A 144179-nucleotide genomic window follows, 5' to 3' on the forward strand; every position below is an offset into this window, starting at 1 on the left:
TTTTATAGGTTATGATGATATATGCTGAAGTTATTTTAAACGTAGTTGAAAAATAACTTAATACTTACCTGCTGAAATACATTTAAATGCTATGATTTCTGACTAAATATGCCAAGGCAAATTGTTTTACCCTGGTATTTGTAATAAACAAATGTAAGGCACAATTAATACAGTTGGCATATGACTGAGAAACTGATTTGCTATTCTCTTAACAAATGAACTTCTTATGGAGACACTAAATTTTTGTGCTTAAAATAATAACTATGGCAACTCAGTGTTTCTTAGGAATCAGGTATTGTGCTGTGATGGAAAATGTCACAAGTTTTTTGCAAATTGTTTCTATTATTAAGAGTGGAATCTCTTTCCCTACTGAATCTGGGTTGGCCTTAGTGATCTGACAAAGTGAATGTGGCCGAAGTAATATTCTAGGACTTCTGAGACTCAGTCAGTTATAAGAAGCCTTACAGCCTCTGCAGAGGTGTAATGAACATTCTTGGATCACAGCTTCCACGCTGTAAGGAAACACAAGAAGTCGGGAGAAGAGACCCACATGAGGGACCCCAGGCTCCCATTGCAGATCCCAGCCAGCAGCCAGCCAAGCAGGTCAGCCCTTCAAGAAGCATATCCTCCTACAAGTTGAGGCAGAACAGGATGAACCGATGTCAGCAAGCTCTGCCTGTATTACTGTTTTGTTAGTGGCTGAGGTTGCTTTACACATAAAAGTTGGGGGTAGTTTGTTATGCAACAATAGATGACCAGGACATGTGCTAAGGCCTTCACCAATGCTCTTTTAATTTACTTCTCGCAGTAATCTTATGAAGTAGTGAAGCAGACCAGGTACCCTCATCCAAAAGACCCTTGCCATAATTAAGCTTTTCTTCTTGTCAGAAAAGATTTTTACAAAGGGTGTCAACAGGTATCAGTAAAAATTTCTGCAGAGAGCATTGTGGTTTATAGCTTCTTTTTTCTTGTAAATGCCAGGTTTGCAGAGGAAACATGTAAAACCTGTTTATCCTAAGAATCTGGGACAAAGAGTAACCATCCCACTGAGCATAAACCTAAAAGAATTTTAGGTCCAGAGATTTTTAGGTGTTAGCCTTTCTGGACCATTACAGCTAAAAATAAACCTGCTTCCTGAAAATTCCAGTCTCATCTGTCAGTAGCTATCGTACTTCAGAGATGAACCTGAGGCTCAGCTAGTGTATGTGATAATTCAGGTCCATCAGCTCAAATTTCAATGGGTATTTCTCCTGATTGATAAATAGTCCATCTTACTCACAAGAGAGCTGTTGAGTCAGATATGACTGACATTAAATCTTAGTTCTGTTCTTGGATAAATAGAAGCAAGTTTATTTCATAGGGTTGTGAAGATTCCAGACATATTTAAGGACTGTGTTGACAAAAGGTGCTCAACAATGGGTAAGTATTATTTGCTTTAAAAATTCTTTCCCATAAGGTAAAAGCAGGTAGTGGTAAAAGGCTCTGAGAAATGGCCTTTGAGATGTGAGCGTGAAACACATACTCACATTTAGGGGCAGGTATGTTTCAAAATATGTGAAAAAAAATTTTACGGAAAAAAAGAATCCTGCAACACGATGATAAATCATGTGTGCATATATCCCTTATATTTACATGTGTGTATATGTAACATGGGTATATAACAGATTTACAGAAAGCCTAGAAAGTTCCTCAATATTTAGTTATTGTTACTTCCTCCTTTAAAAAGATTTTCTCCAGCCCCCAAAATCTGTAAATTTTACTTTGTCTTCTTTCTACTACCACCTTGAATTTTGAGTTCCTTAGGAAAAAACAATCATAGCCAACTTTCAACTGATATACTGTCCATATTCAATTTGTAATCTATATGCTATTCCTGAACAAGAGCTCAGGCATTCCCCCCACTGCGTGCATCTACCAGTTTTTAAACAGGCCCCTACTTGAGGCCCCATGAAGTTGCTGTCATCTTCTTACTTTGAATTCAGAGGAAAAGGAGTGAGGAGAATGATGGAGCATATTGACAGAGGGCAGCAGAGAGCTGAACAGCTGTAAACATACTGGGTCTGCAGAAGGTACTCAAAAAATACCTCAGGGATTGAAGGCACCCACTCTTCCTTTATCCGTTTCAACCTGTCTTACCTATTTATTTCCAGCTACAGTGGATGAGGAGAGTAAGCAGTAGCAACTAAAACTTCAAGAGCTTGTAGAGATAAGGCATGAGCCGAGCCGCTGGCCTACAGCACACTTCTGGAACAGCTCTTTTGCTTCTCTCCTCTTCCCTACTAACACCAGCACTCCGACTGACACACTGGAAGACCAAGTACTGTACAGAACACCTGAACAACAAATTTGGGTAGTATCTACTAACACGTATATCCTGTAAAAAGAGAATGCACTTACAAAAAGTGATCTTGGAATTTGGAATATTTTTAAAAATTCAAGACAATAAACTCCTGAAAGTATATTTTGTATTCATATTGTTTTTGATGCCATAAAAAAGGAAATTAATAAAAGAATCAGAAAACAAAACTATCACTTACATCAACATAATTCCATTATTTGGGGGGGAAAATGAATGAGGGCAAATTAAAGACAAAAACAAAAACAAAACTTTTGGGTTAAAGAATAAGTAAAAATTGACACATTAAGGGCTGGGGATAAAGTCCTGTGGTAGAGGGCTTGCTTAGCATACACAAGGCCTTGGGTTTAACACCCAACACTAAGAAACAACAACAAAGCCTGAAATTTAAAAACACCTAGAAAATAACAGTAATGACATTTTTAATGCATCTAAATGGTTTAGTTTACACAGTACTCAGAATTAAGTCCATGCTTTAAATTTCTAAGTAAAAATAAATGAACTGCTAATTGAAGAAGTTAGGAAAAAATGCAACAAAATAAGTAACAGAAACGAAAAAGTAGGAAATTTATTGAAGTGGAAATCAACTAATTAAAAAGCAAAAAAAAAAAAAAAAATTACACAATAGTGATATACAAGGAATGGCCCTTGAAGGGAAACAAAACACCTTGCACACACATATACACAAATAGGTCCCTTGTTAGCTGTTTCTTTATTTTGAGACCAGGGCCTTGTTATGTTGCCCAGGCGGGGCTCAAGCCAACTCACCTGTCTCCTGAGTAGCTGGAACTATGGGCATGTGTCACCACACCTGGCTAATTTAGTTATCTTAAGAAATGAGGGAGAAATCAAAATACATGAAGAGAAAAGAGCCATATACACAAAGGGATAACTTTGCTCAACAATAGCAAATAAATATGAAAATATGGAAGGGGTGGTTCCTGATGCATAAGATACAAAAACTACACAGACCAATTACCACAGGAAAAAAAAGTTTTGTTGAAGAGCTACTTACCAACTATCTACCAAAACCAGATAATTTCACTGAAATTTTAAGGTCCCAAAAATGCCAAAGTTATTTAAAATGTTTTGAAGAACAGCAAAGCAGGAAAATTTTATGCACTAGCATGACATTAATACAAATTTTCTCAAAGACAACATGTGCACACACATATACACATCTATAGACTTATCTCACAACAATACCGCAAATAAAATAGGAAACGTAATTTCACTGACGAATACAAATAAATAAAATAGGAAACATAAGCTAGCCACAAATTAAAAAATACACATGGCCAAGTAGACTTTATCTCAGGAATGCAAGGATGAGGATGGTTTAATATTACAAAATACATTAACAAAATTCATCATATTAGGTTTGGAGGAGGAGAGTGAGGAGTATCCCAGATGATGAAAAGACGTGATAAAATTCAACAAGCATTCTTAAAACCTGTTTAAAACTGGGATCAATGGATAGTCCTTAATATGACTGAATGTATGTATGCCAACCTGTTTCATTTATAGCCACTGTTATTTAACATTAGAAGTATGAGACAATTCAAACTAGACACAAAGTATGCAAACTGGAACAAAGGTTACTTATCAATGTTTGCAGATGACACGACTGTGTAGCTGAAAAAACTCAAATACATTAACTGAAATACTATTTCAGATTAAAAAAATGATGTCTGATGGCTAAGTAGAAAATTAACATAAAAAGACTTTATTTAGCCTTTATGTATACCAAAACTAGGCTAAATTATAAATGGAAAGGATTACATTAATAATGGTAATAAAATGATGAAATCTGTAAGAATATTCTTAAAAACACATAGGATCTCTGTAAAGTAAAATACATCTGAAAGAAATAACAAAAAAAGCATTAAATAAATAGGTGCCATTTATATAAGAAGGGCACCATGATTTAGATAAAAAGTTTTAACATGATAAATGTTGTCAAAGTCTCTAGGTTAACTTGTAAAATTAAAACTAGTCCCTCCCCTCCAAAATAATGGGGTTTTTTTTGGAATTCAGGAAATTGATTCTAAAGTCTATATGTAAAAGTAGGAATATATGAAACATTTTAAAATGATGGTTATTAAAACAATGTATTACTGGTACAAAAAGAAACAAGCAGATCAACTGGAGAGAACAGAACTATGAACATTAACAAATAATGTGGAAATTTACTAAATTTCCACTTTAAATTAGTAAAGAAAAGATTTATTATTTAATAAGTAGTTTTGGAAAAATTAGTCACCTGGAAAAAACAAAACAAAATAGTGCCCTAAATTCAGGAGAGATCACTGATTTAAAAATAAGAGATGTGGATGTGGCTCAGTGGTAGAGGACTTGCCCAGCATATATGGGGCCCTAGGTTCAATCCCTAGCACTGCAAGCAACAATAAAAACTAAATTAAAAATCTCTTGAGAAAAGTTGCAGAAAAATGTACATTGATATATGGCAAATTTGCATTGATATATGGCATTCATATGCATATGAATACATTTATACACTGTAGGTATACTACATTTTTCTGGAGGAATATATAAGACTCTGGTATTGCTATGTGTCTCTGTGAAAGGGAACTAAAAGATAGGTGCTAGCAGTAGTTATTCTCTGGACCAGGAAGATGTATTAGTCAATTAAAAAAAATAAAACATATGCCAGAAAATAAAATCAAAACTCTAACAGATGACAGTTGGTAGAATCTAAAAGCAGATTACTTTGCTAACCAAATTTGGCCATTAGAATATATTCTATAGGAATCTGAAATACATTGTAAAAATGATATGAAGAGAGAATGGATTGTGTTATTATACAAGTAAAAAATTAGGAGGCAGTTTTCTTAAAGGCAATGATATTCAGGTCCTTAGGGAATTTTACCCTTCAGTATGGGTGTAAGGTACTACTTTACTACAAAGCAGTGAAGCAGAATATACTTCCTTTCATTTTTTTCTAGATGTATTGCATATTTTATGACCTGAGTCTGTATATGCAACAAAATTCAACAAAAATAAACAGCAAATTTGATTTAAAAAGTACCTCAAGGCAATAAAAAAAACATTTTAATTTCTGATACATATTAAAACATTTTAGTCAGTTCTTCCTGACAGCATAACACGACAAATACACAAGACCTCAAACATGCTTTAAAATGACATTCAGCAAAGTATTTAAAATTTAATAAATAGCAATAATCACACACAAATACATTTTTCATACTCAATCATTAAGCTACTAAAACAGACAGCTAAAGAATAAATAAACAGGAACTGACAATAAAAAAAATAAATGGAGTTTTGCAATTCACTCTACTTTAAAGAGGGGGGCAATCTGAATGATTTCTTAATTTGCTTTTCTTCAAGATTACAGCATGACCCCCCAGTGAATAAAATATATTGAAAAAAATCACTCTTACAATAATGCAGTTTTTAAATACAACAAATAAATATGAAACCGGCAAAGCAATATCAAGTTGTAATAAAAATGTTCCCTCAACCCCCAAAAGCTATGGAAATATATTGTCACTGTGGTAGCAAATAATAGTATTTAAAGTGATAGTGCTTGTGCACTGAACTCATCTGAGACCTTGAAACGATTTTAGTGCAAATCCCTAGGGTCCAACACGAGCATAACCCTATATTAGGGAAAGACATTACCAGTTGGAACTTATCATGTACAATTTTTGTACATATTTTATAAAGTTCAAGATTTAATGCATAGTAGAATATCTTCATCCGCTTAATTCTGTTCCTAAATAGATATGAAAACAGAAATGACTTGGAATTTTATATTTGGTTTGTACCATATTAGAGTATTAAAGTCAACATTAGAAAATCTATAAAAGAGTTTTGTTTTGTGATTAATTTACCTAATTCTACCAAATTTCACATCACTGTATGTTAAACGTAAGAGAAAATTTTTGAGAAAACTTTTTTCCCTTTAACAAATTTATATTATGATGAACTCCAATAATAGACAAATGTTATACAAACAAAATAGTGAGTGTAAGGGTTTGTTTTCTTTTTGTACATTAACAACCTTAACATCTAGTATATTAAGTTACAGGATGTGTTGGCAACAGCATAAAAGGTTCAATTAAAAGAAGTTATATTTTGTACAACCAAACCTTTTAACGCAGGATAGATAAAATGACAGTCAAATGAGTTTAAGCAGCCATATTTCTACTATGAACTACAGTACCAGAATAAAACAATTAGAAACAAATGGAAGAACATTACTGAACAATATGAATACATAATGCAAATTTAGCTGCTAAATTAGTAAACTCTAAGTTCATAGAGTTATAAGTTGTTTAATTTAACCATGCAGGCTAACATATAATAATAAGAAATCACCCTGCATCTTTTTTTTTTTTTTCTTTTTAAACTAAAACTAGTTTAAAGTTACAAAACAATGAATGGGTATTGCTCCAACTTGTATACAATCTCCCTTATGTGATCTGTACCTAACACAGTAACAAAGCCTCATCATCGCTCGTTTCATTCTTTAGTGTTGCTTCTAAGCAAGTGTCTGGTATCTGGGCAGTGTGGACAATACCACAGCGCTCACAGGGGCCATCTCGATTACTTGGCCTCACTCCAGGATTTGTTGCACTGTATGGTTGTCTAAGCCCTTGTCCTTGATCTGAGGAAAGATCAAGAAGAGGTCTGGAGCAGTCATTGACATCAATGTCTGAAGTTCCATCAGAAATTGGAATTAGCATTTCCACATCATCATCTTCTTCTCTTCCATTTACCCCATTATCAAGCTGTCTCAAAGGACTTTGGTTCTGATTTACGGAACTTGATCGCCCTAATGTAAAACGTACCCAGCGTAACCCCTGAGTCATACGACTTAATGCACTTGTAAGCTGGTGACGTGCTGGACTTACACTTGGGGGTTCCACACTTGTCACATCCCTTCCATTATCTGTATGACCAGCTCGGGTGTTCTGATTTGAAGAACTTCCACCTGCTCCCACTGTTGCTTCTACTGCTGTTGTGGGAGGAACTTTCTGGGGCAAAGGCGCTGCAACCCCACCAGATGCTCCTGCTGTATCTCTTCTCTCATTTTCTGTGTCTGTGTCATCAGACTCCACGGAAAACAAACTTCTGTGAGTATGGTTTCTTTCAGGTTCTCTACTGTTACTCTGACTAGGGACAACCTCATCTCCATCCGCTGAAACCAAAGCCAAAGACCCTGAATGACGTGATCTTGCAAAATTAAAAATACGATTCCAAATGTTGCTGGATCTGCCTGCCATAGGAAGCCTGATTGAAGTAAATCCAAGTTGAGATCGTACAGCGAGCCTCAGGTTTTCCAAAACAGAAGCCTACAAAAATAAGAGAGATTTTAAGACAGCTAACAATAAAGTATCAAGATAGAAAATGCTCTTCAGAAAGTATTGTGACTAAGATACTACTATTTATTGTTATTAGGGTCTGAGAAGGATAATTAAATTCTCTCATTCCTATTCATTCACTTCACTGTAAAATCTAATCAATAACTTGAATTACTGTTTATTGTATAAAAAACTTCCTTGATATTTCATTTTACATATTCAATTTTATTTACAGTGATATTTAATGTCAATGAATTATTTTGTTTCAAAACCTCAGATAGTAACCAATTCCTAAAAGTATAAAAACATAAAAAGTGTTCCTAAAAGAAAATCAATACTTCTACAACTAGGAAGATAAATAAATATCTACCATATTTCACTAAGTGACCTAGTATGAAAATCAGGCCCTGTGTGCTTTTTGTTTTTTTTAAATAAAGAACAAGTCAGACTTGATTTACATGGCTGAAACTTTGCCAAACATGTGAGAATTATATTCACAGAGTTGGTGCTCAACAATTTGTTGAATGAATGAATATTAAGGATTTAATTATTTTGTCACAAATAAAGGAATTAATATATTTACAATACAGCACAGAAAACAACAAAAACAATAAGAAAAGCTAAAGAAATTAACTTGTTTATAGCATTCCACAAAGATATCTAGATATTTGGATTCTCAAGTTTTATTTTCTACAGTTTAGTATTAAGTTTAAATCATATTATATTTGGAAAAAGTATCAATTTTTAATTGGTACATGTGGAAAGTAGATACACTGATTAACTGAAAGAAAAATCTATTCTTTTTTTCTAGATAAATGAGCTAGATTAGTTTTTAAATGTACAGCATTTAAATAGTCTTTAAGCTCCATCTAGTGGTATAAAATGAGTATTCAAACTTAGAACAAACAGCTTTATCAAGCTGGCATGTAGCATTTAAAACAGTATTTCCAGGAAACAATGGTGAGTTAATACACCTCCTTCAAATGAGAATCTGCTTTCCTGTCAAAACTCAGCCTCTTGTCTTTCCTCTCACAGAGAAAAGAAGGAAAGCAAAGGGAGATAGGATAGCTTATGTTCTCCATCTGTCTTTCTGACAGGCATTGCATTTATTTGTGAATTCTACATAGGCCATTCCATAGTGCTGAGAACATAATTCATGGAAAGTTAAGAAGTTACTGTCATAGGAACACATCGTGGTCTAGCTTTAGTAAAGCACAGACTGTCATTAAGAAATTTAAATGTCAATATACATGAACATATAGTAGAAATGGGTCAGACTTTTTTTCACCAATTAAGAGGTTATATTAAATTTTAATTTAAACAAAAAATAGTGATTCACATCCATAATGAACTTCTCCATAGATTTAGCATCCTCAATATCTAGCCTTCAAGCTACACAAAAAGTTAAGATACTCATCAACAAACAAAAGGCTCTTCCAGTCTAGTCAGCTCTCAGCTGTCACTATCAAGATCAACAATGCCATCAGCATACTTTACTGACTTCAACAATATTAGGTGAAGCTCTTCCTTTAGTTAAAAGTCTGTTTAATTAAAATCCTGCCAATCTAACAATAGATTCTATAAGGGGATCTCATGGACTTTGTAATTTTCTATGCTTTTTTAGCTTAGAAGCAGCAAACATCCCTTAGGAAGTATTTCATTTTAAATGAGATAGTAAATTGCAAGGTTATCTTTTTTATTAGAGAGCATCATAATTATATATAGTATTTGGGCTCATTCTGACAAAATAAAACATGCAAAGAATTGGATGTTAATACCCATTTCCCCCTTTTCCTTCCCTCCTCCCTTTGCCTACTCCCTTTCCTCTCCTCCACTGATTTCTTTATTCATTTATTTTTGGATGTAATTTCTGCATATATATACAGGTGAAATTCCTTTTGGTATATGTAAAAAACATGATACTGTTAAATTCACTCCATATTTCTTTCCTTTGGTTTTTTTTTTTTAAGTTGCTATGGAAATGTGATAACTCTATAACAAAAATTTCAAACTTCAGTTTAATCTCATTAAATGAATAAAATCAACTTTATCATATTTTATTTAAAGTGCCAAAGCAGAATTCTCTTGAAAGGGTAAATTGGAGCATAGAGAATGGGATAGTGTGTAATTAAGAAATGTAATTTTACCCAAGGTCATTTGTCCTTGGTTTCTATGATCTCTAAATCCTTGGAATACCATGCCTGGTAGAAGTGTTCTTCTCCTGAAGGCACTGGCCCAGTCAGAGAGTGACACTGTGACTTAGGGTGGTGGCTCTGAATCATACCAACGATGTGATAAAGGATGGGGACTTTTAGTTCGAAGGGGCTAGAGACTGAGATCAGCCACATACACAGCTAACCATAACTATGCAATAGACCCAAATAAAACCTCTGGACAGTGAGACATAGGTCAGCCTTCCAGGCTAGTAATACTACTCCCTGCATATTGTTACACAACTGTGTCAACACAGTCATACATCCATGTCAACAGAACAACACTCTTCTGTCTCATAACTGAAAAGACAAGCAGGAGGTCCATGTTTTGTGCCCTTCTGAACTTTGACTTATGCATCTTTTTCCTTGGCTGATTTTAATCCTTTTCCAAGTAATAACTTGCAATCATGAGTAAACACCTTCTGGTGAGTTGAGCCCCTTTAAATGAATTAGAAAACATGGAGGTGGTTTGGGGAAACCCCTGAACTTGCAATTGGTATCAGAAATGAGGGCAAACAGAGAAACAACATGTATCCCATTTGTTTACAATAAAAAAAAAAAATATATAAAAAAAAAAAAAAAAAAAAAGAAATGAGGGCAGCCTTGTGTTGGCTGTGCTCCCTCTAACTTCACAGGGTTTACAGGCAGCGTGATTGATGGTGAACTGGCTGAATTCTTACCCTAAAGAAACCTTCCCCATGGCAGAATTAACAATATAAAGAAACCACAATTTGGGTTTTTTTCTATTTTGCCTACAGAATTTCAAACAGTGGAAACTGAATTACAAAGTTATCTTTGGAGAAATGTTTGAAAAGCACAAATTCTCACCAAGAATTTCCTAGAGGACTCACAGTGATGGAATAATCAGAAATCTCATGCATAAAAAGTGGGATGCCTTTTCATTTGAACAGAGTTAAATCATCTCCAATAATATTGAATATTTTTTCTTAATTCTAATACTGAGGACAATTTGTATAAATGTTGCTGGATAAATTTGCAGTTTAAATATATATAAACTCATGCTTAAAATGAACTCAGGTACATCTTTAAGCCTTGGAAAAGAAAAACTTAAAAACCTGATGAGAAATTTTAAAAATTCAGAAAGATTAGTAAAGAATGAGTTAGTATAAAAAAGAAACGAGCTAAATTCTTAAACACTATAAAATCCAGCTTGAAGAAGTTTTCCCTCAAATGAGGTAGAAATGGTAAAATCACTTCAATTACTGTTACTTATAGTTGGTTAATCTAGCATGTAATATTACTAGTATTTAATTTTAATACTGATTCTTAAATCTCTAAAAATGTTCAATTTTAGTGTACTAAATTATCCTAAATGGTAAAATGCCTAAAAACCACACAACCAAATCAAGAGTAAAATTTATACTTCTGAATTTTGTAGTATTTTTAAAAATATAATGAAAAATGTTAAAATTTAATCCTCCATATATTTAATCCTTGACTTGATTACAAAAATCTTAATAGTTGAGGGTCCTGGGTTTACCATATACACAGATATGAATTTTATTTCAAGAGGCACTGAAATAGAAACTAGAAAGTACAATATACCTGATTAGGTGAACAAACAGGAAAATCTTCCACTGGTGGAATTAGCCCCTGAGCAATCAACTGTCCATAAGAGGGAGGAGCTTCTCTTCTTAACAATTCTGCTTCCACTCTTGACAACTGGGTTTCGAATGATCTTTGAGAGAAGACAGGCATAATAAGGGTTTATAAAAAAGGCAGGTCAAAGCAGAAAACTTCTATTGTCAGTAATTAAAACAATCTGAGTCTGAGCATATCTGATTATTTGTAAAGCTCAGTCATTCAACTAACCTTTACTGAAAGTATGGATAATCCCTACACTGTGAATACAAAGATGAAGTGGGCAGTGTGTCCACAGAGGGTTTCACACTAGCAGAAGCTGGGATCCCCATGTTTTAATGGATTGGAAAGCCTAGAAAATGTAAAAGGGGAAATAAAAATACTAGATTTTTTTAAAACCCAAAGCAAGCAGGGAGGTCTAGACATTAGGTAACACATTTGAAAGGTCTTGGGGGACACTTCATTCATCAAGTCCAACACATGTCTTTACAGGTAAGTGATGAGTCAACACACTTTTTGGAATAGCTGGATCTTGAACTGAAAACGTGACTCCTCTCTGTGCTCTTCTGCTACAATGTGGTAAGGAGTTTTCTGGTCATTTACAATTGCCCAAAGAGAAGTTGCAGTAATGGCTATCATGACACTGTGCATCAGTGTGTCATCTGTTATCTTAGCTGTCTGGTATGCATTTTGTTAAATCTATTATTTGTAACTCTCCAGGGACCGAAGGTCACTGTCTACATAATAACTTCATAGAGGACCTCTCTGCCATTAGCTTCTCTGAGGTCCAATTTATCCTGTATCACAATGCAAACTACCTCCCTGGAGGGTCACCCTTTAATGCTTAACCATTCCTTACTGAACTGACAACTCTGAAGTATGAATATCCTTGTGTCCCATTCTTACCTCCTGCATATGTATCTTATGCTCCAGACAATTTTAAGCTCATTCTCCAAGCAGTGTTGGGCATTCTGCTTCTCTACATACTTCCCCAGGCTTTTGTAAAGCCACAGCACCTTTCTCCATCTACATTCTACTTACACATTTCGAATGGCACCTAAATGTGTAATGTGTAAAGATTTCCACACCTCCCTAGCAGACTGTTTTTGACTTTTACACCACCGTTCCACAGCTCTTACAGCACTTATGTTTTTGTTGTCTTATTCCGTATACCAATTTCTTCCTAACTATAAACTGCTTGAGATTATGCCTTACTCATTTTCTTTTCACTGTAAAGTGTTTGAACAGAGTAGGTTATCAAATATGTGGAATTACTAAATTAATACATAAAAATACAGGTTAAAAATTATACCTGAGAGTTGTAATTTGAAAAATTTGTTTTCACCTGAAAACAGGAGCTGATAAATATAGATTGGCTTTCCTTACCTCATAACCTAAGTATTTAGTAATTTGTGCCTTTTAGTCTTGGATTTTTCACACTGACTTTATAAGTCATAATATTTATATATTCCTAAACTAACATAAAACAAAAATGTATTGCTAATCCCATTCAAGGATTTGTGGCCTATATTTGGGCCCATGTTTTTATTGCAGAGACCATAATCACTACAGTTCTGTCTTGATACTGACCTTCGTTCAAACATTCTCAGAGAATACAGTTTACAAGTACATCCCAACGCGATGACGAGTAACAGGCCACAGATAAGGCTCCCTATGACGGCTGCAGTTATGACTCTGGTAGGCACAATTACAGGGCAGTTCTCCTCATCGCTGCCATCACCACAGTCATCTTGAGAATCACATACCCAGCTTTCAAACACACAGCGATTGTTTTTACAATGAAAATTTCCTGGTTGGCAAAAAAAGCAGTTTTTTTCATCTGAACCATTTGGGCAATGGTTTTGGTAGTTGCAGCGATCAGAACGAGGATAACAGACACCATTTCGGGAACATGGAAATTCTTCCTTCTGGCACATGGTACAATTGATTTCATCCCTTCCATTTGGGCAATGCCAATACCCATCACATCGCTGCTGCTCAGTGTAACACCCCCAGTTACCTCCACAGGGTATTTCCCATGGCAAACAGAAGCCATCTACTTGATAAGTAGCATTAAATCCCCTGGCAGCATTTACTTTATCAGCACAAAAATGTACCCTTATCTGTCCAGAAGAAGAAACAACTGTCAGAGGTGCATGAGAATCAAAAGCAGTTAACACACGTAAAAGTTTGTGTGGATTCTCCTCTAATCCATCATATATTTTGACATAATCACCATAACCAGTACCATCAAGTTTAAAGTCAGTAAAGCGTAAAATGACTTTACGATGATCACCAGTGTCTATTAACCAGGTGCAATTGCTTCCAGGAGGATAAAAGTCTGGATAATTGGGAGAATTAAAAGTGCCATAAAAATATTTTAACCACTGCCCACAGGTTGGCACCTCACAGTCGATCTCATCTCCCAGGTCAAGGCAGTCAATGTTCCCATCACATTTTAAAGACTCAGGGAGGCAAGTATAAACTTTGGTAAAACGGGACAGACACTGGAACTGGTTGTAAGCACAGGGCTGAAAGGAAGCAGCTGTTGGGGGATTAGCTTCTTTGGTACAGATCTCTTCATCAGAACCATCTCCACATTCATCCATGTTATTACATTTCCAGGCTTCTGGTATACACTTTCCATTACCACAACGAAACTGATCACAAGCACAGTTTGGCTCCTCAGATTTTCCTAGGAGGACATGGGTGGGGGAAATGAACAGGAAAAAAGAAAACACATACTTGTCAAAAGGTATATAATAAGTATTTTTTATACTCAATTTTGATTAAGCCTAAGTCATAAGGATTTTTTAAAAAATCTTGTAAAAAACAGTTAAGCTAATGACAAATTAGTACAGGCATTAATTATTCAATAGTTCAGTTTACTAACTGCCTACCATTTTTTCCATAAAGCTTTTTGTATCTTGATCTAAAGAAAGAAGGGATCAATTCTGTTTTTGTAGAGAGCTATTGTACTGTAGAACTTAGTAAAATAATGTAAGATACATGACCCAATAGGATATACTGCCTAAGAATTTTAAGTGACATTGTATAAACAATAAAACTGACAGAAATTTTAAATGAAAAATTAATCTAAAACAGTCACCTTTTCAAATATTTTTTTCATATTCTTCTCTAGTTCTTGTCTTTACACACAAATATTTTACCAGGTATATCAAAACATATTTTGCAGATTCATTATGTAGACTCAAAGTTTTGCTAAGATTATTGTAAGATCAGTCTGAAACTGTTTATAATATTCAATGTAAGTATAATACAATAATTTCAATTTTGTAAACAATGCAAAATTCTGTGGATTTAAGCTAAAGATACAAATTTATTTATCAAAATAAAAATGGAGCAAAAAAATCGAAGTGCCTATAATATTTTAGTTTTCTTAGTATACAATCCTAAGTATTTAACAACATCAGATTTCTAAGTCCCAAAAGTGAGAATTTTGGGCCAATATGCATTTGTCCAATTCACAACATATTTACTGGCACGTAGGTGACAGAAAATGTGCATCAGAAGAGTTAAATAAATATTACAAAGACTAAATTTTTAAGAAAAAAATATAAAAAGCACATATGTATAATTTCAAAGATGTAAAATAATTTGCAACAAGAAATACACATAACTCTAATGCTAAGAATTTTTCACATTTGTATGTTCTGGTTACTCTTTTTGGATCCAGTCTAAAAAAAGCAAAAGACTTTTCTTCACAGACAACTACAAAGGTGAAACCAGTCATGTATTTTCTTTAAAGTGTAAAAGACCTGGTAATTCACACAGATATAAAATATTCTGAAGTAACTTTTATAATATGGGTAAGTACTTAAGGGAGAAAAGGTATTTTAAAAATAAGTGTATTTAAGATCTTTAAAAAGAAATTTAGTATATAAAATTAACAATTTCATTATTAAGATACAAAACACTTTTTGGAGACCCAGTTCTAAGATATTTTAGTTTCGCATCTTCAACCTTGGCTGCCATGAGGGCCTACTCATAATTAAATGGACACTGTTCAGAAGATTAGCCCTGAAAGTGACTGTGCAATTAATACTCAGAATTTAGTTTGATATCTTTCTTATTTTTAAAAACACACCTGAAAAATATGCCAGTCTGAAACCTTTTCTAGAGATACTGTCATCTGAATGGAACCTGATCCAGACGTGGTCCTGTGAAGAAATATATGGAGGTGGAATTGTGGAACCACAAGCTCTGTAACTTTCAATATTTTTGTATGTTTCTATTGTCAACCAGTCCAAACTGCATCTTCTGGACCCCTGAATATCAAAATCCTGAAAACTTAAAAAAAAAAAAAAAAAAAAAAGTCAGTGAACTTTCATAAGAATACAAAGTAACTGAAAACTTTATCATAAACTTCTATATATTCACTGATTCTCCTGGGTTTTCCAGATAGATGACCACATCAACAGCAAATAATACTGCTTCTATGTTCCTAATATTTGTATTTTTTTCCCCAGACTCCAGAGCAGTACTTCTTCATAAATAATACAAAATCCCAAAACAGTGTTAAAGAACAGATGATAGCTGGTACCTTTTATTCCCTTCTGTATACATATTTAAAACAACTAACATCTAATTCAGGATATTCTAAATTGTTCTGTGTTTGAACCAGAAATGCTACTCTGTAATCTGATGAATAGAAGTACACACAGAGAAAGTCAGCCATTTACTAAGAAATTCTTTTCCCTACATATACTGGCAATTTCTGTATCTTTTTCCTATGAATTGACTTGTTATATGCCTTCATCGATGAGATTTTTTCTTATTTAAGATTTTTTTAACATATCATAGACACATCAACTGTGATGTATGATGTATGTCCATTCATCCACAGTCACATTCTTTCTAATAGTTGGTGTGAGGGCATCCCTCATTATGGTTTTATTGTGTACTTTCCTTAAGACTAAATACATTGAATATCTTTTCATGTATTTATTGGCCTTTCCTATTTCTTCTAAGAAGCTTCTGTCCAAGTCTTTTACCCATTTAAAACATTTAGGTTGTTTTCTTAACTTATAAAAATTCTTTTGATATTCTGGAGTCAAGTCCTCTGTTAGATATGTATATTACTAATACTCTTCTAGTCTGTGGTTTGCCTTTGCACTTTCTTAATAATACCTTTTGATATGCAGAATTTTAAAATTTTGGTTTTGATAAAGTCTAATTCATTATTTTTTCCTCTGTATTCAGTGCTTTTAGTGTCCTCTCTCAAGATATTTTTGTTGCCCCAAGATCTCAGAGGTACTCACAATGTTTTTCTTTCACATTTTAGAGTTGTAGCTTTTATATTTAAAGCTAGGGTTTATTTTGAATTAACTTCTGTGTGTCCTCAAGTAGGAGTTGAGATTCTTTTCATTCCCCTTATATTTATGTAGAACAGAATATACAGTACAAGTTTTTGTTTTATCACAGGTAAATTACCATCTGATTACAGTTTTACATTGTGTTTGAGTGGGTTAGTGGCTACTTCAATCTTAATCTTGGGTAAATTCTTAGTTTAGGACATTGTCTTTACTTGAAAGATATGATACTTCCAGAGTTTTGATTAAAATTCCAAGGTATTTTATAAAGTTTGTTATGGTTTGGATATGAGGTATCCCCCAAAAGCTCCTTTGTTGATGCAGGAATGCTTGAGGGCAAAGTGATTGGATTATGAGAGCTGTAATCTAATATTTCATCCTAGTTTGAATGGACTAACTGGGTGGTAACTGTAGGCAGGAGGGGTAGAGTTGGAGGAGGTGGGTTACTGGGGGGTATACTCTGCAAGGGAACATCCTACCTGGAGTCCCTTCCTCTGGTTCTGTTCACTGGCTTCCAAGAAATGAACAGTTCTCCTCCAATGCAATGCCACCACCCTTCTGCCATGATGTTCTGCCCCACCTTGGGCTCAAAGAGATGGAATAGGCTGACCATTGACAGACTCTGAAACCACTGAGCCAAAATAAACTTTTTCTCCTCTAAGTCTTTTTTTTTTTTTCAGTGCTGGGGATTGAACCCAGGGCCTGTGCTTTTGAGGCAAGCATTCTTCAAACTGAGTTATATCCCCAGTCCCTTTAAGTCACTCTTGTTAGGTATTTGGTCACAGTGATGCTAAGGTGACTAACACAAAGCCCCTCTAAGTCAACAATTTTCAAACTCTATAAACTCTGTCTCCCCCAACAATGAACAGGATTCATACTTCAAACCCTGCCTTGGCTGTGCAAGCATGCATGCCAAAATCCTTGCAGTCTCTTCAGGCTTTGTCTCTTAGCTTCCATTGGGTTCCTTCAAGTTTGCTTTAAGCAAGGTTCATGGATCAGTCAAGGACTTTGAGGAAAACTTATATGCAGATATAATGGCCTCCTAATTTTGTCTCTCTCCTTTCCAGGGATTTATCTTCAATTTTCAGCCATTTCAGCAGTCTCAACTCCATCTTCTGATGTCTCAAATGACAAGACCATGGTGATCTGCTTGAGTTCTTCTGGTCACTCTATACTGCATAGACTAGTGAGAATCTTCAGGGAGTTGGAGGAAAACAAGCCTCTCCCACTCAATGCAGTTTCTTCTTTCCAAACTGTAATCCTCTCCAGTTCCTGTCAGTGTTTCATTACTTTTTACTGATTTCAGTTTTTGTTTTTTGTTTTGTATTTTATCTAGAATTGGTAACTGTTGTATAGGGGAGGACTAGTCCAATTCAAACTAGGGAATATTTAATTAAGATGCATTAAGGAAGGGACATTGTCCAGAACATGAAACAGTGAATATCTGTTCATGTATATTCCACTGGAATTAGGTTGCTAATACTTCATTTAGAATATTTTAATGTATTCATATGTGGAATTAGTTTTCAGCTTTCTTAGTTAGTGCCTTACAACATTTTACCTAATAAAGTACTGCTGATATATAGAATATAGTTTCGGAGTTGAGATTTTCAATTTCTTTGTGCTTTTTTATTTAATCAGCTTTTCCTAAACTTTTCCAAATCAGTTTTGATCATTTAACTTCTATTAGAAATTATTCATTTTATCCTGGCAAATTTTATTTCTATGAAACTGTACCCAGGATTTTTATATGATTTAAATATTTTTCACTTCTATGGTCTTTAAGCTTATTTGGATTTTTCTATGTAAAAAAACCACTGAGTTAAATGTGAAGTTTATTTATTTCCCATCTTACTAATTTTTAAATTGATTCATTGAAAATCTGTAAACTTTGCTCAAGTCTTTCAATGTGTTCCAATGGTTCTAACATGTAATACTAAGATTATTATAAAAATATTTAGTCTTACTGTGGATTTTTCCTTTAATTAAGGAGCTATTTATTAGGAACACATTTCCAAACATATGGGTCTTTTCTTCTCTTTATTTTAAATCCATTGTGGTAAGAAAACAAAATCTGAATGATGTAGAGTCTTTTAAGTACATTCAGAACCCCTTTGTTAATCAATACATAATCATTTTAAAAATAAATGTTCTACATGTTTGTGAAAAGGTATATATTATCTGTTGAAAGAGTAAGCATTACAAGTGTGTTTAAGATCTCCTACTGTAATTGTAGGTTAGTTAATTTACTTTATAATTCTCCACATTTTGTTTTACGTATATTTTAGGCTGTGTGTTTAGACTATGTGTTTTGTGAATTATTCTGGGGAATAATTCATTGATTTTATTATACTACTACCGAGCGTCTCTAACATTAAAAAAAAAAGGTTAAAAAAGAATCCCTGACATAAATCTTGTAATGTCTGGAGTACATTTGTATTCTATCTTGATTTTTTTGGCTATTTTCCTTAGCATTAAATTTTTCTCATACATTGTGGAATTGTGAGATTTTGGGATTATTCTGGGGAAGCTTTTTGGTTCTGCCTCTCTTTTTAAACCCTCTCTCCCTCTATGCTCCCCAACCTGGGTCTCTATGCCACATCTAGTCTTTAATAGTAGTTCAGAGTATTGGAGATCCTGCCATGGAGTTGAAGGTGGCAGAGGTACTCATATTTGTCAGGTCTGTCCTCTCACTAAGCCCTCAACCCCATGTAAGTTCAGGTAGTAATTAATGGAAGTTTAAAAAAAAAATGTTTCCTTGAGCAAAACAGCTTGACCCTAGTCTTTGGCTTCAAGAAGGAGGCTAGAATTCAAACTTTTATCTCCCAGGGATAAGCTGGCCTTTGTTAATTTGTGTGGGTTTCAAGGAAGAGGAGTAGAGTAAAAATGCCTTAATCATCATCTTCAGTCAGTTTTAGAGGTTTTAGTATTGTTTGTTGCTACTTTGTGAATTTTGTTTCCCTCTTCTATCCAAAATTTTTAAAATTTTATCTATCTATTTATTAGTATAGGGGACGGAAACCAGGCACATTGAACCACTTAGTCACACCCTCAGCTCTTTTTATATTTTATGTAGAGACAAGATCTTGCTGAATTGCTTAGGGCTTTGCTAAGTTGCTGAAACTGGCCTTGAACTTGCAACCCTCCTGCCTCAGCCTCCTGAGCCACTGGGATTGCAGGAATGCACCACTGCACCCAGGTTATTTGCATTTTTTTTAAAAACCATGTCTCTAATTTCATTTTACTAAGGATTTTAATTCTAAACTCAGGTTTAATCCAAATTCTCTAAAGCACCTAGCTATTCTAGATAATAATGTACTTTTGTCTTATTAAGAAGGAAAATCAATTAAAAAATTTCTTACACTAACTCATTTACATGTCTTAATGAGCTGCATTGGATTATGACATGAGTCTTTTAAATCATTTAAGATTTTACATTAATAATCATATGAGAAATTTGTCTTTATGTACATTATATGAGTGTCATTTTTTAAAAGTTTTGGTATTATATAATAATGAATTTATTTCTAAAAACTCTTTATCTCTGTAAATTCAAAATCATTAACTCCTTCCAGTTTAGAAAGTATACCTCAGATATAGGGTTCACGTCCAATTTTGTTCTACATTGCAGTATTCCACTTGAGTTTTGGTACACCTTACTTTGTGAAATTCAAGGATCTAACATATGATCAAGACCATATGGCATAGTCCCATGTAGTTCTTCTGTGTTGGCAAGAAATTTCCAAGTTTTACATAACTCAGTTGGGTAAACTGCAAGTTTAGTTCTTAGGTGAAAAGATTAAAATTTCTAAAATAAATTCAAGTTTTATGTTAAAAAGCACAATATTTGGCAAAGGTATTATTTTATAAATACATTTATATTTAGTCATATAAACAAGTAACTGAAAATAGTCACACTGTTCAGATTCCAGCACTGGTACTGTTGCAGAAAGTACCTCAATGGTGCATCCTACTGATAATTCAGGCAAGAGAATCACACTTTTTACAAAAGAAGATGTATCGTGCCAGAAGAAGTAGCCTGGAGTGGAAGAGACTAAAAGGAAAACGAACTATGTGGCCCATTTATAGTTTCCACCAAGAAAAGGAGATGGAAGATAGTTATATTTCTCAAGGGAAACTAGTTCTCTTAAGAATACAAAAAGGAAAGATAGAAAAGGATGAAAATTAGGCCAAGTTTATGAACCTTGTTTTTAAAAATATAATATGAAGGGGCTTGAGTCTATAGTCTGCAACGTCTCTTCTAAATTTAAAATTAAAAGATTCCCACCTGAATGAATGTAACACATGAAATGATGTCAGTGATGTCTTTGTGCTGTAGCAGAGTGCTGTCCCTGTAATGGGAACGGCATCCTGTTTGTCTCAGCTCCAATGAAATTCTTTGTTCGGGCCCACTGATTTTTCCCCCTTTTAGGTAAATATTTTTTCTCTAATAGCTTTGCTATAATTTCATTAAGCAAGCAATAGCTAGTCTATTGAATATTCTCTGCTTAATATCTTATTCCCACACTGTTTTTCTCTGTGATTAACTAAATGTATATAAATAAGAAAGTTTGTTTCCAAGAAACTTTCTTATTTATATATTTATTTACTGTTAGAATCTTAAACTTATTGTCATTTCACCTAGGAATGCCCATCATTTTGTATTCTTAAATGTACTTTAAATAAGTTATAAAAAAAAAGAGAAAGATTTTTAAAGATGTATTTATTCATTATCAGCATATTTCAAGTTACATACATACACACACACACACACACACACCCCTATCTCAAATCAGGTTTTAACTCCTTTTGGTAGAAGGCTTAACTAATGAGGCCAAGGTTATGGGCCAGAACTCCAAGTGGATTAGAGTTTTGTTTGTTTGTCCCATTGCCAAAGATTACTCTTGATCCTAATAAGCTATTTAGCAAATGTGTATCTTCTGTTAAAAAGTAGCTTAGAAGAATATAGATAACTCACTGTAAATACATTGCCAACATTAGAAAACACGCATATATAAATGGGCGGGCCATTGTCTTAAGATGATTCTGATAGCTACAACTTATATTTTTTGAAAAATCTTTTAATATCACTGCATGTTAGGCAATGATACTTGGAAATCAAATTTATACTTTGTAGTCAAATATTATATACTACAAAAAGGTATTAGAATTACCTTATGGTAATGATTTCCCCTGGGTTTGCCCTTATGAGCCAGCTACAGTTGATTTTGGCAGGATACTCAGAAGGCCAGCCCGGACTTGTGATTATACCACTTGGTGCTCGAATTTGTTCTGGAGTCTCTCCACAAGCTGGAAGATAACCAAAGCAATCTTAGCTAATTATTATACTTTAAAACACAGCATTAAGTAAATTAGTATTTATTTTTAAAAAAAAACTTCAGACAGCAATCACATGCAGTAAGATGTGATATTATCAATTGTCTATTAATTCAGTGTGGCATTTTAATTTCTTCCCTTTTTTAGACAAAGAACCTTATCCTAATTAAGTACATGTTTTGGACAGGCCATGAAGTTTTCAAATTCTATCATTCAAGAGTAAGGATTGCTATATTTGGCCATGCAGATCAAATGATCCAGTCATCCATCATCCTTCAAATATGTTTTCTTTATTATAAATTACCTAAAGTTCAATTTACTGAACCACTGTGTTTAGATCCTTCGGATCATTTTATTGCTTTAAGGGTAATTTAAATAAACATAATCAGATTCTGGATTGTAATTTTTGTTAGTAGTAAGTTAGTAGATGAATGGATAAAGACAGCAAAGCATTCAAAATTACTGCAAAGTAGTTCTTCATTTATTCCATTAATACTCCCCATACTTTATTACAGGATCATGAATGATTGCTAAATTATTAGAAAAAACACACTCTTGAAATAGTGCTAAAAATATCAAAATGTGATTAGATATCTGAGTAAAACAGAAAAAAAAAATCATGCATGTAACTTCAAACTAATAGCAATACTTTCCCAAATCACTCTCCTTGCATAGTCTTGAACTCTCATTGTATAGTTAACATTTTACCTATCTAGAATTTAGCTGATCATCTGACAATTTACTCTCTCAACTAAAAAATCACTGAGATAAAAACAAAAACAAGAGAGATGTATATGCTGAAATCTTCAGCAGAATCTCAAATCCTGCAACTTCTTATTTAATACAATTTCAACAAGTTAGATTATTTGATTTTTGAAGTAACAGCAGATCAAAAGCAGCAAAAAGAAATGAGGAAGAGTAGCTGACAGGGTTACATACACAGTTTATCAGAAGTTCTGGGGTAATTTTCAGAAAAATAATCAAAACTACATATTGAACTCAGAAATCATACGGTACTCAGAACATGTACATAACTGCCTATCTTCCAAATGGTAAGAGAAAACTGTTGTATTACAAAAGTGGTTAATTAATTCATATTCATACCTATAAGAGTTTCTCAAAACCAAGTACCTAAACTCTCCTGCTTTTTGAGTTCTGCTGTTAGATAGACAGTCAAGTAATACAATTTGTAGATAGCCAAATATCCTTATCGCAATTGCAAACTGAACAAAACAGATTTTGTTTTTTGTAACAGGGTTATACAGTATATTCAATACAGTATATTCAATTGAAGTATGCTAGGAAACATACTATGTAATTTTACTGTATCCATAATGACTGAAGCAAAGTAAGCCCTACTGATTAAAGTCAATCTTTATTTCTATAGAATTTCTTTCCTCTGAAGAAAACATGCAATCAAGGCTTTAAAAGTGTATTATACTGCAGAAAAAAAATGTACAGGCTGAGAAGGGGTCTACCCAGGAATTAGGATATGTTGTTAAAAAGATCCCATTTTGAATCACTTTCAGAACACGCAGATTTATGGCACAGAATATACAGATAATACATCAAGGGCTTAGCACCCATTACCCAGGCACGTGCTAAGTTTCCAGGGTTTTGTCATCTATGTTGTTCTTATGGTTGTGTTTCACTAAGAGTAAATTTCCCTTAGAAGAAAAAATTTAATTTTAATGAATACTATTAATTTTAATTTTAATAAATGTTTTAAAAAATGAATACATTTCTTCAAATGTAATTTTATTTCAAGAGCTTATTAGTAACAAAATACCAGTTCTGCTTCCACTTTGCTCTGAGTTATTATCATAATTTAATAAAAATACCTAAAGTCATTTATAAGACCTTCTTTTTCATGATCTTTTAGAAAGCATTCTGCATTAATATATTGAATGAATTCTTAAGTTCATGAAGATAGAAATAAAAATACAAATAAACAGGCAAAGGGCTAGGGGTGTAGCTCAGTAGAAGAGAACTTGCCTAGCAAGTTCAAGACTGTGGGTACAATTCTCAGTTCTGGAAACAAAACAAAAACAAATAGGCAAAAATAAGTATGAAAAATTATTTCCCAAAGTATGGGCAACTGTTCATTTCATTAAAGATTAATTTACATTAAAGAGAATACAATTCTGAGTTAAATTACATTTAACTTAGAATACCATACCAGCATAAAAGTACTCACGTACTTATTAGCTGATTTAACAATTACACGTAGCCAAAAACTAGGTGGGAGTATTTAATGACAAAGCAGAAAATTGCTAATCTTTTAAAAAAAATGATAGACTAATTATAGGGAGAAAACTAGAAAGAATTTTATTAGGCTTTTGTTCTATAAGGTTTTAAGAAAAAAAATTCCAAATACATGAGAAACCCATAGGTGGTGCTCTTAAACCAAAAACTAGTTGCTCAAAAATACAGGTGAATATTTTATTTTCATACAACTGTAAAAAGATAAGATATACCACCATAAATAATGGGTAAGATCCACTACTTTACATTTTGAATTCAATGTGTACTTTTACTAAAACTATTTTAAAATATTAAAGAATCCCCTGATAAAAAAAACCAAGTCAAAGTTTTTCCCTGAATTTGTTATGAATACACACATTTCCTTAGTTTTACACATTTGTACCATGACTTAATTTGGCATTTTGTTCAGTGATTTTTTAAAAAGTTACTTTTTGATACATGAAAACAAAATTTTTTACATATTAAAAGGACATGATGTAATGATTTGATATATGTATACATTGCAAAATGTTCAAATCAAGTTAAACATATCCATGTTCTCAAATATTTTTCATTTACTTATAGTAAACTAGTGGCTTTTTAATCAACACATTTTTGCAAGTACGACACAGAGGTAGGCAGATAAATATGCTTGAGCACAAATATAACTTATTCTCTTCTATATCTAGGAAAGAACAAGTTCAATTGCCAAAAGAAAACATTTAAAGTTTTTACTCTCCCCTTTGGATTAAGAGTTTGCTTATATATACTGCTTAGATGTGGAATCACAAGAGCTAGCTGCTGTTTCATCTGCCACTTACTGGCCTTGCCACAGTGTAAACTACCAAAACTTGTTGAATCTTAGTTTCTTCACATGTTAAAATAAACAGCTGCTGCTTAATATAGCCCCCAATCATGTACCTCTTTCCCTCCTCATTATTATGTATTTTCACTATATTTCCAAAAGCTCGTCAGGAGGCACCAATATACTTCTCATTTCTTCCTTCACATTTTGTCTCCGACCCACTAAATCAAACTACCAATTCTTACCTTATCTCCAAAGAAACCACACTGCAGCAAAGGCTACCCTAACCTCGTCACCAAATCCAATGGGCCCTCAATCGCTAAGGTACCTGATCTTTATGAGGCATTTGACATTGACTTTCTGTATTTACTGAGTACTACCTTGGCTGGTAACACCTCTTCTGGTCCTACTCCTGACCTGTGCTAGTCTACTACTAGGTCCTCCTCTCTCAGCCAGCCTCTGACACAGTGGTAATCATAGTTTTTTTTTCCCCAAGTCCTCTCCTCTTTTCACTCCTGACAGAAGACCTTGTCCACTCCTACAATTTCAACTATGATCTACAGGTAATGGGCTTCAAATCTCTAACCCAGAGACCACACAAACGACCCTAGACATTCCAACCTCAAAGTACATGATGAAAACTGTGTTTCCTTAAACCTCTTCATTCTGTATTCAGGATAAGGATGGGGTTGATACATATACTGACAAAACTTGAGGAAATAATCTTTTTGTTTTAAACCAAATTGTGTATATGGCTTTGTTGACTGGAATTTCAAACCTGTCTAGATTTTGTCAGTAACTTCCAATTTATGGTACACTGAACCTGACCTTCTTTTACCTACATTCATTCTATCCATGTCTTCTCTACTGCTTATACATAATTATTTTAGCTATGGTCTGGTTAATTCTTCAACAAGAATTAGTTTTTATGTAATTGGCAAATAGAGAAATCTTGTCAGTATAAACCAAAAGTATATAAGTTTTTATTCTCAGCATGCTAATGACTTGAAAAAACCAGAGGTAGGAGTTTTCACAGTTAAGAAAAAATACAGAAACCCTACCAAAGTACTTGTCTTCATTGCAAGAAGTGGCTACTTTATTGACTTTAAGAATTGCCTGCCTTTCTTCAATATGGGAAGTTGCCAATAAAGATGGAGATGTGAAGAAATCACTCATATGAAAACAAAACAAAACACCTTATTGATGTAGAATGCCTGAGTTATATATTTTTATTTGATCTGACTGTACCAGTCTCTGTAAAAAGCAAATGTATTTAAAGGGGAAACATGAACTGGAGCATATGCAACTGCAGAATATGGATTAATTCTAGGTGTAAATGTCTGTGGATCTTTATGCTAATATTCAGATTGGTATTTATTAATGCTGCATTTGAAAAGTTAAGAGCTTTTTAAGTTACCTGTGTTAACACTACTCTCCTACTTTTCTCAAAAGTTCTGTCATCTTGGTGGGTAATTTTACAAAACATGAGGTTTCCAGAAATATGTATGATGTCATGTCAGAAATGACACTATTTTAGTCTTTGTTCATTTTACTTCCTTAATACATCTCTTATTTACCAGTACCAACTATGTGCTTTGGAACAGAAACATCTACAAAAAAGTCTATTTAACGGACTTTGATATTTTTAGATATTAAAAAAAAAATACAAGCATTTTAGATGATGATGATACACATCTACATTTCTATAAATTTCCTATTAACTTCAGAACCCCCCCCCCCCCATAAGAGGTTGTAGATTAAAAAGACAGCAACCTTCAACTTGGACAACATCTCCTTTGCAGGCATAGTGATCAGGTTATCTGACTAATAGCTCCACAAAGCCCATTTATTTAATTGATATATTGATAGTGAATCTAGTGTGTAGGACATCTGGGATCCAAACTAGGAGACAGTGACATTATTACAATGCTACAATCAAAATGATCTATTAAGTGGATACAAGGGAGAGGAAAGGATCACTTCAAAACACTGTCAAATAAACTGCCCTTCAATTTGAGGTTTCATGGTTTTTCAAGCCTAAAAAAAAAAAATAAAGAAGTAGACAAAGGAATTTATGATTACAGCTGAACTACTTGTAAAAAAAAAGTACAATCTCCTGTTCAAAAGATGAAAAACTGGGTTTCTTTTCAAAAATGACATGGGCTGACACTTTATGATGAAAAGTAGAGACTAAAAGTGACATGAAATCTGTGTGCCTTTGGTTTTAATAAATCACAAAGCTGAAATACAAGTAAAAATCAGCTTTGCTTACTGACCACCTAACTTCATAAGACAAATATGAAGGGCACGAAAGGAGTAAAGAGAATGCATATTTTCTTGAAAATTACAATTTTGTTACAGTGATGTATGATTATTAACTGAATCCAAGAAATACTTAACATTATAAGAGCATACAAGACAATTTAGTAAATGATAAAATGCACTAATGCAATTTTAAATAAAATTGTCCCATGTAAAGTTAAACGTGATATTATAAAATAGAAAAAAAGGCTCACCCCCCAAAAAAATTGAATTATGTAAGTACAGAATAGGGAGGGTTATACTTGACTATGAACAAAGGATTTCTTTCATAGAACAGAAGTAGATAAAACTAGAGTTAAAAAAGTATATTCCAAGTGAGTTAGAAAACTTGAATGATCCAATTCCATGGGAACTAGAGAAACTAAGGAAGACTTACTATGAAAAAAAGGGATGTGATCCAAATAAATTTGTAAAGATTACTTTGCAGTGCTACAACCTGTGGGAATAGAAACTAGTGAGGCAAAGAGATCAGCTAAAAAGAAAATACAGAAGCTCCTATTTTTATAAAATTTTACTTTACAAAATTTTCACCATAGCGTAAAAGAGTATGCTCATTCTGTTCATGAGCAAAGGATAGCACTGATAGGTTATGGTGGTTATTTTCATTTGGCTATCTAATTTTTCATTGTTTGGAATATTATAAATATTATTAATTCCATTATTGCTGACAAAAGCAATCCCAGTTGTTTGAAATACTAGTAAGAAGGATTTGAGTCCAATGGAAAGAAATGAACTTAGAAAACATACCACCTCTGAAAAAATCTGTAAGCAAATTGTGACTACTGAATGGTTACATGGGATGAGAGTAAGATGTAAAGTGCATCACACAATGCATGGAAAGTATTGTGTACATGAAAACAATACAAAGCACTGAAACATGGAAAAAGCAGAATGTATTTGAATAATTAGCATGAAAATCAGATACCTACTGACTCACTGTTAATTTAACATTACAGCAGCAGTTTGAAAACTTAAGAGGTACAGCATAAAGTGCTGAGGATGAGATTTCTGTTGCAAGTTAAACATTTATGGTTCTTAAGTTCAGGACTTGTGAATATTATCAAAGTAAGCATAGTTAAGCCTGTACAGATTCCATGGCTGATGATAATGTTAAAAATTAGCTAATATTTATTGAGTTCTTATTATTGTCATATACTTTCTCTTATTTTTTCTCATTTACTTCTTATCATTATTGTCTCTAACAGATGGAAAAAAGAGGTACAGAGGGAATGAAATAATTTTTCTAAAATCACAAAAAAATGTCATAGCTGGGTATCTGGGCACCAGGCTTCAGAAACTACACCCTTAAAAACTAAAGCACATGCCTACCCACAAAGGAGCTTCCTACGATGCATGGAATGATTGTGTGTAGTGGGGGCGGGCATGGAGCAGAGCTGCTCCAAAGAATTTCAATAGGAACAAAAGTGATTATATTGAAAAAAAAAAAAAAAAAAAAAAGATCTATTGGTCCTATAGTAACATAAAGAGAAGAGATATAGAATCTATATAATGTATAATTTAAAAAAAGAGAAAAAAGGTATACTTAGCAGTTTCTAAAGACTGTCTCCTATTTGCTAAAAATCTATCTAGGGGCAGTAGGCAGTACTAAAGTGCTTTCTATGCTCTTGGAACTGAAAAAAGACTTTATAGGGCTGGGGTTGTGGCTCAGTGGTAGAGTGCTTGCCTAGTATGTGTGAGGCACCGGGCTCGATTCTCAGTATCGCATACGAATAAATAAAGTCCACTGACAACTAAATAATATTAAAAAAAAAAGACTTTATAAATAGCATCCGTTATGTTCTGACTTTTGAATGTCCCCCGGAGGTTCATGTGTTAAATGCTTGGTCACCAGCCTGTGGCACTACTGGAAAGTGGTGGAAAGAGGTGGAAAGAGGTGGAAAGAGGTGGGGCCTAGTGGAAGGAAATCAGGTCAATAGGGGTGCGCCCTCGTCGGGTAATATTAGGACCCCAGCACCTACCTCTCTTTTTTGCTTCCCAGCCACCATGAGGTAAGCCATTTTTCTCCACTGTTCACTTCAGACGTGATGCACTAAAAGCCTCCTTCATCCCAAAGCAACGCAGTCAAGTGACCAGACTGAAACCTCTGAAACCATGAGCCAAAATAAATTTTCTTCCTTATGAATTAACTCAAGTATTTTTTTTTTTTAAAGAACAATGGAAAGCTGACTAACAGGGCATCTTAGAACATACCTTCAATGATAAAGAGAATGTACATGTAGCAAATTATGGGCAAGATGCTTGGGGTTTAAACTAGAATACCAAGGGATTAAGGGTGAAAAGGAAAATATTTTTAAAAGGAGAAAGGGATAAAGTAGGGGAAAGCATATAAGGCTAAGTGACTAATGAAAGCTGGCAGTATTCTCAAATATGCTGATATGGGATGCATAGTTTGAAAAGCAAGCATGTGGAATGCAGAGTCTACAGGCCACGGAGAACACAGAAAAGTGACCAAGTGCTGGAATCTATAAAGATGAATTAAAGTATTACAGTAGCCTTTTGTCAGAATGTCATGTGAGACAAGTAAGGCCTGTAACCTGAACAGGAAACATAAGAAGTCAAAGTTAGGAAGAGAAGCCTTCAGTTTGTTTGATTCCTCCCTCTCTCCCTTTCTTCCATACTGGGGAGTGAATCCAGGGCCTTGCACACAGTAAACAAGTGTTCCATGACTGAGCTATAATCCCCAACCCTAAATAACTTCAACTTGAATATCCTCTTCTTCCAACTTGACTGGGTTTGTTGCCCATATTAGTGTCTTGATTTATTTGACCATTTGTTATCTATACTCCTTGAATGAGTTTTCTGACCATGTGGCACCTGAGCAGAGCTCTGTCATAACAGAAATGTCACAATCATCAACACATTGTGGACTGACAATGTTTGAAAGGGACAGATTGGACATGAATAGTATTTCCTAAGAAATACTCCAAATTTCATTCTTTTATTTTTTTTGAAGAAGTCAGAAGGGCTGCAGGTATAATTAAGTGGTACAAACTTTGCCTAGCATCCAGAAAGTCTGGAGTTTGACTTCCTGCACCATAAGAAAAACAAAAACAGAACTTCTGCCTTTATGGAAATCATTACTAGCACTCTAATAGCAATATTTACTAATCTGATATGGAAAAGTTTTCAATCATCATTTACAAAGTAATAATCTATATAAGTAGAAAAAAATGTCATTAATCTACTGTTCCACTCAGGACTCTCATTCTCTCAGGTCAATTACTAGAAATCACACATTCCTAAAGCAAGTAGGAAATCCTCTGTCCAGATGTTTATAATTTACATGAATATCCTCTGTATTAGTACAGACACTTAAGGATGAATGCAACAATATAATTATTCCTATTATTCTAAATGACTATGTTTAAGGAACAAAATATTTTACTTGGTCATTAGCTTCAATCAAAGCAGGTAATTCCTTGTTTTGTTTAAAGGTCATTACTGTTCACAACACACACACAATACTAAAAAGTCAAATGGCAACGAAACAAAACATTAAAAAGTCAGAAGAGCCACAACATATAAAAAGAGGAGGAAAAATATAAAAACAGTGCCACAGTACAATATAATAAAAATGAGGAGAGCAAAGAAACTGAATATATCTACCCTAAAAAGAAACTATCTAACCGTTCACCCCCAAATTCCTAAGTAGTAAGGATAATTTTGGAATTTTGCTAGCAAAGCATAAGCTAAGATAAATAGGAAGGATTTAACCTTTTATATCCCCTTTTTAAAGGTATAAAAGGGCAATTTTTTTTCCTGCAAGGGCATACAAACTATTGATATGGTCCTAAAATTTCCAATTTATACACTCCAGAAGACTAAATTGCTAAGCACACTACTGCTTCTATTTCCTGAATGAGAAAAACTACTAATTTTTGAAGTTTACCGTGATTTTTGTTAGAAACATAGAAGAGGTAAAGAAAATATTAATACTTGAGCAAACAAACTGGTTTTGGAAGTCATGATTTTCTAAGCCATCTCTATTGGCTATGACATAGGTTTTAGTAAATTCACATTTTCTAGGAGTGTTCCAGCTATTACGTCCTTTGTCAAGAACAGTACCCAGAAATAAATATAGTACTCAGAATGTGTTTACATGAGGAGAAAGGAAAACCACCATCTACTTTGTTCTGGATACTATATATCTATTACCATAGTTTATGATCAAACTGGCCTCTTAATTATATGGGGGCATTAGTCACTTGATATTCAAAGTTCAGTTTGCTCACCAGCTGATTTAGTCAGTTTTCTGTCACCATAACAAATTACCTGAGATAATTAACTTATAAAGAGAAAAGGTTTATTTTGGCTCATAGTTCTGGAGATTTCAGTTTATAATCTACTGACCCATTGCTTTGGTTCTGTGGCCAGACAGCACATCATGGTAGGAGCATGTGGTAGAAAAAGTGCTCACCACATTAGGAGCCAGGGTGCAAAGAGAGAAAGAGAAAGGGACCAGAGTCCAACAATCCCCCAAAGAACTCCCCCTAGCCCTCATCTCTTGAAGGCTACACCACCTCCAACTGCACTACCCTGAGGACCAAGTTTTTAACACATGGACCTTTGAGGCACATTTATCCAAACTATAGCAGTTGTTATATAACTAGTTTTTGTACAACAGATGCACAGTACATACAACTCAAATTCACGCCTTAACAAAACTACATATAGCTAATATACTATCACACTTTGAAGAATTGTGTTTTAAGTAGTAGAGTGGAAAGGAAAATATTAGACAACTTGAGTTTATGCCTTTACTTCATCTGGCCCACTCAGTGGAGTGGATGCAAGCATCAAGAAAAGTTTCACTTCCACCATGTAGCATAACACACATTGTCAGAACATACCCTGCTCTGTCTATAGTCCAGGTATTCACATGTACTTTCCTAATACTGAGTTTATGTACTGTCATTAGAATAACATAAAAATATATAATTTTTTAAAAATATAGTTTTCAATAAATATTTGATAACAAAACATTGATTTTGGAATAGAGAAATTTTCTCATACAATATATTATTGTAAAATAAAAGACTAAGATTAAACTATATAGCATATAATATGAAAATTATAATACTTCTATCACTTTCCTTTCTGAAACTTAAAGGGAACCCAAAAGCTGAAGTGTCTCATGAATAAACTCTCTGAAGGTAGGTCATGGCTTAAAAAACAGCATCCTATACTAAATTTGTGTGTATGTATGAAATGTACTGTCTTGTATTCCCCAATTCCTAAACTGAAGGATAGTTTCTTGGGTTCACACTAAGTTCTATCTTCATATTCTGAAATCCTGAAAACCTTAATGGATTATCGCCTTAAATATAATAAGCTCTCTCTTTCTTTCTTTCTTCATTTGAACATGGATAAAAGACACTGTATAACACTGGTCAAAACAATCAGTGAAATACTTTTTAGTAACTCTAGCAAGAGGTTCAGGTACCTGATTGAGTAATTGGAAAATAATATTAAAATCCCAGAGAAAAGGTGCAAAAGACCATTTGAACTGCTGTTTATTCATGTAACTTTTACACATTTAAAAAATAACTATAAACGGCTATCAAGCAATTATAGTTTAAGCTTTATTTCCTTTAAGATGCTTTATTTGGAAGATTTAAGAATTCTGGAATATTAATGGTTTTATCAGACTAGATATTCTTCCAGGAAAACTTCACACATAAATATTACAATATTAAGCTTAAAGTTGTGGTTAAAAACAAAAATCATTTTACTATAGTGCTCTACACTATTACAAAACAATGCAATCTGTAAACAAATCAATTGCAATTTAGAAAATAACATGTCTCAATGTAAAAAAGCCACAAGTAAAATTATTATAAGCATCAATTATTAATTATTGTAAGCATCAACAGTGTATGAGGCCTTTCAGTACTGAAATAGGAACTATAAAATCAAATATACAAATGCAAGAAAGTGAAAATTCTGATACAATAAAATGTGAACAGAGGAAATAACAATGTTTTAAAACTACTTGAAGTCTATTTTATATACTCTGATAATTCCATTAATATGAACAAGAATTTTGGAAATTCCTATATATATACACACAAAATTCCTACGCTAGAAATGTTAGATTTGCCAGACAAAAGATTCCAAGTCAATTGTAGTAAGAATAAGCTAACTTTAGAGCTTTCAACTAGTGATGTTAAAAGGTAGGAACATTTAGAAGCTATATTACTGTATTACTGGGAAACTGGGAATAATGTGTTAATCCTTATATGTAAAACAAAACAAAACAAAACAAAAAAACCTTCTACCTGAGAAAGCAGCAAGCCCTGATATCAGTTCCTATTAAATGCCCCCAATCTTTTTTTTTGAAATTTCAGATTAGTTTTTCCTAAACAAGGATAAACAATCATATTCTCTTTTTCTTTGCATCTTGCAACTTCAGGTCACAAATCAAAAAGAGAACTAAATAGTTACTTTTTCTTTATTAACAGAGTGGTGAAAATAAAATGCTGGAAACATGGTAAGGAAAAAAGTTAGATGAGAAAAACATAATCATACCCAATGTAAATGCTCTCAATACACTGAAAACAGTTGTAAAAATTGGTATGACCTGTTCTGAAAGCAATCTGTCAAAAGGTTTCTAGAGTCATTAAGGTGTTTCTGACTTTTGATAGAATAATTCTATTTCTAGAAATTTATACTAAAGTTATATTCTTAGAAATATAAAAGTATAGATTTGTATCACTATATGCCTTAAGCAAAATACAAATGAGGAAAAACTCATTGGAAAGAACCCATTGATATGTTTAAAAACAATTACAATGTAGCCACATGAGTGAATTTTATGTTGTTACTAAAATAATGAATACAAACACTAATTCAAAAATGAAACACATTCTATAAAATGTTAAACATAAAGAACAGGAGACAAAATTAGTCATAATTCAAATGCATATGCAATTATTTTCAAGATACGGAAAAAGGACAAATGAAATAAAATGCTATTATTAATTATACCAGAAGGGTAGGTTTAGTGGGTGCTAGTCTTAATCTTTTGCTTTAATTTTTTTTCTAAATGTTTTAATGAAACCTGTACAATGAATAAACAAAAGTTGTTTATTGTAAATTTGATTTAGAAGAAATCAAGAGTAGGGAGTGTACAATCAAATACTATTGGATTGACGCCAATATTTCAGATTAAGAGAGAAAAACAGTTTGAAGTAGATATGTTGAAAACAAAATATATTTGTTTAGCGTATACAAAAGGCCTTGCTAAAAATCAACCTGACCTAAAATAAATTTCATTCCATGTAGCAAATGAGCACTGTGTAGTTACTTAATATAATCAGTGAGGGTTTAGGGATCTTTTGAACCCGTTGACAGTGCAGAAATACCAATGTTATTTAGTCTTCCAATTTATTTGGCTGTACTTGTCTAATTATTTATTATTTACTCTTACCTTTATATCTACCGCATTGCTTGATTTTTCTTTTGGGACATATTGCAAAAAAAGCTTGGGTTTTATGTGATAAAATGTATACATTTTAGAAAAAATAATTTAGGTATTCAAAAAATTAGATACTTCAAAAAGAACATGAGATATAATTTAAGTATCTTTGTTTAAAACAACATTAAAATAGTCCTCTACTCTCTTATTATCTACAGTTAAATTATTTGGTAGTTTCTATGCTACCATATCATGATTTTCACATACTATTAGACATAAAATATTATTTGTCTTTTTCTCCTTTCTCTATTTTATCTCTGAAGAAAAATGTAAAATTTGGGCCCATGAAAAGTTCTAAGTTAAAGGGGGAAAAAAAAGCATAAAAATAAATTTTTATTCAATAATTATTTCCCATTACATGATCACTAGATATAGACTTTCTGATAATTTTGCTATGATTTCTTATGGAAAAATATAGCATAAGAACCAGCAAAATGGCAAAGACTTATCTTTCCTGGGAAGGATTTTAGGAGGAAAAAGAAATGAACAGAATATTAGAAATAGAAACAAAGTGTTCTAAGTATGGGAACCAAAAATAAATTATAAAAAATCAACTCCCCCCAAAATTGCACAAGTACACAAAACTAAGCACTTGGTACTATTCTTAAGTAGTAAAAAAAAGTGTTGATATTAAGTCACTTACCGTTCACCAGACATTATACTAGGCCATTTATAAATCATTATCTAGCTTAATCTGACCATTATTTGCCACAGGATTTACCATATTAAAGTCACTTTGCACATTTACTTCCTTCCTTAAAAAGATTCCTTGAGATGGGTGAGGTAGCACATGTCTGTAATCTCAGTGGTGGGAAGCTGAAGTGGGAGGATGGAAAGTTCAAAACCAGTCTCAGCAATTTAGCAAGTCCCTAAGCAACTCAGTGAGACCATGTCTCTAAATAAAATATAAAAAGAGCTGGAGATGTGGCTCAGTGGTTAAGCAACCCTGGGTTCAATTCCTGGTGAAAAAAAAACATGTTGCTAGAGACAAGAATTTTACTCTTTGCTTAAATTAATCCCATCTTTCTTGGCAAAAGGTCCACATCAGGTGCTTTCATGTATGCAGAATAAAATGAGCTAATTACAGACAAGTGGACTATACATCCTGATTTGTTTAAGACAGTCCTGGTTTTGTCAGTGGTGACAGTATAATTAAAAAGTAGCAAACCCTTATTTTCAAAGTGTTCTGATGTAGACAATAAATTACTTGATGACTATACTAAATGCAGATAAAATTTTTTCTAAACTTGTCAGATTTTCCAAAGTGCAAAGAACTGCAATAGGGCACTGAACACCAGAAAACATAGTAGCAGATGTGAAAGAACAGGTAATGAGCAGAAATAGGTAGTACCATGGAATACTGAGGGCACTCACCATTTCTGTTGCTATAAGTCTCAAGAGAGAGCATGTCCTACATTCCAAGATTCTTCAAAGCACTAGTTCTTCACTTAGAAGGGTGTTGCAGGGACCCTAAATTTACTGGCAATACAAGAATTTTAGAAAGCTTATTCAGGTTGAGCACCCCTCATCCAAAAACCCAAAATCCAAAGTGCTTCAAATACAAAATTTATTGAGAATCATATCAGCACTCAGAAACTTTGATTTTGAAGCATTTTGGATTTTTCAATTAGAGATGCTCAATCAGTAAATTCTACATAAATATTCCAAAGGTCATAAACATTCATAATCTGAAAGATTTCTGGTTGGTAAGGGATGATCAACCTGTACTACATTTAACATTACATCTATAGCTCCACGCTGGCCAAAGGAAAAAATGCAATGAATCTGTGTACCCCAAAGTACCTTTGAGACAGCATCCTTTTTTTTTTTAAATGGTATAACTGGAATAGATTTCATATGCTATTCTTCTCATGACACAGAAAAAAGATTTTATAAGACCAGCCTTCAGAAAAAAATACTAATCCATTAAATAAGGTTTTGCTGACTTTTGAAATAAAGTGTTTTTTTTTTTTTTTTTTTTTTTGATGGTACCAGGGATCAAACCTGGGCCCCCCACAACGAGGCAGCAGCTCTACCACTGAGTCATAATCCCCAGCCCTGAAATGGTACATTTTATTGGTGTATAACTACACTTGTAGCCCTAGCAAACTAATATATATTTCTAAATACATGCCTGAAATTCCACAAATGGGAAAAAGATTAAGGGATATAAAACATCTTCAACATATTTTAAAGTACTGAGTTTCTGCTGCTATTTTCAAAAAGGAATTCAAGAGCAGTATCAATGCTCAACAAAAACCTAGTAGTAGTCTGAGCTTAAGCAAACAAAAAAGGTATTAGCTAATCTTGAAGAGTTGATGCTAGATCTGTCCAAATTTCTAATTTCTCACACTTTATATTAATATGCATGACTCAGCAAATTAATATTTTGCAAATGACTAATGCATATTGTAAAATCATAAATGGTAGAAAAACATCCATTCAGAAGACTTATAAAGAACTAATGGTTTTCAATGTAACAGATCAAAAAGTTTAATGATAGGGTTTCAGATTCCACATTGTAACTAAACTTTAAGAAACTACCACTTGTTGAATTTTGGTGGAGTATCAGAATATTCACAATTATCTGACAAAAATTTTAAAACAACACTTTCTTTTCCAGCTACATATCAGCTGAATTGTCTTCACATATGTCAAACAACATCATGTTGCAAAAGACTGAATTCGGAAAGGTATGAAATCTTACAAAATTACAAAACAATGCTATTCTCATTGATGTTTTCATTTTTGAAAGATGTATTTTTCATAAAATTAGGTTACTGATATAAACATTCAGCAGGTTCATTACTGTTATTTTAAATTTAATTTATAAGTTTTAATTTCTAATATAGTAAATATTGGTAGTGACAGCCTATAAAAAATAAAAACTCTTCAAAGTCCTTATTATGAACTGAATTCAGTTCCTCTCAAAACTACTTTGTTGACCACCTAACTACAATGTGATTGTCTCTGGAGATGAAGTCTTTAAGGAGGTAAGTGAGGTTAAATGGCAGTGGGCTCTCCAACAGGACTGGGGTTCTTCTAGGAAGAGTAACAGAAGAGACTCTTCTCTTTTACTGAGCACTCACAGAAGAAAGGTCAGCGAGCAAGTAGTCATTTGCACATAAGGAAGAGAGGCCTTACCAGGAACTAACCCTGCCAGCACCTTAATCTTGGACTTCCAGACTACAGAACTATGAGAAAATTATAGTCTGTTATTTAAACCATCAAGTAATATTGTTATAGCAGCTGAACAAACTAAGAGTCCTAAATTCTTTTTCTTTATAAGTGGTCCTGAGACCAAAACTTTTGACAACCACTGAATTAGTCAATAAACACTGGTTGCATAAACTAAAATGCTTGTAAACAATCTTATTTCATGGTTATAACTTAGAAAAGTAATCATAATTTTTATTAGTTATTTAAAATAGAAAAAGGAAAACAAGGCCATCTTTAAAACAACCTTATTTTTCCTTGAGGTATGTAATTACACATCATTTAAAAGCATATGAGAAAGGTGAAACAACATGTGAAAGTACTAATGTAGGCCACTGAGACACTCACTTTTCATTTTCAGGAAACCAGGTTTGTTGATGTGTTTGATGAGTGCATACTAATCCTGAGTAGGTAATGAGTCTATTAACTTTATACACATACAAAGACATACACAAAGCAAAAGATCAGACCTTAAGGTTTTGCTTCAAGTGAGGAAAAGTAACCAAATAATATTGCAGGATTTGTAACTGAATCAACGAATAAATAAATACACTAAGTGTATTTTTTTTTTTTTTTTTTGGTACTAGGGATTGAACTCAGGTTGGTTTAACCATTGAGCCACCTCCCCAGCAACCTCTGCCCTTTTTTTTTTTTTTTTTTTTAAACACTTTTTATTTAGAGACAAGGCCTTACTGTGTTTCTGAGGCTGGCTTTGAACCTGCGATCCTCCTGCCTGAGCCTCCAGAGCCATTGTGATTACAGGTGTGTGCCACTGCACCTGGCAACTAAGTGCAATTTTTTTAGTCATGTAAACTTATCAAGAGTATAGGGGAATGAAAATTTGTTAACAGTTATTAATAGTAAAAAACCCTATTTTAGTACATGCAAGAATAAATGTTTTTGATCTCTTTGTAACTGGAATTGATATAGCAAAAATAATAACAAAGTTGTGGACATCACCTAAATAATGAAAATTCTGGTAGGAAGACTTGTAAGTTATGAAAGCTTAGATGAATGTAAAAATATATTTATCTCAGTAAGTTTCTGAATTTCATGGATACAAGTATGTTGTTGGTTTGCTTTTAATAGCAAATAAATTGTGCATACAAGTGTAACAGTTTTATGTGGTATAGTACTCTAATGTAAAAAATCAAGCAAAATGCTTAATTCTTAAGACTAAATCCTAGGGATAACATTCAAAATTACATTTTAAAAAATTTCATTTCACATTAGTTTGCATGGAAAAAAATACTAATTCAACTTGAGCTAACTTTTCTCTTAATGTTTGTATGAAAAATAATTATGTACTGTTTGGAAAAGTATAATCAATCCAAGGGCATGTAAGTATCATTTTTATCTTATGAGAATTTCTCCATGTTCCAGTTACTTCATTCCTTATTACATGCTGCAAAAAGCAGTAATAATTTTTATAGCCAAATATCACTTTGTAAGATACCAGGTACCTTTCAATATTTACCATATAAGTCATGCATGAAATTTAAACATTACAAAAAATGACTTACCAGTTGACACTCCTGAAATATGCACATTTTCAGAATGTTCTGCAAGAGCACCATTTCCTAAAATTAAACATAATGAATAAACTAATTTCCAAGATAAAATTTACAAAAAAATTTCAGATCCTCTTTACAACAGAATCAACTACACAGAGGTACTCTTAATATTCAGAAACTAAAATTTCTTAAAATAATCTTCAAAACAATACTAACGAGCCCCATATCATAATAGCAGGGAAAACAAAATATTTTGGAAATCACAACAGTATAGTAAAAGCCAAATATGTAGATCCAATTGATACAAGAAATAATTTTCTATCAACTAGTAATCAAAAGGGAACTAGTAGGAAAGAGGGAACCATCACTTTTTAAAAACAGTATTCTCAGAGCATGTCTGATCAGTCACAGGTTATCATGTGATGACTGCTAGGGCCATATATTTTGGTAACCTCTTTTTATTTTCTAAATAATATCTTGCATTGTCTTAGAAATCTTTCAAACTTTTCTCACCAATAATTCTAGTAGTCTTAAGAGCAGAGTTAGAATTGTATCTTACTTTGGAAGCTCCTGATTTTCTATACCTCATTCCACAGAGTTGGGCAAATAAAAGCATTCAAATAACTTATCATATGCTACTTAATACAATTAAAGTATGGTTTTAAAAGACTGCCATTTAAAGTACAGAGGATATTTATTCTCTTAAATTAATGTGAAAAGTGTCTCTTCAGGTATTCGTTTTTAAAAGATATTAATTTTATTAAACAACATTTTCATCTGGGTGTGTTGGTGCATGTCTGTATTCCCAGTGACTCTGGAGGCTGGAGGCAGGAGAATCACAAGTTCAAGGCCAGCCTTAGCAACTTAGTAAGGCCCTGTCTCAAATAAAATTAAATAAATAAAAGACTGTGGATGTGGCTCAACAAAACCAAAACTAAAACAAAACAAAGTATTTTCATTACTTTTTTTTTGGTACAAATTCCTCATCACTTCTAAAGTTTTGCCTCTCCCTACCCATTTAGCTGCAACTGCCATCCCCACAGCTCAGAAACACAACAACTAAAAATAATTTTTCTTGGGAGGTAGACACAGTGGCGTATGCCTATAATTCCTGTCGCTGGCGAAGCTGAGGCAGAAGAATCCTGAGTTCAAAATCAGCCCCAGCAACTCAGTGAGGCACTAAGTTGGCATTTAGTGAGGCAACTCAGTGAGACCCTGTCTCTAAATAAAATACAAAAAAGGGCCTGGGATGTGGCTCAGTGGTTAAACACTCCCGAGTTCAATCCTTGGTGCCAAAAAAAAAAAAAAAAAGAATTTCCTTGGAGTGGGGTGGGAGAGAAAGGTAGATGGGATAAGCTTAGAAGGCAAAGGTAGAATTCTCTTTCATAGTAGAAAGTAGAAAAAGCAGGAAACATCATTAACCGACAACTTTTCTTTTACAACAATCACGCTTGATTATGACTGCTTGATTATTGAGGAACACGCTCCATTGCACTACGCTGTAGGAGAACACAGTCTTTGTTTATTTGGCACACCACTGAATGCACAGTTCCAGAACAGAAAGGATGCTCAAATAGTTGATGGATGAGTAAATAAGGGATGTCATGATAACTATGACAATTAAAATAAAATCACACCCATTAAGCACTAGATAACAATGTTTGGCAAATAACATTGAACATCAGTATTCATTTTCATTAACTGTGTATATTATTACTAAAGAAAAAATAATAGTGACAAAACTACATTTTTAGGCAACTACAACCATATAATTCAATGAAAAGAACTGTTGTTTCTTCAATGAAGAATGATAAGTAGAACAGGTGGAATAGATATGTAAGCAAGATTAAGTATACTGATTACAGTTACTTAAGTACTGTGTTTTAATACCACATAAGGCACAATATCATTTTCCCAGCAATGTTAAATGCTACATATGTAGAATGAAACTACTAGAAAGAGCACATCCAACTCTTTACCACATACCAGTTATAAAAATAGGTAGCAGAAACAAAGAAACAAATTCAATGAAACACCTACCAAAGTTGTCCAAAGATAAGCATAAATCATCCAAGTACTAGCCACTCACAAGTACAAGAGTTCTGGGATCCTTGCAAGCTTAAAAGAAATGCAGTATCTCAGGCTCCCTTAGATTATAAAGTAAGAATTTATATTTTAACAAGATCCTCTCCCACTCCAAAAATACATATGCATATTAAAGTTTGAGAAGCACTGATAAGATTCTGACTTAAACCTTCTATTTCTATTTTATATGCAAGCACAGATAGATATACAGCTGTGTAATTTATGACACTAGAGTTCCCAATATCCTTAATACAAACCTATTAGTTTTAAAGTTAGATGCATTTTATATATTAAATAACTCTCCCAATTCAATAAACACAGTAAAGATAGTATAGTGTACTATTTAAGATTGTGAATTCTGGACTAGATTGACTGAATTCTAATATCAGCTTAAATACTTTGACTGCAATTTAGGTCAAGCTACCTTACCTCTATTCCTCAATTTCATTTCTATCTTATAGGGATAATGGAATTCTTTGCAATAAAAAAAAAATTCATCTAAATCTACATCAACATGCAAATAAGTACATAATACACCTTTATAAAATATTTCATTGAATGAAGTTATCTATATGTACGAAGGCAGATATGCAAATAAAAAAAGTTTCAGAGCAACTTTAGAATATAACCTAATTTTAACTTCAAAATTATATATGTACAGTTTATAATATATGTGTCTACATATGCAAGTCATATATATGTATACACACATACATATATGAATTTACTAAAACATGGATGACTGTAAGGGCATATATTAACTGTGAAGGAAATTCTCTGTAACAGGAATTAGAAAGATTTGTTTTGTATACTTTAACATTGACTGAAGTTGTTACAAAGAGGGAGAAATTTCTTTAAAATTATATTATTTAAAAAAACCAAGTTGAACAGCCAGGCCCCGTAGGACCCCTGGCCGGACTGACTGAGCCTCATCTCCAGGATCCCTCAGCCCGACCGATCACTCTCTGCCTCTGGGGCCCTCACATCAACTGACTACTCCCTGCTGCCAGGACCCCCAGACCAACTGACTGCACCCTATCACCAGGACTCCAGACCGACTGATTGCACCCGGCCTCCAGGATCCCACAACTACACCAAACACACCCGACCTCCAGGACCCCTGCCGGACCAACTGCATCCCGTCTCCAGGACCTCCAGCTGACCATGTCCACCCCTGAGCTGCAGCTCCCCATTTGCCAACACATTTTGAAACCAGAGCGGCCATCTTGGATAATCCTGGAAGCCGCAGCTCCGATCTTTGGGTGGGGCAAATCCCATCCTGTGACGCCTGCTGGAGTCTTGAAGCTCATTGTCACGTACGTCTCATGCATCAGGCTACTGAACACTGGGAGGTTTCATTAGTATATGACTGTTATACAGTAGATTTTCTTTTTTCTCCTTTTTAAAAAAATTTATGTTTTTATTTCTTTACTATTCTTGCTTTCTTTTCCTTTTGTTTACCTGTTCCCTCAGAGTCTCTTTCACCTTTTTTGCACGCTAACATCCGATTTCCTTTGATTACACTCTCACACTTTCTATTTTCTAGAACTTCTGTATATTCTTTTCATATCCCATTAACAGCCACATTCTACATCCCTCTGCATCCTCTTTGTCCTTCATTAGAAACTGCAGACCTTATTGCAAACCTGTTTGTTTTACCGAAGATAACATTTGAACTCAAAATTGAAAAATGACAATTTTGCTATTGTCACCATAGGGGCTATTTGGTCTAGGATTGCATAGTGTCTGGTTTGGGCACTGCTAATATTGATCTCCCCTTAAAGAAAGGGTTTTGGAAACCTATAGGGCCACTATAAACCTATAGGGGGAAATCTGCAATACCCCAGATCTGCACTGCTAGAGGGGAAGATACATAAACAACATGAAAAAACAAGGGAAGAAAATGATCCAAACAAATCTAGATTCTATAGTAATAGAATCCAATGACAGTATGTTAGAAGAAATGTCAGAAAAGGACTTCAGATTATACATGATTAAGATGATTCGCGAAGCAAAGGACGAGATAAGAGAGCAAATGTAGGCAATGAATGATAATACCAATAAGCTAAAAGAGCACCTATAGGAAGCTACAGGAAAGATCATTTCAACAAAGAGAGATTCTCAAAAAAAAAAAACAACAACAACAAAAAAAACCCAAACAGAAATCCTTGAAATGAAGGAGACAATAAACCAAATAAAAAACTCAATGGAAAGCATCACCAACAGACTAGACCACTTGGAAGACAGAACCTCAGACAATGAAGACAAAATATTTAATCTTGAAAATAAAGTCGCCCAAACAGAGAAGGTAAGAAATCATGAACAGAATCTCCAAGAACTATGGGACATCATGAAAAGACCAAATTTAAGAATTATTGGGATTGAGGAAGGCACAGAGATACAACCAAAGGAATGAACAACCTATTCAATGAAATAATATCAGAAAATTTCCCAAACCTGAAGAATGAAATGGAAAATCAAATACAAGAGGCTTACAGAGCACCAAAGGCACAGAATCACAACAGATCCACACCAAGGCACATTATAATGAAAATGCCTAACATTCAAAATAAAGATAGGATTTTGAAGGCCGCGAGAGAAAAGCATCAGATTACATATAGGGGGAGACCAATACGGATAGCAGCCGACTTCTCAACCCAGACTCTAAAAGCTAGAAGGGCCTGGAACAACATATTTTAAGCTCTGAAAGAACATGGTTGCCAACCAAGAATCCTATACCCAGCAAGACTAATCTTCAGATTTGAAGATGAAATAAAATCCTTCCATGATAAACAAAAGTTAAAACAATTTACAAATAGAAAGCCTGCACTACAGAATGTTCTCAACAAAATATTCCATGAGGAGGAAATGAAAAACAACAATGTAGGTCAGCAAAGGGAGGAACTACCTTAGAGAAAAACCACTCAAAGGAGAACCAAGCCATCTTAAAAACCAAAAATAAGCCAAATGACTGGGAATACAAATCATTTCTCAGTAATAGCCCGGAACGTTAATGGTCTAAACTCCTCAATCAAAAGACATAGACTGGCAGAATGGACTAAAAAGAAAGACCCAACAATATGTTGCCTGCAAGAGACTCATCTCATAGTAAAAGACATCCACAGACTAAAGGTGAAAGGATGGGAAAAAACCTACAATGCACATGGACTCAGTAAAAAAGCGGGGGTTTCCATCCTTATATCAGATAAAGTGAACTTCAAGCCAAAGTTAGTCAGAAGGGATAAAGAAGGACATTCCATACTGCTTAAGGAAACCATAAATCAGGAAGACATAACGATAGTAAATATTTATGCCCCAAACAATGGTGCATCCCTGTACATCAAACAAATCCTTCTCAATTTCAAGAATCACATAGACCACAACACAATTCTGGGCGACATTAACGCACCGCTGTCACCACTAGATAGATCTTCCAAACAAAATCCAACCAAAGAAACCATAGAACTCAATAACACAATCGATAACCTAGACTTAATAGACATATATAGAATATTCCATCGATCAACGAGTGGATACACTTTCTTCTCAGCAGCACATGGAACCTTCTCAAAAACAGACCATGTGTTATGCCACAAAGCAGCCCTTAGGAAATGCAAAAAAATAGAGATACTGCCTTGTGTTCTATCAGATCATAATGGACTGAGAGTAGAAATCAATGGCAGAATAAAAAAAGGAAATTACTCCAACACTTGGAGACTAAATAATATGCTATTGAATGAAACATGGATAACAAAAAACATCAGGAGATTAAAAAATTCTTAGATGTCAATGAGAACAATGATACAACATATCAAAATCACTGGGACACTATAAAAGCAGTACTAAGAAGAAAATTCATTGCACGGAGCGCATTCCAGAAAAGAATGAAAAGTCAACAATTAAATGACCTAATATTACAGCTCAAAGCCCTAGAAAAAGAAGAACAGAGTAACAGCAAAAGTAGTAGAAGACAGGAAATAATTAAAATCAGAGCTGAAATCAATGAAATTGAAACAAAAGAAACTTTTCAAAAAATTGACAAAACAAAAAGTTGGTTCTTTGAGAAAGTAAACAAAATAGATAAACCCTTAGCCACACTAACAAAGAGAAGGAGAGAGAAGACTCAAATTACTAAAATACATGATGCAAAAGGAAATATCACGACAGACACCACTGAGATACAGAACATATGAGAAGCTACTTTGAAAATCTGTATTCCAACAAAATAGAAACTACCAAAGACATTGACAAATTTCTAGAGACATATGCTCCTCCCAAACTGAACCAGGAGGACATATACGATTTAAACAGATCAATATCAAGCAATGAAATAGAAGAAGCCATTAAAAATCTACCATCCAAGAAAAGCCCAGGACCAGATGGATTCTCAGCCGAGTTCTACAAGACCTTCAAAGAAGAATTCATTCCAATACTTCTCAAAGTATTCCAGGAAATAGAAAAGGAGGGTACCCTACCAAACTCATTCTATGAAGCTAATATCACCCTCATACATAAAACCAGGAAAAGACACATCAAGGAAAGAAAATTTTAGACCAATATCCTTGATGAATATAGATGCTAAGATCCTTAACAAAATATTGGCAAACCGTATCCAAAAACATATTAAGAAAATTGTGCACCACGATCAAGTGGGGTTCACTCCTGGAATGCAAGGATGGTTCAACATTCGTAAATCAATAAACATAATCCATCATGTCAATAGACTTAAGGATAAGAATCATATGGTTATTTCAATTGACACAGTAAAAATGTTTGACAAAATACAATACCCCTTCATGCTGAAAACACTAGAAAAAATAGGGATAGTAGGAACATACCTGAACATTGTAAAGGCTATTTATGCTAAGCCCAGGGCCAACATCATTCTTAATGGAGAAAAACTGAAACCATTCCCTTTAAAAACGGGAACAAGAAAGGGATGTCCTCTTTCACCACTTCTATTCAACATTGTCCTCAAAACTCTAGCCAGAGCAATTAGGCAAACTAAAGAAATTAAAGGGATACGAATAGGAAAAGAGGAACTTAAGCTGTCACTATTTGTGGATGACACGGTTCTATATTTAGAGGATCCAAAAACCTCCTCCAGAAAACTTCTAGACCTCATCAATGAATTCAGCAAAATAGCAGGCTATAAAATCAACACACATAAATCTACAGCATTTTTATATGCAAGCGATGAAACAGCTGAAAGGGAAATGAGGAAAACAACTCCATTTGCAATAGCCTCAAAAAAAATAAAATACTTGGGCATTAATCTAACCAAAGAGGTAAAAGAAAACTACAATGAAAACTACAAAACACTGAAGAAAGAAATTAAGGAAGACCTTAGAAGATGGAAAGATCTCCCATGTTCTTGGATAGGCAGACTTAATATTGTCAAAATGGCCATACTATCAAAAGTGCTATACAGATTCAATGCAATTCCAATTAAAATCCCAATGACGTACCTCACAGAAATAGAGCAAGCAATCATGAAATTCATCTGGAAGAATAAGAAACCCAGAATAGCTAAAGCAATCCTTAACAGGAAGAATGAAACAGGGGGTATCGCAATACCAGAACTTCAACTATACTACAAAGCAATAGTAACAAAAACGGCATGGTACTGGCACCAAAATAGACAGGTAGATCAACGGTACAGAATAGAGGACACGGACACAAACCCAAATAAATACAATTTTCTCATACTAGACAAAGGGGCCAAAAATATGCAATGGAGAAAAGATAGCCTCTTCAACAAATGGTGCTGGGAAAACTGTAAATCCACATGCAACAGAATGAAACTAAATCCTTATCTCTCACCCTCAACTCACAATGGATCAAGGACCTTGAAATCAGACCAGAGACCGTGCATCTTATAGAAGAAAAAGTAGGTCCAAAGCTTCACCTTGTTGGCTTAGGATCAGACTTCCTTAATAGGACTCCCATAGCACAAGAAATAAAAGCAAGGATCAATAACTGGGATAGATTCAAACTAAATAGCTTTCTCTCAGCAAAGGAAACTATCAGCAATGCAAAGAGAGAGCCTACAGAGTGGGAGAATATCTTTGCCACTCAAACTTCAGATAGAGCACTAATTTCCAGAATATTAAGGAACTCAAAAAACTCTACACCAAGAATACAAATAACCCAATCAACAAATGGGCTAAGGAAATGAACAGACACTTCACAGAAGAAGATGTACAAGCAATCAATAGATATATGAAAAAATGTTCAACATCTTTAATAATAAGAGAAATACAAATCAAAACTACACTAAGATTCCATCTCACCCCAATTAGAATGGCGATTATCTAGAATACAAGCAACAATAGGTGTTGGAGAGGATGTGGGGAAAAGGTACACTCATACATTGCTGGTGGGGTTGCAATTTAGTGCAGCCACTCTGGAGAGATTCCTCCACTCTGTGGAGATTCCTTAGGAAACTTGGAATGGACCTACCATTTGACCCAGCTATCCCACTCCTCGGCCTATACCCAAAGGACTGAAAATCAGCATACTACAGAGATACAGCCACATCGATGTTCATAGCGGCTCAATTCACAATAGCCAGACTATGGAACCAACCTAGATGCCCTTGAATTGATGAATGGATAAAGAAACTGTGGTATATATATACAATGGACTATTACTCAGCTATAAAGAATGATAAAATTATGGCATTTGCAGGCAAATGGATGAGATTGGAGAATATCATGTTAAGTGAGATAAGCCAATCTCAAAAATCCAAAAGAGGAATGTTCTCACTGATAAGCGGATGATGACACTTAATGGGGGGTGGGAGTGGAACAAGAATGGAGGAAGGAGGGACTGTATAGAGGGAAAAGAGAGGTGGGAGGGGTGGGGGGAAGTAAAAAAATAATGGAATGAATCAAACATCATTACTCTATGTAAATACATGAATATGCAAATGGTATGCTGTTACTCCATGTACAAACAGAAAAAACATGTATCCCATTTGTTTACAATTAAAAAAAAAAAACAAAAAACAAAGCCATCAACCAAGTGAATGGTTCACTGCTTACCATTCTGGACAAACAAAATCTGATAAATACTGTGCTAAGTGTTATAATATCGGAAAAGTATTAATTTTGAAAACTGGTAACACCTTAATATATAAAAACGATACTTCATTTCCCACATATTTACTTGAACTTTAAACATAGTCCTATTCAGAAGTTTTTAAAAAAATTATAATTTCTATTAATATCAAGTAACTTCTTTTTGTTATTTCTTTAGATGTTACTGATTCTGAACATTACTTGAAGTGGGCTATATATAATTTAGGAGTACAGCTATTCTAAAAAAGTGTTTGTACAAAGATGTCAGTTACATAACGTGATTACTTCCATGTTATCAGAAACAGCCCAAAGAAAATTGCTGTGGTACTACAAAGCAAATCACAAGCTCCCTAACATTTCTCTTCCAAACCCCAGGAAAAGAACACCTCAGATATAAGACTAGGAACACACATTACCCTTCTTACTACAACTACAATGTTCACAAGCATTCTCAAGATATTCTCAGAAAATTCACCTTGAAGCTAGCAAATGCTAGGAAAATATATAGTCTAATAAAACATTACTACTATAATTATACATTAACAGCTGACTTAATGAGTCAGCTGATTAAGTAGAAAACTCATAAAATTCAGTTTTTCAAGTAAGAAAAACTTTCATTCACTACCTAAATTATAACATAATTCCTTTCATTCTAGTCCCAGTAACTAAATACAAAGAGGTAATTAACTTCTCAATTATTACTCTTCTGGAGTTTTGACTGCGACATGAGAAAGAACTGATCTGAAAGAGATGATCCCTTAGGAAAGGAGTGACAGTGTGCACTTGACTCCTTGTATCTCTATTTATTCATGAACCTTAATTAAACAACTTAACTTTTCCTAAAATCTGATATATTCACTTATATAATGGGGATGTCATCATAAAAAACTGCATAAATTTATGGTTTTCACATTCTTGTTGCATTTTTCTTTGTGCTTTATTTGTTCTTTTTTATTTATGATCAGAAATTCCTAAGGAATAGCTAATAAATACATCTAGGATTTGATTTAAGGGATATGTGCTTTACAAGCATTCCCCTCACCTAATCCTTTAAATAATGATCATTTTATAGATGAGAAAACTGAAGCTTCTCATAGTTTGGTTGTTTTTTCAAAGTGCTAATAAGTAAACGAAAAGTTTGTGCTCCCTCTTAGAAATAGTTCAAGTTCTGTATCAGTTTCCAAAACATTAAGAAATTTGTGTTTTTTACTTTTAAAAAAAGATTAGTATATGAATATATTTCTTGTTTGTAAAAGAAACAGTGCTTAGCTCTTGGCACTAAAACCCACTTGCCACTTTTTATTTGGGAATAAAAAATTAGTTAAAAAGTTAAATGATGGCTATAAGTAATGAACTTGCTCAGCATTCTACAATTTTCCACTGTGCAATGAGAGCAGTCAGCCATAAAAGCATATACACATACATAAATCCAAAAAGCAAAAATTCTTCCTATTTTACTGTACCTAAGGAAAAAAATCTAAAATTCTAATAGGATTTGCCAAATTCTCCAGAGTCTGGTTCTTTTTAACTCTTTCTAAAATTTCCCTCTCATTATATACTTTTCCATTCTATCTTGTATTTCCAATAATAATGAATTTCTTTTAGAAAAGTGTAGCCTTCTCTATTGCCTTTGAACTTTCCTTTTCTTTGGGGAAGCATTTCTTGACTCTTCCATTGCAGGTGTTATAGTTTGGATATGAGATGTTCCCCAAAACTCATGTATGAGACAATACAGGAATGCTCAGAAGTGAAAGAGCTTGATTATGAGAGCTGTAACCTAATCAGCAGATTAATCCATTTGATAGATTAATAATCTGAATGGATTAATGGGAGGTACTTCTAAGTAGGTAGGGCATGGCTGGAGGAAGTAGGACACTGGGAATTTGTCCTTGGGGAATTATATTATACCTGGCTCCTTGACCTCAATCTCTTTGCTTACTGATTAGCATGTCCTGAATTGCTTTCCTCTGCCACAAACTTCTGCCATGATGTTCTGCCTTAACTTGAGCCCAGAGCAATGGAGTCAGCTGATTATGGACTGAAGCTCTGAAATGATGACTCATAATAAACTATCCCTCCTCTACTTTGTTCTTATTGTGTTTACTGGTCCCAACAATGCAAAGCTGACTAACAGAAATTGGTTCCAGGGGTGGGGCTGCTGTTGAGCCTAAACTGACCATGTGATTCAGAAGCATTTAGAAGTAGTTTATGGGAGGAATTTTCCAAAGTTTGGAGAAGCAGGCTGGAAAAGCCTTAGAAAAGCAGAACTAAATGGGTGATTCTGGTGGGAGCTGAGCAGACCACAATGTCAGTAAGACCACAGACAGTAAAGACTGGGATCATGAGGAGGAGGACAATGACTCTAATGGAAATTGGACTAGAGGTCATTCATGTTATATTCTGGCAAAGAAGTTGTCTACATTTTGCCCATGCCCTGAAAATTCCTGTGAATAAATTTTAAGGTGATGAACTAATGAATATGGCACAGGAATTTTCAAGGCAACATAGCCTTCAGGCAGTGGTTTAGATATTGCTGGTGGCTATGAGCCAAATTAACTGTGATAACTGGGAGCACAAAGCAGAGCAGAAAGATTAAAAAAACTTGTACTTCATCCAAAACTGCATGTAAAATGGGCCAAGGAAGGTGTGGTTGATGAAGAGATTATAGTCATTACAGAGATGCTAAATACTTCATACAGAAAATAGGAAAGATGTCTTAGGAGAATCTCAGAAATTCACAAGACCACACCCATCTTAGGATCAGGGAGTAAAAGTAAGAATTCCTTTGATAAGAGATCATGGGGGAATCCTGCTTGTACAGGGAGGCCTAGGAAGTTGTTTCACTGTGTTCAGCCTCACAGGCCCACAGAAGCTGTTGCAGCTATTGCACTAGGAGGCCTGTTTAAGATGGAGGCAGATCTTGGAGTTGTCTTCATGGTGCTAGTTCTGCAGGAAAGCAGGATGCTGCAGTTAGGGGTTCATGGATGCTTCGCCATGATTTCAAAGGCAGGCCTGGGAGACCAGGTAAAGTGTAGCAGGGTCAAAATTCATACAGACACTCAAGAGGATGATGAGTAAAGATGTGAGAAGGAAGTGAAAGCTGCAGTGGAGATCCCCCAAATTAAGAGACACCAGTGACATGGAACTTTGTGATGGGCTGACAGATCTGACTCCATGAGAATGTTATAGGCCAGACTCTAAGGGAAGCGATGAAACAGACTCCATTTTGCTCTGAGACTCCATGTTATATAGGAAATAAGTTTCTCCCATGGGAACACCCTGTCTCTGTCCCCATCATCAATTACTCGGTGTGACATGTTTAACAATAAAAACGACAATTTCTATGTAATAAAAAATTGCTCTCTTTTGATCTCTATTACTCCTAACCAATGTACCATGTAAACGTAATTGTGTGGATATTAGTACCACCATTCTTTAGTTTGTACCTAGGTAAGGGTCATTTTGACCCACTTATCCCTCTGTTGATGATCTCATGATGTTAGTTTTTAATTTCGAATCATAGCAACAGACACTTATGATCGATGTGATTTTTGGAATAAGAACCCCTACAACCCTATGGTTGTTGGGGCTGTTCTCCCAATAGCCATTTTTTGGGGCATTGTGTGAGACAGTCACCCAGCCGGCTTAATAAAGACTCTCAAATTTGGACTTCTCAGTGGTGTTCTTAAGTTGCTCTCCATAACAACTTCTGATGAGGAAAGCTGCAGAATCAAGCAGAAACAAGCCAAAAGAGGTCATGTGAGCTGCAGTCAGAAAGGTCACAGGGGCAAAGCTATACGCATCCTTTGGAGAGATCACAAGGCCATGTGCCTCAAATGCTGAATGTAGTGCTATAGGACTGGTTTTCCCAGTTGGGTTTTGTTCTTGCTTTGGTCCTATCCTTTCTTTATATGCCCCTATTTCTCTTTTTCGGATGGAAATGGTTATTCTGTGCCATTATATATTGGATGTATGTGACTTGCTTTTGATCTTTACAGGGGCTCACAGCCAAGAGCTGGCTTTGTGTCTCAGATAAGATTTGTAACTTGGACTTTTGGGCAATGAAGAAACTGTTAAGACTCTGGGAATTCTTGGAAATGCACTAAATTTATTTTGCATTTTGAGATGGGCATGAGCTTTTGGAGACCAGAAGTAGAATGTTACAGTTTGAGTAAGATGATCCCTTGAAAACTTATGTTTGACACAATGCAGGAATGCTCAGAGATGAAATGATTAGATTAAGAGGGTTGTGATATAACTGATAGGTTGATTCATTTGCCATATTAATTTCAATGGATTAATTGGTGGAACCTGTAGGCAGGAGGGACATGGCTGAAGACAGTAGATCACTGAGGGCATGCCTTTGGGGATTATATTATCCCCTGTTCCTTGCATTCAAGCTCTCTCTGCTTATCAGTTGCTATGGCTTGAGCTACTTTCATCTACCATGACCTTCTACCATGATGTTCTGCCTCACGTTGGGCCCAGAGCAACAGTCAGCTGACCATGGGCTGAACCTCTGAAACCATAGGCCAAAATACCTTTTCCACCTCTAAGTTGTTCATGTCAGGTATATGATCACAATGATGCAAAGCTAACACACTAGGTGAAGGTCACTCTGTTAGACTACTAAGGTATCCAATACTATCACTTTCTAAAAATTTCATCACATTTGTGTTATCTATGTAATGCCTGTAATTCCCTATTAGGTCCTAATCTTGGGGGGCAGGGAGAGGAAAGAGGAGTGGGAAAGTGACACAACTGCATTTTGTTGTTTTGCAACCCTAGTGACAAGCACAGAAAATTACACAACAGGGGTTACTTAGTCTGTATCACGCAAATAAATTAATGATAAAGTTGATATGATATTAGCCCCTAATCCCAAACAGTTGACAATCTACTGAGAAAATAAATGAAAATACATGGATTAGAAATAAACAACACGAATGGTGGAATGAGACAGACATCATTACCCTACGAACATGTATGATTACAAGAATGAGATGAACGTCCATTGTGTACAACCATAGAAATAAAATGATGTACCCCATTTGTTACAATGAATCAAAATGCAGTCTGTAAAAAATTAAAATTAAATAAATAATTAAATTTAAAAAAAGAAATAAACAACACAAAGCCAAACAAAATTAGCAAGCTTTTCTACTAAAAATAGGAATGGAAGACAGAATGTCCACTATAATTTCAGTATTAGCCAATGCTATTAGATGTGTAGATGTGAAAACAACTATGAGCATAAGAATTACAAAAACAAAAACATGAAAGTGTTTACTTGCAGATGATACAACTATGTGTCTATCTGGAAGGTGAAAAACATTCAAAACCAAAATAACTATAAACAATAATAAAGTAACAGGATATGAAATCAAACAAATGAAGACTTTATTTTTGGTAGCAACAAAAGATTAAAAATAGAACTCAAGACTTAGGACTCTTGCTTCTGGTCACATCAGAGAAATTGGTAAAAGACCAGCAAATCTGCTGTGAACTTAAAAAGCTTGGGAAAATATGTGAATAAAATTCAGATCCTGGACAGCAGGTAATATGATTATGATTCCTAAGAAAAGGAAAACATATCAAGATGATCCCTATAATTGCATTGGCTTTATTCCTAGAGATATCCCAGAACCTGGAACATTGAGAGGGAACCCAAGCAAAGCATGGAGATCATACTAAACTGAAGAGACAGAGATTTGAGTTGACAGAGGCTAAAGCAGCTGAAATGTTCAGAGTACCAGGGAGAGGAAAACTTTGGGGAGTAGGGGAAGAACTTCAAAAATATTCATCACAGTTAGTCTTAGGCTGCGTGCTATACATAGTATGTATGCTACACGTACGTAAGGTGAGATTTCATGAAGACAAACCAAGTTCCACTCTACTGCAATTTGGAAGCTTATACTCTTACATCTCACTAAGTTGGAAAATGCTGAAGTTCTGATCAGAAAGAATGAAAGAACTCTCAAGCGAAAAGCCCTTGATGAATACCTAGGTATTACTAGCAGATCATGTGTGGGTCCTTTAGGGGCTAACTAAAGTTAGAGCTAACTTAGCCCTACACTAAATGCTACCCCATAACTGCCCAAACAATGTTTTAAAATAAGTTTCATCTAGAGCACACAATAACTGCTGATGGGAGTATAAAATAGTGCAATAAGTTTAGAAACAGGTTTATGTTTTTGTTTTGTTCTTTTTTTTGGCACTGGCGATTGAACCCAGGAGAGATTTAACTACATTCTCAGTCCTTTTTATATTTTGAGACAGGGACTAACTAAGTTGCTTAGGGCCTTAGTGAAGTTACTGAGGGTGCCTCCAACTTGAAATTCTTCTGCCTCAGCCTGCTGAGTTACTAGGATTATAGCTGTGCACCACTGTGCCTGGCTTAGATGAACTTGTGCTTGTATCACCTAACAATTCCACACCCATGTAGAAGAAATGGAAATATTTCAAAAAGATATAAAGGAATTTCAAATACATAAAGACAAAAAGAAGCCAAACAAAGATTTCACACTGCATGATCCAATCACAGAAGGTTCTAGAACAGGAAACACTAATCTATAGTGGAAGAAATCAAATCAGAGATGGCCTGGGGTGGGAGGTAAGGGTGCCTGACTTGTAAGGAACATGAAAAAACATTCTAAGGAAATCAAAATGTTCTGTATTTTGATTGGGGTATGTTACATGGGTGTATAAGTTTGTCAAAATTCACAAAAATGTAACCTCAAAATGGGTGCATTTTATTGTATGAAATGTTATACCTCAATAAAGCTTATTTTAAAAGATTAAATCAAGAGGTAGACAGGTAACACTCAGACATGATTTGATTCAGAGATCTAGTTTCTTTTCTCCCTGATTCTGTTAGTCATGCTGGCTTCTTTTATCAAAGTAACAAAATGGATGGATGCAGGTGTCCCAGCCATCAAATCAAGAGGAAGAGAATATTTGAGATCCATTATTTGCAACCAAAAGCCTTCATATTTATTCCACTTGAAACAACTAAGGTCACATGCCCATCTCTGTCAAGGAAATAAAAATGTAATATGACTCAACAATGCCTAGGAGTGAGATGTTAAAAAGAAAAAGAGAATAATTGGATGGTAGTATTTTTCATTCCACATAAAGTCCAACTCCCTATCCTTGTACTCAGGATCTACACAGCCTAGGTTCCAAACACTCCTTTCAATTTTAACGTCCTCTACTCCTTCTGACAGCAAACACATTTTTCTTCCATCTTCTGTTTAAAACGACAACAAAATCTCTTTCTTATCAAATTTTTAGAGAAAGTTAAGGCTCAAATTAAACGTTAACTCAGCTATAAAAGCTTCTAGGAAGCACTCTAATGAGAAGTGACAATTTAAAAGCCCTGTGGTCAGCATTTTGCATCTTTAATAAACTAATAGACCCAGGCATTGACCATCAACAGCTACTAATCTCAGAAAGAAAAAAGACAATGAGACATTGTATGCCTTCAAATGGACAAACACACACAGGAAAAAAAAAAACCAAAAAGCTGAATTTGATCAAGTCTCTACCTAAGGCAGCACAGAAGTTTCTACAATAATAGAAATGCACTATAGATGCATTAACATGGTAGCTATTAGCCATATATGGCTACTGATAACTTGAAATGAGGCTAGTATACCTTTGCAAATGAGTTAATTTTATTTAATTTTAATAATTTAACTTTAAAATTAAAATAGCTTATATGGATAGTGGTGACCTATTAGACTTATAACTGTAAATCCAGTTACCACTTTAAAGAAAAGGCAGAAGGCAGAGAACATTTTCAATCAACTATGGAATTTCTGGTAAGATGGTAAAAGAAAGGTTTCCTTGGCATGACTGCATGTGAGAAGAAACAACACTGAGAGGAAATAAAGGGAGGAAGATCTCTAAGAATGAAGAAAAAGAGGTGGCAGGAAAGTTAAAGAGCACAGAGAAGGAGAAAAGTAACTCAGAGAAAAGTATGAAGGGTAAGCAATTCAAACCCCAGATGGTGGTGGGAGGACCCTACACTATAAGCACAGGTAAATCCAGAGAATGCAAACAGCCCCAAGGATAAACAGAATACCAGCAGGTCTAGATGCAGGAGAAACTGGGGTTTGGCAAGTTTTAAATCAAGCATGAGGATATGGAGTGCATGGCAGGCTAGTTTTGGGGGAGAAAGTCATTGTAAAACACATAATTTCTTTGAGGACTATAACCAGGAGCCATGTTGTGTCTTGTAATTAGAAGAGGAAAAGTTTATTTTGAGGATGATGGTTTCAGACGTCTTATTCCATAGGTGGTCGACTCCATTCCTTGGGGCCCAAGATGAGGCAGAGGATGAAGGGGATGAAAGTGGCTAAGGGCACTGCACCAAGAAGCAGAGAGAATTCTCTTGCCAATGAAAAAATATAACCTTCAAAGTTGGGCCCCCAATGACCCATCTCCCCCAGTCACACCCTACCTACTTTTGGACACCATTCAGTTAATCCCTATCAGGGGATTAATTCACTGAGTGGGTTAGGTTCTCATAACTTGATCAATTAACCTCTAAACCTTCTTGCATTGTCTCACACATATGCTTTTGGGAGACACTGCACATCTAAACCATAACAGATGATTAAGAGACAATTGTGGAAGAAGGACAGGGGTCAGTCACAGATTCACTGGTAAGTTTAAGCAGTGGGAAGCTCAGGTTGTTGAAGGGCATGGTGGTCAGTGGCATCACTAACTGAAGTTACTAATGAGACCCATTTTGTGTGGTTTACTAGGGCACAAATCTTAGAGCACCAAAACTGGGGTCAGGGGATAGCTAGATTCTTATAGCTGCCCCTCCAGTATACAACTGAGAATTCAATTCGCTCCCTCTATTCTCTGAGGTATTTGGGACACGCGTTGGCTTGAATGTTTGGTGCATCCCTGAAGTGCACAGACTGGGGGGCCTTGGGAGTGAGTGAGTACTTACTGGGCCTACGTGCAGCAAAACTAGTTGAAGTTAGCAGAGGTTCTGGGAGCACCGAAACAAAACAACAACAACAAAAATCTGGCAGGAAATTCAGGGCAAATCTCAGTTTATATATAGCACCAACCTGTTTAGTGGAGCCGCAGAGGAATTTCAACAGGTTTCAGCTGCAGCTCACTATCCACACACCCCCTCTAACCTATGGATTCCAATTTTAGAGAACCCAGAAAGAAGCTTCTCCAATACAAGCACTGGGGGGCTAGGAGAAATGTTTTGAACTTATTTTTCCCCTGCCCATCTTTTTTTTTCTTCTTTTCCTTACTGTTATCAAATTTTATTTACTTAATGCTTATTCTTTAGATTTATTTTTCCCCTTTTCCATATTCTCTACTCTTTATCATTACCTTTTCCTTTTTAAGTACTGCAGCTTCTTTCTTTTTTCCCTTTCCTATTTCCCCTTTTATTCTCGTTTTGTTACTATTCCACATTAATTCTGAGTTTTTAGTTTATTCTCTATGTTTTTCACCCCTTTCCTTTTTATTGTTATTAGTAGTGGAATTGTTGGTTTTAAGTGGTTTTTATTGTGTTCCCATATTCAGTTTGTGTGATCATTTGTTTTCTTCTAAGTAATACTAGGAATCAAGCCCTCAAAAGCTGCTCACTAACAATCACATAAAAGTGGAAGAGATATTCATCCCAAAGATGCAAAACTCTCAATACATGAACACACGAAAAACAAAAAAATAAGCAACATGTTTCCTTTAAAAGCAAATGCTCTAGAAACTGATTACAAAGATATCAAAGTCCTTGAAATGCTAAAGAATTCAAAAGGTTGGTTGTTAAAATGATCAACAAATTCAGAGATACAAATAAACAGCTAAATGAATTGAGGACAACAATGCAAAATCTGAAAGGAGAATTCAGTAAAGAGACAGAGATTCAGAAAAAGAACCAAACAGAAATCCTGGAAATAAAAAGTTCAATAAATCCAATAAAAAACTCAGATGAAAGTCTCACCAACAAATGAAATCAAGCAAAAGATTTATCAGGGCTTGCAAACAAGGTGGACAAATTTACACATTCAAAGAGTAATAAAGAAAAATGTGAGAAACTAATTATCATCGGAACATACAAGAGCTCTGGAACAACTTTAAAAGACCAAGATTATGACTCACTCAGTGTTAGAGGAGGGAGTAGAGCTACAGGCTAATGACACAGAAAACCTATTGTGCGAAATGACAGCATAAAACTTCCCAAATTTTAAAAAAGATATGTACATCCAGATAAAGGATATGTACATCTTGGTACATGCATGATTAATATAGTAAACCATCAAACTTCTAAGACAAATGGGAAAGAAAGGAAGATAGATCACTCAAAAGAACCAGAAAACGACAAAATGACAAGAACCTATATTTCACTAAGAAAGTAAAGTTAATGGTCTGAATTCTCCAAATAAAAGACACAATCAGCTGATGAATTAGGAAGCAAGATCAATCATTTGTTTCTTGCAAGAAACTCATTGCACAGGTAAAATCACAACCATTAAAAGTGAATGGATGGAGAATAGTTCAATCAAATGGAATCTGAAAGCAAGCAGGAGTAGCTATGTTTTATTCAACAAAACAGACTTCAAACCAAAATCAGAAAAAAACAAAGGTCAATACATATTGATAAAGAGAATAATTCATCAAGGTACAACTGTAAATATATATACACTGATATGGGAGCACCCAACTGCATAAAACAGAAATAACAGGATGTAAAGGGAGAGAAGGTACCATATGACAAAGTAGGAAGCTACAATATACCAGTCTTAGTGATAGGAAGATCTTCTGGGGGAGGGGAGGGGGAAATCAACAAAGAAAAGTCAGCGTTCAATTACACTACACTACAGACCAAAGAGACAATGAACATTTGCAGAATACACATTCTTTTCTTCAAAACACATGACTTTCTGCAATACAGATCACATTTTAGGTCATAAAGCAAATATTCACAAATAACAAAATAATCGTCATTATTTCTTGCATCTTGTAGGACCATAAAAGAATAAAACTAGAAATCATCAAGAAGCAAAACTGCAGAGATTGACCGCAGACCGCCAGTGGAGAACCAGCTGCCTGCTGCTGCCTGGAAGTTCACTGTCACAATACCGGCAGGTTTGGTTACACGTGGCTGCCGCCATTTTGAGAAAACAGCCAGAACCTGTAGGACCCCTGGCCAGACTGACTGAGTCCTGCCTCCAGGATCCCTCAGCCCGACCAATCACTCCCTGCCTCTGGGGCCCTCACATCAACTGACTGCTCCCTGTTGCCAGGACCCCCAGACCAACTGACTGCGCCCTATCACCAGAACCCCAGACTGATTGATTGCACCTGGCCTCCAGGATCTCACAACCACACCAAACACACAGGACCTCCACGACCCCTGCCAGACCAACTGCATCCTGTCTCCAGGACCTCCAGCTGACCACGTCCACCCCTGAGCTGCGGCTCCCCATTTACCAACACATTTGGAAGCCAGAGCAGCCATCTTGGATAATCCTGGAAGCAGAGCCCCGATCTTCCAGTGGGGCAAATCCCATCCTGCGACGCCTGCTGGAGGCTTGAAGCTCATTCTCAGGTACCTCTCATACATCGGGCTACTGAACACTGGGAGGTTTCATTACAACATGACTATTATACAGTAGATTTTCTTTTTCTCCTTTTTTAAAAAAAAAATTTAGTTTTTATTTCTTCACGTTTCTTTCTTTTCCTTCTGTTTACCTATTCCCTCAGAGTCGCTTTCTCCCTTATTAACATGATGTTATTGTCCCCATAGGGGCTATTTGGTCTAGGATTGCATAGTGTCTGGTTTGGGCACTGCTAATATTGATCTCCCCTTAAAGAAAGGGTTTTGGAAACCTATAGGGCCACTATAAACCTATAGGGGGAAATCTGCAATACCCCAGATCTGCACTGCTAGAGGGGAAGATACATAAACAACATGAAAAAACAGGGGAAGAAAATGATCCAAACAAATCTAGATTCTATAGTAATAGAATCCAATGACAGTATGTTAGAAGAAATGTCAGAAAAGGACTTCAGATTATACATGATTAAGATGATTCGCGAAGCAAAGGACGAGATAAGAGAGCAAATGTAGGCAATGAATGATAATACCAATAAGCTAAAAGAGCACCTATAGGAAGCTACAGGAAAGATCATTTCAACAAAGAGAGATTCTCAAAAAAACAACAACAACAAAAAAAAAAACCCAAACAGAAATCCTTGAAATGAAGGAGACAATAAACCAAATAAAAAACTCAATGGAAAGCATCACCAACAGACTAGACCACTTGGAAGACAGAACCTCAGACAATGAAGACAAAATATTTAATCTTGAAAATAAAGTCGCCCAAACAGAGAAGGTAAGAAATCATGAACAGAATCTCCAAGAACTATGGGACATCATGAAAAGACCAAATTTAAGAATTATTGGGATTGAGGAAGGCACAGAGATACAAACCAAAGGAATGAACAACCTATTCAATGAAATAATATCAGAAAATTTCCCAAACCTGAAGAATGAAATGGAAAATCAAATACAAGAGGCTTACAGAGCACCAAAGGCACAGAATCACAACAGATCCACACCAAGGCACATTATAATGAAAATGCCTAACATTCAAAACAAAGATAGGATTTTGAATGCCGCGAGAGAAAAGCATCAGATTACATATAGGGGGAGACCAATACGGATAGCAGCCGACTTCTCAACCCAGACTCTAAAAGCTAGAAGGGCCTGGAACAACATATTTCAAGCTCTGAAAGAACATGGTTGCCAACCAAGAATCCTATACCCAGCAAGACTAATCTTCAGATTTGAAGATGAAATAAAATCCTTCCATGATAAACAAAAGTTAAAACAATTTACAAATAGAAAGCCTGCACTACAGAATGTACTCAACAAAATATTCCATGAGGAGGAAATGAAAAACAACAATGTAGGTCAGCAATGGGAGGAACTACCTTAGAGAAAAATCACTCAAAGGAGAAACCAAGCCAACTTAAAAACCAAAAATAAGCCAAATGACTGGGAATACAAATCATTTCTCAATAATAACCCTGAACATTAATGGCCTAAACTCCTCAATCAAAAGACACAGACTGGCAGAATGGATAAAAAAGAAAGACGCAACAATATGCTGCCTGCAAGAGACTCATCTCATAGAAAAAGACATCCACAGACTAAAGGTGAAAGGATGGGAAAAAACCTACCATGCACATGGACTCAGTAAAAAAGCGGGGGTTTCCATCCTTATATCAGATAAAGTGGACTTCAAGCCAAAGTTAGTCAGAAGGGATAAAGAAGGACATTTCATACTGCTTAAGGGAACCATAAATCAGGAAAACCTAATGATAGTAAATATTTATGCCCCAAACAATGGTGCATCCCTGTACATCAAACAAATCCTTCTCAATTTCAAGAATCACAAAGACCACAACACAGTAATTCTGGGCGACTTTAACGCACTGCTGTCACCACTAGATAGATCTTCCAAACAAAATCCAACCAAAGAAACCATAGAACTCAATAACACAATCAATAACCTAGACTTAATAGACATATATAGAATATTCCATCGATCAACAAGCGGATACACTTTCTTCTCAGCAGCACATGGAACCTTCTCAAAAACAGACCATGTGTTATGCCACAAAGCAGCCCTTAGGAAATGCAAAAAATTAGAGATACTGCCTTGTGTTCTATCAGATCATAATGGACTGAGAGTAGAAATCAATGACAAAGAAAGGAAATTACTCCAACACTTGGAGACTAAATAATATGCTATTGAATGAAACATGGATAACAAAAAATATCAGGGAGGAGATTAAAAGATTCTTAGCGGTCAATGAGAATGATGATACAACATATCAAAATCACTGGGACACTATGAAAGCAGTACTAAGAAGAAAATTCATTGCACGGAGCGCATTCCAGAAAAGAATGAAAAGTCAACAATTAAATGACCTAATATTACAGCTCAAAGCCCTAGAAAAAGAAGAACAGAGTAACAGCAAAAGTAGTAGAAGACAGGAAATAATTAAAATCAGAGCTGAAATCAATGAAATTGAAACAAAAGAAACTTTTCAAAAAATTGACAAAACAAAAAGTTGGTTCTTTGAGAAAGTAAACAAAATAGATAAACCCTTAGCCACACTAACAAAGAGAAGGAGAGAGAAGACTCAAATTACTAAAATACATGATGCAAAAGGAAATATCACGACAGACACCACTGAGATACAGAACATATGAGAAGCTACTTTGAAAATCTGTATTCCAACAAAATAGAAACTACCAAAGACATTGACAAATTTCTAGAGACATATGCTCCTCCCAAACTGAACCAGTATGCTGTTACTCCATGTACAAACAGAAACATGTATCCCATTTGTTTAGAATAAAAATAAATTAAAAAAAAAACCCTATTGGTTCCTTGGGAAATTGGGATAACCATTCAACAGTCTACTGACTCAAAAACAGGGCTGAGCATTCACAGACTGATGAATTTTTCTCAACATCAATATTGATAAACCATAAGTATCCTCCAGGCTACCTTGAAAGATGAAGACTCTTATTTGAGACCTCTTAAGGATTCCTAAATGAAGAGGACCAATGAACATTTATGATTTAGAGTTTGTTTGTGACAAGACATCAATGTCTTCAACCTAATGACATCCCAAGGATACAGCGGATCTTGTGTGTATGTCAGTGTCGGCCTAACAATATGACACAGCCTGACATTATAGAATATGTCTGAAATGAATTTATTGAGAAACATCTCAGAAAAATAGTAGGCAGGACAGAGAGGGTCAGGGCAGGGCAAAGTGTCCCGGGCAGAACAGTCTCTGGTGTCTTTGGCAGGTGGGGGCAGAGGGGACTCCGGTTGTCTGCTTGTTTGTGTGGCCCAGGTGTCCACTTCCTCTTGGCCACACTGTCTATGGGTCCGGCATGTTTCCTCTCTCTGCCATTGGAACAACCGCATTGCTCGCACGGGGCAGACAACAACACAGTCTTCGGACACAGGTGGCGATCCTCCCAGTCCAGCCCTTCCTGTTGTCTGCGGATGAATCTTGGGAGGAATTTCTGTGTCCTCTTCCGAGAAGCCTAAGTAGGATCCTCCAGCGTTTGGGCAAGTAGGACAGAGAGTCAGACTGGGAGGCTGTGCTGGCAGTAGGGTCCTGTGTAGGCAGGAAGCCGAGAGGAATAGTGGGCAGGCTGGCCCTTCTGGTGCCCTCCTGCCCTGGCTGTTTGGCCTCCCCGGGCAGCTGATGCTCACAGGGTAAGGGGAAGTTGTGAAGGGTGGGCTCGCTCTTGCTCCTCTTTGGGAGGACAGAAAGATCGAGGGCGCATAGGCGAGGCATAACCCTGGGAAGCACAGGCTTCCCCTGGAACACACACCTTACCCCTTGACTTTTCTGGTGCTGGACAATCAAGTAGGTGGCCATGGCTGCATTGAACTTTCTCTGGACTAGAGATAACCAGGTTTGGTATGGATCCAAACCCATGTCAACCAGGAGCGTCATGATTTCAGAGTCTGGGTGTCTAGGGAGTACCTCCCTACATGGATGGGGTAAGTCCTCCTTGCCCTGCTTCAGCCACGGGTGCTGAAAGATTTGCTTGACCGTGGGCCACTTCTTGGGCTGCACCGTCAGTATGCTGCGAATGAGCCCTCGGGCTTTGACGGGCACAGAGCGAGGGACATCGTACCTTGCTAGGACGATCCGCATAAGCAACTTCTGGGAGGTGGTTGCCATAAATGGGAGACTCCGTGTCAACATGAAGTAGAGGATGACCCCCAGGCTCCAGACGTCCACTGGGGGGCCCTCATACTCTTCCCGCATGACCGTCTCGGGAGCAAGGTATGGGAGAGTACCCCAGAACCTCCTCAGCTTCTGCCCAGCCCGGACCTGCTGGCGGTGCCGAAGTCGACGAGCTTGATGTCACCTCTGGCGTCCAGCATGATGTTCTCTGGCTTCAGGTCCCGGTGCACGATGCCCCTGTCATGGCAGTAGCCCACAGCGCACACTATCTGCCTGAAGACCCTGCGGGCCTCCTCCTCCTGCATGCCACCTGCGATGTGCTCCAGTAGGTGTCCCCCACCTGCGTGCTCCATCACCATGTAGATGTGCTTCTCAGTGCCAATGACCTGAAAGAGCTGGACCACATTGGGGTGCTCCAGAGTCATCAGCACATTCGGTTCAGAGAAGACCGGGATGTTCTCCAGCACCAATTCCAGGACTTTCACCGCCACCTCTGCCCCAGTATGGCGATGGCGGGCCAGGACCACCTGGCCATAGGCACCATGCCCAATGGCCCTCACCAACTCGTAGTGGTCGGTGAAGGCGGACTCACTGCAGGGACTGGGCCCCGGCAATGAGGCTACACTACTCTCACTCTCACTACTCTGGCTATACATCCTAAGCAGGAACACCCACTAAGGATGCTAGCTTAAAAAAAAATAACAAACCAAAACAACAAATCAAAATCAAAAACCAAAACAAGACAAAACAACAAACCCAAATCAAAGAACCAATATCCCAAGACCACAGCCACCAATCACCAACCGCCAACCACCAAACACACTAACTAGCTGGGAGTCCGATAGGTCACCACCAAGAGCTTCCTGTACTTGTGGACAAAAACCCAGCTTCAGCCCAACCTCTTATATCTGCCCTTTGAAAATACCTCACAATGGCTCCTTGTGACGTCAGAGCAAGAAATGGCCCAGACATGCCTAGCCATAACCCCCAGTGGTCATCTCCCTTTTGGGCTGCCAGAATTTTTTCCATTCTCAGAATAAGAATTCAAAAGAACTACAGATTTTTTTTTTTTTCCTTCTGTGGGTTATGGAGACTGTTTACAAATTAAAATGTGTACAGTACTCCAAAGGACTTGTCATTTCAAGTAAAAAAAATTCTAATAATTCTGGGCTTTGGAACACCCTATCATATCTACACTCAAGGTATTCAATTCCTTTTTCTTCCAAATGAGTGGTGTCCAAATTGTGATAGCACCTCACTCCCACTGTGATACTATAACAAAATGCTCTGTTCCCTAAGACACAAGCTAATAGAGCACAGTCTCACCACCTATGGGGTCAAGAGGGAGGAAGCTTCACCATAATTTCCACATTCAATCCTCTCAGGGATGTCTCAGTAGAAGCTCTGGATTTCAAAAAAGAATGGGTTGATATATTCAGAGTGATAAGGGACAAAATGTGAAAACCAAGAATCCCGGAACTGGCCAAAGTGTCCTTCCCAAAGGCCTAATGATATAGCATTTCTGTGTGTGTGTGTGTGTGTGTGTGTGTGTGTGTGTGTGTGTGTGTGTACACACAAAATAAACATATTTTAGTTCAGAATAATTGGATCCCAACTTTCATATAGTAATATTAGTCATAATTATCCCATACAAAAAATGCAAGGCAATAGAATCTTTTTTGTTTTTGTTAAAACTGTTTCCATTGATTCTGCCTTCTCTAGAAGAGCTATACCTGAATACTTCAACATTTATGCACTCATAAAAAAGCGATTGTTTTGTGAATATTCTATGTTTATATATTTAATTCCGTATCTGTAGAATTCATGAGAACACTCGAAACAATGTGTGTCTTTTATATATATTTAGATAGATGCAAGATCATTCTAGAAAAAAAATGACTGTGATACTTGTAATTCCGTTCTCTAAAAGATTTGTGGTTATTTGAAACTTGAAATTCATATCAGACTAGGTAGTTAAACTATAGACAGACACTTTTTGGTAAAGGGAGGTTAGCAGAAAGGATACTTTTCAAATTCAAAGTCAACCATGGAGCTATGAACCTGTGACCACTGAGATGATCAGTGACTGAAGGTCATTGTAGTATGTAGTCTACATAGTAATAAAGCTGGGGAGAAGTGGGAAGTAAGCAGTACAGGAAAAGTGTTCAACTGTTAAAATAATCCAAGAAGCCAAACCAAAACAAAGTCCCAGACATATTTAATTGGAAGGGAAGAGGACCCTCAGGAAAGTAAGTTTACTGCTTACCATTCAAATTGTATGTAAGACCTATAACTTAAACAGTCTCACAACACTGAATGCTAAACATCTCCTTGTGGTGTACCATGTCCAGGTTTCAGTTTTGTAGCTCTGTCCATTTATTTGTCCAGCAGATATTGAGGTTCTTCAAGTGCTTTGGCCATAATACGGCCAGAGATGAAGAGTTAAAGCATTCTCAAGTGCTCTTGAGCTAACATGGAAACAAGAAAAGGGAGGGGGGAAAAAAAACCTAGGTGGGGCTCTATGGGATGCTAAGGGCTGAGAGTATAGAAACCAGCTCTTGGTTAAAGTAACTAATATTTAATGTACACTTGCTTGCCAGGCACTGAACTGAACTCTTCATTTATATGAGCTCATTAAATCTGCACAAAAATTAGTTACGACTGTTAACCTCATTTTGTAGAGAAGGAAATGAGGGTACAGAGAGTTTCTGTTATTTGTCTGAAGTCATTTCCAACCAAAAGTTCAGGCTGCCCTGTGTAAAACATGGCAAATGTCTTGATCACCTCCAGTGAAGCAATAGAGATAATGATGATGAGGACAATGATCACTTGTCCAGTAGTTGGCATGTATCAGTCATTGTTCTAGGTGTTTTACTTAACTCAAATCCACACAACAAATTTTGTGTATCTGTGTGAAAAGTTAACTTTATTTTTTAATTATTAGACTTTATTTTTTTAAAGATGTCTTAGGTTTACAGAAAAATTGTGTTGAAAGTACCGATAGTTCCCACATACCTTCCTTTTCCCATCCCCAACTTTACCACTTCCCAATTTCCCCTATTATGAACATCTTGCATTAGTGTTGCACTCTAGATATAATCAATGAACTAATATTGACACATTAATATTAACTAAGCTCCATAGTTTATATTAGGGTTGCTCTCTGCTGTGCAGTTCTTTGGTTTTTGAAAATGTGTAGTGGACATGTATCCATGATCATGGAATTATACAAAATAATTTCACTGTCCCCCAAATCTCCCATGCTCCACCTACTCATCTCTCCCTCCCACTTCTAAATCTTGATGTTTTTACTTTCTTAATAGTATGTGTTTGCAACTACTGATGTTCTTATTTCTTAATAATTTGTATTTTATAGACTGTGGTTGAAATCCTTTAATGTGTATCTTTTTCATAATGGTTTCTTCCTTAAAGACATTTTATTAAGTGAAATGCATTAAATCTGCATTAAATTAAATTCATTAAATCTGCATTTAATATCAAAAAAAAGAAGCAAAACTGCAGAAAATATACAAACACAGAGATTAAATGATACACTTCTGAATGAGCAGTGAATTGTCAAATCGAGGGAAATTTTTAAAAATTTTATAATCAAGTAGAAATAAAAGTACAATCTACAAGAAATGAGTGGACACAGAAAGAACAATTAAAAGAGGTAGTTCATATCTATAGGTAAGCATAATAAAAAAAAAGAGACCTCAAATAAAAAACCTAATGATACATCTCAAGTCCTTACAGCAGACAAAAAGAACAAAAACCCAAAATTAACAGAAGAAATAATAAAGATCAGGACAGAAATAAATAAAATATAGATTTAAAAAAAATACAAAGGATCAATGAAACAAAGAGTTGGTTCTTTGGGAAAAAAAAAATTGACAAACCTTTAGCAAACTAACCAAAAAACAGAGAAGAGAGATGCAAAAAGGGAACATTAAAATGGATAACACTGAAATCCAGAGGAGTTAGTAAACATTTTGAAAAAGTATGTACCTATAAATTAAAAAATCTAGAAATGGACAAATTTCTAGACACATTTGTCTTGCCAAAATTTGAACCAAGAAGATATAAAACTCTTAAATAGATGAATGGTAAGAAATGCAACTGAAACAGTAATGCAGTTCCAATGAAGAAAAGTCCAGGATGGGATGGACTCACTGCTGAATTTTACCAGACTTTTGAAAAGCAAACACCAATTCTTCTCAAAACGTTCTATAAAATTGAAAGAGAAGGAACTCTTCCAAACTCATTCTATGAAGATAATATTAACCTGTCATCAAAACCTCATAAGGACACCACAGAAAAAGAACACTATAGACCAATATCCTTGATGAACATAGATGCAAAAATCTTCAATAAATACTTGTTATTGATTTCAACATCAATTAAAAAGATCATATACCATGACAATCTGGTTTCATTTCAGGAGTGCAAGGTTAGTTCAACATACACAAATTAATGAATAAAATTCACCCTATTAAGTAGAATCAAAGGTAAAAAATCATAAGATCATCTTAACAGATGCAAAAAATGTCTTTGATAAGATTCAACACATTTTCATAATGAAAACTCTGTATAAACTAGGTATAAAAGGATCATAACTCAACATAATCAAGGCCATACATGACAAACTCAGAGGTAACATCATATTGAATAGGGAAAAATGGAATTTCCTCCAAAATCAGGAATGAGTCAAGGGTGCCCACTCTTACCATTAGCTTATTAAATAAAGTACTGGAAACTTTAGCCAGAACAATAAGGCAAGAGAAGGAAATAAAAGGGATACAAACAGGAAGGAAAGAAGTTCAATCATCCCTGTTTGCTAATGATGGTTCTATAGTTAGAAAACCCTACAGTCCACCAAAAGAACAGATAAACCAATTCAGCCAAGTAGCAGAATGAAAAATCAATATAAAAAACTCAGTAAGTTTTCCTAGATACCAACAATGAACTTGCTGAGAAAGATATCAGGAAAATAATCCCATTTAGAATAGCCTCAAAAATAATTTAATTATCTAAGAACAAAACTAGCCAAAGAGGCTAAAGGCCTCGCCAATGAAAATTATAAAACAATGAAGAAAGAAATTGAAGATGATAGTAGAAGTTAAAAAGACATCCCATATTCATGGATTGGGAGAATTAATATAGTTAAAATAGCCATAGTAACAAAAGTAATCTAGTTTAATGCACTCTCCATCAAAATACCAGTGGCATTCTTTACAGAACTAGAATATACAATCCTAAAATTCACATGGAAGCACAAAGATCTTAAATAGCCAAACCAATCCTAAACAAAAATAAAACAATGCTGGAGCATCATGATACCTGATTTCAAAATATACTAAGAGCCACTGTAACACTGGCATAACAATAAACATCTTAAAAAATGGAATAAGAGGACTCAGGAACAAAAAGGAAGTCTCTTCAACAAGTGGTAGGAAGACTAGATAAGATTAAAACTGATTCCTCCCACTTTGTATAACAATCAACTTGAAATGGATCAAAAAAACCTTAATGTAAGGCATGAAACTGACTAAAGGAAAACGGGAAACATTTCATGATATCGGTATAGGAAACAATTTACTGAACAGAACTCCAGTAGCTCATGAAATAATAGCAAAAGCTGACAAATGTTATTATATCAAATTAAAAAGCTTCTGCACAGCAAAAGAAACAGTGACGAGAGCGCCTACAGAATGGGAGAAAAGTCTTTACCACCTGTAAAGACTTTCATCTGTTCATCAGATGAAATATTAATCTTCAGAATATATAAAGAATTCAAACAAGTTAATACCAAAAGAACAAGGAATCTAATCAATATATGTGCCAATGAGCTTAACAGACACTTCTTGAAAAAATGAATGGCCAATAAATATATGAAAAAATGGTCAACATCTTTAGTCATCGGGGAAATGCAAATCAAAACTACACTGAGATTCCATCTCACCCCAATCAGAATGGTTGTTACCAGAAAAACAAAAAAGAACAAATGCTCATGAGGATGCAGAAATGTAAATTAGCATAATCCCTATGGAAAGCAGTGTGGAGGTTCCTCAAAACACTAAAAATAGTTACCATGTGATCCACCTATTCCATCAAAGGGTATATAATTTAAGGAGTGAAAATCAGTATTCAACAGAGATACCAACAAAACCACATTTATTGCAGCACTACTCACAACAGCCAAGTTATATAATCAATCTTGCTGCCCATCAATGGCTGGATGGATAAAGGAACTGTTGTTGTATATATGCACAATGTAGCATTGTTCTGCCATAAGAAAGAGGAAATCATGTCACTCACTGGAAAATGGATCATCATGTTAAGTCAACTAAGCCAGACTCAGAAAGACAAGTATTGCATGTTTTCTCTGACATGTGGTATCTAGGAAAAAAATTTTTAGAAAGATGACATAAATAGAAGGGGAATTAAAAGAAAAGAGGTAGGGAATTAGAGGGAGGAGGAGTTAGGATAACAGGAAGGGTAAATATGACCAAAATACATTATGGAAATGTCACACAGAAACTCATTATTTTGTAAAATTAATATTGCTCTAGTAATCATAAACAATGACAACAAATCACACTATATAGAGATACAATCAACAAATGCCAGACTGAAAAATTCTGAAGAAAAGTTTCTTTAACCAGTACGTGTTTTTCTGTTTTTTTTTTTTTTTTTTTTTTTTTAAAGGTTGTGAAGGAACTTACAGATTGAAAAAGGTTTAAGGGAAATATCAAATAATTACAAAGTGTGGACATTACTTGATTCTAATTCATAAGTCAACATTTATGACATTTATGAGAAGACTGTAAATTTGAATTTAACTAGATTTTTTATTGAAATGAAGAAAAACAATATTGCCTGAGAAAACGATATTACACTTTATTTACAAAAAGAGAGATCCTTATGTTTTAAGATCCACTATGAAATATTAATAGGTGGAAATGATGTAAGACTTCTCCAAAAATTATTAGGGAGGAAGAATGTCATAGGGCAACGAATGGGATAGGAGATTAGCTCTGGGTTAATGGTTACTGGAGTATATGCTTGGGGTGCATGAGGTGGTTCATTAGCCTATCTACCTTTACACAAATATTTAAAATTTTTCATCACGAACCATAAAATAAGTGAAAAAAAGAAACCTCTGAAACTACTAAGAGCATATTCCATTATACTATTTACATGGCACACAAAATGCTATATATTATAGACCTGTACAAATGGTAAATGAATCCTAAAACACATAGATGTCCTAAGATCAGGTATTCTATCATATGCATTGTTTTAGTCCCTTTAGTATCTTATTCTAGTATTTTAAACATGTAAATTACAAAAAATAAAACATTTCTGATCATTTATTATAAACTTCATTTTACTGTTTTATACAGCATCATAAAGAAATTTATAGACAAGCCATGTTAAGTTATCTGAGAAGCCAAGTACGGTAGTGCATGCCTATAATCCTAGCAACTCAGGAGGGTGAGACAGAAGGATTGTAAGTTGCCAGTCTCAATAACTTAATAAGACTCTGTCTCAAAAAAAAAAAGACTGTGGATGCAGCTCAGTGATAAAGCACCCCAAACAAACAAAACTGTGTGTGAAGATAAAAACACAAGGAAGGAATGCTCAAAACCCAGATCCTAGAACCCTCAGATATGCTATGTATAGCCTGATCATTGCCTTTTATTTATAAAAATATAAATGCAGAAAACTAAGCCAAGCAAATACTTTTTGTTTTACTACCAATGAGGCTCTTATCCTCCAAACCCTAAAGCTGTCTGATAGAAAACCACATTTGATAATGGAGGGCTCATTTTGCCTCAGTTACATGTCCACAGGCTTAAGATCTAGGATCAAAATGTGCTTTCTCATTTCTGATAACCAGCACACAAACTTGGCCCTGTTAAATAAGGTTCTGTGTTTTGGTGTCCTAATCCAAGAAAACTGGTGTCCTTTTAAGAGGAAGAGACACCAAGTGTACCTCTCTCCACACATGCACACTTAACGTATGGTAAGAAAAAACCTGCAAGCCAGAAGAAGAGTCCTCATCAGAAACCAATCCTGATGGCAGCTATACCTTGAACTTCCAGCCTCCAGAACTGTGAGGAAATTAATTTCTGTTGTTTAAACCACCGAGTCTGTGATATTTTGTTATAATGTTCCAACAATCACATACATATACTTCTCCTAGGTATGACTGAATTCTTTGAAAGAGTGTACAAAGAATTTTAGACATTCTTCTGAGGAAAGGCTCCACGGTATCAAATGCATACTTATAATGACATTCCATACCAAAAAAGGATTCAGAAACCCCTGGGAGATATGATTGTATTTTTCTACTTCATTTAATTACTGTTATTCTAAATTATTAATCCTATAGCTTTTTAACTGCAGTCATCCATTATAGATTTTTAGGAACTGACCTGAAATGTACCAGTTGACTAAAGTAATAGAAATAATTATTTATAACATTGCTTTTTATGGAAATACACATAATTTTGAACCACATTCTTAGTGAATATTTGGGAGTTCAATGTTTTTAGATGTTTAGACTTCCTGTAGTTTATGTAAGTAAAATTTTATTTTTTTAAATTCTTAGAAAACAAAGGTATTATGACAATGAACTATTGAAAGTATAAATATTATACAAACACAGGCTTGTAGTTATTTACAGAATGGTTCATACCCCTTAAAGAACATGCAAAGATCTTTATGATTAAGGAACTCAGTAAGTGCTCATGCAAATGGAAATATTTTTCTTTTTTCTAAAATTAGCTTGAACCACTGGTATAAGAGCTCATGATATAACCTAGAAAAGGAATTTTAAGACTGTATAAATTTAGTGAGTTCTACCTATGACTCCAGGGGCTTGGAAGGGCAATATAAAGGTTTGAAGAGATTTGAAATTCCAGAAAAAAAGTAAAAACATAATTATTATGTATCATAAAATTCACCTTTTTAAAGCATATAATCCAGTTACTTTTTAGTACTATTAAGTTGCACAACCATTAACACTAGTACTGAACATTTTCTTATCACTCCCCAAAAGAAAGTTTGTACCTATTAAAATTCACTCCCTTTTTCAACCTTTCCCCCTGCCCCTACCAACAGTTAATCTGGTTTCAGTCTCTTTGGAGTTGCCCTTTCTGGTTTTTTTAAATACACACACTCATAGGATGGGGATCTTTTGTATCTGGCATCCTTCACCTAGCATTATGTTTTCATGTTTCATCTCTGTTGTAGTGTGGCTCTCTACTTCACTTCCTTTCATGGATCAATAATGTTCCATGTTATGGACATACACATTTTGTTTTACCTATTCATCAGTTGAACTGCATTTGGTTAATTTCCACTTTTTATGAATAACACTGTTAGGGTTTAGATATGAGGTACCTCCCCAAAGTTCATATGTGAGATAATACAAGAATTTTCAGAGGTGAAATTATTAGACTATGAGTGATATAGTCCAATCAGTGGATTAATCCACTGATGTGTATTAACTGGGAGGTAATGGTAGGCACGAAGGGTATGGCTGGAGAAAGTAGGCCACTAGAGGTATGCCTTTGGGATCTATATTTTGTCCTTGATGAGTGAAACTTTCTCTGCTTCCTGTTGCTTTGAGTTGCTTTCTTCTGCCACAATGTTCTGTTTCACCTCAGGCCCAGAATTATGGTGTCAGCTGAGCATGGACTGAACTGCTGAAACCATGAGCCAAGAGTAAATGTTTCCTCTTCTAAATTGTTGTCAGGTCTTTTTATCACAGTAACACAAACCTGACTAAAACACACTGATGTATTTGTGTACAGTTCTCGTGTGATCATGTTTTCAATCCTCTGGAGTATAAAGATAGTGTAGAACTGGTGGGTCACATGGAACTTTTCTATGCTTACCTTTCTGAGGAACTGCTTTTTACAAATATTTGTTTCAGTTTACTTTTCTACCAGCAAAGCGTGAGCACTCAATTTCTTCCATCTCGTTAACATTTGTTACTATACATTCTTTTTATCTCAGTCATTTTAGAGGGGATGAAGTGGCATCTCATGGTTTTGATTTGTGTTTTTCGAATGAATTATGATGCTTATGTTTATGACCATTTGAATACATTCTCTGGAAAAATGTTCATTCAAATCCTTTGCCCTTTTTAGTTGGTAGGGTTGTCTTTTCCTATTGTTGAGTTATAAGGGTTCTTTATACATGTAGATACTAATCCCCTTACCAGACACATGATTTGCAAATATTTTCTCCCCTTGTATGAACTTTTCACTTTCTTGATGGCATCTTTTGAACACGAGTATTTAGAGACAGTCCAATGTACGTAATTTTTCTTTTAGTGTTTGTGCTTTGGTCATAGTTTATAATGATATTTATACTGTATTACTAAATTTGCCTTGCTGGTATTTTGTTACATGATTTTTGCATCTATATAAATAAGGGAAATTGATTTGTGCTTTCTTTTTTGGTTTCAGGGTTAAAAAGGGCCTCATGGAATGAATTGGGAAAAGCTTGTTAAAGATGGGGGGAGGTGTGTTCGTGCATGTGTGTGCTTCACAAACTGGGTGCTGTTGCTTATATATTTTATTCTCATTTAAGGAAATTAGTTTGTAAGCATACATTTAAGTATGCTGTTCTTCTAATTATTCTTTTTGGCTTATTTTCTTCTTGCTTTAATAAGCTAAAACTTCACAGCTTACTGTTGAACCATAGGTAATAAGCTTGTTGAATACATTATGGCACTTCTGGAAAGTGGGTGGTGGCTACTTTGCTCACATTGTGTATCAAGCACAGTACCCAAACTGATAAATGTAGCACACAATCAGTTTAGTACAGAAGGAAAGTGTAATGGACTTCTTTCCAACAGGCAAAGTCTTTCACTGGAGTCTCTGATTAAGGTTGAGAAGACAGTCAGAATCCTGTCAAAAAAATGCCGGAAACCTTTGACAGCAACTGTATTTTATTAATAGTTGATAAACCTGAAGTACACAGAAAAGGGAAAGGCAGTTACCTTTTTAGGAATCAGTTTCCTGAGGTACAATTTTTATGCAAAAAAGTTCATCATTTCCAGAGTACAGTTGGATGAGTTCTAACAAACATGTACAGTCCTGCAACCACCACTACAATCAGGACATAACATTTCTATCACCCCAAAAAGTTCTCTCCTTTGCGGTCAATCTCCATTCAACACTCTAATGAGCATTATGCAGGATTCTGAACTGAAGATGCATTAAGTCTTCCCCCTGAAGTTATAAGATAGGTATCATTATACTCAAGTCATGAATGAGGAAACTGACCAGGCTAACTAACTCACCCAAGATTCTTTACCTGGTAAGTGGGAGGGACAGAATAAAATCCACATCTACCTAATTTTAATACTAGAAACAGTTTTCACCTAAAAATGCTCTATCACTAGTTCTTTTGAAAAACTTTCAATGTTTGTCTATATATATTTCAGTATACCTACTGGGTTCATCGGTGGATGACATCTATTAGAAGTATAAAAATTTTAGGTCCCCAATGACCACTATCTTTCATTATTCTGGCACTGACACGATGCTGTTTTCATAATTTGTGTTACTTTCCTGGCCTCTATCAGCATCTGAATGTGTAAAACTTGATGAATTTTGGAGTACATTTTTTAAAAAATTAAAAAGAACACACACCTACACAGCCCAAATCATACATGTAGAAAGATATGTAGAAGGATTTACATTAAACTGCAAACATTTTAACCAGCTACTTGCTGCCATCCCCAAGATAGAGAGGAGGGACAGAAACAATTAAGTTTTATTCTTATTACATTTCTATGATTTTTGACTTGTTGACGTATATGTATTACTTTAAATATCACAAAGTATTATATCACTGGAATGCTATCTTCTTGGAAAAATCAATAAAATTCTATGGCTATGGAGGTTTAAGTTTTTCTTTATAACATTGTAAAACATAATTGGAGATAATTTTTTTAATATTAGTGAAAAATGGTGTCAGAACTATCATTTAATTTACATATTAAAACATTCAATACTCTCCTTTATAGCAATGGGTCACTTTTTAAAATGTTCTTGTGCATGAGATTCAATGAGAAGAGCAGTAGGTGGCTGTATCTTTCCTATTCTTACTGATATTGATAATAACACCATGACACTTGTGTACCAACTAATGCAAACAAATAGAAATAGTGCTAGATTTTGTAATAACAAAGCTAAGTGATTTTTAAATTTATTAGAATGCATAAAAATAGCTCTTTTAGGTTTGGTTTTTTAATTTTTTTGCTGTTTGCATTGCTAGGGATCAGTCCAGAACTTTGCACCTGTAAGGTGGGCACTCTACCACTGAATTATACCTCCAACCCAGTCCTGGATCCTGGTGTCATTCACTGTTCCCTCTTCTGCTTCATCTTCAGACCTTCCCTCTTTTCAGGTTCCTCTGACTCTTAGGTATTTCTTGTCCATTTCTTGTCAATGCATGTCATTTCCTATCCCAGCATTTCCTTTCTCTGCCCAAGTTTTTTTGTTTATTCTTTTACTTTTATAGAGTTTTTGAAAGAATTCACATTCACTAATGGAGCCTCCTTACCTCTCTTACTTACTCTGAACCCTCCTTATTCTAGCCTTAATCCCTAGCAAATTTCTGAAATTTAAGTAGCAAAGGTTACCAATAACCTCCCTATGAAACATTTTATCCTCAGAAATGCCAACTCTGAATTCAGTTTCTAATAGTTGGAGAAAATCATAGACTGTGAGGAATAGTGTCACTATAAATTCACCTGGATGCTCAATGCTACTGTCTAATTTTTTTAAGTCTATTCAATTATAACAAATTCCCTTGAAAATCAGTCTTCCATGATTCTATTCTAGTCTCCAACTAACTTTCCTCCACCAATACTCAAGAGAATTACCTCCCTTACCAACTATTCAGGGATCTTTAGGCATATTGTCCTTTCCTTTTCTAGAAACTGTTTTCAGTGCATATGTTTAAAGGCTCCAGTTCTCCATGTTGACAGCACTTAAATTTTTACTTATAATCCAAACCTTCCTCCTGAGGTACAAATTTCTGACTCTCAGCATTCACTATGCATTTACCTTCAGGCAATCATCATAGTTGGTACTTTTCATTCATGATTACTAATCCTTATAGCATTGCTGTAAAACAGATACTATGCTCATTTTATATGCAGAGAAAGACTTAAAGAAGTTAAGAAACTTGTTCAAAATCATACAACTGGTAAGCAGTACTGCCAAGATTTAGGCCAATTTTTTTTCTAACTCAAAACTCATAATCTTGAACTAATAATAACAGCAGCTAACATGACTGTACACTATGTGCCAGATGATGGTCAAAGCAATTTCCATGCTTCAGTACATTTCATCTTCACAATGCCCTATGAAGGAGCTTGCTATTATTATTTCTAAAGACTTCTTTTAACTTACTATATTTTTTGCCTTAGTATTACCTACGTCTATCAAATTATTATGGGCAAGTCTTAACTTTTATCTCTATCAAACTTATTATTAAGTCCAAGTCTTAATTTATTATGTGCAAGTCTGCTTCTCTTATATTTCTTACCTTGGTGAATGACAACAACATTTCCCAGATATCCAAGTAGAAGTCATTTCAATTTCTTCTCTCTCTCTCCCTCTTTTTAAATGGAGATTGAACCCAGGGGTACTTAATACTGAACCACATCCCCAGTCCTTTTTTATAAATTTTGAGATGGGGTCTTACTAAGTTGCTGAACTTGTGATCCTCCTGCCTTAACTTTCCCAGCTGCTGGAATTACAGGTGTGCACTACCATGCCCGGCTCCACATTTCTTCTTTATTATCTCTTCCTTCTCTTCATGCTGCATATGTTTGTTCTCTTGATTCTTTTCAGCCCTCCTGCCATTTCCCTATTTCATGTTTCTGATATTTCTTTCCTGTATCTGCATTAAATGTAAGCCCCACAAGGACAGAAGCACAGAATAATTCCTGGTTCATATCACACAGTCAAGAAATATTTCCTGAATGTAAGAGTAAATCAATTAGCTTACAAGCTGATTTTTCTGCTTTTGATCTTGCAGTTCTGAATCTTTCCACTGCTCTCTCATGAATCTTTTCATTCTTTGCAAAGCTACTAGAGATCTTTTAAAAAGACAAATTTGGTGTTAATCTTAAAAAATGAACTGTTTCAACTCCTTTTACGCATAAGAACCTGTAAGACATCCATGATTGGACTCTGTACTCTCTTCACCTTTAACTTTTATTACTCTTTTCCTTTACAGGTACATATTCCAGTTTTAGCACTGCTGAAGAACACAGTTTCTGAAAATGTTTTTGAGCATGATGTTCTCTCTGCCTGGAACAGTATAATGCACTTAGGAAATACATACCTCTACAGGCCAGGATAAGTTAGGTTGTTTCCACTAATTTACAGTAGTACTGAATTGTGAACACATTACTTACCATGGTCCCTGCTATCTTTCTGGGTTATTAATTTAATTGCTAGTCTCCCACACAAAATTTTGAGTGCCTTAAGAGCAAAGGAGGTCTCTTCCCTTTCTTTGTTCACTCCTTTTTTCTTCCTCTTTTTTACTTTCTCCCTGTCTTGCTTTTCCCCAGCAACTAGTTCCTAGTTTCTAACTGGGATCTCAGTAAACATTTGTTGATTTACAGATCTCAGTAAACATTGTTGATTTAATGATTCAAATGATCAGATTTTGAAATAGGGCATGAAACAACCTCTGCACAATTAAAAATTTGGTTTCATGCCATAATTCATTAGGAGAGGAAAAGGACAGAAGGAAAACAATACAAGTGTAAGAGGAAGATATGCATTCTTTCATTAGTGAATGAAGGTAGGAAGCCACAAAGAGGAAGAGAATTCAGATCCAACTCTTTGATTTCATTAGAGTGATTTCTTATCACTGTCCTTCAAAATGTAAAATAATTTGCAAATGACCAAAGTTCTTGAGCAGCTTCAGTCTTTAGACTGTAAAGGACTCTGCTTTGCATTAGTTTTAGCATGTGTTGGTTTAGGGCAGGGAAGGAGACATCAAGGAAAAGGCATCTTTTCATCATTTTTGACTCCCAGGTTCTTAAGAGCTCAAAAGTCTATCAACTTAATAACTATGTTTAAATAACTGCTTTTTCCTCTCAGCAAACAGCTAGTTTTCCATTTACCTCTACTGATGCTCATCTCATAACTTACCTACTCTCTCATGAATCCTTAAAATAAGGTCTTTCAGTTCATTCTACCAACTTGGCATTATCCTATGTAAGTATCACATATGAAGTTGAGGATTACCTTTTCTCATATAACTTTTAAAAATGATCTAATGTAAATATATCTCCTTCAGCTATTTAGGTGTGCTTTCCCAAGTGAAAAGAGAGGAAAAATATTTAGCTCTTTAGTATGTATCTGCTGGCATAATAAGTACTTTCACAATTTACTTAATTATTAGCACAAATATTTGAGACTGGTATTATCACCAGTTTACAAATGAAGAAACTCAATTTCAGAAATTTACAGTAGTAATTTGCTCAAGGTGATGCAGCCAAGAAACAAAAATTGATATCCAAGTTTAGGTCTCTCTTATTCCAAAGACCATATACTTAATTCCCTCACTGTACCTTCCCAAATATAAATAGGTCTTATTTGGCTAATAATTTCATCATTTACAAAATACTTCCTTAATATATCCTTTTATTTTAAAGCAATAGTAGGAATAACTGAAATTCTGATGTTAAGACCATGGAAGTTGAGATGCAGCAATTAAACTGACAAGACGAAATCTGTTCCTCAGGAATAGAATCAAGTATGAAATACCAGTCTCCTCTGCCACCAAGAACAGAAGATAAGGAACCACTCTTGATAGATGCCCCTTTGCTAATGATGTACACAGACACAGTAGAATAGAAGCAGCCGTGTATTTACAATGATAAAGAATTCAAGTGTTGAGGGCATTTTCAAAAGACAGGTTGGCGTTGTTGGTAATTACTATCAAAAGCAACCTAGGAGGCAATACTAAAATCTACTATCAACAGTATATGATAACATGATGGTACAGTAACTGTATGAGACTTGGGTTTGACTTGTACTTTTGCTTTTTTCTTTTGCTTTTTGTGAATTATATTACAGTAAATACCACATCTCATTTTACCTTTATATACCTCATTATATATCTTTATCTTTCTATAAAGCTATTACTTAAAATCAATAATTCTTTATATCTTTTAATATAGCCAGTCTATCATCACACATTTTCCTGATCATCTCATAAATGTCTTTTATAGTTTGCTAATTTGAAGCAGGACCCAAAGTCTCAATGCTACATTTGGTTGGTATATTTAAGTCTCTCTTCATCTCAAATGATGCTCTCGTTTTCCATGCCAATGACTTGTTACAGAAAGCCACATCATCAGTCCTGTAAAAGGTACCCATATTTTATGATGTCACTTCCTTTTGTTGTCACTTCACTTTGTTCATCAGCAAACCTTTTCTGTAAAAGGACAAGATCATGAATATTTGAGCTCTATGGGCTGTACAATTTCTGTTTTACTCAGCTCTACCACCACAGTCACAAACAAAACAAGCATGAGAGTGGCTGCTTCAATAAAACTTATTTTAAAACTTTATTTAAAAACTTTCCCTCAACAAATAATGTTAATTGCTTACCCTAAAACAGGGTTCATACAGAGAAAGGGAGGCTAAATACTCAAACCTTTCCTCATAACTGCTTATTTTCAGAGTATGGAATTGGTTGTTTCCATTGGTATCCAGTAATTTGTTATTGTAATGGTGTCTTATTAGAAGTCTACCATTATGAACCAAGAAGTTTTTATGTAACAGTGCATTTCAGTAAACTGTTTTCTCATCTTTGGCCAACAGTCCCTTTATTTTGGCTCCTTTGTCCTTTAGAATAAACTACTAGTCTTTGGTAGCTTCCTTACTTTATGATACAAAAGAATACCCAGTCTCATCTTTTGCATTTTCTATCTCAGACTAGAACCAGCGATTCGTTCAATGAACCTTGGACCCCATCAATAAGAAGTAGTATTCAGAGAACATACTTATGGTTCTAGTGCTCACTGCTCTGTATACTATTACTGCACCATTTCACTAGGGAGACCATAAAAAGATAAGTTCTTTGTTTTTTGGGGTTTTTTTGTACCAGGAATTGAACCCAGGGGCGCTTAGTCACTGAGCCACATCCCCAGCCCTTTTATGTATTTTATTTCGAGACAGGGTCTCACTGAGTTGCTTTAGGATCTTGTTAAGTTGCTGAGGCTGACTTTGAACTCACAATTCTTCTGCCTCGGTCTCCCAAGCCACTGAGATTACAAGCATGTGCCATGGCGCCTGGCTAAAAGAAATGTTAATCTATGGTCAAAGGCTTAATAAGTAGTATAATCTTTCTGGAAAGCAAATCCTAGCTCTAACTGTGTAAAAATCATTTAATTCCTCTGAAGTTAAAGAGGAGTCCATTAACTCCCATTTAAATGGGAGTTAAAATAGGGTTCCATTTCATAGTTTTGATAAAAAATACACACACACACACACACACACACACACACACACACGGCATTTAGAGCAATAATTAACATATGATAAGTACCACAATTAAAATTAGGCATCATTTTATTTTTATTGAAAGCTTTAAAAATATTCCCACCTTTGATCCAGCAATGCTACTTTATGACTCAATCACAGGGAAAGTAATAAAACAATTAATACAAGTTTGCTGATTATAGTATTATTTACAAATGTGAAAAACTGTAAGCAAACAATATAATATTCAACATCAGAAAAATATTCATAAAGAGAAAGTGATATGGAAAAATGCTTCAACATGTTAAATAATACCAAAAAGCTCATAAGCCAAAGATTACCATTTCTATTAGTCAAGTGTAAATACTCATTTCATTGAGCCCAAGCCAATTTTATTTATGTATATATTAACCATTTTTGAACACTTGATAGAACAGTCTGATCTTTACAATTTTTCAAAACTGGTAGGTGGTAATTTTCTGCATTTTTTCACAGGTTTTGAAGTTAATCTTTGTTTCTAATTTTATCAGTCACCAATTACTATTTCTATAGATTGTCTTTTGTCCATCTACTGAGCAAAGAATAAAATTAATATTTGATGCTGAAACTATTTGCATAAGTTATTTAATAGCTTTACAACAAACCTTGAGGGTAGGTAATGTAAAATTCAATAACCCAGTATCTTGCCATTTAGAAATCCCAATTAATAGCAAACCAGATTTAACTCAGAAAACATTAATAATCTGGCATCTCTGGTTCATATATCGGAAGCACCATAAGCAGATAAGATCTAGTAACAAATTAAAAACAAAGTAAATACAGAAGGAATTAATCAGATTGCTTGTAAGCTGCAGAGTTTAGGGAGGTCTCTAACGCTATAAAGAAGCAGTGTAGCATAATGGTTAAAAGCACAGATTTCAGGACTATACCATATGGGTTCAAATCCTAGTTTTCCCATTTATTTACTCTTTATTTGACTGAGATTAAGATACTAACTTTTCTGTGCCCCAGTTTCCATATCTGTAAAGTAGAAATAATAGGATGACAGCATTGTTATGATAAGTAAATGAGAGAGAGAGGGAGCTGTGTATAATCTATATAGAGATACCTATCTCAATGAAGTAAAATTGACAACTGGGAGGTAAACTCTCACAATTACAGTCAGTTGATTTTTCAACAAATAATGCTGGGACAACATGAAGTCACATACAAAACAATGAGTTGACCCCTATCTCACACCATATTTTAAGAAACAGATAAAAATGGATTATAGATCTAAATATAAGGGCTAAATTATAGAACTCTTAAAAAGAAAACAGGAGCAAACATTTCATGACCTTGGACTAGGAAATGAATTCTTTGACATGGCACAAAAAGCACAAGGAACAAAAAGAAAACAGATAAATTGAAACTGTTTCAAAATTGAAAACACTTGTGCCTTGAAGGGCACCACCAAGAATGAAAAGAAAAACTACAGAATAGGAGAAAATATTTTCAAGTCATAGCCCAGATAAGAATTGATACTCTACAGTTCATTTGGGGATGGTGGCACATGCCTATAATCCCAGCAATTCAGGAGGATCACAACTCTGACAACAGCCTCAGCAACTTAGTGAGACCGTTAAGCAACTAAGCAAGATAAGACTCTGCCTCAACATAAAAAATAAAAAGAACCTGGGATGTAGCACAGTGATAAAATATCCCTGGGTTCAAACCCCAATACCAAAACAAAGAAACAAAAAACCCCACCATGATACACACACATCTCTACAACTCTTACAACTCAATCTTACAACTCAACAAAAAGACAATTTAACCAAATAAGAAATGAGCAAAAGATTTGAAAGTACATTCTCTTAATAATATATATATATATATACAAATAGACAAACAATACATATAAAAAACCTCAACATCATTATGTATTAGGGAAATGCAAATCAAAACCACAATGCTGTACCACTTGACACCCATTAGAACAGCTGTAATAAAAAAGAGACAAAAAAGCATTGGTAAGGATGTGGAGAAACATAACCTTCATACATTGCTAGTTGGAATGTAAAATAATACTGCTCTTTGGATAAGTTGGAGTTCTTCTAAAAGGTAAACATAAAAGTTACCCTATGAGTTAGGAATTCCACTTTCCTGTATTTACCCAAGAGAAATGAAAATATAAGCTGACAAAAATCTTGTTACTCAAATATCCACAACAACATTATCTACAAAGTAGAAACTAACCAAATGCCTGTCAATTGATGAACAGATAAAATGTGCCATGGCCACAGAATGGAATATTATTTGGCCAATAAAAGAATGATGTACTGCAATGATGTACTACAATATGGATGAATCATGTAAATATCACACCAGGTAAAAAAATCAAACACAAAAGACCACATAATATACGATTACATAGATAAGAAATTTCCAAAACAGGCAAATATATAGCAACACAAAATTGATTCATGATTGCCAAGGGCTAGAGGGAAAGAACAGGTCAAGGTGCTTACATACAGGGTTTCCTTTTGCACTGAGGCAAATACTCTGAAATTAGTTGTGATGGTTGCACAACTCTGAATACACTACTGAATTGTACACTTTAAAAAGTTGAAGTTCAATGTATAAAACTGTTAACACTTTTTAACAAAAGCATATTACATTATAACCAATTGGCTTATCCTAAGAATGAAAAGTTAAATATTAAAAAAATCAATCAATAAAATCACTATGTTAACAGTCTAAAAAGAAAAATCATAATGATACCAGCAGACATAGAAAAAAAACTTTTCAAAATACAACATTCACTTGTGATAAAAACTTTCAGCACACTAGAAATAGGAAGGAACTTCTTCAATTTGATGAAGGTCATCTGTGAAACCCTGCAGCTAATGTACTTAATGGCAGAAACTGAGCCCCACACCCATGGTGGAAAACAAGCAGGCATTCTCACCCCTCTAACTTTACTTAGTATTTAAAAAGTCTTGGCCAATGCCATACGTGAGAGACTACAGTAAGAGAGGGCAGGCAGGCGTAAGTTTGGAAAGACAAGAAGAGCACTGTTGGTATTCATGAATGACATAACTATATAGAAAATTCCAGGAAAATCTAAACAAATACTCACAGAATTAATAAGTGGGCAGTCATATTTCATACATACAAGTAAAGAACAACTGAAAACCAAAATTTAAAGTAAGATAATTTTCAACAGCTCCCCTGAAAAGAAATGAATATATATGTAAATATATACATGTATACACACACACACACACACAGAGGGTCTATGTGGCAAAACTATAAAACACTAATGAAAGAAATTCATAGATAAGAAAAAGGAATATAATGAAGATGTTAATTCTTCTCAACATCATCTATAAAACACAATACCATTCAAAGTTCCAGCATGAGTTTTCAGATAAATACAAGCTGATTCTAAAACGTATGTAGAAAAGAAAAGGAATTAGACAGGAAATCTGGACAAAGAATGAAATTAAAGAGATTATATTACCCAATTTTAAGACTTACTATAGAGCTACAGTAATCAAGACTGTGGTAATGACAAAGTGATTCACACAACAGAACTGAAAGGAAAGCCCCAAAAATAAACCCATGCAATATGGCTACTTGATCTCTGGCAGAGGAGCAGAGGCAGCTCAGTGGAGAAAAGATAATCATTCTTTTCAACAAATAGTATGAATAAGCAAAGTCTTTTTTATAAACCTCGTACCTTACAAAAAGATAAATAAAAATGGATCTTAGATCTAAATGTATAATATAAAACTCTGAAACTTTCAGAAAAAAAATTAAAAAACTGTTCTAATCTGGGGTTAGGTACAGAGTTCTCAGAAATGACACCAAAAACATAATTCAAAAAATAAATGTTACCCATTAAGTTCAACTTTATCAAATGCAAAAGCTTTCTGCTCTGCAGGTAGCACTATCAAGAGAATAGAAAAGTTAACATACAGATTCAGAGAGAAAACACAAAACACGTAAGTCTTCTCGAAACTAGACAGTAAAAAGAAAAAAAAAATTAAAAATGGGTAACAAATGTGAACCCTTCAGTCAACATGGCAAAAATGTATGTGAAAAGATGTTTAACATTATTATTCATTTTAAAAAATGCAAATCCAAATCAGGAGTTACCACTACATAATTTTTAGAATGACAAAAATAAAAAATATTGAAAATACTAAGAGTTGGTGAAGTCTGAATTCTCACACATTGCCAGTAAGAATGCAAACAGTTAACAACCACTCTGGAAAAGAGTTTGGTAGTTTCTTCTAAAAACAATCCATACATAAAACTTAGGACACAGCAGTTCCACTCCTAAGTATTTAACCTACAGAACTAAAAACTATTTCCACACACAAACCTGTAAAAGAGTTTTTATAGCAGCTTTATATATAATAGCCCCAAACAGAAAACAACTCAAATACCCATCAAATGAACTAATAAAACTGAGGGACACCGATACAATGGCATACTATTCAACAACAAAAAGGAATAAACTATTGAGTCAATCAATGATGTGGATGTTTCAAAGACATTACACTGAGTAAAAGCTCCAGTCTCAAGTGGTTATATGTTGTACAATTCTATTTATACGACATTCTCAAAAAGACAAAACTATGGTGATAAATCCATCAGCAATTATCAAGGATTACTAAGGGTAGGCAGAGGATGTACCCACAAAGCAATAGCAGGAGGAAGATTTCTGAGTCATTTTGTATCCTGAATTTGATAATAGCTACATGAATTTGTATATGTGTTAAAATCCACAGAACTTTACACCAAAAGGGTAAAATATAAAGTTTCCATAGAATTTTTAAACAAATTTTTTAAAGAATCAACTTAAATCTTAAAGATTAACATAAGTTATTAAACTAGAAACCAAGGAAATCAGTATACCATGAAACTGAACCAAGAACTAGTTCTCTGAAAACACCTAAAATAAAGAAACCTGTAATAAGTCTTTTGAAGAAAAAAAATGACAGTGAAACAAACAGATGGGTATAAAATGGCAAGGGTGATACAGATGTAGAAAATATTTTTAAGATACTGTTATAACTTTAAAGCAAATATAGAAATATTGCTAAAATAACAACATTCTAGGAAAATATAAATTAGCGAAATTGGCTCCAAGAAGAAATTGAAAAAATAGGTATTCCTTCAAAGTCATTAAGCACATATATTAAACTTTTAGAGTTCTAACAAACTTTTAAGAAACATCATCTATTTACTCTAGCTAATTAGGTCCCTACTTAGATCAGAGAATAAAAATAAAAGCAGAGCTAAATTATGCATTCTGATTCTAATTCGCTCTAATCTACCCATAAACATCAATCAAATCAAATGCTCTAGAGGGAGGTTGGATAATGGGTACCAAATTTAGTTATATAGGAGAAATAAGTTCTAGTGTTCTACAGCACAGAAGGGTGACTGTAATTCATAAGAATTTATTATATATTTTTTAAAGAACTAAAAGAGAGGAGCTTGTAGGTTCCCAACACAAAGAAATGATAAATGTTTTAAGGAAATGGAAATGTTAATTACATTGATTTAATCATTATGCACTGTATATATTATATATATCAAATTATCACTGTATCACTGTATATATATCAAATTATCACTGTATCAAATAAATATGTATAATTATTATCTGTCAATTTTATTTTTTAGAAATATCAAACCATTCTTCATTGTAATTCAATGGGAAAAAGTAATGTGGAGATTAATTCTATGTGAATTTCTTCCATTTTATCTATACTCATTTGTAGTTTTCATATTGGTCCTAACTACAGCCAACCATTTTAATCATTTTATAAAACTGGATGTTTTATATTTAAGCAAAGTGTGCTATCAAGCATCAAATATATAAAACAGGTACACTGTACCTGAGGTGATTTAAGAGACTTTCAACCCCCTGACCTGAGTTCAATTCACATTTAGCATTTCCATTTCTACCCCAACAGCTGCTACTTTCATATGAGTTCCATTTCTCATGGGACCAATCCATTTCCTCTAAGATATTTTATTGACTTATTAATATATTTGTAAGGTCTATTCACAGGAAAGGATCTACTTCTTATAGGCTCATCTCTACTACTATGCTCAGTGAAATAAAGTCTACCACACTTAAGAATGAAAACGTTTCTTTCATCAGCTCTTATTAATACAAAACTGTTCAGTTTTACTTTCCTATTACAGTGTTTACACCATTCATGAACAAACACTTTTTAAAATTTTCTTTTAGTCATAAATGGGCCTTTATTTTATTTATTTATATGTGGTACTGAGAGTTGAACCCAGTGCCTCACACATGCTAGGCAAGCACTCTACCACTGCACTATGACCCCAGCCCACTACTCTTTTACTACTCATAACAGAGAACACTAAAATTTTTTATACTGCTCCTGACCACCAAAATCAGCAAAACTGACTGTAAACTGATCTCATCAACATAAATGCAAAGTCTAACAAATATTAGTAAATATATTCTAGATGATTAAAACGTATCATTACCATCTTGGTATGGAATTTTCATGAAATCAAAAACAGTTCAACAACAGAATCACGTGAATGTAATTGATATGGATAAACCAATCTACCTATTCAATAAACACTATCTGGCATTATACTAGGTTTGTTTCACACACATAACTATCTCTATAGTAATATGCATAAATGTAAAACAATTCACTCATCTCATTAGATTTTGTTTTGTTTTGGAAAATATAGCTATTTTTCATTTTATACATTTTTATTTAACATGTTATTTATAGTAACATGTAATGGGTTTCTTATTGTCATTTTAGATGAATTAATATTTTAACAATTCTCAATTTTAATTTCTAATCTTGTCAATGCACATATCTCTCCCATTTACAAAACATTTTTTGGATTCCCCAACATTGTGGAATTCTGAGACCTACCAGTTTAAAAATACTGCTGTACTATATATTTCCTTATACTAACATACCATAATTTATTCATCCATTTTATTGCTGATGTACATCATAGGTTGTTTGTATAACAAATAAGAAGGCTATATTCTTGTACATGTCTTTTGGCACCCACATTGTATACCTTCTTCCGTTGAATTCATACCTAGAAATGGTGCTGTTGGGATACCAGGGCTGCTATTCAGCTTTAAGGGACACTGTTATTCAAAGTGACTATTGATCATCTGAAACATAACTACTTTAATGAAAATGAGCTATAAGTATAAAATTTACAAAAGATTATGGAGACAGCACGAAAAACTTTAATTCAGACTCTTATTAATTATTTTGTTGATTACATGTTAAAATGACAGTATTTTAGATATACTGGGTTTAAATTATTAATTTAATTTAATTTTTTTATTTTTGGTGTGGCTATTGGAAAATTTAAAACTAAATGTAATGATTTACATTTGAGGCTTACATTATAAAGACAGATATGTTCCTAGTTTGGAGTAACCAAGAAAGACTTTTCCAAGGTGGCAGCATCTGAAGGAAAGCCAAAGGACAGGCAGGAGTTAGCCGAGTGAAGAAGGTGATGCAGGAAAGAAGATAAACCAGGCTGAGAGCACAGTATGTGCACAGACCAGGAGACAGGAGAACTCTACAGTATGGCAGGAAGGTTGCGTAGGGGCGGAGGAAGCAGAGCTACGAAGGACAATGTCACAAGATAAGGCAGAGAAGTAGAAGCGAGACAATCATAAAGGCTCTGGTGAGTTATATTAGTATTTTAAGAATAGGAAACTACTGTTGGGTTTCACAAACGAAAGCTACAAAATCAGATTTATACTTTAGAAGTTGCTCTGGCTGTTATGTGTGAGGTGACTGATCAGTCCAAGTCTAGAGCCAAGACTAGTTTAGCAGCCATTACAACAATGAAGAAAAAGAAAACAAAAACCAATGGGCCTCTACAACAGGAAGCAGAAAAGAATAGTAGACAAAATCATTACTCTCAAAGATTCAGTTTCTTCTAATAATACCTACACTTGACATTTATTTTGAGGATTAAGCGTGGCATTATTTTGGAAAGATGTTCTGTATTCTAACTATTAGTACAAGTTTTAGTGCCATGAGAACAGGCAATAACAATTTCAAGAAACTGAATTATATTTCAGAATATTTCAAATACAAAGATTCATCTTATTTCTCTGTATATTTTCTCTGACATAGGCACTTAAAACCTGAAAGATGCTTTAGCTATTAACGAAGTTGTCAGATAAAAGGTTTACTCTTCCTCATATTTGAAAAGGTAAATTCTAATTACTAAACATTCCACTGTGTTCCATTTAATTCTAATATTAAAACATTAGCACTATTTTTTATTTCTCTAAGAACTGAAATGTAAATGAATTAAAGGTAGATATCAACTTAGTCTCCTTCAATGGTAAGTACATCAGTGTAAAACAAATTCACTTTTTTACACTAATACTAGTGGAGCATGGAGTTATCAAGAGGAAAACTATTCTGTCAGACTCATTTACTTGTAAGTGTTGAGACCTTCTAAAGTTCTATCTTCTATAAGGTACACAACCCAGGGGAAAAAATGTAAAAGGTCACTTTATCCTGCTGAAATTCACTGAACTACTAATATATTCTTGACTCTTCCAAAGACATGAAGCAATTTTTATTGATCACATAGTTTGAAGTTTTTAACTTGGGCAAAAATGTTCTTTGCTTCTGGCAGGAGACGTTCTTCAAGTATACAAAGAGGACAGGCTGTGAGAGTTAAGTTCCCCACAGGACCCTTCTCAGGTTTCTCCTCATACCTTCTTGTCATCTGTTGTACAACGCTCAACACACTACACCCTTCTTGTATTAACTTTTCTTAATCTGCTCTCTTCTAGAATAAAAAACAGAAACTTAACTTCTAAGGGTCCAAACTGTTTTATGAAACTGAAGACACAAAAATCACCCTCAATCTCTCAATTCTCTTCACTTTCCACAAGTAATCTCATGTGACATTACTTTGAGGAAATATGAACAAACAGATACAATCTCCATCTTCCCATCCCAGACCTAAGGACACTTACACAAATATTTCTCTCTTTCCTTCTTGTGACCAAAGAGGAAGTATCTTTTTTCCCTAGCAACAGAGCAATCCTTGGTTCAAGTTCCTGTGTCACCTAGATGACAAAATTCCTAACCATCTCCTCCCTACTCTTGCCTATCTCACAATATTCCACACAGTAGTAAATTACAATACTTCAAAAGACAAATCACAATGTTACCTAAACCTCTTCAATAGTTAACACTTAAAATAAAATTGGAACACTACTATGGTTTTCAAAGCCCTCAGTTCTTGCACATCATTCTAACTTCACCCTGTCCCTCAAGGACCACTGTTACAGAGATTTTATTCATTTACTGGCAATACACCAGCTCTATCATCAGCTCTTAGCTGATTCTGGGCCTTTCATAAGGTATTTCCTTATGCAAGTTTCTCTTACTCCAACGCTAACATGGTCAGTTATCCTTTAGGTCTTATAAATGCTGCCGAAGAAGACTTTTCCTAATTACTGTTATTTACTGTCTGCGCTTTGTTTCTGCTAGAGAATCTATTACAACTCATTGACTAGACTGTAAGGGCAGAAACTATGTTCATCAAGTTGTATACCTAACACAGTATCAGACAAAAGCAAATGCTCGACAAGTATTCGTTAGTTAAATAGATTAATAGTGAAGAGACAGGATTAGATTGTAATCCTGATTCCAGTACTTCCTAGTGGTTTGATCTCAGATAAACTTTTCTGAGTTTCCATTTTCTCTTCTATTAAAAAGGAGTAAATGCCCCACAGGATTGCTAAATGAGACCTACTGAAAATTATCAATGAATAAAGATCAAGTACAGTAACTAACTTCATAAATGTTTAATAAATGTTAGGTTCCTTTTCTCCCTTCCATAGCTTAGTGAGAATTCCCTAAATTAATCCTGTATAGAAAATATAGAAACATTTGCATCTACTTAAAAAAAGAATGGCATGTATCTGAACAGACAGATAACTTATATTTACAAAATCTAATTCTAAATCTTAGAAAATGGGGATAAGTAATGTACACCTATTTACCTATCTATCTTAAAAAGGGAGGAAGCAGAGTTGAGGAAAAAGGAAAAGAAACAGAATGGAAAGGTAACCTGAGAATTAGAGATCATCAAGTTAACTTCAATTCCTAAATTTAGAACAACTTTCATACATACAAAGACTTGCACCAAGACTAGGAACAATACTCTAAAATTCTAAACTCATTTTCTATTTGCTTATATCTATATAAAACTCATCTAATTTTTAACATATTGGTCTCCTTTTTTACTTTTTTCTTTAAATTATTACTATCAATAATAAAATTTAAGAAAAATAAAAACAAAATACAATAAACCAAAAAAGCAATAATAAAACACATCAAATCAGAAATATAAAAAGGTCTCTCATTCCCTTAAATTCTTGATACTTTAAATTTCTATGCATAAAAATTAAAGTCAACATTTTCTTTAACTGCTGTTCACTTTTCAACATTCCCCTTAAGCTTTCATCACCAATTTTACCTTCTAGGAACCTTCCAAATCATTTACCCTACATTATTCAAATCTCCTCCAAATTTTTCCTGGAATAGAGCTACCTCTCTAAAAGTGGTCATTCAACACTTTTTTGGCTGATAACCACCTTAAATGTTGTGGAACATACTGTCTCCCTTCATATTCTCACTAGGATATGGATATAATTTAGATTCTGAACTCAAGGAAGGGTTTAAGTTAAGCAATTAATTCAGTTTTATTCAACATATTTTATGTAGTCAAGTTTGACTTCTTTAGAAGTAATTGCTATCTACTTAGACTTTTTTTCTTATGTTCCAGTTATTTCTACAACCTTTCTAAAACTGGAATTTCTAGTCTATCTTTCAACTGGAAAATTTTAAAGTGCTGCTGAATGTTCCATAAAATTCACGGAAAAAGATTCATTCATTAGACATATAATGCAAGAAAAAAAAGAATATTGTATGTTGCTGTAACATCTAGAACAGTGCAATAAAGGCTCTTAGTTATAATACATTGAAAACCAGTTAAAAGATGAATTTTATCACTGGTCAGTTGGTGTACATCAGGAAGAGTTCTGAATGCTACAGAACGCTTTGGCAACAGATAACTAAAAACTAACCATTGCAATTCTTCAGGGATTTTGTAAAATCATAGCAAACATTCTGAATTACATATTAAGACTTCATCTAGGGCAGTTTTTATCAAACTTAAGGAGTACAATTTATTAGTGGGTCCAAAATTAGTGAGTCCAAACCAGCAAATGAGGTAAGGAACAATGGAAGGGAGGTAGAATAAATAGAAAATATCTGGTTATATCACTGGTAGTAAGGGTATTATTTCATGAACTCTTTTTATTGAAAACAATGTAAAATGCATTTGAAGAGTGGGTTTTAGGGAAAGTCAGAAAACACTGGTCTGGGAGACAAACAGAAGTAGAAAGGATAAAGCAATGCAACTGCTACAGTTAACAATTGTGAATTGGGAAGTGAGCAAGACTAACAGTTTCTAATGACTGGAAGTCACAGATTGGGGAAAATTCCATTCATTTGTAAAAGGCCCATTTCGTTATCTGAGAAAAAAGTACTTTCTCTTCTGATGGTAGGCCTAGGACAATGTCCAGCTCACAGATGCTACCACTAATGTTCTTATCCCTTCAAATTCTGAAAGACTGCAGAGGTTTCCTTGTAGGCACTTTCAATGCAGTGAAGCTATATAAATTTTGGAAAGATAATTATTGGTCCTTGGACAAATACTCTTAGAAAACTTTAACTGTAGGCTGCTGTAAAAACTACACAGTGTAATTTATACAATTTAGAATTTCAAATAAAAATCCAGAAAGGATTCAGAAATGTAACTTCAAAGCATAACAGTCACATATCATAGTTCATTAAAAAATGGTTACATGAAGAGTAAAAACACCAAGTAAGGATATTTTTTAAAAAGGTACACGAAATGTTTCAAAGATTCAAGGCACCAACTGGAAGTAGTTAATGTTGCAGTTAATAAATATAAATCACACTGTATTATTATTGAAATTCTCTAAATACTAGCCAATAAACCACCTTTTCTTCACTGGATCTATATTAAGAATGATGCTGAATATTCCATTGTTTTGAAAGTATTTCCTAATTAATTTTGAAGCTATTTTAAAAAACAAAAATTTATGACTGTATAAGGGGGCTTTCATAAATTCCAGCTAATAACTGTTCTAAGAGACTCAAGGTGATGACTCTATCAGGATGCAACTACTATTAATCAAAATTACATATTCCAGTCACCCAACTCTCATTATATTTGTGGAAGCACATCCCCTACTATTGTTATATTGTTACAGCTTTTTAAAATTGAAATAAATCCACATTTGGTTGAAGACAGAATACACACACACACAGGTATACAGAGAATTTTCCCAGTTGTAGATGAAGGATTCCTTTAATCTCTGCTGATACAATGTTCTATCTGGCTCAGTGCCTCCTTTTTTCTTATACTCTGAAACTTATGTGGCTTGAGACATCAACTTTTAGCATAATTACCTGCTAGTTTTACAATGTGGTCCCACAATGTTGGAATAAGGAGTTTTAGTCTTTGATTAACCATTCCTCACTCAACACAAATTCCCAAATGATAAACCTTTGAGAGGCATCCACCAGAAAGTCACTTTGTATGCAAGTAAAAAAAAAAAAAAAAAAAAAAAAATGCTCCAAGCAAATTAGAGCCCATTTATTTATCTAGTCTGACCAAACATCACAGAAATTCATTTCTGATTACAGTGCAGGACATATACAGCTAGCCATTCCTGATTACCCTAGATTAAAGATTCCACTCACTTTCTTCTCTCTCCTGGGCCATTACTCCAAACTTAGCGCACATCTATATCCACCTTCAGGCTAGAAGAAGCAACATAATAGCTTATTGATCTATGGTGTAGACCCAAACCCACAAGTCATCAGGCAAGCACGGGGTTATAGCCACTTTATGCAACTAACAATCCGAAATCACACACAGAGTTTTCTGGACCCACAAAGGCACATCATTGGCAATTACTACATCAAATGTGCACCAAATCACCTTTTTCCTAGAAACAAAGTAATATATGCCTCAGGAAGGGGAAAAAGACACATCCTGAATTACACTGCAAAGACTATTTGTTGGCTGTTGGTAAATGCCAATTTAAGTTCACTACATTTTTTTCATGTAGTGTAAATTCTCGGGTTTTAAAAGTTATCATCAAATTCAATTCCACAGATAAATGCTTTCAAAAGAGATACTTCCTCATGAATTAGATGACTGACCCCCTTCACCCACCACCATTATACTAGTGGAATTAAATAACTTAGTCTTTTTATAAGTAAAATTTACCAAAAAGTGGTAACATATTTATTTTCTTTTGGAGAAATCAAAATGATACTCCAAAAAGGAAAGGTTAACTGTTTTCTCTGAAACTGTCTTTCAACGCGTTTAACTGATGAACTAAGAACGGTGAAGTCAGAGGTGGAACTCAAATCTCTCAACCGATGAATGTCCGATGAATGTCCTCTCCAATTAATTCCACTTAGAGCTTGTTCTGACCCCACGCAATATAAAACACAGTCCCGAGACACAGTCAGGACTTCACAGTTCAGCCTTCGTGTAACCCGAAAGAGTATCCCGAACCTGATGGATCCACAGAAAGAACACGGCAGGGCCAACAGTGCGGACGGTGATGGATGAAATGACAATTGTGCCACCACTCGAGCAGACGTGCACGCCCTCGGAGGGAAAGACTGAGAAGGGGCTGGAAACTATTTTCTGGCCTTCTCCGCGTGCTCCTCCTGGTGAACCAACAGGATCCTACACGCCCGGGACCCACTGAGCCTCGGGCCCTCGAGGTGGAGAGGTAAGAAGAAAGCAGCGGGGTGCTTTTTCAGAGTGGGAACCAAAAGGAATCGGTGCGGTGGCAATTTCGCCAGAGAGAGAACTTCCTGAGCCAGGGAGGGGAGGGGGTGGCAGGACCGTCCCGCGGCGGCGGGGGCGACCTCCCCTTCTCTCGCGCTTGTACACCTTTGTGTGTGTGGACTGCGCCGCGGCTGCGAGTGCGCGAGGAGCCGGCGCCGGGGCCCTCCTGCCCCGGTCGGGAAGTGCGCCGCACCCCCTCGCTCCCCCGGGCCCCCTGGCCGGGACCCCCAGCCGTTGCCCACACCCCGAGGAGCTCGAGGTGGGCGAAAGCATCTCCGTGTGGGGACAGCCCTCACGCCGCATCTCCCTCCCACACCGCTCCGGTCTTTGTCCTGCCAGCGGCCGGGGTCTCCCCGCCGGTCTCCCGGGAAAACCCCGTCCTGGAGGCCTCGGGGCCCCGGGTCGCCCCAGCTTTGTTCGGTCAACACGGAACGAGGGACGCGGACACTTACCGTACACCCCAGCGAGGAACAGCAAGACCAACGCAGACCTCCACCGCGGAGACTCTTTTGTGCTCCAGCGACGGGCCATAACCACGGCAGATGGAGGGAGCGAGGAGATGGAGGAGGAGGAGGAGGAGGAGCTGGGGCCAGACGCCGCTGCCGCCGCCGAGCCCCGGGCTGCTCCCTGCGCTCTCCGCGGCGGCGGGAGGGGGAGGGGAGGGGCTGTCGCCGCCCGCGCGCGCTCCCTCCCTCAGCCGCGCGCCCGCTCGCACCCCGGGCGGCGCGAGAGCCCCACGAGAAGCAGCCTTCCCCCGGGCAGGGGCAGGCAGCGCGCGCACTGGCGCGAAGCGAGGGGGCGGCGAACACCGGGCTCCGGCCTCGAGCCGCACAGGGAAGCGGGCGCCGCCTCCCGCCAGACGGAGCGCGAGTCGGCACCCGCGCTCATCCGTGCACTCGGCAATCCCCTGGCCCGCCTGCCTTGGTTCCCGCCCCGCGCTCCGCTGGACTTCACGAGTCTCAGTCCGATTTCCCCGCGACTGGAGCCCGAGGAGCGAGGCAGTGCCAATCGATGGGCGAGCGTGCGAACGCCGGCCGCCAAATTCCCTGGGGCTGGAGAGCGGGGCTCTCGGCGGAGCTCTGTTGGTGTCGGAGCCCTCCGCGCTGGCCGCGCGAGTGGGGCGGGTCCGAGTTGCGAGGCTGAAGGTGGCCACGTGTGGGGGAAGAGTAGGCGTTTGGAGGCTGGGAACTTGAGAGTTCCTTCGCCTACCTGCCTCGGCTTTGGGATCGGCGCGGGCTAGGGTGTCGCCGGTTAGCACCGAGTAAAGGGCCGCGGGTGGGTGGAAGTGAACGCGGGGTGGGGAGCTGGGTGTGATGCCTACGCTTAAGTTGCGGGGGATGAGCCGAGCAAGGTTAGAGTGTGGAGCAGTTCCAGTCGGACGTGGAAGCTGTTTGACATCTCGCGGCGGGGGTGGCAGTCTGCAGGACTGGGCTTGAGCCGACCATGGGGTCGGGAGCTGGGAAGAGGGATCATTCAGCGCTCCCTAATTTACCTAAACACTCCTCCCTGGTGCTCCCAAGGAATGTGACTCTCCTTCCCCCAGAACCCCTTTGACACTTGTAAATACCTCCGTAGTGACCCTGATGCAGCACATCTTCTGCCTTGTGTTTTTAAAATGTTTGTCCGAGGTCTTATCTCATGTTAGATTTATCGTTAGCCTTTATAAGCAACGATAAATTATTTTTATTACATACTGTCCTATTGATTATCTCTTTTTAATCCATAACAATCTTGTGACATAAATATTATTCATATCTTTTAGATAAGAAAATAAGACTCATGTTAGGTTACCCAAAACGATATAGCAAACAAATCGTTTGAAACAGTTTTTGTCATTCCAAAGTCAAGATTATTTTCCCTGTACCACAGCAAACTCAAGCACAATGCTTAGGGCAGAGTAAATGTGACATTTTAAGACTTCCTTTTTGTGAGTATGTTATTAGACTTTCCCTCTATCTGCTGCTGATTTGTCTGCTTTAAGATCCTCCCCCAGAAAAGGTAGTCAAAAAAAATTTAAATATTACAAAATTATAATTAAGAAGCCTTGTATAATCTGGCAAAAAAAAGTAACCAGAACTCTGAATGTTTTCCATTCTCTTTGGAGAAAAAGAAGCAACTTCAGTGTTCACTCAGCAATCTGAAGATTTCTTTTCTGGTTTTAGGGTTCTATGCTCCACTTGCTTGTTTCCTGAGATCTTATAAACTGTGCTGTGTTTTGGTGGGGTTGCATGCAAAGTAAAGAAGTAGATTGGACTACACCCCTTCTTCCACCCCGCTTTCAGTACCATTCAAGGAACTCTGTCCCCAATACAAGACACAGGATGGATGTCCTCATCAGTCCCTTACTATCCCTGCATTAACACACCTCCTATCCCTACTCTTTCTCATCTACCTAGTTGTGTCCTAAACTTGTCAGGTTCTCAAACTTTTTGGTAAGCAGGCTCCTTTAACATTCTTAAAATTTAGCTCCAAAGAACTTTTGTTTGTATGGATCATATCCATTAATATTTACTATTTGGAAATTAAAACAAAAATTTAAATATCTGTAAATTCTTTTATAATAAAAATGAGTGACATTTAAATTACTATTTTCTAAAAAATTAGAAGAGTGGCATTGTTTTCCATCTTCATAAGTCTTAATCTGACTTAAGACAGCTGTATCCTCATGCATCCAATCTGTTGCAATATGTGGTTTTGGTTGAAGTATATAAAGAAAAGACAGAGATATATAAATTGGCAAAGAAAGGACCTTGTGTTATCATCTGAAATAGTCTCAGGGCCAACCCCACCAAATGTTGTCTGAGTATCCCTAATCTGAAAATCCAAAATGCTCCAAAGCCTTGAACTCTGAGGGTCAATATGTTTCAGAATTTGGAGCACTTTGAATTTCAGATTTTTGGATTAAAGATGCTCAACTAGTAAAGTCTATGCACATTTTCCAAAATCTTAAAAACTCTGAAATATGAAACTTCTGGTCCCAAGCATTTCTGCGAAGCGATACCCAACCAATTAAAAAAATTCTTTTAGGTGTGTATCTTAACATTTTTCAAAACCCAAGTTCTTTGTTTCTTACTGGAAAGGATGCAGTAAGTAGATCCAATAATGTTTCATGAAGGAACTTTTTTATTTATGTAAAATAATTCAAATAGAGTACCAGACATTGGTAAGGAAAATGACACAAAATAGTACACCCCTTTTGTCACCTAATCTGCCTACCTGGCTATGTAGGCTGTTAGATCAATTCATATGAGGAAACTGAAATCCATTAAAACTAACTATAAAGTGGTTTGTATTGGTAACAGTTCCCCTGCAGTTGGACTACTGATTTTGGACAGTGTTCTGATCTGCATCCTATAAAGCATAAATCTTGCCCCTAGGACCCATGTGGTTCTGTGTGTGTGTGTGTGTGTGTGTGTGCACGCGCGCGCATGCCCACACTCATGTGTTACTGGAGATTTAACCAGTAGTCTCCAACTGAGCTACACTCCCAACTTCCACAACCCTTATTTTAAATTTTTATGTTGAGATAGGTTCTTGCTAAATTGCGGAGGCTGGCCTTGAATTTGTGATCCTCCTACCTTAACCTTCTGTGACACTATTACATCCAAGAGTCACCATACCAGTTCTTTAAATCTGAGTCCCCTGGATCCATAGATCAAGCAATTCATATGAAGAAACTGAAATCTTCAGAGAGTCTCCAATGCTTTCTGAGATTGTATGAAAATTATGTGTTCATGTACTTTTATAGGGAGAAGATTATTTTCAGTAGATTAAAAAAAACTGTCAACCATTAAAAACACATTTAAGAAAAATTTAGTAACAGAACTTTTCCAACGTTGCTTCTCCAGTGGGTCTTGCATCTCAAGAATGTGAAATTGAGAGTGAAGTAGTGCATAGACTGCTTCTCCCTTGACTTGTTGGGAAAAAGGTCACAGTCCTCCATTTTATGGAGGCATGCCTAAAATCCTTTTGTTCGATTTTTAAATTTTCTATTTCTCCCTTGTTTATCATCTCATATAATGGTTACATTTTTACTCTTGTCACCCATAAAAATTCACTCCAGTTCAGTATAGACCCTGCTCCATTTAGTAGTATTTGAAAATCTCATCTACCCTGAGGTGAGACTGGGAATTTGTCTACCTTTCTGAGCATCATCTTTTATTGGAAAGAAAATTGATGATAGTGGATTTTCTATTTGGCATGCTGCCAAACAAACTAAATCTTTTAACTCCCCCTCAAAGGAATGTTATTTTTTAAAAGAAAAACAAACGACACATGTAAATAACTGAAAGGGAAAGAAAAATTCTTTTAAAGATTGTAGTCAAATAGATGAGATTTCTGTACAAGTGAATCGTAATTTCCATTGGAGTTGAATAACATAGGGTAATAAATGAGATCCATCAATCTAGGCAACATCTACACCAGTTCTCTAGCACATTTATTGTGATTATTATTTATTATGTTCTGTGCTCTGACAGTAAACCCAGCATTGTACCAAGTAGTCAAAGACATAATTCTGACTCTAAATTAAATAGTCCAAGTCCACATAGATTTAGTTTTGCCCTCGTAAACTCAACTTCTTAACTGTAAAACCAGACCATAGAGCATGGAAGAAGTTATAATAGTAATAAAACTTATCTCTTGTCCCCACCAAGAAAAAAGAAAGGGAGAATCCATTACAGAAATTGGTAGTGAAAAAGCAATACTCAAGAGTCTGTTGTTGCTTAACTGCAGTTTTCAAAATGCACACTTTTTGTTTAAGTCATTCTTGTAACAGATTGAGGATATGAACTGGAAACGCTTATAGGAGGGAATCTTATTTCAAGTTTCCATGAGCCGGTCAGTGACGAGTTTGGCAACTGTGATGGCAGCTCAATGACTCTTTCTAGGGAAATATTGCTGATTTCAGGTGCATATAACTTATTTATAGTATGCCCAAATCCAAAAAGAATTTGAGGTTCTACAGTGTATTTGGCATTTTATATAGTAGACTGTAGTGGATAAAGGAATAGATCTGAAGAATTTAACAGGGCTGCGTTTGAACCTAACTTCTCCTATCTCATATTTCATCCTACAAGAAGGGGGGATGGGTGAGGCCTCATTTGATGCTATGCTGTAAGTAAAATAACAATAATTGTTGATATATATTGAGTGCCTATTGTATGCTATGCATTTAATCCTCAAATAATCCTATGATGTGAATATTATTGTTATCCTTATTTTTCAAATGATCAGAGTTTCATTAATTTTGTCTAGATCACACAGATGGTAAATGGCCAACATTTAAACTCAGGCAAGTCTGACTCTAAGTATGCAGATTTAATCATTCTATTGTGTTGTACATGATGCATTTACAATACTAGACTCTTAATAGGTCCTCAGTAAAGGGCAGCTGCAATCTATTAAACACATAGAAATATAAGCAAAACAGTCCTTATTATCTAGTATCACATAATTCAAAATAAAATCCAGTTACTTTCTCTTTTATTTTCCAGAAGTACCCAGTACTACCTTGTGCTCTGTTTAAATAGACATATACCTGTTTTAGAATTTGTTTTTAAAGAAAAGTTTGCTTTTAAAGCTTTATTTCCTAAAAGTTTGGAAAACAGCAAGTATCAATTAGATAAAGTATCTGTCTGGCTTTTTGTCACTTGTACTAATTTTTTTCCAGTGACCTTGGAGTCATTATTTATAGTTTCCTTTGAAGATCAGAGAACCCTAGGTTGCTTATTGCTCTAATCTTCAGAGAAGATCTATGACAGATTTTTCTGATCTCAAAGAATACATCAAATCATATGAAACTGCTCAGTTACTAGGCCATGAAAACAGAGGTCATTTCTACTAAAGAATAGATTACTCCAGCTTCACCATGAAAAGAATATTCTCCTTGGAAATACCCAGGCGGGTTTGCATTTTGAATATGTACCAGCTGTGATGGAAAAGAACAGTCTAAGCCTTTGGATTCCCGTAGTCTGTGGCCTCCCTTGCACAGCAGGGAATGTGAAAGAAATTATATCAGAAGCATTTCAACATGAAAATTTTATTTTCATACTCAATAAGATGAATTAAGTAACAACAACAAAAAAATGTTAAGCACTTTAGAACATTTGTCAGCTAGTTCTAGTTACCAGGGGACTTAAATGTAGTCACTAGCTCTGCTTAAGTCCAAACACTCTTGAGATGGTAACCCCAATTTATAAATACTCATATATACAAAATTTGATAAAATACTTTTAGTCCTTAAAATGCATGGCTTAAGGCAGTTCATGGTAATTAGCAGGTAGAGAACAAGGAGGCTACCTCAGTCACCCTGTGAATGAGAGGAAAGGGCACAGTCCCCGAGCAGCTGTGCTGACAGCTCCTGGACTGGATTCCCAACAGCTCTAACCTTCAGTACTCTGGGGACCAAGACTTATGGGAATGAAATTCCTCTGGACATTTTGCCCTTTTATCATTGCTTCTCAGGCAGAAGCAGGGAACCAGGCTGCCTACCATGCATAATTGTTATTCTCCACTTCTATCCCACCTCCCTATTCAGTGGATGATGATCTTCCTTCAGCAAGGGATGTCTTTCAAAATATCCCTTCTCACATTGTTGTCTACCCTTGTTAGGATAAAGATTTCCCCAGGAGCCTCCTAAGACAGCTTTCAGGCCTGTTCCTGGCAAGCCACTTCATGGATATCCCTTATTAACTTGGAAAAGACCATATTAAGAATTGATTCATGGCCCCCTCTGAGCAAAGAAGTACTTTGCATTACAAATTCCATCTATAACCCACAGCCTGGTGCATTTGCTAATCTGGAGATTAGAGTCAGACTCAGATTTTCCCATCTTCATTGATAAAGAATGAAGATGAAAAAATAGAAGAGGTTCCAGAGAGACAGGGACTTACCTGTTTTGTTCATTATTGAATCCTTAGCACCTATGAAGGCCTGTCACCAATAGACACTCAATAAACATTTATTGAATGAATGAATAAAGGAACTAAAAAAAATGAAATAACTCCCTGGGGAAAATGAAAAGCAAAGATGTTAGTGTTAATACAGAGGAGTGATAGAGAAAGAGAAGACAGAAACTTGTCCTAATATTAATGCCAAAAAAGCTCTGCTAGCTTTGGAGTCCAGGCAAAAAGGAGGGATACTTGGTCTTAGGAAGAGCCAATAAACTTCACTGCAGGACAAAGCACACATATTCTTGTGCACTGATATTCAAGATATTGCTCAATGAGGTTTTAAAAAATATTCTAGTATTGAAGCCATAGTTTTCTATCATTTTGTTATCAGTGTTTAATATTTTCACTATACTAGGTAAAATGGGCCTTTTATGGCTTCAACTATCCTTATATTGTTGGACACTTTATTTTATTGACTATTAAAATAAGTAGAACATTCATTCTCTAACTCATCAGTAACCCTCAGAAAAGGCTTTTATCAACATCCTGCTTCAGCAAGCTATGAACTAATATCTTGCTTCAGAAAAATTCCAATTCTGTTGTCTATGAAGTTAAGCTGTTCCTTAGCATCAATTTGAGGTGATGAAATTAATGTCTAGTATAAAGTCAGGATCACAGACCAGATAGGGGAACTCAGATAGCCAGATCTTTGCAGTACACATTCAAGATGTGTTTAATACATTATGAATTTCTGGGCCATCAGTCACTATTATATTAAAGTGTTAAGTAGAGAGAGCACTTTCCAACTTCAAAACTTCAAAGTATATTATCTGTACTATTCATCATTTGTTATTATCAATATTGCTTTCTCTCCATTAACATATAGCTACTTAAGTTGATTGTTCAGCAAAATAGCATCAATTCTCTAAACATTAGCTGGACTATTATTGACATTGTGTAATAATTCACTTCATATTTTTAAATATTTGAAACATGCTACGGATTGTAGACACTGTAGAAGTCAAAGACCTTACCTGTCTCATTCACTTAGCAGTGGAAGTCCTACTCTGTCAGGCTAGTTATTGTAAATACAAAGGAGTTGTATGGTGGGAAACATATATCAGTATATATGCACAACACATATTCATGCAACAAATATTTATCGAGCACCCATTAAGTATAGATCATTGTTTCACGTGCTGGAACTGCTCAGTAAACAAATATGGAAACTGCCATGCTAGAGGTATGTTATGTTTGGATGTGAGGCATCCCCCAAAAGCTCACATGTGAGAAGTGCACGAAGTTTTGGAGAACTAATTGGGTTATTTCGTAACCCAGTCTGTGAATGAATCCCCCTTAGGGATTAACTGAGTGTCAACTGAAGTAGTAGAGTGTGGCTGGAGGAGGTGGGAATTGGGGATGTGGCCATGAGGTATATTTTTGTATCTGGCAAGTGGAGTCTCTCTACTTCCTAATCACCATGATATGAGTTGCTTCCCTCACCACACTCTTCGGCCTCACCTCGAGCCCTGAGGAATGGACCAGACTTTCAGACCTCTGAAATTGTGATCCCTCAAATAAATCTTTCTGGTCAGATCTTTTCATCAGAGCAGAGAAAAAGCTGACTAAAACAAAGTTCATACATACAAGACACACCATAGCACAGGGGAGAGAATTAGAGAAAGCCTCACAGAGGGAAAATAGAAAAATGAAGGATGAATAGGTGATTGCCAGTAAAGAAGGGAATATGCAAGGGGTAATGGAAAAGCATTCTGGGCAGAGGAACAAGTGGAGATATGAAAGGAGAATAGGGTGTGTTCTGGGAATGGAGGCAGGAGGGGTAGAGAGGTAGGGGAGGAAGGGGCAGATGGGGAAAGAGGAAATTAACATATAATCAGAAACTACATAATGAAGGGTGATTAATAACATGTAGTTTTCTTTTGTACAATTTGGGAGATGGGGACCTCAAAAGAATGTTGAGCAGAGGACTCCATCTACAAAGGAGACTGAAATGGGAGGAAATCTGGAGACCAGTAGGAGGATGGTACTGTCCGAAGGCCAATCAAGGTGTAGAGCAGTGGAAGACTGAGCAGATTGCACACTCAAGAGTTTTATGGAAGACAGAATCTGCAACTCCAGATTTCTAGGTGGAATACCTGGATGGTAGCTGTTTCCCCTCTGCTGGGAAATATGGGAGAGAATCAAGGTGGGGAGGAAAGACAGAGAAAAGGAGGAGACTCACTGTGCCAGCACATTCAGATAGTGAAGTCCAGTAGGCAGTTGATATACCAGAAGAGCAAACGAACACAAGGTAGGAAACTCCTGTCATCAATGATTACTTCTAGACGGGATGAATTTGCCCTTAGAAAATATGAAGAAAGCATCAGTCTTTCAGGGGCAAGAAATGGTAGAGGGAAAAGAATCAGTGGTAAGAGGAGACTAGAGGGAGTGGCCAGTTAGTAAGAAGGAAGAGTTGCAGGAAACCTGGGATCACAGAAACCAAGCAAAGGGAATTTTGAGAAGGAGGAGAAATAAAGCAAATCAGTGCCAGAGAACTCTAGAAATAAAAGGTCGAGATGTGGAGAGGAACCTACAGAACTGCCTACAAGAAAGTCTAGCGTGCATATCTGAAGACTCCTGCAGAAATCTGTGTGGCCTTTAATTTAAATCAAAGCTGAATTCTGGGTGACCTATATATTCTTTTCTTATCTCATCAAGCATTCTCTCTCTCTCGCTCTCTCCCTTCTGTCCCTCCCTCCCTCCTTCCCTGTCTCCCTTTCTCTCCATCCCTTCCCGCCTCTCTTACTCAGTCCGTGTTATAGCATTATGCATTTTGAATTTAAACTTAGGCATTTCTAAGTTCAGAATGGATCCTGGACACAACAATGAAGTACATAAAATTTGTCTTCGCCACCAGTGGTTCCTTTCCTCTCCCCCTCTCCTCTCCCCAGCTTTGCTTACATTCTCTTCCTCTGACTTCAGCCTTCTGACAGGTTCATGTTCTTCTCACCCTTAACTTTCCTCCATTAGCAATGATTCTTGGGGAAAGAACTTTACAAGCAAATCCATCCTGAAGCCAAATATGGTCTCTCTCCTGGAGTATTTATAACTGAACAGATTGTTAGTGGAAGTTTCAGGGTGGAATTTCAGCTGGTCCAGGAGAGGTTTGGGGTCAGGGAAGTTTCCCACTGCCCCTCTGAGATGATCTCTTACCCCAAAGCAATTCCTGCCTGAGGAGGAAGATAAGTCTGTGTAAGAATGTTTGATTTTTCTTCCTACCACCACACTAAACCTTTAGAAGACTTAAAGGTCACAAACATTTATTGCATCGGTAATGTTCTTTTTGGAAATTATATTTTTGGCTGATAGTATTGCAATGTACTTTGTTGCTAACCAAATAATATATAATAATTATAATAGCCAAAGAACACACATCCTTTATCTTGTTTAATGCCAATTACTCTGTCACTGTTTTCCTTGGAGCTATTGGAATAACTTCAGAACTGGTTCAAGACAGACAAACTCAACTCTACAGAGGCCACATATATCTATGTTTCCTGAATCAGCTGTTTCCTATTAAAAATTTTAAGCAATATTAATGACTGACTTCTGTATAGCCAAGTAGTTTGATCACGCTTTTTATTTAATTCGGTTTAGGGCAGGAAAACAATCTCATTAATCATTTTTTAAGATTCAGTTTATGCATGCGGTAAAGATATCATGTTTCCTAAAACAGTTTTTGCTGAAGTTCTCTGATTAGCAAGAAAGAATAGCGCAGTGAGTAAAAATTCCATTATGAATTTGATTTTTTAAAGCAAAATAAATGACAAGAGGATTTGCCTACTCTGATATGTAATGGAAAACTATATTAATTTTTGTTCAGTGTATCATTTGTAATGTGTTATGCTTTCATGAATGTTTTGTATCTCATGTAAATTAGTTATGCTCTTAATCCTCTATTTACACTTAAGCCTCAGGGAACAAAATTCCTAATAAATGCATTGTGTAAAAATATTCTTACTAAAAGAGAGGAGGAAGTGTACCAGCCCAATGATATCCTAACCAGCAAATGCCTAGTTCCAGAGGACTGCTTGGGACCTGGCCAGAAAACAGTGACAAGCACCTAAAGGGCAGGAAGTTGTTGATTAGCAATGGTTTCCATTAAAGTTCAACTCATGTTATATAAGAAATGCAGAAGAAGAAAATATCTTAAGTACATTCCTTAATGATCTGGCCAGAATAAGTTGAGTGAACTGATAATAACTATAGGATTTAAGGGAAAACACTCTCTAAGAAATAGGAACATCACTCAAAGGAACGATGAGAATTTTATCATCAGAGAAGAGAGCTAAGCACAGAAATGTTGGAGTAGAAATAATCTACTCAGGACCTGGTATAATTTTATTTCCTCTGAAGTGCTGTCTAGGGCCATTAAGTAGAAGAGGCATTTATAGAATCATAAGATTGCCAGAGCCGAGAGGGTCATCCCTAGTCCAGTCTCCTAATTTTACAGGGGAGAAAACCCAGGCTCATTCATGCAAGGATAGTAAAACTTTGTGAATTCTGTTGAGGGGCAGGTATTTTGGGAGAAATGGGGCCTAGAACTAGACCTCCACACTCGGGTGGAGATGGGGAAGGAAGGAGACCCATCCTCACAGGTGGAGCAGGGCACATGAAGGACTGAGGTGGCAGAAATATCCCAATGGATGTATAGAGAACACATAGCTGTTTCTAGGAGGCCAGTCAGTTGGGACTTGGAGATCCAGGTATGTAGCAAACCCAGGTAACTGGAATATCAGTCATTTATCTTCAATCCAGAGACAGGTGCCCTGTTCCTAAAAAGACAAGACATTTACCAAGAGCAAGACAGGGCTCTGATCTCAGAAAGACTGAGAAACCAGTTAGATCAAAAATAGATAATCAACATTGAATTAGAATGGATTTCAAGGTGGGTAGTTCAGTTTTAGAGCAAGAGAGATTTCTAGTACCGGGCACAGTGTCAGAGCTGATAGAAGCAAAGAAAAACAATGGTGGGTTCTAAGATGTGAGGGAAGAAACTTCTTAAGGGAGAGACTTTTCTAAGAAAGTAGGAACTTGGTGGTTCTAGCTGTGAGGATAAAGGGGCTTCAAGTCCTATAAGAGCACTTTTATTCAGGTCTAACATCTCAGACCCAATTTCGCTTAAAACACTGTTCACTTTAATGGATGTCTTAGTTTATTCAGGCTGCTATAACAAAAAATAACCTAAGCTGGGTGGCTTATACACTTTATTTCTCATAGTTCTGGAGGTCAAGAAGCATAAGATCAATATGCTGGCAGATTCAATGTCTGGTGAGGACCTGCTTCTTGATTCATGGTTAGCTGTCTTTTCTGAAACCTCTCCTGGTGAAGGGGAGGGACAGCAAAGATATCTCTGGAGTCCCTTTCATAAGAGAATTAATACTATTCATGAGGGCTTTGCTTTCAAGGCCTAATTACCTCCCAAAGGCTCCACCTCCCAAGTACTTTCACAAGGAGTTTAGGATTTAACATACAGCTTTTAAGAATACACAAACATTTTGTCTGTGTAATTGAGGGATTTTACCCTAAAAATTCTCTATAATTTAGAATTAGCAACATAAGGATGGAGAAAGAATTAGAAAAAAATTTCTCTTTGCTTCCTTATTCATAGTAAGAATTATTAGCTGGACGTGGCAGTACATGCCTGTAATGCCAGCAACTTGGGAGACTGAAGTGGGAGATCACAAGTTTGAGGCCAGCTGGGAAACTTAGTGAGAACTTGTCTCAAAATAAAGAGGGCTGGGGGTATAGCTCAGTAGTAGAGTGCCCTGAGTTCAATCTCAGTATCTCAACAACACAATAGAAAACAGAAACAAAAAACCTAATTATTATCATGAATTGCAATAAATTTAATCACAGAAGTTTGAATTATGACTCTGGTTTTTATATCCAGCAAAAAGAGAAAAGTGATGAATAATGAAAATATAATTGGAATATCATATAGAATTTCAGATGAGTACATAATCTGTGCTGTTTGAGAATTAAGATTAATTAATATTATTCAGTTTAACATTTACTGGGACCCTACCATATGAAAGAGCTTTGAATTGAAGGTTGAGATAATGAGATGATTTAATGTTATAAGTCAACTTCACTAGCTTATGCTGTCCAGTTGTTTGATTGAAGAACAGTGTAGATGTTTCTGTGAAGGTATTTAAAATATATAATTAACATTTAAATTAGCAGACTTTGAATAAAGCAAATTACCCTCCATAATGTGAGTGAGACTTGATGAGTCAGTTGAAGGCTTTAGGAACAAAGACCAGGGTTTCCCGAAGAAGGAAATATCAATATCTCAGCACCATGAAAACCCTCCTTCAAGTTTCATTCTGCTAACCTGTGAAATTTGGACTCAAGGCTGCAAAAGTAACTCTTGTCTGAATTGCTATACTGAGGACCTGCCCCACAAATTTCAGACTTACCAACCCACACAGGAGGCAATTTTTTAAAGTAAATCCATCATACATCATCTTTGTCTGTCTGTCTATCTATCTATCTATCTATCTATCTATCTATCTATCTATCCATCTATCTACCTACCTTATTGGTTCTGTTTATTTGGAGAGCCCTAACTAATACACATGACTTATTTTTGCACTGAAAATCAATCAAATGCAGAAAAATTTTCAATATCTCAAGTAGCTTGATCTGGTTATGCTAGTAGCATTCAAATTTCTTTTTTAAGTGTTATTAGAAAAACAACACATCTCAGTATATTGTACTTCAATTTCTCATGCCAAGACTTGATTAGTTTTGTCTAAATTTGAGTCATAATAAATCTTGCATCTGCTGAATCCCTGCCATTTTTCCTTTCAGAAGTTCTTCAAGCCAAGTTTTCATGGGGACATATGAAAATATCTGGGAGGCCAAAGCAACTAGGGGAAGCTGAGTGTCTGAAGGGCACTTTGATGAGCAGCCTAGATCATAATGGATTAAGTATTGCCAAGCATTTATTCTAAAAGAACAATGTTGTCAAGAAATTGATTTATTATTTGTCATCAGTTACAAATCATTTAAATAGATGAAGAATTAAAAAAAAATCTTTTCCACATAAATTTTTATGATTTCTTAAAAGTTGAATACAGCCTAAAGGATCTCTAATCTAGCTTACTGGTTTTACAAATAATATGGAGAAATTAAATGATTTTGAGTCATGATTTATTCTCAACCAGCTGGCAGAGTGAATTTTTAAAAATATGTCAAATCATGTCACACCTACTAAAAAATGTCCAAGGGCTTCCTAACTCTGAGAAAAAAACTAAAGTCATTTCAAGTTATACAAGCTGCTCCTGATCTATACCTTCCTTCTATGCCCCCTGGTTACCACTTTGACCTCCTTTCGTACTATTATCTTCCTACTGCCTTTATGTTCATATATATGTGAGAGAGAATGATATTGAGGTTTGTGAGGAATTGATCCATGTAATTGAGGGGCCTGGCAAGCCTGGAATCTGGAGGGAAGGCTGGCAGGCTAGAGACCAGGGAGGAACTGATATGGAAACTCAGGTCTGAAAGTCTGAAAGTCTGGTGTCAGAATTCCCTTTTCTTGGAGGAGCTCTAGTCTTTGCTTTTAAGGCTTTCAATTGCTTAGATGAGGCCCACCTACTCTATGTAGGATAATCTGCTTTAGCCAAAGTTTATGATTTAAATGTAAATTTCATGTAAGATATAGAGAAAGCAACATTTAGACTGGTATTTAACCAAATACTGGGTACTGTAGCCTAGCCAAGTTGACACATAAAATTAACTATCATGGTTTGAAAAATTAAAAATCAGAGTTAGGAAGACACAGGTAGAATTATGTGGAAGCAGCACTGGTGAGCAAAGAATATGCCCACCCATGGCCAGTCTGACACACTGGTGGTGCTATTTGCTACTTAACATGAGTTTTATTCTTCCAATGTATATGAATGGGGTTGACTCCAGAACCAGGAACCAAGGTAACCAGGAAGGCATGACATGGTTTTCAACTGTTAGAGCAAGTTAGGTCTAAGATCACTGATACTCTAGCCATACATGTTAAATATACAATCGTCACTCCATATCTGTGGTTCCTCATCCATAGATTCAACCAATGGTAGATTGAACATATTCAAAACAAAATGTATCTGAAGTGAGCATGTACAATTTTTTCCTTGTCATTAATCCATAAGCAACACAGGAAACAACTTATTTACATGCTATTTACACAACATTTGCATTGTATTAAAACTTATAAATAATCCAAAGATTGTTCAAAGTACATGGGAGATGTGCTAGATTATATGCAAGTGTTATGCTCTTTTGTATAAGGGACTTGAACATTTGTGGATTTTGGAACTAATCCCCCCACCAGATACTGAGGGATGATTGTATTTACTCAATAGTTCAAACACCTTTCTTCATTTTTTTCTCATATATATAAAACACTGAATAAGACATATATCATGTGCATTAGTACAAAGGTCTTTTCCATACTCTGTTTCTTTAGTATACATTTGTTTATTTTCCTTCCTGCACTTAAATTATGAAAATCGTTTTAGAAAATGTCATGTGATACTGAGTACGGGCATTTGGTTTTAACACTAATAACAGTGATGATGATTATGAGCCTCTCATGTTGCCATAAGTACCATCCAGGGACTAATCAATGTGCCATCTCTAAAGTGAGACCGTACTTTGATCAACTTCATTACATCATACAGGTCTGGATGTCTCATAATAGACTCTCCATCTGAGCCTAATTTGTCAAATAGATCAATAGGAAGTTACCATTTTGATTTTTTGGAGCTACATTATGCATACACTTTAGTTTCTATACATTATATACACTATATATATATATATATATATTTATACTATATATATAAAACCCTTTTTTAGTTCTGGATGGTGATTGTGTTTGTCATGATTATGTTCAATGCCAGTCATTGACTAAGTCTGGTTTCTTAGAAGGAAATCTTAGAAGGTTGCTGTTTGACAAACCTACCAAGCAGAAGACTATAGCTGTGACTTCAATGACCTTTCTCTTCATTTTGTGAATTTTCCGATGTATTCATTAAAATATTTTGTTATGGTTGTATACTTGTTCTATTTCATTACTATTGTTTTTCTGTTTCTCTAGAATATGCTTTTTTCTTTCTTTTTCTGGTAAGATCTGAGACAGGAGCTTCTTTGATTATTACTCCCTTGTTCTTTGAGTGGTGATTTTTTTTCAATTTACTTTCGTGTTATACTCGTAAACCCCACCATAGTTTGAATACACACTCTGATCTTTACACAAGCTATTCTTCATAATTTTGACCTTATAATCCAAGTAACTAAGGCTCAAAGAGGTGGAGTAACTTATATAAGATGTCACAGCCACAAAAAGGCAGAGCATGATTTGAACCCAAATTTTTTGGACTCTCTGCTCTTTTCACTATCTCAGCTATGCAGACTAACTCATTTGATCCTTTTAGCAATAATGAGATATGACATTCTGGGAATACTTAATACGTACTTGTTTTACACATTTGATATGTTCTTACTATCTCATTTAATCCTTAAATAGTCTCACAAAATAGTTAGTTATCATTACCCTTACTTTGTAAAAGAAGAAATAGAGGTACCAATAGATTAAATAATGTGCCAAAGTCAGAAAACTAGTTGCCAGTGGAGATAAGTAAAGGAGGTGTAATTATGATTCCCACTTTATAGATGAAGAAACAGAGATCCAGAGACATCATCATAATTTGTTTCTGATTGACAAGCAGGTAAATGGGAAAGATGGGCTTTCTCAGCCTTCTGATTCCAAAATTCAATGAGCTTCAACAAGTCACAAAAATTATTTTTTTAAAAAAGTGAAGTTCTTAATGGTTCTTAAAAGATGTAAGAGCTATGTGTGAAAAAGCTAAGCATCTGCTGTGTATAAAACTAAAATAAAGTGAATGTAAGAGATGCAGAGAGACCACATTAAGAATACTAAATAATGATTTTACAGCACAAAGGATAACTGTGGACCATTGCAAAATAGCAATAAAAGACAATCCGCCCAACCATGTAGAAATCAGAAATTGAATTGCTCTTTGGAAACAAATGTCACCAGCAATTGTAAGGATATTTTTTAATCTATGCAATAATCTTTTATGTCTACATCTTTCTTATTCCTTTTTCTCTATGTATAATAACCAAATCACATTTGTCACTGTTTTAGTTAGCTTTGCACTGCTGGGAGCAAAAGACATGATAAGAACAATTTTAGGGAGGAAATGTTTATTTGGGGACTCACAGTTTCAGAGGTCTCAGTCCATAGACTGCCGACTCCAATCCTCAGGGTCCAAGGTGAGGCAGAACATCATGGCAGAAGGGTGTAATGAAGGGGAGAGGCATAGGACATCATACCATGAAGGAGAGAGACCCCATTCACCACAGACAAAATGTATACCCCTAAGGCACACCTCTGTGACCTACCTCCTCCAGCCTTATCCTACCTGCCTTCAGTTACCAGGTGGTAAATCCCTATTAGGAGATTAATGCACAGATTGGGTTAAGGCTCTCATAATCCAATCATTTCTTCTCTAAACCTTGCATTGTCTTACACATGAGCTTTAGGGGGACACCCTCCTCTAAACTATAAAAGTCACTTTTTTTTCCAGCAATTGAAATGCAAGTAATCATGACTTTCTCAATACAATGCTATGAATTTTTAACCCAAAACTTTAGATTCTGAAAATCCGTTTTTAAACCTCAAATTCCTACTGGTTCTTTCCTGTTTAGGAGTGAGTATAAATACTTACTACCAACAATAAGTATTAGTGATAAAATAATTATTGTTTAGGCAGAAGTAGATATCAATCCTGACATCTGGATAATGTGCTTGTTCCTCTGGTAGCCATGGTTGGGCCTGGAAAGAGCTCACTCACACACATGTCATTTGGGACAACAACAAAATTTGAGACAAAGGAATGATAATTAAGAAATTTATATTGTTATAGAAGATAGAGATTTTAATTTTAAAATTCTTCAAGTATTATTTTTTTAAAATGGTGAAGGTATTATTCATCTGATAGAATATTAATGCAGTTATACATCTGAAGCAATCTGTATTGCTGAATTTCCAGTATTATTGAATGATTCTATATGTCACAGAATGTATTTTAAAATCATCAATCCTTCAATTTCTACATGGAATCAATTATTTGAAGTTCAAAATAAAAACACAACAAAAGGAAAGAAAGTTCCTCTTGTTGATCTTTTCTAAGCTTCTCTGAAATGTGTATGTCTTTAGTGTAAGTATGACAACATTTAAAAGGATGTTTGTTTTCTTATGTACTTCTTATAAGACATTAATTTTTAGGATTATTCTTGTAAATATGCCTCTTTGTTTTATAGCATGTTTATAGCATAAAATATTTGTGTGTCACTTTTTTGTGTACATTTATAGAAAAATCATATCACATCAGTGTGTTAGTAGCAAAGTTGTTGGAAACGACTCATTCTGGGTATTTAGCAATTGAAAGAATAATAATATTTAAAGATTTCATTAAGCCTCTGATGAGATAGTATGACTCAACTCTGCAGAATGTGAGCAACTAGTGTTGGAATTCTGAGAGTTAAAGATTGAATGAAGGAAGAAAAGCCTGTTAAGAAAGGAGACTGAGGAAGTATATCCAGAGAGAAAGAGAGAGAGAGAGAGAACTAGAACTTATCATCGAAATAAAGCAAAGTTGCAAAACCACTGAGTAAGGAACACATTTTAAATTCACAGTGGTTTCAATTACATGTGGTGGAGAAAAGGTGAGCTTAACAGTTAATTCTCTGTGCGTAGAGTCACAGTGGAATTCCCTAGTAAAAAGTCATGCTAGAAATTCATCAATATCTTGTAAGAATTCTTTTTTATTATTATTTTTCATGTGTATCTTGTAGAACTTCTTAAAGATGACAAGCATAATGGAGTTGTTTGAAGAGTACACAATGTAGTTTCTTCAGATGGTAAATGTTGAAACAAAATAAATCTGAAGGGGAAAAAGCAAATGATGATCTTGTGGGGGTCAAGCATAAGATAATGGTAGCGTGAACAGTGCCAGTTGTCAATCCGGCCATTCTATGTACTTTAGCTCAGATGTTCACCAACACCCTTGAAGGTTCAGGTTGCTCAGTCCATGAGTCCAGGCTCTGGGGTCTGACAGCACCTTCTTGCCATGACTCCACGCCTGCCTGTTCTTGGGGACTGGGCAAGCTCCCAGCAAGTCCTGTCTCTGATTTGGACAGGTCTACCCTCCCCCATCTCTACTTCTGAATCTCCACACAGGGTGTTCCTCCTTGGCTTCAGGTAATCTTTGATTTCAAGGGAACAGATATGAGGCTGAGTTGCATCTATAATTGGTCCTTATAGATCTTGATCTCTGGCCTTTGGTGCTGGAGAACCCAGTTCTTGCTCTGTTCTTTTTATTCCTGCCAAATTTCAGCAAATTCTCTCTTACCTAGGTGTTGTAGGAAGTGGTCACTCTTCTGTAGGAACTGACTCTGTGAAAGAACAAGAAATGGATGAGATTTAGGTAACCCAATGACTACCTGAGGGAACACTCAAAGTTAAGAAGGAAGGAAAAGTTAAAAGCCAAAGTCAGAGTGCTGCCTGAGATCTTCAGTAGGACCTGGGGTGGGCTTGGCTGTGGGTCAAGAACATCATCAAGGATGTAAAACAGTGTGACTCCTGCTCTTTGCCCTCTGCACTCTTAGGTTTCAACAGCACATGGGTGGCTCAAGGTCCACAGGTGTGTATCTATAACCTAAAGGAACACTCAAAAGTCAACAGGTGTATCGTCTCTACAAGGGGCAGGAGCAGAAGGACTGTTGTGCAGAAAGTCTCTAGGTAATCATAAAAACCCACACTTTCTGCCTTGGAAAATATTATTCAAGCAATGTTTAGTATTTCATTATTTTGGTAGTTAGGATTATAGTTTAAAGGCAGAACCAGATTTTGAGGTAGAGGTGAATGTAGACACATTGAATTTTTAATGTGCTGTATTACAATTTTTAGACAGGAGGGACTGCCTTTTGTGACGGTGCTCTTGTTCTTTTAGCAGTGTAAAGGGCCATTCATTCCCTCAGCAAGCTTCTGAGGTTGTCAATAAAGAGCTGAGCATTGTGTTTGTGCTGGGATTAGAAGGACGAGAAGCTTCAATTCCCGACATCAAGGAAACTAAAATAGAGCAAAGAGAGCTTAGAATATAGTAGAATTATTTTTAGGTACAGTGAAGTGTTTTGGGTGGTATGACAGATGCCAGCATACGATGTAATGGGAGTATAAGATGACTCATTCATTTTATGGGGTGGGGAGGCTTAGGAAATCTCCAGAGAAGGTTAACCTTGAAATGTGCCTGAAAAACAAGCAAGTGCTCTGTGAGTAAAGACCAGGACACTCCAGGCCCAGTCATGTGGGTGAGCAGACATAGAAGTGTGAAGCGGAGCACAGAAGAAGAACCACAGTTTGAGGAGAACACTTTCTGACTGTAACATGGTAGAAAAAAGGGATAATATATTGGAGGCAGAGAAAGTCTTAGAATATTATTACCATAGGATTGAATAAGGTAATCTCCACAAGGTTGGAAAAGGAGACAGGTTGGAAAAAATGATTTTAAAAAGATAGAATTGATGGGACTTGGTTGTTGGAATAAGGGAGAAGGAAGAGTCTGAGATGTTTCTCAGAATCCTGGCTTAGATGTCTGGATAGATGGTGGGCCATTGGTTAAGACAGGGAAAGTGCAGAGAGGAATAAATATAGCACAGAGATTAGAGAGGATTTTGAGGCATCTGTGAGTAATCCAAGTAGTAAAATAAGTACCTCTGGATCCTAGGAGAGAGCTCTAACCTAGAGCGATGGATTTGAGTGTTACCACATGTTGATATCAACTGAAGTTACAGGAATGGATAAGACTAAACAGGAAAGCATGTACATTAAAAAGAAATATGGATGTGATCTGTGGCGATTTCCAAATTTAAATGACCAGGGAGGAAGGGGATCTGGCAAATAAATCTGAAAGGAAGGACAATGCCAGTAGCCTGAGACTCAGGAGAACAATTTCCTGTTAACCACAGGAAGAATTATTTCAAGCAAAGAGATGGCAGTATGGTCAGATGATGCACAGAAGTCAAGATGTTGAATAAAAAGAGAGCAGGGAGTTAGAATATCAAAGATTACCTTTGCCAATATGGTATCAAGGAAGTAGTAAGAAAAGAATCTTGACCACAGTTCACTAAGGGCAGAAAGACTATCCTTTGGAGGAACTTATGAAGAAGGGACAGAGAGGACTAGTAGAGATTAAAAGCCAATGCCTGTGTGCAATCATCCCTTTGTATCCATGGGGGGATTGGCTCCAGGACCCCAGAGAATAACAAAATCTGCAAAGGCTCAATGCCCTCATATAAAATGGCATAGTATTTGCATATAACCTACATACATCCTCCTGCATACTTTAAATCATCTCTCAATATCTTATAATAGCTAATCAGTGTAAATGTTGCATGAATAGTTGCTATATTGTAACATTCAGGAAATAATGACAAGAATAAAAGGATTTCTTTTTTCCTAAATTTTTCAATCCAATATTTACTGAGTCCCTGGATGTGGACGCCATGGAGATAGAGGGTCAACTATACTTTAAAAAGGAAGTTGAATTTGTTTAGGCTTCTGAGAAGGAGTGTGTGGAGAGAGAAAGATGTCAAAACACAGGAGAAAGAGGAAATCATCTTCGAAGCCAGGTGCCAGAGGAGATGGAAAGAAATGGGATTCAGGAGGTAGAGAGGTTGACCCAGAATGGGAAGGACACTTCTTGTGAGATGTGTGGGAAGGAGCCACAGTTCTTGCAAGCATGTGCCAAAGTATCCTTCAAAGTATTCTATTTCACATTCTCCTTATTGTTGTTTTATTAACATATACTGAATCATTTGGATGTTTTCTTCAGGTTTTCATTCTTTCTCTGATATTTAATCAAACATAGGATGCTTGTTTATTAGTTATGTTTTCATGTTTTTGATTTTTGTCAAAGATGCAGTCTTTTCTGGTACAAGCATTTGCAAATTAAGGGTTATTAAATCCAGAAGAGCTGAAAAACCCTGATTGCCAGCCTTAATTACCAGCTTTAATTTTCTCAGTTGTATGAGTGTTGGTGTCACAAGGCAATTCCCAAATGTCTGCTTACAGAAGTTCTTCTGATATGATGTTTCAGAAAAATAGCAACTGAAGTTATTCTCCTTTTCTAAAACATTCTTAAGTTTTCCTGTAAACCAAACTCTCAATTTCTGGTTACCTGCAGACGGTCTTTCTTCCTTCCTTCCTTCCTTCCTTCCTTCCTTCCTTCCTTCCTTCCTTCCTTCCTTCCTTCCTTCCTTCCGTTTTTTCCTCCCTCCCTCCCTCCATCTGTTCTCCCTTCCCTCCTTTCTCTTCTCCACTCCTTCCTTCCTTCCTTCCTTGGCAGTGCATTGCGTGTCACCCTGTACCAGGCCCTGTATTTGGTCCTGGAAACATGACAGTAGGCAACCAGACATGGCTTCTGTTCTCACAGAGCTTATGTTCTGATGGAGACATGGAGAATAAATAAGTGAATAAAAACATGAACAAAATAATTATAATTTTTGTTATAAGGTGCTACGAAATAAAGATGGTTCTGTGATAGAGGATGAGGTGCATTTACCAGGAGTTCTTCTTTAGAAAAGCAGACTCAGAAATACCTCTCTAAGGAAATAACATTTACTATTCAAAAGGAAAATGAGGGAGTAGCCATGAGAATAATTAAGGAAAGAGTCTTCCTAGAAAGGGGAACAAGAGTCTTGTGGGTCTAAAAACAACAGGAAGGCCAGGGCCAGTGTGGCTGTGGATGAAGGAGCAAGATTCTTGGGGTGGGGGGTGGTGTCAATAGAACAGGTTAAGGTCAGGTTTCGTGGGGCTTTGCAAATATTGGATTACATTCTTAATACTCTGGAGAGTAAAGTTTTTTTGTTGTTTGTTTTTTTCTTTAACACAGGGAGTTACACAAATCTCTGTCTCTCAGCTTGAACAACAGAAATTTATTTCTCAGAGTTCTGGAGGCTGCAAGTCAAGTTCAGGGTGCCAGCATGACCCCCTTTCTGTCTTTCAGACAGCCGCCTTTGCACTGTATCTGTCCTCACATGATGAAAGAGCTCCATATATATCTATTTTTTAAGGAGTGCTTTGACTGCTGGATGAAGAATGGATTGGAGAGGGACACATTAGAAGCAGCGGGATCAGCCAGATGTTGAATGGATTAGTCCCCATGAGAAATGATAGTGACTCAGCAGTGGCAGTGAAGATCAGCAGAAGTGGAAGGTATTCCAAACACAGTACAGTGTGGAGGCTGAAGTGACTGACAGACTGAATGCAGAACAATTGTAGATGTGGGCAAGGAAAAGATTAGGTTGACTTATACATTTCTGACCCTTACCATGATTGGGAACACCAGGAAAAGACCAGACTGGGAGGTGAAGATGAGGAAGAAGCAAAAGATTTGTCTTGAATATGGTAAATTTGAGATGTATAATATATCCAAATGGAGATGTCAAGTAAGCAGTTGGAGATACAAACACACACACACACACACACACACACACACGCACACGTATGTTTCATGCCCAGATCCTGTAGAGATAAATTTGAATGACATAAAAAAATAGTAAGTACTTGAAGTCATAGTGATGGCTTGGGGTAAAGAGAAGAGATGCTCTGAGACTTGGCTCTGAAGAAATGCAACATTTGGACATTTGCAACATTATGTCAACAACGTGTTTTTATTATTATGGCATATTAGCAGGAGTTAAAGTCATGGTGGCCTTTATAGCAATCTCTACTAACTCTAGTCAGCAGTCCTACTAAGGTCACAGCCCTTTTACTAAATTTTGATTTGGCATTATTTAAATTTTATGAACAAATTAATATGTAGAAGCACACTCTAAAATAATGATGAACAGTATTATAATGCATTATAACAGTTTTATAATCTAAAATAATGATGAACAGTTTAGAACAGTACACACATAAACCAGTAACACAATTATTTGTCATCACTATAAAGTACTATGCATTGTACATAATTATGTATACTATACTTTCATACAACTGGCAGTAGGTTTGTTTTTACCAGCATCACAAACAGTAATGTATTGTGCTACGACATTGTGAGATCTGTAATGACAGTAGACAACAGGTATTTTCCAACCATGCTATCATCTTATGGGACCGTAATTGTATACGTGATCTGTTATTGGACGAAAAGTCATTAAGCAGTGTGTGGCTGTAGTGTGATTATCCCTTTGAAAATATAGGTTAGAATATAAATGTCTATGAGAACAGAAACAGAATGAAAGATCTGCAAGGATGAATTCAGAAGATCTTCATATCTCAAGCCCATAAATTTCTTCGAACTTCAGACACATTTCTACTTTTAACCACCTTCCTGAATGACCCAGCATCAACTCAAATTCAACATAACCTGCCTAGAAAATCATTATCTTCTTCCTCTAATTGTTCATTCCCCCCTCATGCAATTGACCAAACTAGGAACTATTAAACTATCCTAGATTCCTTACTAACATCCCCTTATCAACAATCACACATTTCTCTTTTCTATGTTGGAAATCATTCTATGCAGCAATATAATATTTCCAGTTCTTTCTTTCAGATCCCATCACTTCTTGTTTTAATTGTGGCAACCATCTCCCAAGTGGTATTGTTGTCACAGGTCTTGATTCTTTTTTGTCAACCTTCTATACACCCACTTATATGCGACACAGAGACTGTGGTCTTGACAAGAATGGCTTTGGTGAAGTGGGCTAGTGAGAACCAGAGAGGACTGGCTAGTCTTACAGTTCCTCGAGAACTTAGCATGACTCTTATTGACAGCACAGAGATGGAATGCATTGCCAGAGTTTTACGTTCCATCTCCAGCTTGATCTTTCAAGATTTTACTCCCTACACTGTATCTTACTTTTTCCACACTTATGCATAACTGAAAATGTGTACTTTTGTTGGAGTAGTTTCTTTTGCCAGAACATTTCATGTTTTCTCACATTCCCATGTTCCATTTTCCTGAAATGCTTTCCATCCTTTTTTCCATATAACCTCCCATGTTTTATGGTGCAGTTTGAATACCATCTTCTCTCTCATAGATCAGTGCCCCAATTTTCATTCCATCGTGTTGTCATCTGGGTGTCAGCTGTTACGTCAAAGCCAATGGAGTAGGGTGGAGGGAAGGGGTTCCTGTGGTATCTACTCTGCCTTAACCTCAAGATAAAGCATTTGCTAATCTCATTTGAAGGAAGGGAGCCATTACCTCAGGGTTCCATCTCAGTTGTTTACTTGTCTGCTTCCCTTGTTTTGTCTGAACTTTTTAAGGGCTGTGTCAGTGTCTTATTAGATTTTGTATTCCCAGCACTTAGCTCATGGAAGACACAGATAGATGTAGAATAAATAACATTTAACTGCATAAATATGTGGTCCTTAAGGATTGGTTTTGTCTATGTGTGGCAAGAGGTTAAAGGGAGACACTAGATCTGCCAACTCTAATAAGCATTGTTGTGTTGTTTTATTTTGAGACATAGCAAGATGTTTACTAATGTGTAGAAATGAGCGGATTCTCACTCCAGCCAAAACGCACTGTAGACCTCTTTAACTACAGTGCACGTGTGGTTTTAGGGCTCACAAGTCAAGTACAACTCAGCCGTTTTGAAGCCTGGAAAAAGAATTCAATGTCAGAGTATGCATTCATGAAAAGAATCATTTTCTTACTCATATATTTTAAATAACTGTAAGACAGATACTGCTTACTGTGTATGTGTGCGTGCACATGCATGCATATGCCTGCTTTTACATGTGTGTAAAGGGATACAAGCATGATTTTATTCACTAAAAGAAGACTGGATAAAATCCTTAGATTTTGTTCTTTCTTAACTGGCAAAATGAAAAATCATGGTATAGAAACCAAATTGACTAAAAATGTGTTTTTAAAAGTTATTATTTTTAAAAAAAATTTGTTTTAGTCATAGGTGGACACAATACCTTTATTTTATTTTTATGTGATGCTGAGGATCAAACCCAGGGCCTCATATATGCTAGGTGAGTACTGTACCACTGGACTACAACCCTAGCCCCCAAAGTTATTCTTTACAATATTAATACCTACTATTTACAAGTACTTAGTATGCAACTGTTACTTTACCTTCTGTTGTGATAATTACAGATAATTCTGTCTGAAAAGAATATAAAACTTTTTAAAAACAACTTTTGCAAAATTAAGAGAGATTAAAAATTAAAAGAGAGACCTTAAGCAAAAAAGCAATATGGATGGTGATGATGTTTGAAAACAAATTTTAAAATTTGGTAGTGCAAACCATATGCTGCTAATATCAGAATAGACAATCAGATCAGAGAAAGAATATAAACAAAAACTCATACAAGAATATATGAGAATTAAATACAGAATAAAAGACATGATGAAACAGTAGTGAAGAAAGTGATCATTCAATAAATGGTGTGACAATTGGGATTGTTGCATCATGAAAACAATTTCATTCCTTCAACCTACACTATACACAAAGGTAAATTTAAGGCAAATGAAGGGTTAAATATAAAGTCAAGCCATAGATAATCTAAAAGAAAATAAAATTTACTCTTTATGACTTTCTTCTAAAAGAGGGGAACTTCCTAAGTTTGGAAGCAAAAGAAAAAATTATCAAGGAAGAGATCAAAATTTTGTAGATAAGTTTTGTAGTCCTTTTAAAAAAGAACAGAAACCTAAATCCAACCTAAATAAACTGATAAATAATAGAATTAAAAAAATTAGCCAATTTAAGAAACAAAAATTTAATATCTTTAGGAAGAATTTACACAAATCTCTGCAAAAAATAAAGTTTGTGTGCATACTAAAGAAAACTGATAAACAAGCACAGCAAAAATCTGTATCTTCATTAGCAACCGAAGAAATGTAACTTAAAACAAAACCGAAGAACTATTTTTACATGTCAAAATAGCATACATTCAAATAAATGAAAAGATTTAGTGATGCAGAATATGGTGAATAGAAACTATTGTACATTACCACTGTTTATAAAAAATTGTCTTTTCAAATCAATGTAATAATCTTCATAAAGCTTAAAAAGTCATATTTTGATCTGCTACTACACTTTTAGCAATCTAACTAAAGAGCTTAATGCTAAAAAAAAAAAAAAATCCTCCAAAGCAATCCTTATAAGGAAAGAAGTATATCTGTGTTTGAATTAGTTTTCAGCGACTGCTATAACAAATTACCACAAACCTTGTGGTTTAAAAAAACAGAAGTCCAAAATCATTAGTGTGCCTGGGCTGAAATCAAGGTGTTGGCAATGCTGTGCTTCCTCTGGAGTTGCTATGGGAGAACCTGTTCTTGACATCTTCCAGTTTCTGGTTACTGGTTTTCCTTGAGCTGTGACCACATCACTCCAACATTTACTTCTGAGGTCATATGGCTTTCTTCTTTTCTGTCTATAGTAAAGTCTTCCCCTAGTTCTCTACCTTATAAGGATGTTTGTGATGCCTTTAGGGCCTACCTGGATAATCCAGAATAATCTCCCTATCTCAGGATCTGTAATGAAATCACATCTACAAACATACTTTTGACCACAAGGGAACATTTACAAGGTTCTCAGTATTAGGCCTTGACTATCTTTTGAGTTTTTTTTTTTTTTTTAATATTCTACAATGTACATGTGTTGACCTCCAAACATTCTCATGCAAGACCACAAATGAGGTACTGGAGATGCAACAGATATCCAGGACAACATATCAGACCTCAAGGAACTTACAGTTTGGTCTGAAAACCAGACAATAAACCAGCAATTGCAGTTTGTAATGAGGAGAAACCCACAGTGCTAAAGGGATCTAGTTTGGAGAGTGCCAGGGAAGAGAGGCAGGGACTTGCCATTTATAACAAGTGTGATGGGCTAGGGATATAGCTCAGTTGGTAGAGTGTTTGCCTCCCATGTGCAAGGCCCTGGGTTCAATCCCCAGCACCATACACACATAATAATAATAATAAGTGGGAGTCAGTTGAGGAGTGCATGGGGAGGGAGACAGGAGTCAATTCTGAAATTTTAGTTCTCCTTATGCCAAATGCACTACTAATTTTGGAACTTTGTTCCCTTTGGGCTTTTACATGTGCTGTTAGCTCTTACTGGGACACCTTGCTAACCCATTTGCAGTCCCACAGCACTTCCTTCCTCTCTCAGGATACTTACTCCTGATTCTAATTGCCTATTTCTTGTTCAGATCCTCTAATACTTTGTTCTGTGAGGTCATGGGTTATGTCTGTACTGGACACTGTTCCAAGTGTCCTGTCTTGTAGTAGAGTATAATTGATGCCAATGAGGATTTGTTAAGTGAGTGTGGGAACAAATGAATACAATGGATGGGGAACTTCCAATGGAGCAGCATTCACCTACCAAGCCTTCTTTTTGCATTGAACTTCCATTAAATATGCAACTCATCAAGGTAGGCAAAGCACTAGACTTGACATAGGTCGGACAGATACAGGTTCAAGGTTTGTTTTTCCATTCCCAGTATGTGACTGTCAGTTAACATGCCTTGGTTTTATTTTTGTTTTTCTGATCTATAAAATTCAGGACTTGGATTACAGTACCTGTCTACTCTGTAGTTCCATGATTCTTGCCACATCCCAGTCAAACTGTGTTGTTGTTCATGCACATCTGTTTGGAATGCCTCTTTTACTTCTGTGTACCTTGGAGAAATCCAAATAACCCTTAAGGCACAGCTCACATATCTGCTGCTCTCGCTTCTCCCCCAAAGCCACAGGACTTCTCTATCTTCCCAGAGCACATGTAAATGTCACTCTGTAGCATGCACCACATTGTATCAGGACTGTTCATGTGTTTCCTGTTCCCCTTCCCTCGCTACCCCTTCACTCTTAACTAGAACAGCAGTTTCACAAAGCAGGTATCATGTTTTCAAGTTTTAAATCTCTTTGCATTTCTATTGAGTGCAATTCCAGCATCAATTACAATGAATGCAAATGAAAGAATTCTTTATCTTTTTTTTTTCTCATGTCACATTGGGTATTCTAGAATACAGCATAGGAAGAAAGAAGAGTGATGTCCGTATTAAAAGTCATTAGTAACTGATATCAGCAGTGCACTGCAATCTTACAGTCTACAGGACTGTTTTCTTCAGTTGTATAAATTCAGTCCAAATGGTTACTCTGCTTACATATAATTCTCAATGTATTATAAGAAATAAAAGGACTTGACTGGGGTTGCTCAGAGCAGATTGCTCACCTCTTAGTAGGAAGTTGCAGGTACTAACCTTTTTGCACTACCTGAATCCGTTTGCTAATTTACTCCTAGTAAATTGCTTAAATAGAACCTTAGTGGCCTAGAAAGTTAGCACATCTGCCTAAAAGTAAGCAATTTACTCTCCTCTCAGTTATTGGATTAGTCCTTAATGGCCTCTTTAAATCTTAATGACTTCCTCAGAATGGTGTAGTCTTTTATGGTATTCTAACTAAGCATTTCAAATCAAATCACATATATTTATTGAGCTCTGTGCAAAGCGTAGTACTTAGCTGTGGGGCATACAAAGATGAATAAGACATGATAGCTATCAAGGAGGGCATTATTTTATTAAGTACACATAAGTACACATTGCCGGTATATAATAAATAAAATAACAATACGCAAGTTACGTAACAATTCAAGAGACTCCCTGAAAATATTTCACAAAATAATTGAAAAATTGGTAGATTAATTATTCACACCACATAGAGTAGAGGGTTGGGAGAACCCTTCAGGTCATGTAAATTTTTATGAAGGAGGAAATATTTGCTTAGATCTTCAAGAATGTCTGGTAAGGAAGAAGGAATCTGTATTATTTGGGAATATGAGTGGTGATGACCTGTAATCTGGTGGGACAGGTAACATTATCAGGAAGTCATAGGTAGTGGGTCAAGTGCCAGGATCAGACAGGTTTAATGCTATAAGGGAGTTCAGCCTGAAACATAGCACCTAGAGGGAAACAGAGAGCCAACAGCATGTGACATGGTCTGGGCAAGAAGTCAGTATCCAGAGATCCAGCATAAAAGAGAGAGGCAGCAAAATGATTGATTGTTCATAAGGAATAGCTAATTATAGCAACAATGACATACAGCTGCAATAAACGTGGCAGCAGCAATCAGCAATTTTTGTGTGCTTGCTAAGTGCCAGGCACTTATACATTATCTTATTTTATGAATTAATCCTTCTAATGGTTATTAATTTATAGATTATGTACTATTACAATTCCCAGTTTTCAGATAAGGATATCGGGGCATTAATCCATAAGTAGAGGATAACAACCAATGTAGGGAAGTTCTGTCTACAAATAGTATCTGGGTAAAGACTGTCTCACTCCTGTGAGAATCTAAGAATTAGACAGGAATTGGTAGGAGAAGGACCTTTAAAATGGCAGGAATCACCTATTCACCAGGCATCCACCAGTCCTTGAATTTAAGTTGCAACCTTTCAATGACATTTGTGCCACTTGACCTGAAACAGCCCAGTACTTTCTCATGTGAACTATAATTCTGCCTGCTCTTTCTAACTCTGAGATTTCAGCTTTGGTTCTCGTCTCCAGTTTTTGCATTGCTCTTTGGAGTTGGTCTCTCCCATCTTAACTCTTAGTGTGGTGTCAGTGTACTTTGACTTGACTATTGTCTTGGTTCCTGGTTGGACTGTCTCTAGCAGGAAGTTCTAGTTTCCATTTTGGCCCCTAACTCCTGTCTGGGGGACCAACAGTGTCATCACTCAGTATTTCACACAAGCCTATGCTAGGGCTTCTTACTCACTAGTCCCCTGTGGGGGGATGGATGGGTAAGTGTAGATTCAGACATGAACAAAATTTGGCCCATTTGGAAATCTAAGAGTTTGACTGGAGCAAAGTTCTTTAAGGGACAGAGGAACACAAGCCTGCTACACTCTATCAAAATGGGGAGGGCCTTTCTTTCTAAATATGTAAAATATAGCATGAAGTCATATTTAATGTGAAGATAACTAAAAAATGTGTGTCTGGATGCTCTAATTCTGGGCTATGCCTACAAAACTGAAATCACAGATGGGATTTTTATTAGGTAGATTTTTCTTTCCAGTTTTAAGGAATATATAGAACCCCAGGATATTTTAGATTAGTTTTTTAAAGAGATGATTTATTGGAATATTAGGTTTGGATATATAAAATGAAAATGCCTCAGATCTACCCAATCAGAAATTCTTTGGAGTTGGAGGTAGTAGATTTTTAATTCAAATCTTGGGTAATTATTACACATACCAATTCTTCAATGAGAGGAAGACCAAAGGACACCAGAGTCATAACCAGGTCTCACAGAGAACAGTAAAAACTTTTGTGTTTCGGGGTATTTCTAGTGCTGGTTTTGTGTCTTTAGCAGGACTGTGGTTTATTTTAATATCCCACAGTTACAATGACTCTGCTTTTTATTCTGAGTCACGACCTCTTTGGCTCTCAACACTGCCATTCTCTACTTTTCTCCTTGCTACCTCCTGACTTTGTATTTCTGCTTCTCCTGCTAAATAGCCTCTGCTGCCTCATGGCTTAGGCTTCCTGCCTTGTCTATGCATTTCTGTCTGCTCTGCCTTTCTGATGATTTTGTTGTTGAAGTTGTTGCATAAGGTTTTTAATCAGAGATTAGTAGATCTTCACACAAGATAATGCTCAGAGATTTTATTTGTGTTTATTTTCTATCCTCATGAATAATTTTAATATCTTTAGGATTATGGAAGAAAGAAAACTGTGATTTGTACATCCTGAGTTTTGTACTTTAAGTCACATATTCTATCATGTTTCCCTCGTGCTCCTCCTCAATTTCCTCTACGTCCTGCATTTAAAAACTCCCTGAGAGAGAACCTAATTTGTTTAGTTGGTCATTTCCCTGAGTAGCCTTGCTGACAGAAGTCACATTTCAAAGACCACTACCAGCTTTGAATCAGGCAAACGTCCTTGGTCCAATTATCTGTGGTCAGGTTAATAGGATCACATGGTAGTCAGCCTTCCTTATTAAAAAATAAATAAATAAATAAATAAATAAAACATCAGTCATGAAATTAGAACACTGAACAGACCTCTCCAGTATGTTGCCATACTAGCATTTGGTTACAGGGATTTGGGGGATACCTTATTGTGAAATATAGTCTAAGACCATCACCTGCCTCAAGTATTTAGATTTAATTGGGGTTGGTTTTGGTCCTACAAAAACCTAATATCCTGCTACCTCACTGGGTGTTTGTACCATGGCCTTACAGTAGAAATGCAATGATGAGGCTAGGCATATTCTGAGAGTCACACACTCTACTTCTCTATTCCAGAGAGGTTGGATGTACAATATAGATTCATGAATCTTTATTTCAAGGGCTGGCTAAAAGCAAGACAATAAAGTCAGTTGAAGAATGCCGTACCTATCAAAATATCACAGGCCTAGAGCTTCTTCAGACCAGAGGATCAATTACATGCTGGATTCCTTGAGAAACCATGCATTATTATTTATAGCAGGCATGTCAATTGATTATTACGGGCTGCACTTTAAAAAACAGGAAGTCTTGGTTTGCAGGCACCTGTTCTCTCACTGTGGATATGAAATGCTGCTGCTCCCTGTGTTCATGAGACAGGAAAAATTATTCAACATGTGTCATGATAGTCACATTATAGGAAAATCTAAATGGATAATTATTTTTCTGAATAGTAGCTGTTAAACATATTACATGGATCATGAAACTCCTATTTAAGAAGTATTGCTCCTTACAAGAGGTGATTCAAAATTTATATTGTGTAAAGTCTTTTCTACTGATATTATTGCAAGTATTTACTATACAGAGGAAGTTCCCAACCATTCACTCAGCAAATATTTATCAAGAGTGCATTGTGTTCCAGACACTATCCTACTTATGGGCAAGAGGAAGTCCTTGCTCTTATGGAGATTGTCTTCTAGTGGAAAGCACAGAAACAAATAAAATGATCTCAGATAGTGAAGAAGATAAATCAAAGAATAAGAATATGGATTGGGTTGAGATTCTTTAACTAGGATGCCCAGGAAATAATGCCCAAAGGAGATAAAATTTTAGCAGATACCTGGATGAAGAGCAACAGGGGATTTAATTAATGCCAGCAAGAGTGTATATTAATGCCACATTTTTGTATGATCTATGGAAAGTAGAAGGCAAGAATACCCTGTGACTCAGAAATTCCTCATCCAACTATTAACTGAGCAGAAATGCTTGTAAACTTGCATCAAGAATTATATGCAAGAAGTACCTATTTGTGTACTTAGTAATGATGATCACATTTGTGCTAACATCACAGTGCTTAACACTAAGGGTGTAGAGTTGGAAGATGCTCACATTTCTGAGTGCTACTGATTTACTGAAAAACTTATTGCTCCAAACAGCTACAGTGTTTTAGTTTCATAGACTCAGACTGCAAACAATCTAAATGTCTATCAACAATAGAATGCATGCATAACTTGTGCAATTTCATACAATAGAACACAGCAATGAAAATGAATGAATTACATCCACACACTTACCATGGATGAATCTCAACAACACAATGTGAAGTGAAAGAAACAGACACAACAGAACATATAGTATATAATACCATTTACAAAAAGTTCACAAAGGAGACAAAGCTAAACTCTAGTGTGGAAGGGGTGCAAATCTAGGTGGTAAACCCAAAGACAAGCAAGGTGGCCATTAATATATAAGTCAAAGTAGTGTAGACAGCTTTCTATCCACAGGTGCTAGATCTGTGGGTTCCACCAACCAAGAATTGAAAATAACTTGAAAAAATTGTACTGAAAATATACAGACTTTTTTTTTCCTTATCTCTATTTAGTATAACAACTATTTATATAGCGTTTACATTGTATAAGGTATCATAAGCAATTCAGAGATGATTTAAAGTATACAGGAGAATGTGTCTAGGTTATATGTAAATACAATGCTATTTTATGTAAGGGACTACAATATTCATGAATTTTGATATCTGCAGGGAATTCTGGAACCAAGAGATCTCTGCAGCAACTGAGAGACAACTGTACTTATCTCTGGAAGGAGGAAATTTTAGTGTTTGGAAGTGAATAGGGTAGAGGGGAAACTTCTGGGGTGTTGACAGAGTCTATTGACCTTCTGAATAAACAAACTTCTATTTTGCCAGTATCTACTGACCAGGGGGTTCCACCTACACAGGTCTTCCTCTTCTGACCCTTCATTGAACTCTCCCTTGGTATTTTGTGTATTTAACTATTTTTTTATATTTTCCAGAAGAAAAGACAATTCATAAAAGCACAATCCATGTATTATCTGTGCTACTTGTACAACAGAATGAAAACCACATCAAAGCTTACACTTCAAAAAGTACAATAGGAAGAAAAACAGGTACAAAGAAGAACCTTTAAAAATTAATGACACTTTAATGTTGTGCTTCTAACATTTAAATTTTTAAACACAAATATGATTTTACTTAAATAGAAAAAAGTTTTATTAATTTTTTATTTGCTACTTCATTACTGTTTACTTGTGAAAGATACTGATGATTTTTTCTTACCTTAAACCATTCCAGAAGGTGTTGAAGTTATTAAATTAGTAATAGAAATAAAAAATAATATTTTATATAATATTCTTTATGCTCAGAATGCCTTAAGGCACATTACAGAGTAAACACTGGGAGTGAATAACCTTGAGCAAATTTCACTATTGTTATGCATTTAAAACTCTATACATATCAAATAAGGAAATGTTGACCAGAATGCAAGGCTTTGGTGATAATTATTAATATTTATTTTTAGGCCTCCAAGGGATGCATATATAATAAAATATGCTAACATAATAAAGGTCAACAACCATAAAAGAGATATATAGCTGTCTACTTGTCTACTTGGCCATGATGATCACACTGTGCTCACACTGCAGTGCTCACTACTGAGTTTGGAAGTTGGAGATGTATGGTACACTGTGATTGATGGTTATTGATTTACCCAATAACTTAAGGCTCAATCTGCTATGGTGCAGGGAAATGCCAAGGTACACAGCAATCTCATTACAAAGAAATCATGTATGTTTTCTTTGTTTTGCTATAAAACCTGTAATTTCTTTTCTTCTGTGTATATGTCTGAGTGTGTTCACGTATGCACCTTTATTCACAAAAAAATGCATTGTATCTATTAACTAGAGTCTATTATCTAAAATAATAAAATCTAGTAGCCCTTTGCCACGCTTGGTCTGTTTTTGGCACCTCAACTATAAAATCAGAAAGTTACGAAGACAAGGATGAATTAAATTGCATTAGGAACCCCGGGACCCTCTAGGACAGAAGAGATTGTGTTGCTCTTAAATGCAGTATTATACAAATTTATTAAAGCAGCTTACTTGGTCTTGAGTAAGACTAACAGAATAGATTGAAAACATCAATTATAAAATTGTGAAATAAACTACCATATAAGATAGGAAGACATAATACAAGGGGCTTGGCTTGGGCAAAAGTGAGATGGTTAAAGGACAAGGATTGGTCTGGGATCTATGTGACAGTAGACAAGAGAACCTACCTATACACACCCAGAGAGCAGACTCTAGTTCTGAGTATGTATCTGAGTATCTGATTCTAAGAACTATACGCCAAGGAACCCAGGCTAGAGAAGGATCTTTTTTGACTCTGAGAACTAGGGCAGTTTGGCTAGGAGTCTCCACCACAGGGATGGTCCCTTCCACCTCTCTATCTTTGGGCTAGATGGACAGGGTTTATTTACATCCTAACTTGGAATGGAACCACCATTTGACCCAGCTATCCCACTCCTCGGCTTATGCCCAAAGCACTTATAATCAGCATACTACAGTGACATGGCCACATCAGTGTTTCTAGCAGCTCATTTCACAATAACTGAACTATAGAACCAACCTATATGCTCTTCAGTAGATGAATGGATAAAGAAAATGTGGTATATATATTCAATGGAATATTACTCAGCTTTAAAGAAGAATGAACTTGTGGCATTTGTAGGTAAATGGATGGAACTGGAGAATATGCTAAGTGAAATAAGCCAATCGCAAAAAAACCAAAGGCTGAATGTTTTCTCTGATATGTGGATGCTAATTCACAGTAAGGGTGTGGGGAGTGGATAGGGAAGAATAGAGTTACTTTATATTAGGAAGAGGGGAGTGAAGGGAGGGGAGGGGACACAGGGGTAGGAAAGATAGTAGAGTGAAACAGACATTATTTCCTCATGAACATATATGATTGCATGACCGAAGTGATTCTACAATATGTGCAATCAGAAAAATGAGAAATTATACCCTATTTGTGTATGATATATCAAAGTGCATAAATGCATTCTACTGTCATGTGTAACTAATTAGAACAAATAAATTTATTTTTAAGTAGCAAAAGCAGAAACCAAGGGAGAGTTTCTTCAGATATGGCATTTTTCTTTCTAAGTGCAGTCCTGGGAACTTGTTAGAAATGCAGGCTCTGAGGACCCACTCCAGGCCTACTGAATTAGAACCTCTGAGGGTGGAGAGCAGCAACTTGTATTTTAACAAGCACCCCAGATCATTCCAATGCAGGCTAACGTTTGAGATCACCGTCCTAGAGTGACTGACTTTTTGTTGTAGTGGTAGAATGTTCCAGTTCCATCGTTCTACCAACAAGACCAGAAGTAGTAGTTCTTGAACTCTGGAACTAATAACAGTATCAGTAATTAGTAATAAGCCAGGGGCAATGGGCTGTCTATATGATAGTGGCAAAAGTAGCATTATATTAACTTCCAGAGAAGTTCAACATTCATTACTGCAGGCATTCTACCAACTTTAGGAAGCTGAGTTCTAGTTTCAATGTAATTTGAGAGTGCATCATCTGGAACTTTTTGACTTCAGAAAGTAGTCTTTTTTTTTTTTTTTTTTTTAATATTCAGGGGATGTGGGCTTACTAGCACCAGAGGTGGCACTCTTCCCAACTAGCGATAAGGGGGCTCCATCCAGTGTTGCATGGAAAGCATAGGGGTGTTGATTTGCAACTGAAAGTGGAAGACGTGATTCCCCAGTGATACATTGAGGTATTTTCACTTGATAATTTACATTTTTAATAAATTTGCTTTGGAATGTTTGAACTTTAAATATTTTATTGATTAATTCAAGAGTCAACCTTCTGATTAACAGTGTTCCTGATTTTATGTTGGCATTTCTAAGATGACCTTTCTGTTCAGTAGATTCCAGCAACAAAGAATCTGGTGCTTCGTCTGGAGGCAGCCAGACTGGAAAGAGGTGGCAAACACTCAGCTGAGACAAGTTCTCTCACTAAAAAAGAACTGAAGTCAACAGCACCCTCAGCGAGGAAACTCAGTGCATGCCTGCAGAAAGATGACAGGACCTCTTTTCTACCCCGATGGCATATGTTATGAGGTAATATGTTAAAAATTGTGACACAGCATGGGACATTGTTAAGCTCTAGTATAAAACAATGTAAAACTGAGGATGGAGAAGATTGGAGAAACTAAATGTATTTATGGGAGGTCTCCTCTGTGTTTACTTTCAGATACTTTGTAAAATTTCTTAGTTCTCTAAGGGAAAATTGAAGGAAAAAAGATCATTCTCATATCTCAATGTTAAAGACACAACAGATGTTAAAGAAAATGTTATCGCAAACCTGGCACCATTATATTGTGTTTTACATTCTCCTTAATTTCTTTCACTTTCCCCCCACTGAAGAATACCTTACATCATCTCCATATTAAAGGACTGCAGGAAGCTATAGACTTCTCTGCAAAGTTTTTGAAACTGTAGAAACATCCATACTCGTAAATCCATGGTGCTTAAAATGATCATGAGCTATAAAACCTTACTTTAATGGTTCTGAGCATATAAATGAGAGCAGAATTTGTTCTAAGCAAGTTATTGCTATACTAGCACTTCCTTAGTGGGGCTGTTGGATTCTCTAATCATATATAAGTGACCACGTGTTATAGTGTGGAACAAGTTAGTAGTATATTTCCTAATCCAAAATCTAGATAGTCTCATAAGTAGTAATTTTGACTTTTATCAGAATCATCAACACACAGGCAGATCACTGTGAATAATTTTGATTTTAAATGTGGTTAGGATACCAAGTCTAGCTAATGTTAAGAATATTATGGGAAGCTTTTCCTACATGTATGCATACATATCCTCACCCCTGGAAATTTCAGTTTATTAGGTCTAGGAAGGAACCTAAGAATCTGAATTTTGAAAAGATTCACAGATGTTTCTATTGTTAACCAGGATTAGCAAATGCTGATGGACTCCATGTATCTACATATCTATCTCTACTGATGGGTCCATTGATCTGTGTATGTAGATAAATAGTTATAACTAAAAATTTTTCACAACTTTGTAGTTCCCAAATATATTCTGAGGTAACTACATGAACCTTATGATGTCTGTCAAGGTAAGCAGGGATGTTTAAGGACAAGAACCTGAAGCTCAGAGGGTCTCAAGCTAAGGGCATCTTGATTTGTGGTTGGTAGGAATGCGATTCAAGCCTGGATCCTCCTATTTCAGGCCTTGTACTCTTTGCCACATCATGCTGTGCAACAATAAAGTCTTGCCAACTGCTTAATGGCACCTTTCTTCTTCAGTAGAGTGTGAACAATGCAATTTCTTTAGACCTGAAGGGGTAGGAGAAGACAGAGAAGTGACGTCATCACTTTTATTTATTTATTTATTTAGATTTATTTATTTATTTATTTGTTTGTTTGTTTGTTTTTCAGCTTGCATTTTGATTCCTTGTACACAAATGGGGTACATCTTTTCGTTTCTATGGTTGTACATGATGTAGATTCACACCATTTGTGTAATCATACATGTTCATAGGGTAATGATGTATGTCTCATTCTTCATACCATTTTTCATACACCCCTCCCTCTCATTTCCCTTTACATACTCTAAAGTTCCTCTATTCTTCTCCCACCCCCCACCCCACCCCCATTATATATCATCATCCACTTATCAGGGAAAACATTCAGCCTTTGGTTTTTGGGGATTGGCTTATTTCACTTAGCATGATATTCTCCAATTCCATCACTTATCTGCAAATGCATAATATTATTCATCTTTATGGCTGAATAATATTGCATTTTGTATATATACCACGGTTTCTTTATTCATTCATCTGTTGAAGGGCATCTAGGTTTGTTCTACAATCTAGTTATTGTGAATTGAGCTGCTATAATCATTGATGTGGCTGCATTACTAAAGAGAGTTTGTTCAACAAATGGTGCTGGGAAAACTGGAAATTCATATGCAGTAAAATGAAATTAAACCTCTGTCTCTCACCCTGCATAAAACTCAGCTCAACATGGATCAAGGACTTAGGAATTAAACAGAGACCCTGCACTAAATAGAAGACAAAGTAGGCCCGAATCTTCATCATGTTGGCTTAAGATCAGACTTCCTTAACAAGACTCCAAAGCACAAGAAATCAAAGCAAGGATCAATAAATGGGATGGACTCAAACTAAAAAGCTTTTTCTCAGCAAAGGATATAATCAATAATGTGAAAAGAGAGCCTACAGAGTGGGAGAAAATCTTTTCCACACACTTCAGATAGAGCACTAATCTCCAAAATTTACAAAGAATTTATAAAACTTTAAAATACAAAGAATCCAATCAATAAATGGGTCAAGGAACTGGACAGACACTTTATAGAGAAAGATATACAGGTGATTAATAAATATATGAAAAAGTGTTCAACATCTCTAGTAGAGAAATGCAAATTAAAACAACTCTAAGATTTCATCTTACTCCAATTAGAACGGCTATTATCAAGAACCCAAACAATAATATATGTTGGTGTGGATGTGGGGAAAAGGCACACTTTTACATTGCTGGTGGAGTTGCAAATTGGTGCAGCTATTTTGAAAAGCAGTGTGGAGAATCCTCAGAAAACCTGAAAGATTGCACCTTTTGACCCAGCTTTCCCACTCATTGATTTATACCGAAAGAACTTAAAAGTAGCATACTACAGTAACACAGTCACATCAATGTTTATAGCAGCTCAATGCACAATAGTTAGATTGTGGAACCACTTTCTTTCGCTTTATCAGAACAGTCCAGTGGTCTGTGTGTTCAGTGAGATGATAACCAAGAATATATAGTAGTTATGTTTAGACTAAAAGTTCTTGACCTGGTGGTGGGCAACAATCCTAGAGGATGCATGTAAGAGCTTCAAAGAGTCTGCAAACTTCAAAATTATATGTAATATTTTGCATTTAAATGTGGTTAAAAAGCTAAATATTTTTGGTACTTCAGTATGCTGCATTCCATTTTTTTAAGGTAAAAGCGTCATACTAATTTTTCTTTGAAGTGTTGCTTCTTCCTTATTGGATACACTCTGATAGGCTATTAATAAAATCTTACCCTATAACCCATATTAAGTTAACTGAATAGTCATACTTTGGAATTTAAATCATGAACTAAGTGATATGAAACTGAAATCATTTGGAGCTTATTCATTATAGCAGAGTTACTCTGAGCAATTTCTGTAACTGGAACCCTTTAGAATTGCTTGATTCCTACTTTTTCAATTTGTCAGTCTCTTCTTTGTATCTATGAATTCCTGTGTTAGAGTTCTCCAGAGAAACAGAACACATCACACACACACACACAAACACACACACCACACACTGACACACACACTCATGGCAGAGGGATTGATTTCAAGAAATTGACTTGCATGATTGTGGGTATAGTCTGGCAAATCCAACATCCATAGGACCCAGCTAAGGGTCATTGCTGCTGCTCATATCTAAAAATAGTTTTGCAAATTCCTTCTTTCTTGGGGGACGTGTCTTAGTCTGTTCTGTGCTCTGTAGCAAAACACCACAGGCTGGGCAATCCATAATGAACATAGATTTCTTTCTCCCTGTTGTGAATGCTAAGCAGTCCAAGATCAAGGTACTCTTGGTGTTGAGGACTTTATTGCTGTGTCACAGCATGGTAAGGTGTCACATAATGGAAGAGAAAGAGTAAAGGGGGCTGAGCTCCCTTTGTAGTGAACCTACTCCAGGTGAAGGTGTAACCCATTCATCCTACCCTCGTGGCCTGATTACCTCTCACTGGGCTCCATATCCTAACGCTACTGCTTTGGGTATTGTTTCCAACACATGCTTTTGGGTGGACACACTCAAACCATAGCATTTACAGCTAGCATGTTCATTTTTCACACTTGTATTCAGAATTTTAAAAATACCAAGACTGTTGGGTACCTTTGGTATTGTAAATTACATTACTCTAACCAACTTGTAAGCTGTATAAATTTCAAGTATTTTTCATCTTGTCAGAGAGATGTGAACAGCATGTCACACCTGAACAGAAATAAATCTTGTTAAGAGAAAATTCTTTCAGGGAAGATTTTTACCTAGTTTTGTCACTCTGGGATTGCGGTACCTATACACATAATAGAGGTGTTTTTTTTTTTTATCACCTTTGGAAAGTTTAAAGGATTTTTGAGGACTATTCAACCCATAGTCTATGATGACAACTATTTGCAATTTTATGTATATATGTATGAAAGTATAAATGATATATACATAAATTATATATCAATGTAAATATATGTATAAAAATATAAATGATATATGCATAAATTAAATATATATATATCTCAAATTAAAATGATTCAGTTTTCAGATTCTTCTCATTTTGGAAATTGAATCAGTCCTTATCCTATAGATTTAAGGGGCTAGTCGTGAACTCTCTTCTTATCTCCCCTGAGATGTTTGCTTCTTGAGAGAGACCCTAATGACCGTAAGTTTTTGCTTATGCATGTATCTTTCATTCAAGTGTCTAAGACATGAATCTTTATCAGAGGGCATAGAGGGGAAGTTTTATAACCTTTCAATATATTCTAGAAAATGGTTGGTAAGGGTTAGGTATTGTCACTTCCTGCTTTGTGTACCAAAATAAAAATGAATATCCCTTGTCTTGGTCAAAAACATGAAAAATGATTGCAATGGTTTTAAGACAAGTCTGAGAATTCTTTGACACTTTTCCCATCAAGTGGTGGGCTCCAGTTCTCTTCCCTTTGTAAATAGACTGGCCATTGTGATTCACTTATAAAGAAAAGAATGTGGCAGAAGTGACCATTGGGAGTGGCAAATAAATTATTGCTTTGAACTCAATAGCCTTGGACAGCTTGACTGTCACATCTGGGAATCTTTCCATGTGAAGGTGTGGAGAGACATGCCCATTTGCAGGCAACCGCTGTTCATAGGGCCAGTTCCATGCCTGGCAAAGAATTTATGGGTTCCATAGCTTTGAATCCAGATGCCTGCTACCCCAACGGAGATACCAGTACCCCTAACTAGCCTTGTGGTATCAGCTGCTGGAGGAGGAAGAATTACTGTGCAAGTGATAATTCCCCAGTCAGGCCAACTTCCCCACAGCCTCTCACTTGTTGCTCATCTTGAAAACCCCTCTCACAATAAATTCCTTTGGTGTGTTTCACTATAAATAAAGCATTTACGGACTTTTTCCTTTGTTAGGATCAGACCCATCAGGTCTCTTCCACCCATCAGGTCTCTTCCATCTGTCATGACCCCACTTAAATTTTTTTTTCCTGTATCTTTTGTGTTTATTTCTTAATATTACTTTTTATTTCCAGCCGGCCCATGCCTCCAATATTACCTATTCCCTTCCCACATAGGCTGTGGCTAAGAAGTGGCACTTTATGAATAACTGGGTTAGGTTAGAAAAGGTTTGGCTCTCTCTCAGGACACCTACCTTGACTCTAACACCGTGCTCTGAGGAAGCCCAGGCCACATAGAAAGACCTCACTGACAGCCCTCACTGAGGTCCCAATCAATAGCCAGCAATCACCTCTAGACACAAGAGTAAGGAGGCCTTTGTGATGCCTCCACTTCCTGCCACTGCAGGATGGATGGAACCACAAAGCTGAATCTAGTCAACCCTCCTAATCATGGGAGATACTAATGATGATTGTTGTAGTTTAATATCACTAAATTTGGGGTGATTCACAGGGTAGCAAAACGTATCAGCCATGGTACTCTCTTGGAGAAACATAAATTTGTTCTCAACATCTGATTGATTCTTTTACTTTGTTAAGTCTGTTCCCCTCCTCCCTAAGTTTATGATGCAAAATGCTGTCTTGTGCTGAGAAAGTGAACCTAAAAGAGACCAAAGAAGACAACAGAGTGGCACCATTTTTCTTCAATATATAAAGAAGTGACAGCAATGGCAAAGAATTAAGATGGACAAGAGAAATCAGAGGAAAACAGTGATGGAGGAAGAGTTGATTACTGGGCTGAAGTCATTGTCCCAGCAGGTGGTTTCTCACCTCCTTCTCAGTCCAGTGTCTCCATTTCTGTCTTGTCCTTATAATCTTTCTAAAGCAGCAATTCTATCACCTACTAACTTAGAAACCTTAAATTCTCCCTGATGCATTATCCTTTGAATGAAAACCAAGCTCCTTTGCATAGCAACAGAGGATCTTTATAAACCTCTGGAACCCCACCCCCACCTGTCTCTGCAATCTCAGGATGCCTTCTCACATACCTGTACTTCAATGACTTCAGTGATGGCTATCCCTTGTCATCTCATAACTTTCTACTTGCTCTTATTTCTTCCTGGAATGCCTTTCCTCCCCTTTCCATGGCCAATGCCTACTCATCCTTCAAGTGAACTTCAATGTTGGGTTTTTCAGTGATGGCTAATTTATATCTACATTTTGTGTATGTTCTCTCAGCTCCTGCAATAACCTCTAATCAGGAATTTCTGCCTGATACTTATTCTTGTTCCTCTTCTGACCAGTCTATGAGCTCCCTGAAGATAGGGATTGTGTCAGTCTGAATCCCCAGAGCCTATTAGCTCAATAAGTGACTCATGGTGAACACTCCTATACATGCTGTAATGAGTGTACTATAGTAGGCAATGAGTTGGGGATAACTAAAGAATGGTAAATGATCAGACTGTTATCTGATCTTATTGTGGTGTTTAGCACTTCCATGTGACTACTTAGAGTTTACAGTGAGGTGGAACAGATAGGGTCTAAGTCGTGAAGTTGTATTGAGGAAGACTCTAAGATGAAGAAATAAAATGATTATAAAATGAACTTTATCACAGTAAACTGATATAATAGTCTTTGTACCTACAAGTTATTTTTTCCCTTCCATATCATATTGGGATAAGAATACATTTTGAAAATGAGTTTAGCTAATTTATTTTATATCCTATACAATTGTGTACATGTAAAAACCATGAAAATATTTTTGTGATATGATTCCTCCAATGGTATGCTAGAGATGCTCATATAGTTTTTTTTAAAGAGCCAATTGTTAAAGTTTTAGGAATTTTAAACACAGCTTGAAATTGGTCTTAATGGGATTATTTACTTTGCAGGACTTACAAATCACATTCATTTCCCCGATACTCAGCTGATTGTAAACATTTACTAACACAGCACTGGATATAGTCTTATTTTATTCAGTAGAATTTTTATGCCCAAACACTGTGCAAACTACAATGTTCATCATAACCTGATGAGAAATGAAGGAGATCTAACAGAAGCTCTAGTGTATGCAGACAAATAATTTTAAGAACCAGTCTCCTTAGGGTGTGTCCAAAACTTGAAGCTTTCAGATACAGTAGAAATGTCATCCTGATTTTGTGGCATAAACTTACTCTTTATATATTTTCAATTTTGTTTTGACTCTTCCTACAGAGATAACTGAAAAGGAGAAAGAGTTGGGATTTTCGGAGGTGAAAGTTTTGTTAACACTACAGTCAAAACAATATTTTCTTTTTAAATATTGAATCTGCAGGAAAATGCTATATGATTCAGAAGCAGGTTTATTATTGAAGAAACTTATTTACACATTCACAAATATTCATTGAGTGTGATGTGTATCAGAGGATATAACTGTGAATATAACAAACCCAGGCCTGCCCACAAGAAGTTCACAGTCAAATTTAGGAGGAAGCAAATAATGACCTCAATTGTGCTACACGTCATGAAGAAGTTTGGAAGGAAGTGGAAGAAGTTACTCTGAAAAGTGAACTTTGACCTGTTGAAAAACTAAAAGGAAGCCAAGGCACCTAGACTGGCAAGTAGAAAAGAAACTGGCACAAGGGAGCCTGGACAGTTGGTCAGACCAAGCTCATGGAGGACCCTTCATGAGGTTTAAAGATTTTGGACTTTTTGCTAAGTCTAATGAGAGGAAAATAAGTGGCTTTAAGTTAAGGAGTGACACATTTCCTAAAGGTTGCTCTGAACTCTTGCAGAAAGAATGTGTTGGAGGGGTAACAAAAGCATATGAAACATAAATGAAAGGTAGTCCTGTTGTGAATTGAGCAAGGAAGAGGTTGTCTAGGGGAATGTAAGTGGGATTATTATTGAGGCCATTTACATTGCATATCCTTTTTAATGACCTGGAAGAAGTGATAAAAATAATTTGATCACCCTTGCAAGCAGTAATAGGGAATTATCTATAAAAGGGGAAAAAGACATAAATTTAAAAGTTCTGGAAAAATTGTAAGGAGTCAAGAAATAAAACCACATTAGTCCTGAAAATTTCTGTGCATGTACATAAGCCACTAAAAATTTCTTAGGTCTCATGGAAGAATGCATTGTGAGCATCAGCACATCTTGTCCAGTTTTGTTTTGATTCTGAGAGCTCTGAAGTGTTTGGTTCAGCAAAGCAGCTGTTTTCAGTTAGCTCCTAATGCTTTTAAGCTCTGTGCCTGCCAAAATGACTACTGACAATCCATTTAAAGAGATTGCAGGAGGATGGCCATTTGTCTTAAATATTGGGAACAGCCTAACTCCTGCCATGAAAGAATCAAGAATCCTCTAATACTATTGGAGCAGGATGTTCTATAAACAAGACATCATCCATAGTCTACACAGAACAGAAAGTAAAAGTAATTATTGAATAACCTAATTGGCCTTGAAATCTTTACATACTGTTTGTTGCTTCTTATCACAGGTAAAGCATGAAAGAGTGATAAAATAAAACAATTCAATGTTCAAGTCACAAAAGTGTGAATATTCCATTTTTATGAAGTCCACTGAAGACAAAACTATCAAAATGAGAAATCCAACTTGAATTGCTGTGGAACAAACATTAATTTAAGTTATATCCTTGGAGGATATTCTGTTCAGTTCCCCTAAATGAAAGATCATTTACCTTCTGTTACATAATTTTAAGTCATACTGACTATAAACTTGCTGTTTCTTGCCTTAATTTCACTTATCAAATCAAACAGAGCAGATGGTTGTCTTAATGCAGCCCATTTCATTCAGAGTCACCAACAAGTAAACAACACATCTAGTTCTGCATATAGGGAAACTAATGTGCTGATGACTAGTCATTAGGTGCGCAACTACAGTTTATTAATTTTGATTTTTATGATTATTACATTTGTTATTAGGTGGCTTAGTCAGCCAGGGAAGTTACAACAAAATACCGTAGTCTGTGTAGCTTAAACAGCAAACATTCATTTTTATAGTTCTGGCTGTAGATTGCTGCCTTCTTGCTTTATGCATATAAGGCCTTTCCTTGGTTTTGCACGGAGAGAGAATCTGTCTACCTCTTCTGAGCACATGGACCCCATCATGAGGGTTCTATCCCTCATGATTTAAACTGGACTTAATTACTTCCTAAAGGCCCCACATCCAAATGCCATCACATTGGGGGTTAGGAATTCAACCTGTGAATTTGGGAGGCACATAAACGTTCAGTCTATAACACTGGGAAAAATAGTGTTATTGGCACAGTGAGCAGTGGCCAATCTGCCCTCACCCAAATTAAAAAATGTTATTGGTACTGCCACACTTTTTCTCCTCAGACGGAGAGATGTAAAACATTGGGAAATTAAAAGAGTAGGTTATATCTAAAGACAGAAATTATAAATAATTTGTGATGCTGATGGTTTGCATGTGATAGGATGTGATTTGGATGCTCGATTAGGAACATGTGTTTCCTGTGTAGTCATGTGGCTTACTAACTGAGCTGGGGGAAAGATTTTCCCAGTAATATAGTGCATTAGCCTCTTTAATATGATTTTATTCAGGCTTTGTGGATGGGAAGCCATGAAACTGCTAATTAGTACTGTTCTAGCAGTTGCCTAGAGAGAACTTAGGCAGGTACCCAATAGAATAACCCAGTAAGGAAGGCCCTGTAACGACTTTGGTCCTCCCAGGAAGTACTCAGTCTAAGTGCTTTATGATCCCTGAGTAAGATATGGGAAAGAATAAGGGGTCAGGAATGGAGGAGGCTAAGGGAAAAAGGAGAGGGGAGAAGGGGGCCAGGGAGGTGGGTAGAGAGAGGCAGGTAATAGCTGCAGCAGCAGAAGACAATTTTGGAAAGTGAAAATTGGAGGAGAATGAAACCACTTTAAATCCCATATTGCCTAGGTTTGAGTAGCAGCAGATAGACAGATATATAGGTAAAGCGATGAAAATAATATGAGACATATAAACTGAAATGCATACAAGAGCAAAGTAAGTCACATAAATGTAAACAGAGACCAAGAAGGTCCCATAAAAGTGTGAAGCACGCTGCAAGTAAGATATTGGTGTCTTTATTGCCACCAAGCACAACATCCATGGAGTTATGATATCTTTTAAGATACAATTTGGGCTAAAAGGAAAAATGACCCTATAAAACATACTGAGGTTGATTTGTGACTTGTAAGAAAGTGTGCTTAGAGTTTGAACTTTGAGCAATTGCATGCAGTGAGAGAATTTTCTACAATGATTGTAAAAGCCCTGAAACCAAAAATTGTCCCTTCTAATGGAGAGAAGCAAGATATAAGAAAAATGTTTTAGAATTATATTTTAAAAGTATGCACAGCTAATTTTTTTTTTAAAATAAGTTCCCATGTGTAGAGGGACTAAAATTCATAGCAAAACTTTGATTTATGTTTCCTATTCTGTGTCTGT

At 35.9% G+C, this 144179-nt stretch overlaps 1 protein-coding gene across 2 annotated transcripts; it reads right to left on the reverse strand.

Annotated features, from left to right (window-relative positions):
• Positions 1-6697: 6697 nt before the first annotated feature.
• LRP12 (LDL receptor related protein 12) lies at positions 6698-96919 on the reverse strand. Of its 2 annotated transcripts, XM_079105966.1 has the most exons (7): positions 96696-96911; positions 39801-39857; positions 22030-22165; positions 15631-15833; positions 13113-14217; positions 11487-11619; positions 6698-7698 (listed from the first exon to the last, which is right to left on the reverse strand). In XM_079105966.1, exons 1-7 carry the CDS (start codon positions 96772-96774, stop codon positions 6832-6834), a joined length of 2580 nt encoding a protein of 859 aa, XP_078962092.1. In that variant the 5' UTR covers positions 96775-96911; the 3' UTR covers positions 6698-6831. The 2 variants fall into 2 exon arrangements, with proteins under 2 accessions (XP_078962092.1, XP_078962091.1); XM_079105965.1 differs by lacking the exon at positions 39801-39857 and having other exon boundaries at positions 96696-96919.
• Between the last annotated feature and the right edge of the window lie 47260 nt (positions 96920-144179).

The sequence above is a fragment of the Sciurus vulgaris genome, assembly GCF_902686455.1.
Source record: "Sciurus vulgaris genome assembly, chromosome: 1".
NCBI lineage: Eukaryota > Metazoa > Chordata > Mammalia > Rodentia > Sciuridae > Sciurus > Sciurus vulgaris.

Bases quoted from the DNA above. Each gene is read 5' to 3' on its own strand.
- LRP12 (XM_079105966.1), bottom strand. From the start codon at position 96,774: ATGGCCCGTCGCTGGAGCACAAAAGAGTCTCCGCGGTGGAGGTCTGCG. The intron at 15,834-22,029 runs GTAATTCTAATA...TTTTTTTTTAAG, and splicing joins GGGGAAATCATTACCATAAG to TTTTCAGGATTTTGATATTC. The intron at 7,699-11,486 runs GTATATTGTACT...TTATTTTTGTAG, and splicing joins CTGTTTGTTCACCTAATCAG to GCTTCTGTTTTGGAAAACCT.